Source organism: Acanthochromis polyacanthus, chromosome 13 (genome assembly GCF_021347895.1).
Source record: "Acanthochromis polyacanthus isolate Apoly-LR-REF ecotype Palm Island chromosome 13, KAUST_Apoly_ChrSc, whole genome shotgun sequence".
NCBI lineage: Eukaryota > Metazoa > Chordata > Actinopteri > Pomacentridae > Acanthochromis > Acanthochromis polyacanthus.
In genome coordinates this window covers 24867607-24969124 of record NC_067125.1, presented here as the reverse complement: position 1 = coordinate 24969124, position 101518 = coordinate 24867607, and the positions used below count along the sequence as shown (strand labels likewise).

The window sequence follows — 101518 nt, the reverse complement described above, 5'->3', positions numbered from 1 at the left end:
ATAAAATCATGATATATGCCAGAAAACTCCCACAAACTGAGACGTCTCCACAATCATCTGCTCAGGTCTGAAGGTCAGTAAGAAGCTGTGAAGTCATTTAATCATCTATTTGAGGCGTTTTGGTTTTTGGTTTTTCCGACTTTGTCACTGTTGCCCACTCAATTTATGAAGCTCTTGATTAATTTCTTTGTATTTTAAAAACATGCTGATTTTAATTATATTTTTAAATCTTACATACAATTTAAATTCTTTTGATTTCACAGCTCTCGGAAGTGCTTTTCTGAGCCTCGGATAACACAAAATAGAATAATATAGAATAAAATGCAGAAAGGACAAACTCGTCACATCTGGAGCAGCATCACTGTCATATGATGATGTATAATCCTTAGTATGTTGTGGGGCCATGTACGTATTTGTGCAATGTAAAAATACTCTTAAATACTACACTCCATAAAAATCATGTTGCATCTCCAATGGTGATACCGTCGTCAAATATTAATATAACTTCTCACCTCATAATATCTTTTTAGGAATCTTAATGACTTTCTGTCAGATTCAAACTTAACCAAAGTGCCATGAATGCCCCGTGAATACGTAGCATATGCAGAAAATATCAGTCCAGTAGATAATGTTTTCATTGTTTTTAATCTGATGCAAGAAAGCAAGCAAATGAACAAAGAATAAAGGCCCTCAGACATTTATATTTAAAATCCATGAAGTGCCCACAGTGCTGTAATGCATTTAGAAAAAGAATTAAACCGACAATAAACTCAATATAGGAGGAAAATACTAACATGAAATCAAATAAATAGCTAACAAATTAAAAATAAACTTTGTTAAATAAACAAACCTCTAAAAGAACCAAACAAATTGGAGCTCTTTATCAACAAAACTAACAAAAAGCTCCTACACTTCACCCCATAATGGAGCTAAACTGGAACTAAGATGACACATGAACTTGGAAAGAATAACATCTGAACCATAGAAACAGCAAAAACATGAAAGCCTAAAAGACAAACAGCTCAGCCACTCGTGACAGCAGTATTCAGTCTCCTTGGAGCTCATAATCTGCTTCATTGTTTAATTATTAGCTAATTTATTGTACAAATGTTCTGTTTTTGTTTCAAATTATTTATTGTGCTTCTTCCTTTGTGCGTCATACGTTTGTTTGGTTAGCTCTCTAATGTAATTATCATATTTTCGTGCTTCGGCAAATTTGTCCGCATGACTTTAATGCCAATAAAGCAAATTGAATTCAGTCAGCTGATGGCGGCAGCAGGCAGAGCTTTAACTGCCAGCGGGGAATGTTGCCTAATAGTTCTAATAATGTTTTAAATGTTAACAGTTCATGTCAGCATATTTATTGTTTCCAGTAATGTTCCTGTAAGGTTAAAGGTCAACTAAGAAAATGTGTTTGGAGGATGTTTTCAGGGCCACAGACTAAATTACAACACAACAAAGGAACAAAAAATGTTTTGAACATGAGTCTCTCGATGACAGAATGCCTTTATGAAATGTTCTTGTATTGGGATACATATAACAAAGGTGAAACATGTTTTTCCTGCAATGCTCTGAGGATGTTTCTGAGCTAACAGTTTGCAGGACGTTCTTTTAATGTGAGCTGATTGCATTTAGGGGCCACATTCAGCCCAATTTGATGTCAAGTGACCAGAAAAATCCCAGCATAATAACCTATAAATAAGCACAACTCCTATTTTTTCCTTTGTTTAGGTGCAAAAACGTACATTCTGAAACTGTTTACATTCAAGGAATTATCTTTTTACAAAACATCATGAACAACCTGAAATGTCTTAAGAAAAATAAATTCAGTTTCAACAACATTATGCCTCAGTTTATCATTTACACATTACAACTTACAGATCACAGAGTTTCTACAAAAAGGCACAAAACATTTAGTCATAGCTATCTGGAACTGAATGATATAGTGTTTTACTTTGTGACCAAAACGACAAAAGTCAGACAAAAAAAGACCACCAACAACAAAAGCAAGACAAAATACTACAAAAGTGAGAAACAGAATGACAAAGAATGAGACAAATAGCACAAAACAAGACAAAAGAGACAAAAGATTTGACAGAAAAGTTACAAAGCGACAAAAATGGCCAAAAACAGGACAAAAAATGATACAAATTACACAAAAACGACAAAAAAGCAACAAAACGACAAAAATAGACAAGACCAAAACACAAAACAACACAAAATAATGATTAAAGCGAAACACAAAATGACAAAAATAAGAAAAAAACACGAGAGACAAAAAATAACAAAAGTCAGACAAAAATGACACAAAATATTACAAAAATGAGAAACAAAATGACAAAAGCACAATGGGAAAACTAGTATTTTACTTTATGATCAAAACAATTCATCATGGTCTCTATTTTATATATAGTTTGACTAATTTATATTTTGTAGTTGATGTTTTCTCTATAATTTTTACTCTTTACAAAGTCGGGCTGGATTGGACCCTCTGGAGGGCCGGTTTTGGCCCACGGGCCTCATGTTTGACACCTGCAACATGTGGACAACGCTATAATAATCTTACAAAGTCACTTTAATTCAAATTAATTTGCCAAAGCCTCAATGGAAAGACCACAACTTTATTTACAGAACAAGCAAAACACATTATTTACAAAGGAGAAGAGATAAACAAACAACAATAACAACAAGAACGCATAATAAATAATTACAATTTATGTAATCTTTAAAGACAACAATTTTGGGGGAAAATGAACATAAAAAATCTAGAAGAGGCACAAAATGTGTAGAAAGAACTAATTTTCTCTGAGAAATTGATGGATTTTAGCCACCAGGAGGCGATAATGATGTGAAGAAGAAAGGAGTTGTTGTTGTTGTTTACCAGGAGGGAGAAAACCCTGAAATATTATCATGAAAATGACATTTACTTGCATTTTTATGGTTGTTTATATGAATATGTATGTAAGATAGTTTGGAAAAATAACTTATAATTCAGTTAATTGTGGCTTTAATTGGCAAGTGGCAGTTTTCTCGGATTTTTTTCGCGGAACACCTGAAGGCACCACGAGCGAACAGAGGAGAGAGAGAGACCAGACGAGCATGCGCGCGTCCATGTGCGTGTGCGCGGCCACCGACGCAGCAGCAGCCCTGCCTTTTCTGTCGTTCTGACGTCCGTTTTTCTCTTTCTGCTCTTGTCACGGTGTTTTTCCGGGCGGAAGGACCGGATCCCGGTTTTTATTTCTCCTCTCTGATCGGTAAACCAGCGCCGCGTTTCCGCCACTGGGGACACGTTTCAGAGCCGAGCGGAATGAGAGCAGCTAAAGGGCGGACCGGACCGAGGAGAACCACCGGGGAAAGCTGCTGCACATCCGCCGCTTTCTTTCAACACAACCATTGATTTGTCCTCCCAGGGCCGTGAACACCTCACCGCGTCTGGAAATGCGCTCTGAGCGGGTTCCGGTTCCTCTTTAAGCGGCCGTTTCTCCGCCTTGACACCCAGAAACCTCTCGTTAGCTCGCCACCGGGAAACAGACTCCCCCCTCTCTGAACCCAGACCTCCAGCTCTTATTTACCCTCCATCTGCTGCCTCCATGGTCCGGTTCTGCTCTTTTTCTCACCTGAAGACGATGCAGCCGGAGGTGGCCACCGGGAGTGTTTCGGTAAAGATCCAGTGGAGATGATCCGGTAGCGTCTGGGAGGGATTTGGGGGAAAGTGAGAAGCTGAGTGGGGGGGATTTCAGAGTGCTCTTGTGACTGGGCCGGCACCGTTAGAACCCACGCAGACATGAGGTGGATGTAGCGGAACACTTTGTTTTTACGCATCAGTTTGAGCTGGATCACTGTGTTGGTGATCCGTGCTGCCTTTACTGACCCTAACAATGAGGATCGTATGAAGAGTGAGGCTCATACACAGGCAGATCCCGGGTTGTTTTTGTGACCCACTGTGAACACAAAACCCACTTTTTTTCCTTTCCTTTTTAATCTTTCTTCCTGGAGCGCACTCAGGGACGAACATGTCTTTACGCACGGCACTGCCTGGGAACGAGCGGAACCCGGACCATGTAAGTAGACGCAGGCTCCATTTGTCACGTTTGAGGTCACAATTTTTAGTTTTATTGTGCTTTTGAAGAATCATAATAACCACCCCCTCGGGCCCTGAGATTAGCGAGCCATGTGCACGGAGCAGCTGCAATCAAGCACGGCGGCACAGACGCGCTAATCTCCCCCCGTAGCTCATTTGGGAAGCGCAAGGATGGAGATGGGGGAGGTTTTGGTGCTGGTTGGACACCAAAGAGGGGCAAAATCCACACATTTTAAAGATCCTGCCAGACTTTCACCTCCAGCCGGTGTCTCCAGTGCTCATGTTTGTCTTCCCCCCAGCTGATCAATAATTAATGCATCTGATGCAAGGCCACCCAGCCCTCTCCACACCCAGACCTCCCCACACCCAGACCTCTCCACACCCAGACCTCCACTCCATCCCTCCTCTCTCTGCTCCATCACCTTGCTTCCAGCTCCACACCTCCTCCTCCTCCTCCTCCTCCTCCTCTTCTCCTCCACCCTGTCTGGTCTGTCTGTCTGTCTGTCCAGTTTCCGCCTTGGATCAAACTGTGACAGACAGCCCAGTGGGCAGCAAAATCTGCTGTGTCAGGCTAGCCAGGTTCGTCCTGCTCCTGTTTTTCTGTGTCTGAGGTGGCGTCTGGATTGGTTCCAGGAGGCATCTCTGTTGACTTTAGTGCCCCCTTGCCTTGAAGCATTTTTTTAGTAAAGATGCTCAGGGATATGTTGTGTTTTCTTGGCACACAGCTGTGCAGAGTCTCCCTCCACCACCACCTTTATCTCAAGGGCACCTAGCTCACAGCAGCAGTCTGAAATATCACTCAGTCCTTTTGGATTTGAGGCTCGAACAAAGAGGTGCTTCCGTTTGCAGCAGCTGGCAAAACACAGAACACTTCCCTCCTTTTTTTGTAAAGGTTATTTAAAGGGTATGTCATCACCACCTCGGTCCCGAGACACTTTAACCTACAGTAACTGGTTTTGGATTTGTTTACGATGGGAAAGTCTGATTATTAAACCATTTATCGAGGTCAGGTCTTTCTCTTTAGGGGTATTTATTGGATGCTTTTTGAGCTTTTAGATGCTGTTTTGTGTTTTCTGACTCGCTCTGAAGTGTGACAGTTAGGTTTTTATTACATGCAGGATCCAGGAGGTGTTTAGATTCCCATGTGAACCTGTTGTGGCCGGTTCAGAACACACCCACATACATAACCCCAAACAGTGACGCCACAAATAGATGGAGACTTTTATAGTAATAATAAGCAGTCGAAAGAAGCTGAGTCATGACAGCAGGAAGGAAAACCTTTCTCTGGTTAGTTTTTACATTTATCTGCAGTGTTTGCTGGTTCACAGCCGAGTTGTTTGTTGTTTTCTGTTCCACCGGCGGATCTTTTCCCCAGTTTAATAACTGTGAGGGTGATAAAAGAGTTCCTCACGACGCAGAGCAGTAAACTAATAATAGAACCCATTAAGCTCTCAATGCGTCTTGGTCAGAAAGTTTAAAAAACAACAACTTGCTGGTTCTGCTTCTGCCAGAATCAGTCTGATTAGCAATCTCGTGAACACTTGTAGGAAAATAGTCTTCAGTTTTCATCCCTCGTTGAAGCTTTTATAGCAATTTGACACTATATTTTGCTGTTTAAATACAAACCTCACCGGCCACTTTATTGATGGTTGGAAGGTTGGACCCCTTTTGCCTCCAGAACTGCCTTAATTCTTGGTGACAAACTTTCATCAAGGTGTAGGAAACATTCCTCAGATTTTGGTCCGTATTGACATGTTAGCATCATGGAGTTGTCGAACATCCATGATGCCAATCTCCTGTTCCACCACATCCCAAAGGTTCTATTGGGTTGAGATCTGGTGACTGTGGAGGCCGTCGGAGTACAGAGAACTCATTGTCATGTTCAAGAAACCAGTTTGAGATGATCTGAGCTTTGTGACATGGAGCATTATCCTGCTAGAAGTAGCATCAGAAGATGGTCCACTGTGGTCATAAAGGGATAGACATGGTTAGAAACAACACTCAGGTGGATTGTGGAATTTAAACCATGATCAGTTGGTACTAAGGAAATATCTCCCACACCATTACTCCAGCAGCAGTCTAAACCGTTGATACAAGACAGGATGGTTCCATGCTTTTGTGTTGTTTACACCAAATTCTGCTGAAATGGAGACTCATCAGACCAGGCATGTTTTCCTAATCTTCTTATTGTCCGGTTTTGGTGAGTCTGTGTGAATTGTAGCTTCAGTTTCCTGTTCTTAGCTGACAGGAGTGGAACCCGGTGTGGTCTTCTGCTGCTGTAGAACATTAAGATTCGTGTTCAGGATGGACATTTCCTTCAGAGAATGCATGGTCCTGATAATGAAGCGCAGAGGCATTTTGAGAGTTGTGGTTATTTTGTATCTCTTTGTGATTACTTTGAGTGTCTTTCTGCTTGTTTTGTGTTTCTTTGTGAAATACTTGTGTCTGCCTGAACTTAATTTGTGTCTCGTGATAATTTTGTGTCTCTCCTGACCAGGACTACCACAGTGAAAGCGTGTTGATAATATTTATCTTCTATTGTCCAGTTTTGGTGAGCCTGTGTGAATTGTAGCCTCAGTTTCCTGTTCTTAGCTGACAGGAGTGGAACCCGGTGTGGTCTTCTGCTGCTGTAGAACGTCTTCTTCAAGGCATTCAGAGATGTTAATCTGTGTTCCTTGGTTCTAACCAGTGGTTATTTGAGTTCCTGTTGCCTTTCTATCATCTCCAACCAGTCTGTCCATTCTCCTCTGACCTCTCACATCAACAAGACATTCTGGTTCGATGTATATTTTCTCTTTTTGGGATCATTCTCCGTAAACCCTAGAGATGGTTGGGCATGAAAATCCTCAGACCAACAGTCATGTCACATTCAAAGTCACTTAAATCCCCTTTCTTCCTCATTCTGATGCTTGGTTTGAGCTTCAGCAAGTTTCTTCGAACACGTCTACATGAATAAATGTGCTGAGTTGCGTTGATGTGATTGGCTGATTAGCTGTTTGTGTACCTAATAAAGTGGCCGGTGCGCGTATGTGGTGTGTAAACCTGTAGCTCCTTTATTAAAGCGGTGCAGGGGAGAAGCCGTGTAGCCGTTAGCCAGGCAACAAGAATGATTGCCGTCCTCGCTGGAGCACAAGCCACTCTTGTTGGTAACCTCACCATGGCAACATCAGGGGGTCCTCCAGACCTTCACCTCCCCCATTGCTCCTCCCATCCCACCCTTCCTCACCCAGTCTGTCCAGTCATCCTCCCCCTCACTGCCGCCTTCAAACAAGAGGCCTTATCTCACCCCTTCACTTAGCTTAAGAGAGTTTTTTGACAGGAAATAGACGCTGAGCTAATTTTAAAACCGAGACAACAAACCGAAATATCTCTGCAGTGTCACCTGAGAACTTTACTTCTCCACTGTGTTAAACTTGTGTTTTTGATCTTGCAGAAAAGCGCTGTAAAGGTCAGGAGAAAGACAAAGTGAGAGTAGATAGAAGCGGTAAACATGGCACATAATATGAATGGTGTGTGTCTCTGTGCTTATAGTTAAACATGTCGGTGCACGTAGCAGTAAGTATAGTGCTTATTAGCTCCGTTGCATAACCTTGAATGCGGCGGAGGCCATCGTGCAAACAAACCCCAGATATTGATCCCCCATCTCGAGATCATTATCAACACGTTGAGTTATTAATCAGTCACACTATAGTCGACATGACAGCCAGCACTTTCACACCCCGACTCATGATTTGCACATTTATAAACCAGTCTGTCTCCTTTTTTGTTTTTCATCGTTTTTCCTTCTAACTTCATCAAGGATCTAAAGTCACAGAAACCACGTCTCAAACTTGATGTCAAGTCCAATATCCTCCAGCTTTTCCTACCAAAAAGTAGTTTTGTGCTCTTTAAACGTGACTTGAAGATGCTGTAATTGGGTGTAATTATTGCATCCTCTGGCATCCGTGTTGGTCTTGACATGGTACAAATTATGCTGGATTTTCAGATAATACGCATCAGAAACTTACCATCAAACCCAACATCAGTGTTGGTTTTTACCTTAAAAGGCAGAATTACATGTTTCCCTGCAGGTTGAGATCCAACTATAGAATTTTAGGCGCTTTATTTGTCGATGGTTTGTTGTTTTCTCGTCAGTTCGAGCTCGCAATCTGGCATGACAAACATCAGCGCTGTAATTGTGAAATAGTGATACAATGCATCGTGCACCCCATGACCGTAGATATCTCCTGTTTTTTCTATCATCGTCTCGCAAATTATCTCAAATCAGCTCAAGTTCATGTTCCTCTGTAGTTTTGCCTTTTCCACACGTAGACATTTAAACCAAACCAAACCTGCTCAACCTGCATCTGTTATCAGGCTGCATTTTAACTTTTGTGCTTGTGTTTTCTCTCGGGCTGTTTTCCTGTCGAGGATTGCGAATTACACATGTGTCAGTTATGTATGTTGTTCTGCTCAGATTCCAATGTTTCGATGACGTTAGAAACATTTGGATTTTTGCACGTCTTGAGTTTAGGATTGTATTTTTTTTAAATGAGCAGTAAAGCTCCTTTCAAGTGTAATAAGCGGGTTTGTTTGCATGCATGTCTGAGCTTTCTGTTGCCGAACTGTGGGAATGGACGAACTGTTTTGCTCGGGGCGGGTCATGAGGTTTCATCTGTGTGAAAGAGACAGAAAAGGAAGTCTTCTGGTAGGTGTGGGCGAGTGCTTGTGTGCACATGCACGGCTGTGTCGACCAACATGTCTTTCTGTGTGCCACTGCAGGGCAGAACGGGGCCTTTTGTGTTCCTCTGGACAAGCCAGAGATTCACGAACTGGCTGTCCGGACTTGTTACCTGAAAGCTGGCACCCACCTCTGCCGCATTTCGCGTAGAAACACCCCGGATAGAGTCAAAAACAGCTCCAGGCTTTTAATCATTTGGTCCACTGCTTTTAGGTAACTTGTAGCGGTCACAGTGCTCTGCCGATGCGTTCTGTTTCGTAAAAACATCAATTGAACACAACTGAAATGTGTTCGACACTGGAAAAATGCTCCTCTCAAAACAAACAAAAAACTTAGTTCAAGGAACTTTTACCTTGAAATAAATGAAAAAAAATCTGCCAATAGAACTAGTTAAAAATGACTTGGTAAGATTTCTTGTAGTAAGATGATATTTAGAATATTGCGAGCTGAAAATTAGCTGGGAAAACTTATCTTAAGCTCTATTTTACCAGGATTGTCAAGCTTAGGTGTCTTAAAATAAGCCAGACATGCTAAAGAATATTTGTTTTTCACTCAGAAATAGATTTCTGCTTTCATGTAACCTCCTAATTTGAGATGTATTAAATTTTGTTGGAATTTTCTTGTAAAATAAAACTCAGAACAAGATAATTTCAAGATTGTTTGACTTAACATATTAAAGATGCATTATCTTAAAACAAGTCCCATTTGAAATGAATTCATCTTTAATCAAATGGGATGAGACATTTTGGCTAAAAATAAGACAAATGGACTTGGTAAGATTTTGAGTTTTTGCAGTGGGGTGTAACAGAAGCCCACAGGTTGGAAGTTTCCGGCTTAAATCCCCAGAAAAGTGATTGAGTTACCATCTGTTGAGCCTGAACAACTACGACCAAAGTGCCCATGAACAAGTCAACGAGTCACCAGTCTGTCAAGTTGCTCTGGTTAGTCGTCACAAGCTGTGTTCACGCAGCAGATTCAGCCACGAAAGTGTGACTGTGAAGCCGGGCAGCTTCGGGAAAAGAGCTTAAGAGCTTAGCGAGGCCTCCTGTAAATGGCTTGCTCAAGAGCATGTCAGAAGCAGGAAAATTTAAGGATTTTCTTTTGTTGTTTTTGAATCGCGCTCGACAAATAGCTTTGCCGTCGCTTTGAGTGTTGATTCATCAGTCCATAATACCTTCTTCCAGTCTTCAGTAGTCCGTTGGTGGTGTTTCATGGTCCAGGCAAGACTCTTTTTTTCTTTTTCTGATGTCTTAGCAATGACTTTCTTGCTCCAACTCCAAGTCTTCTCTTCACAGTGAAACGGAGACTTCTTACTACTATGAAGCTGTACTTGAAGCTGTTGTCCTGTGAGCCTCCTATCACCAAGCTGTTGACTCTCAGAAACTTGTTCTTCTGATTCTGTTGTGGCTTAGGTTTTGTCACTTTAGCCACATTTTAGCTTGTTTTCTACAGATGTTTAATAATGTTGGACAGGTTTTTGTGTCATTCTGGCCACATTTTAAGTTGTTTTGGATGATTTTTTAGCAATTTTGGACAGGTGTTGTTCTTTCAGCCACGATTTAGGTCCTTTTGTAAACATTTTGCGTTATTCCGGCCGCAATTTAATTTGTTTTTTGTGCATTTAAAGTCATTGGGGTGGTCATGAAGATCAAATTTTGAGTCATTTTGAAAAGGTTTTAAGCCATTTTAGACAGATGTGAATTCATTTTTGGAAAAAATAATAAGAAATCTTGGACAAGTTTAGTCATTTTAGCCACTGTTTAGGTTGTTTTAGATAGATTTAGTGTTATTCTGACAACAATTCAAGTTGTTTGGGGCAGATTTTCAAGTAGAAACTGAGGCTTCTTCCTATGACCACTGTTAAGCTGTGCTTGAAGCTGTTGTCCTATCTCCAAGCTGTTGACTCTCAGAAACTTGTCTTCTCATTCTGTTGTAGTTTTGGGTCTTCCAGACTTCTTCCTGTCACAGTTTCTGAGGTCCTTTTGATGGGAAAGAAGACAGTACTCACTTCTTTGCAATTTCTCTGTAGGAAAGGCCGACATTTTTCCGCGTTATGATGGTCTGTCTCTCTTCTATTGTTAATTGCCTTTTCCTCACCATTTTTATAGCGATATACTACTTTCTGCAGTACAACACTGTTCTAATAATGCTCTGGAGGGTTTGGTGCCATGGTGTGTTCCAGCACTACTTTTATGCAGACAGAGGGGGTTGGAAGTAATCTAGAAAAGTTAGGACACCTGTAGGATTTGGTAGCACCAACTTTCAAGGCTTGATCAACCTCCATTGCTGCAGAACAGCTTTAAGTTGTTAATCCATTTCTCATTTTTTTAACCTCTGGGAATTCACCACTTACCTTTGTACCATTTCAAGCTATTCATTGGACTTGAACTACTTGAATTTCAAGGAAAAATTGGGGCATTCTCAAACGTTTGGCCAGTTGTTCGTGCAGACATAGTTGCTGTTAGCACAGTAAAGCAAATTCACACCAGCCACTAAAGGACATTTTGTTACTTTAGTTAAATGTTTTATGTTTAATTTTCATTGTATTGTATCAGTCATTAGACAAAATCAACAAAGCTAATTATTAAAGGTAAACAGTGTTTGATTAAAATATTGTCGGTATAAAATCAACCTCGATAAAGCTAAAAGTCATGATAAGGCTGATGTTATGTAATATATCTTTAAGCAAACACATTTTGTATAAGCAGCTGTGTGTGTAGATCCGGTTTCTTGCATCTAATCCAGGTGACTAAATGCAAAAATAACCATCAGGATTGTCTCTGTGATGATTCAAAAGTGAGGCACCCAGTATTGAGGTAGCCAGCTAAAGAGGCCAAATCAAAACATGCGTCGGTTAAACACGGTAATTAAACTTCACTGGCGCAAACTTAGAGTGTAATTGCCCTGGCTTTTTTGTCAACACAAATTGTTTTCCTGCCGGCTATTATGTAATTCTAGTCAAGAGGTTGGCCAACGGCTGCTGAACAGGTGGCGTTTTCCAGGGATTGAGCTACCTGCTGAAGAATGACGCCGTTCATGGAGGCCCTGTACAGATCCCCGCAGTGCAGATGAACATTATCGCACAATTACAAAAAAACCAACCAGCAGACGAGCATAAAAGACGCCCAGATGCTCGCAGTCGGAGCGCACAGTCGGGCCGTTGTGTTCATTGTATAGCAGGCCTCTGTTGTCGCCAGGCTTTCAGGTGTCGACTTACTGTCCTCTTCAGTGTTTCTGTTCAGGGCCAAGCTGCTGCACTTTAACCCGTGCAGACACAATATCTGCTCTTCCTGCTCGCTAAAATGTGTTTACATCTGCAGTAGGGATGTGCGCGACTAGTCGTTTAATCGTTTAACCACCTACTCATTTATTAAACGTTTAGTATTTTACTAGTCGGTTAAACGCTGCATTAAGCATCATGCACCTTGTTCTTCGGATCTCTGCCTCGGCTTCTTTGTAAACAGGCTGAGCAGCCAGGGAGAGAATTGCTCCTCCTCCCCTCCCCTCACACGCACACGTAGCGGGGGGCAGAGCCACACAGTTTGGGGAAGAAAGTTTGGAAAGGTAAAGTGGGAAGATGGCGACGCTCCCGCGTAAGAAAATCAGCACCGTTTGGCAGTATTTTGACGCAGCAGATGACAACAAGGTCGCCTGTCGGCTGTGTAAGCAGAAACCAGTGTTGCCAACTTAGCGACTTTCTCGCTAAATCTAGCGACTTTCTAAAGCGTCCGAGTGACTTTTTTTGTCAAAAGCGACTAGCGACAAATCTAGCGACTTTTTCTGTCGTTTTGGAGACTGACAGAAAAACTTGGATCATTCTGCAGTTACTGTCCTCAACGAGCAGCAGATGCTGCTGTGAGCTCCTGCCCATCCCAAAGCACAGGCTGTCAGTCCAGTAACCCCGCAGCAGTCCCACTGTCTGATTAGAGGAGACCCACATCACTCCGCGGCCAGACGGCAGATGAATCGCGCATGCGCAAAGTCACTACAGATCCCATCCAGACTTACGGAGCGGGATATAAATGAAAATGTTTCTTCACTGTTATCACATGGCTTTATAGACTAGTCGACTAGTCGCAAATAAAATTTGAGACTAGTCGGTGGGGAAATTAGTCGAAATTCCCATCCCTAATCTGCAGTGCGACTCTCCTGTCGACTTCATAGCTCCGTGAAGCTGCTCCATGTTTGGACTTGTGAAGGGAGATTGCAGATGTTTAAATGGAAATATTATGTTTTGTCTTGATTGAATGAAGCATATTTTGGCATCCACACACATCAATGGTACCATTTTTATTCCATGTTTTCTGTGTTGTTTGCTAACCCTGCTCTAATCACAGTAACAGGGTTGCTAATCCATGCTAATGCTAGCTTTTTCTCAGCAGTAGAAGCTAGATCTTTAGCTAGCTGTTACTGCTGACCAAGAGGACAAACTGACTGATGGAAAACAGTCAAAAGAATGAGTCTGATCCTGATAATATGAGGTAGAGTGAGACATTCAATCAAGGCTGACAATGTATGGAAATGTGAAAAAGAGAAGAGAGGACATAGCTTTGCTCTAACCAATGTATGCTCTACCCATTTTGAGACACAAAATGACAAAAACAAGACACAAAATGACAAAAATAAAACTGAAACTGACAAAAACAAGACATAAAACGTCAGAAACATGGCACAAAACAACAAAAACCAGACACAGAACAACAAAAATGAGACACGAAATGACAAAAACGAGACAGAAAAAGACAAGAACAAGACACAAAATGACAAAAACAAGACATAAAATGACAGAAACGAGACACAAAATGAGAAAAACGCCAAAAGCGTCATCAACAGGGTTGTTGTGGGACACACATTCCATACATAATAATTATTATTTAAAATATTATGTTGATTAAAAAAATGTTCCCACAATGAAAAGAGACATCAATGGAAAAAAAATAACATAAAAAAAGGAGATTTAAATTTCATTTTAACTGTTTTGAGATTTGGTCATCAGGGGGGAGAGAAATTGTATTTTAGGGGGAACTCCAGACTTATTTGGTATTTAAAAATATTTTCAAACATTCTTTTCTTATAGTTTTTTTTTAGATTTGGTCTCTGGACAAGTGAATTTACACAACAACTGCATGTTTTAGTATTTTGTACATGGATTATTTGAAGTCTGATGGGTGAAATATCCTCCAATATCTTAATTTTTTTTTGACAAATCCGTACACTTTACTTTCCACTTTTTTGTACATTCAGTTGTATAAATGAAAGAAGCGGTGAATCCATACGGTTCCTGCACACAGCATGTTCATTATGTTTTATTTTGGTGTGCGGCCGCTGCCTTCACACTGTGTTCTTTGTGGCGTTCTTGTACTTTCTGCTGCAGGTTGTTTACTCGGCGATAAAGACGGCATCATGTGATTTATGTGTGTGTGCGGCTCTGGTTTTTATGCGGCTGCTGTCACTGTTTCTGTCCATTAGCTGCTACTGACAGAAGACTTTAATCATGGTCAGCGGAAAGTGTGATACTGCCGTTTTCACAATACTTGCAGTTCCTGTTTGAGTTGGACTCTGTTGCTTTATTAGATGGAGAGATAACAGTACATTGTAGGACATGTCGACCGCTGTGCCACAACTCCCACTAGCTTAATAGCTTCCTGAGTGTTGTTTTAAAGAAACGCATCAGCAAAATCAGCAATCTTAATGAACAGTTTCCTTCTTTAACATTTTTATTTCAAACTGAGCATATAAAGGCACATCTTTCAGGAGACACCAGTCTTGAATTAAAATGGAAAGTCGTTTCTTCGACCACTTAAGAGGAGCTACAGTAATCCCCAAGTGGGTCGTGTCTCTGCCGTCGATGGTTCGACCTCTCAAAAAAATGGCTTTGGGCGTGAATGAGAAGCAGATTGTTGTTTTGGATCAGACTGCAGACAGAGCAGAAACAAAGGCAGAGAGCTGAGGGAATAACAGAGGAGTGAGTGGGCAGAATGTACTGGACATAGATTATCAAGTCAAGAGCGAAATGACTTTTGGAGGGTTTGACTTCATGCTCCTTCGAGGTGGATTTTACGGCTACGGCGAATAGAAAGTAAAGCTAATAGACCGGTGACTCGTTTCAGAGGAGACAAGTCATGTTTGAAATGGTATTTGTAGTGTTTTTTTGAGCAAAACTACAATTTAAACAACTTTTTTTTGCAGTTTTGGAGGCCTTCCTAGCACACTGAGTTGTAGTTCTTGCTAAAAATAATAGGTAATAAACCATAAAAGGCTTGATTAGCTCAGCTTACACATCAATGGTACCATTTTTAGTCCATGTTTTATGTGTTGTTTGCTAACCCTACTCTAATCACAGTAACAGGGTTGCTAATCCATGCTAATGTTAGCTTTTTCATCAACATTCAATCAAGGCTGACGGTGTTATGAAAATATGAAAAATAGAAGAGAGGCTATAGCTTTGCTCTACCCATTCTTGAGACACAAAACAAAAACGAGACACAAAATGAGAAAAACGAGCCACAAAATGACAAAAACAGGACACGAAATGACACTGCTGACCAAGAGGACAAACTGACTGATGGAAAAAAGCAAGAACTGCTCAAACAAACCACCAGTTTGGACAGACTTTGTAAAAGAAACTGAAGCTAAATGCTAAACTATCACAAAGTCAACTGTAATCCACTGTAAACATTCATCATATTTTACAGTTCAAACATCTACACATGGACAGTTTTCTTGTGGGAAAACCAGCATTTTGGATGCACTCATTCTAGTTTTGACCTCCTAGCGGTACTTTAGCTAAAGATTTCCTTAACTGCGTTCCTGTTTACAACCTGTGTGGTTGCCTGGGTGCATATTTCTAGCTTCGAAAGACTTAATTTGAGGAATGTTGCTTTCTTTTTTTAAAAAATCTAATCTGGTCTGTCTATGGTCGGCACAAAAGTGAAACCCGAATTGGAATATAATAGTTTTATTGCCATTTGCACTCATACAGCACGAGTAGATTGGAATTCTTTGTGGGTTTTCTTGAGTTTATGTATGAGGAAAAATACAATTTTTAAACAGCTAAGAGAAGCAGCAATAAAGAAGAAAAATGCCAATGTTCATTAGAAAGCTTTTAAAAATGTGAAAAATAAGTTAAGTACACATTACAAAAAGAGCACCTTAAATAAAAAAGAAAAATTAAAAAAATGTAAAAATAAAGAAAGAAAGAAAGAAAGAAAGAAAATAAAGTCAGTGTACATTATAAAAAGAAACATAACATTGTAATGAAACATAAATTAGAAAAAAAATACATGTTTTATAGAGAGCACCTTGTATTAAAAATGATTAATTAAACAAAATTAAATTAAAAAATAAGTACACATTTCTTAAAAGCACCTTGTACTAATAAAATTAATATGTGAAAAATTGAAAAAAATTGAAAAATAACATAATTACAGATTATAAAAAGAGCACCTTCTTGTATTTAAAAGAATAAAAATAAAAATAGGTACACTGAAATGTGAATTGCACATATTTTGTGGTATACAGATGGTTTTTTTGCACAAGAAAAGGGACATTATGTGCGGTTTGATGGGGCAGGAGTGGTCGGTGAGGAAGTTAATGTTAAAAACTTTCCTGTATGGGATTGTAGCTGGGTTTAAATTTGTAAAAAAAAATATCTTTTTTTGCATCCGTGGCGACTTGAAAATGCATCTGGGAGCGTGCAGTGACGCAGCGTTTAGGAGAACGGATCATTAGCGAGTGAGAAGCCGAGGTCTGGCCAAGGAGTGACTCAGCGCTTTAATCCAACCAGAATAAATGTGACCCTTGCTCAGCCCTGTGGTGGACGATATGCTGAGTAATGTGGCACGTCTCCAGCGGCGAACAGAAAGCATCTGTGTGTGTGTTTGCAGCACTGCGCCGTCCAGACTGAGGAATCCAGTTACACTTTGCATGCTGCAGCCAGATAATGTCAGACTGGAGGAGGGAAGCTGCCTTTAACCCACAGTGTCCTCTTCAAATTAGTGCCGTCTGGCTCATGTTGGCTCCAATATGCAAATGTTAGTCAACAGAAGTTCACAAAATGCTGAAGGTTTTTGAGTTTTCTTAAATCCAATCAGGTATTCTATCATGAAAGGGTCTTAAAAGAGCATCACGGTGCACGAAATACTGGAATTTACTCGTTTATTTATTGTTTTTCAGTGGGATTGTGAAGGTAATTTTTAAATGGGATGTGTGAGTCATCAGATTTTGAGTCAAAAAATTCAGTTTTTGTCTTATTTTTGTCATTTTTTGTTTTGCTTGACTTGTTTTGTGTGTTGGTTTTGTCTTTTTATGTTTTTTTTTGTCTTGCTTGTGTTGTTTGCCTGTTTTGTTTGTCATTTTGTTGCTTTTTCATGTTTTTATCTCATTTGTTTAATTTTTTTGGTCTTATTTTTGTGCTTTTTTGTCGCTTTGTAACTTTTTTTAGTCAGATTTTTGTCTCTTGTTTTGTTTTGTGTCTTTTGTTGCGTTTTTTTGTCATTTCTTTCTTACTTTTGCCATTTTGTGTCTCATTTTTGTAATATTTTGTCTTGTTTTTGTTGTTTTTTTGTCTGACTTTTGTCGTTTCTCATGTTTTTGTCATTTTGTTTTTCCTTTTTGTCTCGCTTGTGATTTTTGTCTCATTTTGTCATTTTGTGTCTTGCTTTATTTGTTGTTTTGTCTATTGTTTTTGTCATTTTGTTGCTTTTTTCATTATTTTTTGTCTGGTTTGTGATAATTTGAGTATTTTTTGTCTTATTATTGTGCTTTTTTGTCATTTTGTAACTTTTTTGAGTCAGATTTTTGTCTCCTGTTTTGTTTTGTGCCATTTGCTGCATTTTTTGTCGTTTTGTTTCTTGCTTTTGCCGTTTTGTGTCTCATTTTTGTAATATTTTGTCTTATTTTTGTTATTTGTCTTTTTCTGTCTGACTTTTGTTGTTTGTCTCATCTTTTTGTTTTTTGTTTCCTTTTTGTCTTGCTTGTGGTGTTTGTATGTTTTGTTGCTTTTTCATCATTTTTTGTCTCGTTTGTGTCTTTTTTGTCTTATTTTTGTCCGTTTTTTGGTGCTTTGTAACTTTTTAATCCAATTTTTTGCCTCTTTGTTTTGTTTCATGTCGTTTGTCACATTTTGTCTCATTTTGTGTCTCATTTTTGTAGTTTTTTGTCTTGTTTTTGTTGTTTTTTTGTCTTTTTTTGTTTGACTTTTGTCATTTTGATCGTAAAGTAAAACACTATGTCATTCAGTTCCGGATACCTGTGACTAAATGTTTTGTGTCTTTGTAGACAAACTGTGATCTGTAAGTTGTAATGTGTAAATGATAAACTTTCAGGTTGTTCATAATGTTTTGTACAAAAAAAAAACATTTTTGCACTAAAACAAAGGAAAAATTGGAGTTGTAGTCATTTTACAGTACAATGAAATTGCTATCACACACTGATGGGGAAGCTGCCATGCTAGGCGCTAACCACAGCTCATCAGGAGCAGTTAGGGGTTCGGCGTCTTGCTCAGGGCAGCCTGTCCTCAAACCAAAAACGACCACATAGGTCGTCTGTACACGCCGTATTACGACCGAGTGTTACGTTTTGACTATGCGACCTCTGGCGGTTGAGTAAATATCGACACTCCGGTGTTGCAGGTGAAACGTCACCATGAACAAACATTTATCTAACACTATCCCTATCCCTATCCCTAACCCTAACCATAACCCTAAACCCGTGCTGGGAAAGTGAGGAAAAAGCCGTTTCGCGAGGGAAAAGCCGTTTCTCGAATTAAATCCCGTAATGCGTTCCTTTTCCCCGTAGGGGCGCTAACGTAAATACGCTCTCATGGGTCGTATTCCGGTGCACGTTACATACGACCGATGTGGTCATATGAATTTGAGGACTTGTTGCTCAGGGACACCTCGGCATGAGCTCTCCAGGTTGCAAGACGGCCACTCTACCCACTGAGCCATGCCGCACAGGTTCTTATGCTGTGATTTTACTGGTCCCTGGAGATCAAACTGGGCTGATTGTTTCCGCTGAACTAAAATGAGTTTGATTCTCCCGCTTTAAAGCAACTTTCGTGACCTGAGAGCCCAAGAAACCCATTTTAAATCCACTGTGACGTGAAAACAAAAAGCTGTAAATCTTGTCAGTTTACTGGGAGAATGAAATGAGGCTGGTCTGAGTGAAAATCCCGAAAGGTCACATTCTTTAAGTCCATGCTGCTGGATTTGGCTCGTAAAACGGGAGGTTGAGCTTGAACTTGCAGTAATAACAGCACAGCCAGTGCAGAGGACAGATACAGTACATACAGTACACAGTACATACAGTACAGGGTACATTCAACCTGCTCTCACTCATTCTGCCTAATGGTTCTTAATAGGAGTTTGAACGAGTCTATCAGCTGCTGTGTAGCTTTAGTCATTCTCTAATGACGAGCAGAATCAGCATCGGTATTTGATGTGTTTTGCTTGATTGCCGAGTGTCATTTGTTCGTAAATCACCGTCAGTTATTCTAAGAATCCAGCCGTTTCGATACAACGTAACCTCTGTCAATTACCCGTGCTTCTCTCTCCCACACTTCCTGTCGCAAGCAGAAAGTGCTGCTACAAAGAGAGTGAGTCATGAAATAAAATACCCTCTCCAAATGAATTTTTCCTGCGACGAAAGTGAAGCAAACGCGATGACGCTGCCATGGGAAGCTTTTGTTCCTGCGTCAGTGCTGAAATGTTCAAGTGAGGTTTGATTATTGATAATTTGGCTTTGAATTCAATGTTAAAATAAACCAGAATATATGGGATTAACTGAAAGGCTGTTGATTTTTGTGACTTTTCTGTATCTTAAAGTGAATTCTGTGCTCTGATTAGCCACAACATTAAAACCACAGTCAGGTGAAGTGAATATTTATCTTCTCAACACATTCAAATGGAATGCAAAGCAAAAAAAAACCTTGGATAGTGGTGTTTATTTAGCTCAGGAGTGGCAAACTCATTTTAGTTCAGCCCAATTTGATCTCAAGTGACCAGTAAAATCATAGCATAATTACCTATAAATCAGCACAACTCCAAATATTTGCTTTGTTTTAGTGCAAAAAAGGAAAATTTGTAAAATCTTTTTATACCATGTTTTGAACAACCTGAAATTTCTCTTTAAAAATAAGTGACATTTCAACAACATTATGCCTCAGTTTGTCATTTACACGTTAAAACTTTAACAGGTTATCTACAAAGGCACCACACATTTATCTGGAACTGAACAAAATAGTATTTTACTTGATGGTCGAAACAACTTGTCAAGGTTTAGAAATTCCATTTAAATATACATTTTAAAAAATGTACAATGTCTGTAATGTCTACACTTTACAAAGTCATTGATTTTTTTGGTCAGATTATGGGGAGTTTAGAGGTTAGATCAATGATTTGAGCTTAAAAAAAACTCTAACGTGTCACAATGTGGTGTTTTTGGTGGTTTCCTGTGGTGTCTGGCACCAGGAAATAGATTCTATGGTTCTGTAAGTTGTAGGAGTGCTCAGTCAGAAGGATTTTTTGGTCAGATTCTGGGAAGTTTGGAGGTTTGAACTCTTGGTCCTATTCCTCTAACTGTTTCTGAGATGTTTTTGAAGTTTGAAGAAATGCATCGTCCTGCTACCCCTGGTTTAGATGTTACTTTGACCTGTAACACCCAAATGAACTACGCTGCAGACCAGGCCTCCCTAGCAAGACAGTGTACTTTTTGAAAAACTGCTCAGAAACAATTAGAGGAGCATGACCAAGAGCCCAAATCATCGGTCCAACCTCCAAACTCCCCAACATCTGACCAAAAAAATCAATCTGATCAATCATTCCTACAACTTACAGGACACAAAAGATCTATTTCCTGCTGCCAGACACCACGAAATATCCCATATTCTGTCTGGTCATGGCTTTTTGTAGCGACATTATTGAGACTTATTGCTAAATATTCAGGTGGTTTTGATGTTGTGACTCACTGTTGCGTGTAATAATGGCTTTTTCCAGTGTACATGACAAATGATTTAGCTTTAGAAACTGGCGTCTGTTGCTTTCTCATTGCACAACTCACAGTGGCAGTTCTTTTTTTTCTTCAACAAATCTATTATCTGGAACGAAACACTCGGTGCTTCGAGAACAAATCAGACCACACGAGCTGCTGACTGGAGCCATATCTCCACAGTATCTGTCTGTTTGTCACGGCCGCCGACATGTTTCTCTCTGGCAGCTCTGTCAGGAAACGCTTGCCGAGTGTCGCAGCTCAACATGTGACACGTCTGCTGTCATCGGCGTGACATCTCGCTCTCTCTCCAGGACAGGAAGTGACGCAGGTTATGCTCTCGCGACTTCCTGCTGCTCTTGACAAACACTCCTGATGGATGAGTGAGGAGTTCAAACACTGATCCTGAGTTTAAAAATGTAGTGAAGACAGAAAGGAAAAGATGTATTGTGTGAGTAGACAAAGCAAATATGTCAAATATTTAACATGTACAAGATCATTTTTAGTATTTGTTGTTCAGAACAAGCAGAAGCAGGAGGACAGCATCATTTATCGCAATAGATGATCGATAAACTTCCAGTTTTAAAGGCTGATCACACCAGAAATACTACTTATAACTCCACAGGTTTATTCAAGGAGTACTCCACACAAAGTACTACTTCATGTCCAAGTACTAGCTTATTTCAGCCAAAATACTACTTGTAGTTTCAAAAGTATGTTCCGTCCAAGCAGTACTTTTTCACAAGTGATGGATTTAAAGGTTTATTCAAGACAAAACACTACTATATGTCCAAGTACCTATCATTTTAAAGTTTTATTCCACTCAGATAGTACTCTGTAAGTACCAAGGTACGGTTTTAAAGGTTTATTCCAAGATGCTTGCTGTCCAGTTGCATTTGGAAAATTATGTAAAAGTAATTATAATAATAAATTTATTTATGTAGCACTTTCCAGTCAAAGTGCTTTACAGAGAAAGCAGCAGATAAATTGCGATAAAATGATAACTGATAAAAAAAATGACTGAAAAGACACAATAACAACAATAACAACGCTAAAGAAGACACAGTACCTCACAAGTTATGATTCATACGCAGCAGAGAACAAGTGAAGAGTTCATTTGCAAAAACAGATAACTCTGTTTTATAAATTTTCAGAAAACTCATTTTGTTTATTGTTTACTTGAGATAATGATAATAATCACACTAAGAATTTATTTTTTCTCTATTTTATCATGTATTTTTCTACTGAGTCAAATCCACTCAACTTCAGTTTGATTGATATCTCAAGTAAACAATAAAATAAAAAGTTTTCTGAAAATTTATCAAAACGGAGTTATCTGTTTTTGCAAATGAACTCTTCAAGTGGGTCTTTAGCTTTGCTTTGAACACCACCACTGAGCAAAGCTAAGTGTATATGTATATTCAGCCAAAATAGTCCTTATAGTTTCAAATGTTGACTCCTCCCCAACTGCCCTTACGAGGGTTTGTTCAAGACACAATACTACTATATGTCCGAGTATAATATAGCCTAATTTTAAAGTTGTATTCCACTCAGATAGTACTCTGTAACTACCAAGTTATGGTTTAAAAGGTGTATTGTATGAAACTTACTTTCTCTGACTGAGAGTTGCATTTGGTCTCAGCTCCTCTGAGTCCAGTTTTCAGTAGTTCACTTGCACCACTTTCTGTTTCCCCTGTAAGTTACATAATTTGCACCAAAACCTGATCTTTAAATATGCTTAGCAGCTGCACTGGCACATGATGAGATATCTAATCCACTAACAAACCCAGCAAGGCATGACTGGTCACATTCGTCATTTCACAATGACCAAACTTTTGCTTCTGCTGAAGTGTGGAGCATCATTATGGAACACAGCAGATATACGTTGAGCTCATTACATCACACCATCATGCAGTTTGATCAGCTGAGTCACATGGAGAACACATCCCTTTTTCTGTTCAGCAGCATCTCTTTAGCTGTTTGTTGTTGTGTTGTGGAGCCGTGGTGTCTGGTGTGGTGTGTGATGGAGGAGATGTGTGTCAGGGTTAGGGTCGAGGTCCAGGGAGGAAAAGGAAGCCGGACTGGCACCGTGGGTTAACAGAGGTTGAGGAGGGCTGAAGGTTTCGCCATTCCTCTGCTGGGGACCGACGTCACACATCCTGTCTTTACTCAATGCCTCCCTGACAACACAACACACACACTCAGAACCACAATGCATGCAGGACGCCTCCCTCAGGGCGTGGTCCATTGTTTGGAAATGTGTTTGCCTTCGTCACACTGACGTTGGGTTCTTTCCTTTCCTTCTGTTCCAGCTTCACTTAAACCAGAGCACAGAAAATCACGTTGGAGTTATTTATGAGTCCAGCAGCGGAATAATGTTGCTGTGGCTTGAAAATGTTCACGTACAGAAGAGGAGCAACATTTAAAGAAATATTAGCCCTCGTGTCGTCCTGCGGGTCAAAACTGACCAGTTTTAATGTTTGAAAACGTGGGAAAAATATATTTTCACAGTGAAACTTCTGCTGTCCATATTTTCAACATTTTTGGGAAATCTTTGAACATTTTTTGGTGGAAAAAAAGAAATGTTAAAAATATTTGCATTCACAAAAAATCTACCAAAATCCAGTGAAATTCGCTGGATTTTGGTTGATTTTTTTGTGAATATTCTTAAAGAAAATGTTAGAAGCTTTACTGATATATATGTAATCACTTTACATGTTTTAAGATTTTTTTTGGAAGATTTTTACTCATTTTTTGAAAATATTTACAAGAATTTTCTTGCCAAATTTGGGGGAATTTAAAAAAAAAAAAAAACTTTCAAGGGAAACTTTTAAGGAATTACTGGAATTTTCTTCTTCTTTTGCAAATCTTTAGAAATTGGGGGAATTTTTTTTTTGCTGAATTTTTGGATTTTTTTCAGACAAGGAAACAATATTTTTTGGTGCCCGTAAATGAGGACAACAGGAGGGCTGAACAAAATACTGAGCAATGTTTCTCTAACTGTTCATGGAGAAGAAAGACCATGTGACACGATTCACGAGTTCTAATTCATCCATTTCTATACATTTCTTCATCTGGACGCCCACACACGGCAGCACAGATGGAAGATAGCTGCTGTACTGTGGAAGAGCTATGCCAGACATGCAAACATGCATGCCGCCAAAATGTCACCACACATTTTAGCAAACACTCTCGCCTTTATTGGAAGGAGTTTGTAAAAGTTAGCACGTCATTTGTAGTTTTACAGGGAGGGGACATCAACGTGTTTAATATCTGAAAGGAACAGATTGTTTATTGGTCATGTTTACCTGAATTTATGATCTGTTCAGGGTCTGTGATGTTTCACACTGAAGAAAACTAAATGTGAACGGTCCAAATGGTTGTTTTTCTTCCCATTTTCATCTTTTAGGACAAAGAGTCGCTTTAATAATACAAATTTCTCCATTTTTTTAATGCATAGCTTTAAAACGTGACAACAAAAAGTTGTTAAAACCTGTTTAGGGCTCTTATCTAAAAGGCAAACATGACTACAGTTTTTCTGCTTTTTGGTTAAACTGCCAGCAGAAGAACAAATGCTATCTCCTTGATTATGATCAGCATCCTGGAGAGGTTTAACACAGCTCAAATGTTACCGCTGTAGACAAGTTATTTCTGGTCTATATTTAGTTCATTGTGGCATAGACATTGATAAGTTGTATGTACAGAACAGATTGTGATCTTTAGGAACTTTTCAAGCTGGGAACGTCCTTGGATTTTACATGTTCTGGCCTCTGAAGGTGTCTACTATCAGCATCACAAGAGTTTAAAGGGATAAACATAACACTAGAAGTCTGGTTGATGACACTGTAAATTAATGTAGAGGGATTTACTTCAGGGGCTGCATAGTGGTTAGCACTTTCACTTTGCAGCAAGAAGATCCCTGGTTCGAGTCCCGGCCTGAGCCTGGGATCTTTCTGCATGGAGTTTGCATGTTCTCCCTGTGGATGTGTGGGTTTTCTCTGGTACTCCGGCTTCCTCTCACAGTCCAAAAATATGCTGAGGTTAATTGGTTACTCTAAATTGCCCGTAGGTGTGAATGTGAGTGTGATTGTTCGTCTGTATATGTAGCCCTGTGACAGACTGGCGACCTGTCCAGGGTGTCCCCTGCCTTCACCCGAGTCAGCTGGGATAGTCTCCAGCACCCCCCCCCCCATGACCCCAGTGAGGATAAAGCGGTGTATAGAGAATGGATGGATTTACTTCATTTTTAGTCCGCCACAGAACGATTGATGTACTTAACTCTTTAGTGGGGAAAAATCACACATTAAGAAATAATTCTTTTACATCAAATCATGTGTGCCACAATTACTAGCATCACTGATGTTAATACTTTGTACAACCCACTTTTGCCAACAAAACAGCACCTAGGCTTCTCCTATAATACATTTTCAACAATTTTCAGTGTGAGAGTATGCTTCTGTGATAAAAATTGAATTTATTTTAAGGTTGTCAACACATCGTAACCAGGGGTGCCCATAATTATGGCGGGCGCTGTGTGTAACCTTCTACTCTAAAATCAGCTCCTGGTCATCGTCGTACTAGCAGTTTAAATTCTCACGTGGAAGTAAGTACAGAGAACACTCAAAGACAAATTAGATTTTAAAACTAGAGCGGTAACATTATATGCGTTTGGTCTTGGTTGTTTCCTTCGGCCTTACATCAGCTCCTCCTCTAAAGATGCAGGAAAGCACCACAGTTTGAAACGACGAGGTGCAGTTTGTTTGCTGAAGGTGCAGATCACACGCTAACAACCACACACACACCTCACCTCCATCCTCCATCCTCCATCCATCTTCCATGCCAAATGTCACCTTACATTCATGACGACGTTGGGGGTTGGTCGGCTGTTCTGCACCCGAATGCCTCCGCCCATCACAACCGGCAAGCAGGCCAGGGCTTGAATGAAAGTGCGTGGTAATCAGAAGGAGCCGGCGAATCGATGCACTGAAAGAGGGTGTTTGAGGGGGGAGGGGAGGTGAGACGGGGTGAGCGATGGAAGCTCAAAACTGATGTGAGGTCGCTGAAAATGAAGATACAGGAGACAAAAGGGAGGGCGTGTCCGGGCACGGAGGGGAGAATAGAGTGGAAGGGAGGCAAATTGATTTGTCTGGGGGATGGGATGAACCAGAAGGGGGTGAATAAATGGGGGAAGGGTGAGGAGGAGGTGAAAATGAAGGTGGATGAGGAGCACAGCTGTGAGGTGGCACCAGAAAGGCCTCAGCGTTCTGATTTAAAGTGCTCTGAAGCTGCAGTCTAACGTATAAATAATGTACACATGAAGTTTTACAGTTTCACTTTTTGCTGCTTTTGTTTCCGAAGCCTCAAAATGTGCACTCAGTATTTCAGCGGAGCGATGAAATATTAACAGCTGAATTTTGTTGTTTTTCTGAAATACTGATTCACATTATAGTCACAGAATTAATCACAGTTCACGTATTCAAGGTCGCACTGCTCCTCTTTAGAAAACAGTTTTATAAAACGGTGAACTCCAAAATGAGTCAAGTGCTTGTTTTTGTGTAGCTGCACTGTTACGGCTAAACTTTTAATGTCATTGTTCACTCAGAGTATCATCATCATCTTCTTCTTCTCCTCCTCCTTCTTTTCCTTCTTTGTTGTCTTCCTCATTTTCTTTTCCTTCTCCTTCTCCTCCTCCTCCTTCTTCTCCTCCTTCTTCATTCTTCTCCTTCTACTTTTCCTCCTCCATCTCCTTTTCCTCCTCTATCTTCTTCTCCTCCTCCTTTTTCTTCTTCTCCTCCTCCTTCTTCTCCTTTATCTTCTTTTCCTTTTCCTCCTTCTTCCTCTGCCTTCTTCCCTCTTCTTAATCTTCTTCTCCTTTTCCTCCTCTTCTTCCTTCTCATTCTTCCTTCTTCTTCTCCTCCGTTACCCTTTCCTCCTCCTTTTTCTTCACCTTCCTCTTCTCCTCTTCTCCTTGTCTTCTCCTCCTCCTTATCTTCTTCTTCTCCTTTTCCTCTTCCTCCTTCTTCTCCTTTTCCCTTGCCTGCTTCTTCTTCTACTTCTTCTTCCACTACTTCTCCTTCTTCTCCTTTTCCTCCTCCTTCTTCTTCTCCTTTTCCTCCTCCTGCTTCTTGTCCTTTTCCTCCTCTTCCTTCTCCTTTTGCTCCTCCCTCTTCTTGTCCTTTTCCTCCTCTTCCTTCTCCTTTTGCTCCTCCCTCTTCTTGTCCTTTTCCTGCTACTTCTTCTTCTCCTTGTCCTCCTCTTTTGTCTTCATCTTGTAAGTGGCCTCCAGCTTCTCTGTTTTTCCATTCTAGCTGGAGAAAGAGGTGTAAGAATGAAGGACTGAAAAAAGGATTAGAAAATAGCAAAGGAGGTGTGACTCACGATGTTTGAGTCCCAAAGGATGCTGGGAAAGAAGCCAGGATTGAGAAGGTGCTGACAGCCAATCACATGTCTTTCTAGCCATCAGATGAACGGATGGGGAGGGAGGAGAAGCTGCAGGAGCAGGTGGAAGGAAGTGGAGGATGGGGAAAGACACCACGTCAGCGTCTTGGTTGTCTTTTACCTGAGGGTTGAACTATGAAGCCAGTTTAACATAGTCAGGCTTTCTTTGTGTGGAGATCTAGCTCTACACCATCAGTTACCGTGGAGATCTAGCTCCACACCATCAGTTACTGTGGAGATCTAGCTCCACACCATCAGTTACCATGGAGATATAGCTCCACACCATCAGTTACCATGGAGATCTAGCCAGGTTCACGATACTGAAAGCTCCTCACTTTTGCCTCGCTAACCCACTAATCTTGCTTCGTTGCACAGCCCTCTGGACTGTGTCAACATGGAGTTTATTTTTGTATTCTAGAGTTTCCTCAGTTCACTTGCCTCTAAAAACTGTTCATCTACAGATACATTTATGCTGTGTGAGTTTTACCATTAGCGACAGTAATAATAGTGCTAAAGGTCTCGTGTTTGGGTGGAAAACCACGCGGTCTTGTGATCTCGCCACTGTGGTCAACACATCGAGTGCATTTTAAGATTTCGTGTTTCCGTCAGACTTCTGGTCTGTGTGTTCATGTGTGGCTCTCATTGTGTGGAAGGGTAGAGTTTCGTGCTGAGGGTTTGTCATGAATTCACAGAGTTTTTCTTTTTCTTCCAGTGAAGCAGCTTCTGAGCCTGTGTTTCCTGATAGCTTTTGTCTGAAAGGTCTGATCTGTACGGAGCGTTGTACCCTGTAACTCCACCAGCGGCTCCGTTTATGAATGATGAATGAGGTTTAACCAGAAATAAACAGGAAAGATTGAGCAAGTGAAGTGGGACGATGTGGTCAAGATCCTGAACTGGAGTCACTATGTTGATGTTTATTCTCTGGACACGTTTCTGTCGGTTATGTTTGTTTGATTTAGTCCAATAAAGTCATTCCAGGTAGCTTTTACAACCATCATTTACTTGTATATTGGCAGCGTGAGCCTGGATGACACATGTTTTCATCAGTCCTGTGATGGTTTTGACCAGTTTTTAGATGCATTCCACAGAGAAAAGTGGTACGCTGGGGGAAAAATAGCGAAAATTCTTTTTGCCCAATGTGATGTTGTAAGGTGACGACTAACACAACTGCCTTTTTTCCGTCACAAACTGCCTTAAATACCCCCAACTGCCGCAGCTCTGTCATTTTTCTGTTCAAGCTTGTGAAAGTGGGCGGTAGTTGGCCGACAAAACGCTCAATAACAGCCTTTTCCAATAATACAGTTTGTTTTCATGGCAGTCAGAAGCGAAGACAGGAACCGAGGAACGTCTGCTGGCCTCTGATACTTCCTGTTCTTTCTTATTTCCTTGTTCCTTGTGTTGTGTCCACCACACACGACAAGTTAAAGCTAGCTGGAGAACTGTGTTTACACTCAGTAAAGCCCAGGAAAGCAAATGGAGGTATTAGAGGTTGTTGTTTGAGCTTGAAGACCTCAGACCTCATTTGACTTAAAGAGTTCAGGTTGGGTCACGGTGTGAAATGGTTTGCTTCATTTTGCAACTGAGGAACAGGGGAAATGTTTAGGTACAAATGTATTTTTCGAAGCAGGGCTCCAGACTAACTTTTTTCCGAGGAGCACAGTGGCCCCTAACTTAAAATTTTAGGAGCGCAAGCAGAAAATTTAAGGGTTCACACCAAAATTGACTTGCAAAGTAAATATTCACATTTCCTCTCATTTTCACTGTATTACTGGTAAATACTTGCACAATAAATGCAGAAACTATGTATATGTATTTATTGTGCAGCACTTGACAAAACATAACAAGAAAAGCACTTAGAGAGAGCAGTATTCCACCAAAGCTGCTCAGCTGACATTTAATTTCCGACGGATGAAATCTGTAATAAAAAAGACCTTGTGCTGAGCACAGGCATGTGTTATGCATGTGCACGTTATGTATTTATACCAAATCACATGTAAATTACTCTTATAAAGGTCTGTTGATCAGTTCATCAATTCTGGCAAGCCTTTGTTTTATCTAGTGTTAAAATAACCGTTCCCTTCAGGCTTTTATTATGAGGCGTATACTTCATGCTACGGGCTGTTATTTTGTGACCATTCCAGCAGTACAGGAAGTGTTTCTCTAAGAAGAGGTTTCTTGACATGACGCTGCCAAAAAGTCTGACAATCCAAGTAAAGATCAAAGAAAACGGTTCAGCGCTGTCTAGCAACTAAAAAGCAGCTAGCTGGAATGGGGACAAACTCTTATGGTGTTTCCTGAAGAAAGGACTGAAGGACAAAAAGGTGAATTTGTGTTTACAATAAGGCTGAACGTAAACGGTATTGTGAAACAGGAGCTTCACCGTCATTCGTCCCCCGCTTTCACACACATTGGCCCGCCTTCTTCTTCTTTGGTGTTCGTCTCGTTTCTTCTTCTTTTGGAGTTAATGTCAGTTGGTAAACCAGCTCCTTTGCGCATTACTGTCTACTGGGTGGAAGTGTGGAGCAGAAATTTGTAAGCCACCAAAAATATTCAATAGTAATTTTTAAAAATCGGCAAATTTACTGGTCGCACATGCATGAGTAGATGAAAAATTCACTCGCACTCGCTCAAATTTTGGTCGCAAAATGCGACCATTAGTCTGGAACCCTGTGAAGCGCCACTTTGTAGTTTTTGATTTAAGATGACTCATTTGTTACCATTAAGGATCTGATATAGATTTTTTTTTTTTTTTTTATGGCCGATGCAGATTATTGGGAATGAAGAAAGGCCGAAAACTGATACATGAAGTGTAATGTTTGAACAGCATGTGATAGAGAGAACTTGTCATTCGTAACTAGATTTCTTCTTTAATAAGGGTGACTATAACTGAATAAGTAAAATAGAAATAAGAGTGATTCAAATATCAGTTTGTCTGCATCTGCTCTATTTTATAAATTTCTATCTGTTCTATCACTTTTATCGTCCACTAAGGGTCCAGATATTCAATTAATTATTGTTTTCTAGACTCTGTTTCAGGTTAATCTGCCTTCTAACTTAGCCGCTAGCGTTAGCTTAGCATAAGTCACTGTGGGAGAAGCTAACTTCCTGGTTTCTTGTTCGGTTTTTGCTGCTTGAGAGACATTTCTGAGACCACAAAGTGATGACAGACAGAGAGAGGGGGCTCTCTATCAATATATCAATAATCAGTTAGTAATTTACCGATACCAATAACTGGAAAAATGTCAAATATCAGCCACAATAATCATCCTATCCCTACTTATGAAAAGTCAAACTATTCAAATCAATGTAGTAAATGTATTTAACAGGCTGAGAACTCACATAATTGCTGTTAATTTGCATGTTTTTGTCAAGGTTAAAGACTTTAAAGCAACTTTCCTGACCCGAGAGAGAAGAAACCCATTTTAAATCAATTGTGACATGGATAAAAAGCTTCAGATTTTGTCAGTTAAAAGAGAAAATCAAATGAGGCTAGTCTTGAAATAAAAATAATTGGGAATATGCCAAACAGCAACCACAATAATCAGTCAGGTGGATAATTGGTCTTTCCCTAGTTATGACAGACCAAAATATTCAAATATCGTATTTTACAGGCTGAGAACTTACATAATTGCAGCTAATTAGCATGTTTTTTGTCAAGGTTAAAGACTTTAAAGCAACTTCTGGACCCATGAAGCCCATTTTAAACCCATTTTAAATCCATTGCGGCTAGCCTGTAGTAAAAAACAATCGAGGATATCCAAACAGCGGCCACAATCATGGGTCAGGTGGATAATCGGTCTTTCCCTAGTCTCCGTTATCCTGCATGAGTAACCAGGTCAGAGTCTCGTCTGACCCTTCATAGGCTTCATTCCTCCCGGTTATGGAGCTGTGAGGCCGCTGACGTCTGGTCGCTGTGGCTAGACGTCGGGCTGCACATCGATCTGCCCTGGATTCCCCACCCTCGACTCGTACGCACAGCGAGCTCTGGTTTCAAACAAACGCATCCTAGATCTGAGCGTCTCTTCAGAGGGATGACCAGCAGAACAACATGTGGCTGGACATCAGTGGCCTCTGCAGCCACACATGAATGTCAGGAATGCAGACCGTGAGGGGTCAGGTGAGATCCAGAGGTGACCTGGTTGCTCTTTCTTTTCATCTCTGGATGTCTGGTATGACGTTGCGATCACATGACCGCAGAGTCACGATCATGAGGGCTTCGCTGGTGCTGTATGACCACAGGAAGGGAGATCATGTGGAGGGCGGGCGTGTCTTTACCAGATTTATCATCACGTGTCTGGGGGAAAAATGATGATCAAAAATGCTTGTCAATAATGACAAAATGAGCTTTCAAGCAAAATAATAACTCTGCATAGAGGTCCTTTGTCTGTAATATTGTTCCAACTGGTGTTATTTGAGTATATTGTTACACATTTCAGACATTAACAATCCTGCATTTTCTCCTCTTGTAAGTTTATCAGGTCATAGAATTTGTTAACAGCTGCAGCACCTTTGAACCTATGGCCTCACACACCTCGTATTTATTTACTGAAGCTACATGTTTACATGCAACTGCACCTTTTATGCAATTTGTGCACTAATTTGAGCCTTGTTTGAGCCTTCCTACTTTTCCCATAAACCAAGTGGAGTACCTCTGCACCTGCTACATTATTACCTTATGCACCTTATATTTGAAGAGTTCATTTGCAAAAACAGATAACTCCGTTTTGATCAAGTTTCAGAAAACTTTTTTTTTTTATTGTTTACTTGAGATAATGTCAATCAAACTGAAGTTGAATGGATTGGACTCAGTAGAAAAATACATGACAAAATAGAGGAAAAAATAAATTATTAGTGTTATTATTATTATTATCTCAAGTAAACAACAAAAAAATGAGTTTTCTGAAAACGGAGTTTCCTGTTTTTGCAAATGAACTCTTCATTTATTTCCTGAAACGGCACGTTTACATACAGCTGCACCTTTTAAGTAATTTTTGCTCTACTTTGAGCATTGTTTTTGCTCATAATTTTCTATTTTTCATATAAACCCAATGCAGCACCTTTTCTCCTACTACTTTACGACCTTACACACGTTTATTTATTTCCTAAAACTGCACTTTTACATAAAACTGCACCCTTGAACACATTTGTACACTGCTTCATGTCCCTGATGTTTCCTCATAATTTCATACTTTTCCCATAAACCAGCTGCAACACCCTTGCACCTACTACTTTATTACCTGATGCACCTTGTATTTATTTTCTAAGACTACACATTTACATTCAACTGCATCATTTCTGTAATTTTTTACCACTTTAGGCCTTGCTTTTTTGTATGTGTTCAGCAATGTACAATATCCAGACATGCATCAGTGACACTTCTGTTTTTCTTCTAGATTTGCGCATTTTTACTGATTCAAAGACTGATTTTGTGAATGCAGTGACAGGACTGCTGCTTAATTTCATTGTTCTCCTTTGATATTCTGCAGCTCATTAAGGATGTGGTTGCTACTGTATGCAAATGACTTTAGTGTTGAGTTGTGCTTGTTGTTTCTAAGTGTTCACATAAGGAAAAACTCCTGCAGAATTCTAGTTTGCATCCTTAAATGATTATCTGTCTGTTTCTCCTCAGCACACCTCCCTGTCGGCCAGCCGCTCGGAGAAAGGTACAGGCTGGTCGAGCCGCTCGCTCGGTGCACGATGTCGGAACTCCATCGCCTTGTGTTCGGACGAGCAGCCGCACATCGGAAACTACCGGCTGCTCAAAACCATCGGCAAGGGCAACTTCGCCAAGGTCAAACTGGCACGGCACATACTGACGGGCAGAGAGGTGAGTTCAAAGACGCTAAAAGAAAAGAAAAAAGCTGAGGAGCTGCAGCAGACTTGATGTATTTTATCTGTTTGGGAACCAGAACTGAACCTCCAGGCTTTGAAGAGACGCGGTCATGTTTTTCTTTTTTGCGGTTTTATTTTCACACTGCACTCTTTCTTCTCGTAAAACGTCTGACCTACATCGGCTCCGTTGATAACTCAGGGCTGGAGAAGCGTGATGAGTTTGCCACCATGTGATCTCCGATGTGTTCATAAAGCAGAAGATGCTCGTTTATCGGTGGTTTACTGCGGTAGTCTGATGCAGTCTCTGTCTGGGTCAATGTGCTGTTAAAGCCTCTCGCAATGTTTGGTTTGTTTATTAGATTTCAGTTTCTGTGCTCATCACAAGCCCTAAGACAAAGTGAACCCGTTGTCCTCGCACTGTGCTTTGATACCTCTGAGTAATGGATGAAATAAAATTTTTGGTATGTTATGCTAAAAATGTGAGAACTAATTCACATTATTTAGTCATAAAAAGCAGCTTAATACAGCTTAGAAACTGAAAAAGTTGATAATAAGTACAATTATAGCTAAAAGTATTAGCTAATAGATCATTTTTGGGAAAAAATGGATAGATTTTTTTGATAAATTGATCATTAAAGTCAGTGTTCCATCAGAAATACTGCAACTCTTCAAATATAAACTCTTAATTTTGAAGGTTTGTAGACGTGACAGGAAATTGTACTTTAAGTGTTTTCTGGTGTTTAATAATAAATAGTGAAAATGATTTTTCACATACAAAAAACAGCTTAATACAGCTTAAAAGTTTATAATAAATAAGATTATCGCTAAAATATTAGCTAGTAAATTATTTTAGGGAAAAAATGGATGAATTTTTTGATAAATTGATCATTAAAGTCAGTTTTTAATCGAAAATACTGAAACTTTTTTGAAGTGTAAACTCTTGATTTTGATGATTTGTTGGCGTTGTGACAGGAAATTGTATTTACAGTGTTTTCTGCTGTTTAATAATAAATAGTGACAGTGATTTTTCACATACAATAAATAAATCTCACCAAAATTGATTACATTTGTGCAGTACCATAACCCAACAATATGTAAGACTCTTTTTTTAAGTCTTATTTATGCCCAATAATGATATTTTTTTTAAGTTTTTGTCAGTCGGGGTGTGCAGCTAACCGGCCACCTTCTATAATGTGGAATGATCTGTTCTTCCTGTGTTTGGATTGTTTTGGTTCATTTCTCTCTTTTTTTCTTCCCAGGTTGCGATAAAGATCATCGATAAAACACAGCTCAACCCGACCAGCCTGCAGAAGGTGAGTGACTTTAGTGTGTGGACATTTTTCAGCCTACGTGCGCCAAATTCATGAGTTAGTCACCTCTTTTTTAACGCAGAAATTAGCCACCCACTAGTTTTAATTCAGGTATCACCAAGGCAACACTGGAATTATGCCTTTTTTAAGATTATGCTTAACAGTTTGTGCTTTTATTTTAAAGATTTTACCTTCATCCGGTGTGTTTGTTTGCATTTGTGCTGCATCAGGAGTACTTCTAGAGCCACGTTGTGTGTTGACATGTTGTTTTACCTCTCAGTTGTGTCTTGCAATGCAATAGTTGTCAGAACTTTGACCTTCTGGTTGCTACGTGGAGCCGTTTGTTACTGGATCCAGGTTAAGGAGCTGAAAAAAAGCAGGAACAATCTGCTAAGTGCTGACACAGCCAGGGTGGTTGCTGGGCTTCGTTTTGTTGCAGCGCTGGCTAATAAAAGACTTGTCCGTCCAGTTTCGTGGCTGATTTAAAACCTTTGTGAGATCACTGTAGTATTTATTCATACGATGAATCCGGTAAGCTGCCCAGGCAATGAGCTGCGCTGTGCGTCAGTGTACCACAACCATCATTTGTCTGTTGGAGCTAACCAGGCTAAAGGCTCGGAGTGATGTACGTCACTGAACGCTCATCTAATAACATCTGGGGTCAAGCATTAACTGCATGTGTTGCATTCATGGCCCTAATGAGATTAGGCGCTTTCCTGTCTGAGCTCGGCCCGCCGCATCTATTTGTGTTTATGTGATGCATGTGTTCATCGAGAGCGATCTGATGAAACAAAAATTGAGTGAGAAACCTTGCCTCGGGCTCGCGTCGAGCAGTTACAAGTTGCAGCGTTTTTCCTGTAGCTGCAAAATGGTGGGACGTTCACGGCTGTAAATAACGCAGCGTTGGGTGTAGACACAAAAAAATGTTCACTACTGTTCAGAAGTGTGGGGTCATTTGGAAATGTCCTTATTTTTGAAAGAAGAGCAGGTTTTGTCAATGAAGATAACATTAAATAATGACTATTCTAGCTGGAAACGGCTGATTTATAATGGAATATCTCCATAGGGGTACAGAGGAACATTTCCAGCAACCATCACTCCTGTGTTCTAATGCTACATTGTGTTAGCTAATGGTGTTGAAAGGCTAACTGATGATTAGAAAATCCTTGTGCAGTTATGTTAGCACATGAATAAAAGTGAGAGTTTTCATGGAAAACATGAAACTGTCTGGATGACCCCAAACTTTTGAACGTTTGGGTAGTTTCTTAAATCCAATAATCTCAAGAGCTTCATTAAAAGGCTCCTGTACTTTTCTTTTTTGGTTCTCATCCAAGAAGCTTCTGCAGTTTAACATCCAGTAGTTAGAAGGAATCATATCAACAGCATAGATAGTAGAATATGTTACCAAAATAATTAGATTTTTAGGGTTTTTCAGATTAAAATAATTTTTTTGTCAATTTCTCTAAGTATCCGTTACATTCAGAGGAACTGAAAAGATGTTTTTCTCAGACCTTTGTATTAGCGCCATACTTTTAAAAAGAAGAAAGGCAGTATCAATAAAATACATACTAGAAAAGCACTCAGAGAGCGCAGTACTCCTCCAAGGCTGTTCATTCCCATATATGACATAGTCAGAAATGCAGCATTTGTTTATTAGCTATTGATGATCAGAAATCACGGCAACATAGAATGTGTTATTTTAACACAGATGCACCCACAAACAAAATGACCTTGCGCTGAGCACAGGTGTGTCTTCTGCATGTGTACGTTATGTACGGATACCGAATCACATGACCTAAATATGTAGCTTGCGGCACGAATTGATGAGACTCAGAAACACCCCCACAATATAATCAGTTATATTCCTTGTATCATTTCTGACAGATAAGTCCTGATAAGTCCACAGTGGTGGATTTGTAGTAGGACTGTAATCATGTGATCGTCAGCAGGCAGCACATGTAGCGGGCCTCTTGTTGTCATAGTTACAGTGACACCTATCTCGCAATGATACAGAAATCTTTAACAAAGCCATGGATCCAGACTATTAAGCCGCATCACTGCCAAAATCTGATCACCTGGTCCTTGTGTCATTTCTGATCTTCCCTGAAAATTACATCCGAATCCGTACGTCTGTTTTTGAGTAATGTTGCTGACAAATATACGCTGATCGTCACATAACTCCGCCACATTTCTTGACAGAGTAAAAGTATATAAAAGTCAACCTATGAACTGGCGTTAGTGCAATATAGTGCCATCTTATTGAGGCTAAGGGTAGCATGTCAGACTTGGTTTAAATACACTCAACAAAAAATAAAAACGCAACATGTTTGCTTTTGCTCTCATTTTTTATGAGATGAACTCAAAGATGTAAAACTTTATTGTGGGCAGTCTAAGGCACACCTGTGCACTAATCATGGTGTCTAATCAGCATCTTGATATGGCACACCTGTGAGGTGGGATGGATTATCTCAGCAAAGGAGAAGTGCTCACTATCACAGATTTAGACAGATTTGTGAACAATATTTGAGAGAAATAGTGATATTGTGTATGTGGGAAAAGTTTTAGATCTTTGAGTTCATCTCATAAAAAATGGGAGCAAAAACAAAAGTGTTGCGTTTATATTTTTGTTGAGTGTATGTTAACCACTCAGCCCCGTATCCAAGGTGACATCTTTGAATATTTCATTCCATCTGTCGGTCAGCTAATCGTTTAATGGACTCGTAATAGCTTCTGAATGTCATGCGTGTGCCGTTTTACTTTTTTTCCCTTTCATTCGTCGGCATCAGAGCGTCGCCGTTTGCCCTCTTTGTCATTTATTTAGCTTTAACCTTGCGTCTATTCAACATCATACTTTGCGAGATCAGTTCCCAGACGTCACATAACGGCTTCTTTGTTCCGCTCACCTTTTATCTCCACCTTCGCTGCAAAGGGCTTCGTGTGGATCGATGCCGCGTCACACAGCTAGCTTATTGATGGATTCCCAGCTGGTTAGGTAACCGTGGTGGCGCTGATAACACACACAGTCGGACTATTGATGAGCCTCGCTGTCTGCAGGTCAGGACAGCGGGAAATAAAAACAAAACATGCTCTGTCACATTTTACCTGACAGATTCACAGCATTTTTTTTTAGATTTGTTCTTGTTTCACCTGAAATGACACCAGATGTAACATTCCTTTTCTAAATTATCATTGAATGGTCAGTTAGAAGTTAAAACAAGACGTTCCCACAGTCTGAGAAGTAGCGCTGAAATCCCAGGAAAACAAAACAGTCTGTCTTTCTAAATTCATTAAATTCCCTAATAGGGTTTCCAAAGCTTCCAGCGTCTTACTCGGTCAAAACAGAGGATTTAGGTTCTGCTCGTTGTGTTATTACGAATTCCTGCTGTGAGAAAATGAACAATGGCGGATAAAAAAACACCACCTGATCGTTTTTTTATCCAGAAATCCAGCGTTGGCTGTGAAACCTAAATCTTTTGTCAACACGTTTAGCGCTGCAGCAGCACAGCAAGATTAATTACTGGCAGGGAAGGAATAAATACGACAAAGATTTAAATAGTTCATTATGAGTTTTCCCGTTAAGTGACGCTCAGACATTCGGTTAAATCAGTTTATAGGAATTAGTGATTGTAAAAGACGCAATTTTAAGCTGTTTTCTTACAGTATAGGTGCTTAAAAATACATTTACAAATTGAAATAAAGCTTATCATGTGACCTTTTAATGTAAGAAATTAGATTTATTTTTAAGTTGGACCTCTAGAATGATGCATTATTCTGTTTATGGAAATTATCTCCTCATATAACAGGGAGTAAGGCTAGAATATTTTTAATTTATGCTCTAAATAGATTTTGCAGAAATTTTTTAGTGAAAGTGATGCACAATGCAAATTTTACACGAGTTTAGTTAAATTTTGTCACAAAACTTTACCAAAACAACACAATTTAAGTGTTTTTAATGCAAATAATTCTATTTATTGATAAATTGGACCTCTAGAATGATACATTATTGTATTTTAGTAAATGTTTTCCTCATATGATAGGATTAAGTTAATTAATTTAGTGAAAACACCGGGGAAAAGGATGCACAAGGAATTTTTGCACTACTTTATTTAAATTTCATGTCACAACTCTTTTAAAAAGCATACATTTAACAGCACTGTTGGTTTTTAATTAAATAATTCTATTTATTGACAAATTGGACCTCTAGAATGATGCATTATTGTGTTTTTGGAAATTATCTCCTCATATGACAGGAAAAAATACGTTTAATTTGTGAAGATGTACAAGGGAAAGTGATGCAGAATGAAATTTCGCACTTGTTTATTTAGATTTTGTCCTAAAATTTAAAAAAAACACAGACTTAACAGCACTGTTTGCATGTTTTCAATGAAAATAATTCTATTTATCAATAAGTTAGACCTCTACAATGATTCACTGTTGTGTTTTTAGAAATGATCTCTTCATATAGTTGAACTAAATGCATTTATTTAGTGAAAATACACCAGTGAAAGTGATGCACATTGAACTTTTACACTGGTTTATTTGAATTTTGTCACATTTTTTATGTGATGCCAGTGTGTTGTCACCACTTATTAACTCTTGGCTTTTTGTTTTTTAAACAGAAGTGAAGCCGGACTGATGGTAGTTTGTATATTTGTGTGTTTTTTGTGTGTCTCTGCCCCACTGGAACACAAACTGAGCTTTTTCCCTGAATTCCGGTTGTGAGATTCACTGTGTTTTTCCCAGAACATCGTTTGCCTTCTGTTCCGGCGGTGATGCAGCTCATTAATTCCACTGTGAATCTTCTCTTTGGGCGTTTAAGCTGAGATCCTGGTTGTAACGGGGCGGTTCAGCGCTGTGTTTGTGTGTGGATGCTGCAGCTGTGGCAGGTCTGTCCTGTCCTGTCAGCGTTATTGCAGTAAATGCAGGACACCACGCATGCTGCCAGGTGACTCCGACTCTCGCTGTCACATGTCCTCCCACTCGCTGCCGCTCTCTTTCCCCTGCATTCACTTTCTCTGTGTGCTCTGAACCGGAGCTGCAGCTTATGATTGCATCATTTTCACTGCTATTCTTTCACTAAATTGATTCATCTAGTCCGTGAATTACAAATATAATAGCCTGACTGCGTCTTATGTGTGGGGATAATTCCCAAAAACACAACAGTGCATCATTCTGGAGGTCTGCCTTATCAATAAATGTAATTATTTTCCTTAAAAATACATAAACTGTGTTGTGAAGTGTGTTTTTGGTCAAGTTTTATGGTGAAATTTAAATAAACTAGTGTAAAATGTCATTGTCCATCACTTTCGCTGGTATATTTTCACAAAATGAATTAATTTAGTCCTATTATATGAGTAGATAATTCATCAAAACATAATAATGCATCATTGTAGAGGTCCAATTAGATCAATAAATATAATTATTTTCATTAAAAACATACAAACTGTGTTGTGAAGTGTGTTTTTGGTCAAGTTTTGTCATGAAATTTAAATAAACTTGCGTAAAATTTCACCTTGTACGACTTTCATGTGTATATTTTCACTAAATAAATTAATTTAACCCTCTTATATGAGGAGATAATTTCCTTAAACATAATAATACGTCAATGTAGAGGTCCACCTTATCAATAAATAGAACTATTTTCATTAGAAACATATAAACTGTCTTGTTTTGGTCAACTTTTGTGACAAATTTTCAATAAACTAGTGCAAAATTTCACCTGGCATCACTTTCAGTGGTATATTTTCACTAAATAAATTAATTTCGTCCTACTAAATTATTAAATTATTCCCAAAAACACAATAATGCATCATTCTAGAGGTCCAACTTATCAATAAATATAATAAAATTTCACTAAATCAATTTGTTTTGACCATAATTTAAAGATGTTCTGGCCTTACTGCCTGCTATTTGTGGAGATAATTCCTCAAAACACAACAATGAATCATTGTAGAGGTCCAACCTATTGATAAATACAATTATTTTCATTATAAACACATAAACTGTATTGTGAAGTGTGGATTTGGTCCAGGTTTGTGATGAAATTTAAATTAACTAGTGCAAAATTTGCACCTTGCATCATTTTCACTGGTATATTTTCACTAGATAAATTAATTTATCCCCTGTTATATGAGGAGATAATTTACAAAAACAAAAGAGTGCATTATTCTGGAGGTCCAACCTATTAGTAAATCTAATTATTTTCATTAAAAACATACAAACAGTGCTGGTAAGTGCATTTTTTTTAAAGTTAAATATTCATTTTTGAGGGTTGTAATGCAAAGAAATGCCTTTTTTAGCAGCTGAAATGGTAAATGTTTGGCAATTTTCCTTTATTAGTCACAAGAATTGACTAATCATTTCACTAAATCTTCACTAAATGACATTTTAATGAATATATCAGCACTAAAATGCACTTAAAACGCTTGCTGTCGTGTCCGTGTTTCTATCTTTGAATGCAAACATGAAATAACTGCAGCTCGTATACCAGCCTTTTGTGTTTCACAGGAGATTGATTTATCTTCTTCAGCGTTCCTGATGGAAATGCACATAATTTGCATTTTAATTTCCACAACGTTAATATTCAAAAGTTGGAGAATTCACAGATGAGTTGAGGAAACAGACGACTCTCTCTGCTCACTGCCAGCTTCTTCTCTCTGCTGTAGCTTTATGCCCCATTTCCCCTCGCTCTCTATTCTCTCCGCTGCTCTAATTTATCTCTTTTTTCCCTCCTCATCAACTCTTTATTTTGCTCTCTTTACCGTAGCTCAGCGTCCCACTTTCGTCTCTCTTCCGTCCCCGGGCGTTGCGTTGCAGTAGTAGGTCTACAGTAATCACAGCTGTACTCTGCCGTCTACAATCTGCCTCTGAAACCTTCAGGGACGCTGCCGACTGTCGGGTTCTGGTCTTGTAAGAGAGTATTCAGTTTTTAGAGAGCAACCGGTGCAGTAAAAGTAGCATCAGTGCATGTGCAGGTAACAACGCAACAAATGAAAAGTTTCATCAAAATCAAACACAAATACTCCTAAGTTATGCTTAAAGTGACCGATATGGTTAAGTTTAGTTACAGATAAACCAGATTTCTCGGATGTATATTTTCCAAAACTGAAAGCTGCTCTCACTAAAAAGTTTATTTGTGTTTACGGGTTGAAGAAGTGTTTAATGGGAAGGTGTTTATATGCAGAGATAGAAACTAAATCCAGTAAAAGATGGGCAGACATTCAAGATTGTGTGCTGACAAACGATGAAACACTCAATTTTTAAAGGATTTTCAGACAGATTGGGACTTCTCTCCTCATATAACCGGACTAAATTGATTGATTTAGTGAAAATATATCAGTGGAAGTGATTCAGAATGAAATATCAGGGTGGATGGATGGATTTTTATAGTGTATTTAGACCTTTTAATGCCAAATAACAGCAATTTTGCACCTTTATTGTCAATTCCAGCATTTTTTTGCACATTATTTTTTCAATCAGCAAGATTTGCATGCTAATTCCATGTTCTTTTGCACCTTGGTTTCCTTATTTTTCTTAAATGTAACATGTTAATGCAGTTTTGTTTGTGTATAGCAGCAATTTGTGCACTTTATTTCTTCCAAAAAAGCACTATTTGCATTTCAGTTACAGGTTTCTTTTTGGATGGATGGATCCGTCCATCCATCTGTCTGGTATTTACAATAAAAAAAGAACATCACAAAGTCTAAGTACATTATTAAAACCCAATAATAATTAACATAGTGGACTCAGGATTATTGGATTTTATTGCACAGTTGACTTCTATTCTAGCAAGAACCCTCACAGTGTACGATTTAAGAGTAATTGTTGTAATTATTACGGCTTTTTGCCAGTTAAAATGCTTAAAGCAATGAAGAAAACATGACAGATTTCATTTAAAAATACTCAAGTAGAGTAAGGTAATGTTGGGGTAAATGTTTTTTGTTTTGACCATGTTTATCACTCTGGGGACAAATAAAGTTATTTGAATTGACACTGAAGCTACTTAGATGTCATAAAACACACAGAAACGTTTCATTTAAAGACACAAAACAGCTTAAATGTCCATTGCTTCTGTGAAACTTACATGCTAGTCAAAAAAATAAAACCGAAAGAAAAGCAATAAAAATATATATATAATAAAATTAATAAATATAATAAATAATAAAATATAAATAATACAATACATATAAGTGATACAGAATAATACTTAAAATAATAACAAATAATAAAAATAAAACAATAAATATAAATGATACATAATACCTAAAAATAATAAAAAATAACAAATAATAAAAAATAAAAATAGAAGCTAATAATAAGCATATAGGAGGAATTTTCGTGTCCTTTTATTTTTAGATTTTCTTCGATATATTACTGAGGTTGTGTTGTTTTGGCTTTCATATTTTGAAACTTCACGTCTGTAACAGCGACAGACCCAACCCAGCGTTGGCTTTGCTTTCTTTCTCCTCCTGCGGTGCGTGTCGACTCGTCGGCTAATCTGCCAGACTACGCCGGGCCCCATCAAAGGCCCAGCGCTACTCCGAGAGCAGGAGAGTTTCGTCGGCAGCCCTCCAGCTCTGTGTGGAAGCCGAGTGCATGCGGGACAGAGTTCGGGGCGCTATCTAAGTGTGTTTTGTCCCTCGCCCAGGCCCCCTTCAGCCAGGAGCTAAATTCCAGACGGGCAAACAAAAGGGGCGGTCGCGTCGGGGTTGGGAGGTGGGGGAGGTTTTGGGGGCTTTGGCGAGACCCTGAGAAAGAGAAGATACAGAGCAGAACCGAACACAACAGACCCTGTGTGTGTGTGGTTACATGTATGATAACAGGCAGATAGATGCCTTTGTGTGCTTGTGTAATGCCATTATCTGCCTCTCCGTCGTACCGCGGCATATTGTCCCTGTGTGGGTGTCTGTGCATAATCATATTCTTGCTGCTGTATGCATTGCTGCTATTGTGCCGGCGTGCAAAGGGGGAATAATTAGACAATAAAGGGACAAGAAGGCCGACAAAGTGGAAGCAGAAGGTTTTCTCACAAGCTGCTCTTCAAAGGAACAGAAGAAGAGACGGCGATGCTTTGCTTTGAGGCCTAGTTTTTGAGTTAAACAGTCCTAAACAAGGTGGGTTTCAGTGTTTGAAGAGCCGTAAGTTGAGAAATAATGTAGCTGGAGTTGTGAAATTTTGCGGGTTCATTGATTAAACCAGTTATATGATTGTGCAAATTTAGTCAGTTTTTTATTATTACTTCATCGTCACAGAAACCTTTAATATCAGCACAGAGTTGGTAAATTACAAAGGATGTAAAATCACTGCAAAAAGACAAAACAACATCACAGACACATTATATACAGTCACAGAGTTACAAAAACACACAAAATGACCACAAAAAGACACAAACTGACCACAAAACGACACAAAATAACCACAGAGAGACCCAAAACAGTACCACAGGCACATTAAATACTAGCACATAGTTGCAAAACTACAAAAGGACATAAAATTTAGATAAAAAGACACAAAATGACCACAAAGAAGCACAAAACGGCATCACAGACATGCTAAAATCCTACAAAGAGATGCAGTACAACTACAAAATGACCACAAAGAAGCACAAAACAACATCACAGACACGCTAAACCCTTAGAGTTGTGAAACAGCTAAAAAAAAAATACACATATTGACTACACAGAGACACAAAACAACATCAGACACATAAAATACTAGCACAGTTGCAAAACTACAAAAAGGCACAAAATTACCGCAAAGAGACACAAAACAACATCAAAAATTCACAAAACACTTTCAAAGAGATGAAAAACAACTACAAAAAGACACAAAATATTCCACCAAACATAAAACCTTTATTCTTCACTCTGAGTGGCAGAGATTGGTGCCAATAGAAGCTGTAAAATGTAGAGTATGGTCCCAGTTAGAGGCATCCTTTATGGAATAAAAATGGAGAAATCGCATTTTGTTTTTTTTTTCATTTGTGCAAAGAAAACGGTGCAAAATATCAACATGACTCCACCTCCTTAAAGACTTTTTAACTCAAAAACTACCTGTGACCCCACATTGTACACAAGATCAACTCAATCAATACTCAATATCGAAGAAAAAACATTAAAGATGGTCAGGTGTGAGGCGTGGACTGAAGTAAATTAGCCTTCCCAGGATTCTTATGATGTGAGTCACCCGGCAGTACGAGGCTGGAATTAAACTGCAGCTTCTCTTCATTAATGATTCAGCTTCTTTCATCAACAGGCCTGAGAGCTCTGATTACTGCTGTGCATTAAGCGGCCCGGAGGAAGTGTTCATATGGTAGCTCTAATCGGTTTGATGCCAACGGGGCTCAGCCTCCAGCAGCAGCAATGACAAACAAGGTTAAATATGAATTCAGATGTTCCTCAGTGATGCACAGAAGAGCTGAGGCAAATCCTTGAGCACTGTAGCTTAGTAGAGGGTCCCAAAACATATTTGCAAGACAACGGCAGTAAAGTAAATAGGAAAACCTGAAATGAACATAAAGAGACACAAAATGAGCACAAAAGACAAAAATGACCGCAAAGAGACACAAAATGAGCGCAAAAAGACACAAAATGACCGCAAAGAGACACAAATGAGCACAAAAAGACACAAATTGACCATAAAGAGACACAAATTGAGCACAAAAAGACACAAAATGACCGCAGAGACACAAAATGAGCACAAAAAGACACAAAATGACCGCAAAGAGGCAGAAAGCAACATCATACCTTCAAAGAGATGCACAACAATTACAAAAAGGCACAAAATGACCCCAAAAGGACACAAAAGAACACGACAGATACACTAAACACTTATAAAGAGATGCAAAACTACAGAAAGACACAGAATGACCACAAAGAGTCACAAAACAACGTTATAGACACGCTTAACACTTTCAAAGAGATGCAAAACAGCTACAAAAAGGCACAAATTGACCACAAAGAGGTTTAAAATTTCAACAAAAAAGACACATTCACTACAAATAGGCACAAAATGATCACAGAAAGACAAAAAATGACCACAAAGAGGCACAAAACAACATCAGAGGTGCACTAAACACCTTCAAAGGGTTGCAAAACAATTGCAAAAAGGCACAGAATGACCACAAAGAGACACAAAATGACCACAAAGAGGCACAAAACAACATCAGAGACGCACTAAACACCTTCAAAGGGTTGCAAAACAATTGCAAAAAGGCACAGAATGACCACAAAGAGACACAAAATGACCACAAAGAGGCACAAAACAACATCAGAGACGCACTAAACACCTTCAAAGGGTTGCAAAACAATTGCAAAAAGGCACAGAATGACCACAAAGAGACACAAAATGATCACAAAGAGACACAAAATTACCACAAACAGACACAAAACAACATCACAGACGCACTAAACACTTACGCAGAGATGCAAAACAATTACAAAAAGGCACAAGATGACCAGAGAAAGACACAAAATGACCACAAAGAGACACAAAACAACATGACAGACACACTAAACACTTACGCAGAGATGCAGAAGTACGAAAAGGCTCAAAACTACACACACAGATACACGAAATGACCACAAATGTCTCTGGCTTTAATGCACAAGTACTGAATTAGCTTTAGCTGAATCGTTAGCAGAATCACATACAGAATGAACTCCAGCTCCCCAGAGGACTGGTTTCTTCTAGAGTTTTGCAGGACGAGCTGTACAATATTTGAGCTAAACCGCTGCAGTAATGGACTGAAAGCTTGTCTGTCTTCTGCAGACACTCTCTCAAACAGAGGGCTGTTCACAATAAGCGCTCTGATGTGGGAGCAGACAGTTTATTCTTCCCTCTCATTCTGTCCTTCTTTGTCTTTCTCCCCCATTTTTTTCCTCCTCTGGATTACTCTGGTCTTGTGATTGGCGGCGGCTGATAAGACTGAGTGTGTTTCTTTCCTATTGTGCACACTACTGCAGTGTGTTGGACTGTTTCTGCATCTTTGTTTTCCTCATGCTAACCCTGAAAGCAAACCCAGACTGGATGAGCAGGTCGAAGGTCAACAGGCTGGCAGGTCAGACATATGCATCAAACCCTTGCAGCATTTTTCACAAAGCGAGAAACCGAGAGGAGAGAAAACGCGACAGTCGGTCATTAAGTTGCTTTGTGTAAATCCTTGTTAAAAAAACAAAGAGCTGTGACTTAGCAGTTGATTCTTGGCAGGGAGGAGAGAAAGACGGAGAAGATGCTGGAAAGCTGATTAATGCAGCCTGAAAGGAGATGTGAGGGCAGAAAGAAGGGAAGAGTGAAGGACGAGCATGGCTTGGAAGCATTTTCTAAACACAAAATTATATCAAGGCTATCCAGAACCCGTTAAAAAAAAAAAAATCTATATTTTTACATTTATATTTATGTTTTACCTCAAAAAAGACACAAAATGACCAGAAATTGACACAAAATGATCACAAATACACACAAAATGACCACAAAGAGACACAAAATGACCACATAAAAACAAAATGATCACAAAAGGACACAAAATAAACACAAAAAGACACACAATGATCAGTAATAGACACAAAATGACCACAAAGAGACACAAAATGACCACAAAAAGACACACAATGATCAGTAATAGACACAAAATGGCCACAAAAACATACAAAATGACCACAGAGACACAAAATGACCACATAGAAACAAAATGATCGCAAAATAACCCCAAAAAGACACACAATGATCAGTAACAGACACAAAATGACCACAAAAACACACAAATTGACCACAAAGACACACGAAATGACCACAAAGAGACACAAAATGACCACAAAGACACACAAAATGACCACAAAGAGACACAAAATGACAAGAAATTGACACAAAACAACTCCACAGATGCAAAAAAGAAACACAAAGCGATGCAAAACAACTACAAAAAGGCACAAACTGACCACAAGGAAACAAAAACAACTACAAAAAGACACAAAACAACTTGACAGACAAACAAAACACCCTTAAAACAGATGTGGAACAATTACAAAAAGGCAAAAAAAAAAAATGACCACAAAGAGACTCAAAATCACCACAAAGAAGCTGAGTTTCCATTACAGTTATTCCCAAAATAAAAGTGATATTTCTAAAATTTCGACCTAGTATATTTGCACTTTGAACGTGTTTCCATTGAAGGTTGTTCTGGGCAGAAGCATCATAACTCTCGTAAAATATCATCCCGCGAGATTTCACTGCAGGAAGATGGACGCCCAAAACCTGTTATAACACTCTGCATTCCTCTGCTGTTTGCTGTCTAGTATGGCAGTGATGTTTTTCTCAAGAATAATGGCAAGAAAAGTCTCGGTCTCCTCTTCTGTCCACACGTACCGCGCCATGTTTACTCAGAGAGAACTGGTCATGTGACCAGGTACGTCACGTCCGGTGACGTATAATTGCGTAAAAAGTGTTTCCATTGTGCTTTTGCGATATTTTTCAATATCGAAACATCTGAAAAACCACCTCATGAGAGTGTAAAAACTTTTTAGCAATATTTTAGTCCTTTTTCTAAATACAGGTGTTTCCATTACCATTTTTTTATTGCACTATTTACATTTTGCACATATCTAAGGGTAATGGAAACGCAGCTAATGACACAAAAGGACTACAAAGAGACTCAAAATGACCACAAAGAGATACAAAATGACCACAAAGAGACACAAAATGACCACATAGAAACAAAATGACCACAGAAAGACGCAAAATAACCACAAAAAGACACACAATGATCAGTAATAGACACAAAATGGCCACAAAAACATACAAAATGACCACAGAGACACAAAATGACCACATAGAAACAAAATTATCACAAAAAGACGCAAAATAACCACAAAAAGACACACAATGATCAGTAATAGACACACAATGGCCACAAACAGACACAAAATGACTACAAAGAGAGTCAAAATGACCACAAAGAAACACAAAATGACTACAAAAGAAGCAAGATAACCACAAACAGACACAAAATCTTCAAAAATAGACCCAAAACAACACCACAGGCCCACTAATGCAGCCTGAAAGGAGATGAGAGGGCAGAAAGAAGGGAAACTGAAGGACTGAAATGGCTTATAAGCATTTTCTAAACACAAAAGGCTACCTGTAATCCTTTAAAAACACTAAAAAAATGTATATTTTTGGTGTTAAAGGGCTGCGCATGACAGTGTCTGTGTGTCAGTGGGCTGGATGTGCCTCCAAATGTGCAGCTCCTGCCATGTGTTTGGCGTTCCATGACTTTCCACAGCCCCCCTGGGAGCCAGAGATCCGAGCCTAGGGATTAATACCTGGGTTTGCATGGCAACTGTGACGTGGGGGCATCGTTGTGGGAGAGAGGGAGGCTGGTTTTAGACAGGGGGAATATAACAGAAGGCCAGACAAAACACAATTTTTGATTTTACTTGGAATAAATGCAACATATAGTCTTTAGCTTTGCACCTACGAGCGCAATAAGGGACGTCAGTATCACCTCCCAGCACGTCATTACAGCAGCCTGAGATGAGGATGGATCGGATCAATACGAGTGACTCAGCAATTTCCTGTCCGGTTGCTACGGTTTTTAAAGCCGTAGACAATCCCCCAGTTGTCGTTTTTAACCTCTAAATATGCAACATCCCAGCAAGCAGCACTGGCAGATTGGCTTTCTCACTCAGTGGTCCAAGAAGGCAGGAAAAAAGGAGTGGAAATGTGGGAGAGGTGAATGAATTTAGGAGGGAGAGAGGGAGAGAGAGGTGGGGGGGGGGGGAGGCTTAGCCGATAATTCTTCGTAAAGCTCAGATGAACAGCTGATGCACCGTGCACTTAATTCAATTACACACACTCCCACCGGACCTGCGTCTGTGTTTACGACGACGCCGCTTCCCGTTTTAAGAGCGCCGAGAAGAAAAACCGACAGAGAAGGATAGAAGCTCGCCTTAATAACACTTTGCTTCTTGTGTCTGAATGTGTCTCTTGCACGACATCGTTCTTCTTCATGCATGTTCGCCTCGGAAATAGCCGACAGGATGCGAAAGCGCCGCAGCTGTGAATGTCTGCTTATTCATATGAGGTGTTAACTGTCTAATAGAAATCGTTTTATTGCTGGAGGCTGAGAGAACTCTGAAGTGTCATCTGTGCGATATGACGCCGTTTTGATGCCATAAATCACTAAAAAAGATGAAAACTACAGTTGAGGTTCTTAGATTTAAGTACAAAAACAGACAAATTGACCACAAAGGCACAAAATAGAATTCAATTCACACAAGATGATCACAAAGAGACACAAAACCAGCATATAGACACACTAAACGGCTAGAAAGAGGTGCAAAAACACACAAAACAACATAGCAGACACACTAAACACAAAATGACGCAAAACGACAACAAAAAAGCAAAAAATGATCAGAAATAGACACAAAACAACATCACAGACACACTAAATGCTGACACAGAGTTGGAAAATTACAAAAAGACACAAAATCACAGCAAAGAGACACAAAACTACATCACAGACACACTAAACACTTAGAGATGAAATGCAACTACAAAGATGCACAAGTTGACTACAAAAATACACAAATTGACAAGAAATAAACACAAAACAAACATCAGACTCACCAAACACTTAACAAGAGTTGCAAAGCAGCAACAAAAAGACACAAAATGACCACAAAGAGACACAAAACAACAGCACAGACACACTAAAGACCTGCAAAGCGATGTAAAACAACTACAAAAAGGCACAACGCATCACAGACAAACTAAACACTTACAAAGACATGCAAAATTACTACAAAAGATACCAAATGCCCACAAAAAGACACAAAATGACCACAAACGGATGCAAAACAACATTAAACAAACACATTAAATGCCGGCACAGAGTTGCAGAACTACAAGGACCAAAATCTTTAAATAAACTGATCTAAAAAAGCGCTTTTTTTTCTATTTTCTAAAATATCCTTGTTAGTTGTTTGAATGTTTCAGTTTTGTGATTTACTGTACATTATTATATATCCTGAACATAGTGTCTATGAGCATGAATGCAGGAGAATGCGAGCCTCACAAAACACAACTAATTAATTTCCTCGGGGTCCGTTGGATACCAGGAATGTGCCTCCGATCATGTGGACTGAACGGTCAAACACTGGTCACCTCAGGCGACTGTGAAGTTATGTCACCGTGGAAAAGTCGTCGCCTCACCGTGAGGAATTCCTCCAACGTGCAGCTCAAAGGAAAGTCAGATGAAAGGCCTGACAAAGAAGTAAACACACAATAAAACCATCATTAAATGTGAAAAAATGTGGTTTAGATTTTGGATTTACCAACCGTTGTAGCTTCAGTCACTTACTTGCATCCTAGCAGACAGTTTAGTGAAAGAATTGATATCATGTATGTACGATAAAATGAAGCTAACGTGAGCCGCTGCTTTGTTTGGCACAATAGAGTACATGACACGCCAGCTGTTTCCCTGCTGTTTCCACTGTTCGTACACCGCTGGTTTCATCTTTATGTTAAACAAACATCCATCCATCCTCTATACACCGCTTTATCCTCATTAGGGTCGCGGGGGGTGCTGGAGCCTATCCCAGCTGACTCGGGCGAAGGCAGGGGACACCCAGGACAGGTTTAAACAAACATGAAAATGCATATTTCCCATAATGTCAAGCTGTTTCTTTTTAATAATGTCCTATATTTAAGGTATTTAACAAGATAACAGTTCACTTAGATTTTCTTTCGAGACACAAAACATCAGAGATACACGAAGCACCTTTAAAGAGATGCAAAACAACTACAAAAAGGCACAAGATGACCACAACAAGTCACAAAATGACCACAAATAAACACAAAGACACACAAAACATCACAGACACACTAAACACCCTCCAAGAGATGCAAAACAACTACAAAAAGGCACAAAATGACCACAAAATGACCACAAAAAGACACAAAACAGCACACAGACACATAAAATACCAGCACAGTTACAGGACTACAAAAAGACACAGACATAAAGCATATCATAATTTGTCTTAGACTGAAAAAAAATCTTAATTTTTGTTTATTGCCGTGTGTTTGACTAATTATCACTAACTTCAGGTCCCTTTTTCATCTTTTAAGCACCATGTAGTCGCTGTAAAATGTCTTTTTAACCCTTTAATGACTGTGAAATCATTTCAACAAAACATTGAAATCGCTTGTTTTGCAGGTTTGCAGTGGATTTTTCAGTGATGCCTCCAGTTAAGCTGCGCAGGAATATAAATATGGGATTGTGTTGACTTTTATATTCTGGGGCAGAGAGTGAAATCAGGGAGGAGTGTTTGCCAGGGCAGCTGAGGTTCACCTGCTAGAATGAAGGCATCGCTGCATTCCTGCTTTTGTGTTCTTCTTCTTTTCACTGGCCTTCCTCTCTGCCTCTTCCTTTTTTTTAATGTTTTTTTGTGTGTGTCGTATGCAATTTATTCTGCACGAATTTTTAAAGAGGCGAGTGAGAAGAAAAAGATACCAGCACTGCTAACAGTGAAGCACCACTCTTCTTTTCATTTTTTACTTAGTTATTGTCTTCTTTCTTTGGCCTCCCTCTACGCCCCTCATCTCCTTTGCATTGTTAATTTAGCTCATTTTCTTTTTCTGTTTTAGCCGACACACTCCCTTGCAGCACACACGTGTTATTTGCCATGTTTTTTGCCAGAAAATGACCAGAAATAAACGCAAAACAGCATCACAGACATATTAAATACCGACACAGAGTTGATAAACTACAAAAAAAACCACAAAATGACCACAAAGAGACACAAAGCAACATCAGACACACTAAACACCTTCAATGAGATGCAGAACAATTACAAAAGACACAAAATGGCCACATAAGGACACAAAATGACCACATAAAGACACAAACTCACAGCAAATAGACACAAAACAGCATCACAGACCCATTAAATATCACCACACAGTTGATAAACTACAATAAGGCACAAAATGACCATAAAAACACTAAAGACAACCTCAGATTTGCAAAAACAATTACAAAAAGGCACAAAATACCCACAAAAAACCCCCACAAAATGATCAGAAATGGGCACAAAATAACATCACAGACACACTAAACACCTTCAAAGAGACACAGAACTACAAAAAGACCTAAATTGACCACAAACGGACACAAAATGAACACACAAACACACTTAGCCCGTACGATGAGATGCATAACGACTACAAAAAGGCACAAAAAAACACAACATCACAGGCACACTAAACACCTTCAAAGAGATGCAAAACAACTACAAAAAGACACAAAATGACCACAAAAAGACACAAAACAACATCATAAAAACATTAAATATTGGCATAGAGTTAGCCAGTATTACAGAAGACACAAAATCACTGCAGAACAACTACACAAAGACACAAGCTGAACACAAAGAGACACAAAATGACCACAAAAAACACAAAACAGCACACAGATGTATTCAATATTGGCTCAAATTTGCACAACAGCTACAGAAGGACACAAAGATACAGGAAGCACTGGTCCCAGTGAAGTCACATTTCCCCTCCAGGGTCAGAATGTGGCACTTTGTCACCAGTAACCAAATGAAACCAGCCAATGAAGGATGAGCGGGTTGATTGCGTTTGTTGAACACTTCCCGGGCTGTCGCGTTGGTGATTGTGATTGGTTTCCGTGGCGATATTGCACATCAGTTTACTGTAATTCCATCCTGTGACCGGCCTTCGGCGCGTTCCTCTGGCTCTCTCCCTCTGTAATCTCTGAAATGGGAGTCTGCAGACGAATGCTTTCCTTTAATTAGACGGAGAGAGATGCATCAGAGTGGCGTGATGAGGCAGCAGTCTGGAGCTCAGTGATGGATGGAGGTAGAGGGGGGAACCGGAGGGAGAGCGCACCCAGGGGAGGAGGCCTCGCTGTCAGCTGTTAGTCAGTGGGACACTCCTTTGGGTGGCCTCCGGTCTCCAGTTGTGTGGAGGAGGAGGATGTGTGTGTGGAGGGATGAGATGAAGGGAGGGTTCTGATGTACCAGCTGTGAACCGTACGAATTATATGGAGAACACTGGATATGATGACTGAGTGATGAATAGTCGCAGTGAAAATATGAGGAGATAGTGTTGTTGTTTTTTTTGCTATAAACAAGAGAAATAAAGTGGAATGTAGTTTAGATTGACACATACACTGACAGTATTGTTATTGTCTTAATATTCACTTCATACGGTCTTTATGTTAAGGAAAATCCTTTTTTGACATGTTGGTTCTTCTACTTTTTCTTCTACTTCTTTCTCCTCCTTCCTATTCTATTTTTTTCTTCTACCTCTTCTTTTTCTTCCTCTTCTCTTTCTTCTTTCTCCTCTTCTTCTCCTTCTTGCTCTTCTCTTTCTTCTTCTACTTCTTCTTCTCCTTTTTCTTCTTCTCCTTTCTTCCTCTTCTTTTTCTTCCCCCTCCTCTTTCCCTTCTACTGCTTCTTTTTCTTCCTCCTCTTCTTCTTCCTCCTTCTTTTTCTTCTTCTTCCTCTTCTTCTTTTCATTCCTCTTCTTCTTGTTATTCCTCTTCTTGTCCTACTTCTTTTTCTTCTTCTCCTTCTTGCTCCTCCTCTTCTTCTACTTCTTCCTCTTCTTTTCTTCTTCCTCCTTTTCTTCGTCCTCTTCTCCTTCTTCTTTTCCTTTGTCTTTTTCTTCTTCCTCCCCCTCCTCTTCTTTTACTACTTCTTCCCCTTCTTCTTCTTCCTCATCTTTTTCTTTTTCTTCTTCCTCTTCATATTCTTGTCCTTCTTCCTCCTATTCTTCTTCTTAATCCTCTTTTTTCTTCTTTTCCTTCTTCTTCCTCTTCTTCTTTTTCTTCTTCCTCTTCATATTCTTCCTGTTCTTCTTCTTCTTAATCCTCTTTTTCTTCTTTTCCTTCTTCTTCTCCCTCTTCATTTTCTTCTTCCTCCTCCTCTTGTTTGTGTTCTTCTTTTCTTCTTGTTCCTCCTTCTTAGATAGATCATACATGGTATATTTAATAAAAAAAGTGACATTACCATACAGTTGTGGTGTTGCTGGTGTTTACAATAGAAAAAATAGTATTAAAAAGTGTAAGTACTCTATAAAACTAGAAATAATAATAGTAAGCATATAATGGACCCAAGATTATTGGGTTTTATTGCACAGTTGACTCGTGTTTTATGAAATCTAAGTGTAATTGTTGTGATTATTAAGGTTTTGTACCAATGAAATACTTAAAGTAGTGTAGAAAGCGTGACAGATTTCATTAAAATACTTTACTATCAACATATTTATCTCAAGACAATGCGATGTCGGTTTGTATTGGCCATATTTCTTACTCTTATATCGGAGTAGCGTTTCATTTGAAGGTGCAAAACAGCATGAATGTCCTCTATCTCTTTAGAAATATGTGTTTTTAATTAGTATTTGTCAGTTTTTTCTGTTTCTGATGATTCGTCCTCTGTGTTTCAGCTGTTCCGAGAGGTACGCATCATGAAAACTCTGAACCATCCCAACATTGGTGAGTTACACTGCAAAGAATCATCATTTTTTGTGTTTGTAAAAGTGTGTGTTTCAGTGCTGACCTTTGTGTTTCTCTTTGTGTCACAGTTCAGCTGTTTGAGGTGATTGAGACGGAGAAGACACTTTACCTGATTATGGAGTACGCTAGCGGAGGTGAGCGCCGATTAGATTCGCTGCTTCTGAAGTATACAGAACAGCTAATGAGCTAATTAATTTAGGATCTGCGCTCCATTTTCATCAGTGAGAACTCGTCTCTGCTCCATTGTTTTCTCTGCTGTCTCTCTCTTTTTTGTGCTGTTCTTGCACTAAGACATTGTTCGACTTTTATCCCCATGCGCTCATCTATTTTCGCTGCTTCTTTATTTTTCTTTCTTCTCGCTTCATGATCCGTTAATCTCTCTCTGCTGCTCTTTCTGAATCTCTTACTTCTAATACCTAAAAAGGAGGCAGCAGCACCGTTCAACTTGGCCTGTTCAGGGTCTTTGGAGTTAAACGTTTTGCAGCATTTTTTAAAAATAAATTTAACCCTCCTGCTATCTTTGGGGCCAGTTTGACCCCGGGCCTTCAGCCGTATATGACACAAGAAATATCATCATTTCACACAGTTTAGTTTTGGTTGTTTTGGGTGATATTGAGGTCACTATAACATACAATTTTAGAATCTTTAAAAGCCTTTAAGGCCCTAAACTTTCTGAGATTATGTTTGCTTTTTCTGTGGTCAAACTGACCCCGAACATAATACATGTTAATATCCTTGATAACAGAAAATATTTTTCATTCAAGATGTTATAGATAGCAACTATAAAAGCAGTCAGAGAGCGCAGTACTCCTCCAGGGCTGTCCATTCCCTGTTATGTTATTGTCAGAAATACAGCATTTGTTTATTATTGATGATCAGAAACCACAGCAACATAGAATGTGTCCATTTAATATAGATGTACCCACAAACAACATGAGCATGTTCTGGGGACACGCGTGTGTTTTACAGGCGTGTGCTTTTTGTACGGATACCGAATCATGTGACCTAAACATGTAGCACGCTGAGGGAATTGATGGGACTCAGAAACACCCCCACAATTTAATCAATTGTTCCTTGTATCATTTCCAACTTAAAATATACCTGGCGCATAAACTTGGGGAACCATTTTAATGATAATAATTTTCTGGAGGTTTAAATTGCTGGAGTCAAATTGGCCCCATAGATAAAAGATGTTAGTCATTTTGAAGGTAATAGGAGGGTTAAGTGCTCAAATCAAGGGATGCCAAGTTGCCTGCTTGCATAATTTTTTTTAGTGTATCATGACCCAAAAATATAGCACAAGTTGGTCAAATATCATTTCATACATTCATTTTAACTGGTCGTGGGTAGATTTTTGGCTTTCCTCTTTCCCCAAACACCACAGCATTCACATTATACACTTATTTCAATCAGAATTCTGTATACTTCATTTTTACTTTTTTCTTAAAACAATGCACATTTTGCATTTCAAGCTTGTACTTTTTCCACTTATGTTTATATTTTTAGGACATATTCTTCGACTTTGGCTTATATATTTTCATTTTTATACTGCTTATATTTCTAAGACTTTGAATGGGAGCGAGTGTAACTTAATTTCCCCTCAGGGATCAAAAAACTACTTCTGATTTCTGATTAGTTCAGTTTAGTGCTTCATGCTCTGCTAAAAATCTGTAAAAGGCTTCATGCAGACTTGACTCTGAGTTCACAAACGTCCCAGCAGGATTTTTGAGATCCATTTAAACACACATGACCACATAGTAAAGGAAGAGGAAGTGTATGTATTTACTGTGAGTTTAGCAGCAAGAAAGAGTTAAAATATGCTTGGAGTGTTTCGGAAATGTGGATCAGAGAGATTAAACGAGAAAACTGTCAGAATTTGACAAGTAATTTGACTTTTTGCCTGTCTAAAATGCTTTTTTGTTCTTCTTCCAGGCGAAGTGTTCGACTACCTCGTGGCTCACGGCAGAATGAAGGAGAAAGAGGCCAGAGCCAAGTTCAGACAGGTGAGAAAAACACCTGTCAGTTGATGTTATTTATCCTTTGTTCTGTAAATCCAGTGCAGAAACACCAAGCCGTGCACTTCATTTCAAACAGAACGACCATTAAATGTGATTATTCTCCAAAAAATCCACCCAGTTTGATTTGTAATTGTATTACATCATTTGCCAAAGTTGGCGTGTGAATGGGGCTCGTAGTTTATCGAGCATTTATGTTTAATTTCCGCATTAAGTGGAATTATATTCTGTTGTTTTCTCTCCTCAGATTGTCTCAGCGGTGCACTACTGTCATCAGAAGAACATTGTTCACAGAGACTTGAAGGTGAATAAAAACGTTCCACAGATAAGCACAACTCATGAACTAAAATGAATATCTGTGTCGCTAACAGGTAACTGAAATTATAAACTGCAGTTAAAAGCAGCTGGACTTGGTTTTCAGGTTCTGGAAGCTAAAAGAACAGGACATATTTTTCTGATATTTTTAATATATTTTAATGTATTTCTACTTCTGTTTGTATTTTTCTATATTATGTTTCTACTTGTTTATATTTTCAGGACATATTTTTCAATGTTTTTAGGTCATACTTTTCTTCTTGTTTATTTTGTGTCATATTTTTCAAATTATGTTTGTATTTTTAGGTCGTATATTTCTGTATTTTTATGTCAAATTTGTCTACCTTTGTTTATATTTTTAGGACATATTTTTTCTACATTTTTAGGGCCTATTTGTTCTACTTCTATTTATATTTTTTCTTCATTTTTCTACATTTTTTTTGCAATTTTAGGACATCTTTTTCTACGAATTTTTATATTTTTAGATCCTATTTTTCTACGTGTGTTTATAGTTTTTCTTCATTTTTCTACATTTTTTTGCATTTTTAGGACATATTTTTCTACTTATGTTGATGTTTTACTTCGTATTTTTTACCTTATGTTTATATTTTTAGGACATATTTTTTAGATTGTTTACGAATGTTTATAGTTTTTCTTTATATTTTTCTACTTATGTTTATAGTTTATCTTCATGTTTTTCTACCTATGTTTTCTATTTTTAGGACATATTTTCTAGATTTTTAGGACCTAATTTTTCTACTTATGTTTATATTTTTCTTTATATTTTTCTACTTATATTTCTATTTGTATTTTAATATTTTTAAATTTTGTGTTTTCTACTTGTGTTCATAGTTTTTCTTCATTGTTTTCTACAGTATTTTTTTTGCATTTTTAGAACATATTTTTCTACTTATGTTTACATTTTTTCTACATTTTTTCTACATACGTTTATATTTTTTCTTTATATTTTTCTACTTATATTTATCTTTTTACTTTTACACATGTTTCTACTTTTGTTTAAATTTTAGGTCCTGTTTTTCCAGTTATGTTCATCTATATATTTTGTGCTGTATATATTTTTCTGACTTTAAATGGGAGCATAAGCAACTTCCCCTCAGGGATCAATACAGTATTTTTGATTCTGATTGTCCTTTTGATTTTTCTTGCATCATTTAAAGTCTTCCATGTGTCTGTTTGTTCCTTCAGGCGGAGAACTTGCTACTAGACGCCGACTCCAACATCAAAATCGCCGACTTTGGCTTCAGCAACGAGTTCACTGAAGGCAGTAAACTGGACACGTTCTGCGGCTCTCCGCCCTACGCCGCCCCGGAGCTCTTCCAGGGGAAGAAGTACGACGGTCCAGAGGTGGACATCTGGAGCCTGGGCGTCATCCTATACACGCTGGTCAGTGGATCGCTGCCCTTCGACGGACAGAACCTGAAGGTGGGTGACACGATGACTCAGCTGGTCCAGTTTAAATGTCATCTGTGGTGACTCAGAGCTTCCTTGAAGACACGGTATGCAGTGTGGAAGAGTTACAGCCTTATATCTGGTTGATTTTTATTTCTTTTTCCCTTATTTTGCTAATTATATCAAAGAAAAATAGTGTTTCATGGACATATTATTAAAAATGAATTATGGATACAGTCGCCTGTCACTGTGAAATATCAGATAAATGTCCTTGGTGTGTATTTTCTCATTTTCTGGACCTCTGTTCAACAGCATATTGGCAAAATTTGAGCAATTTCTCATTTTGCTAGAACTTTTGCAGCCATAGCATGTCTTGTATCTAGTGTAAATTATACTTAATTTGTCTTCTGTTTAAGTTTGCAACATGTTAAAGATAACTACGATGATCATCAATGTAGATATCATGTAAAACCAACCTAAAAAAAAAGATAATATTGGTTGTAGTCATGCAGCTTGAAGTAACCCAAATATAGAAAAAAAATCTGCAAAAATAATATATATAAATACAATTTTTAGTTTTTTTATAAATGTAAATAGAAAAATATGTCCTAAAAATATAAACATAAGTAGAAAAATATGTCCTAAAAATATAAACATGAGTAGAAAAATATGTCCTAAAAATATAAACATAACAAGACAAATATGACCTTAAAATGTAGAAAAATATGTCCTAAAAATAAAAAACACAAGTAGAAAAATATTTCTTAAAAGTGTAAATATAAGTCGAAAAATATGTCCTAAAAATATAAACACTAGTAGAAAAATATTTCTTCAAAATATAAATAAAAGTAGAAAAATATGTCCTAAAAATATAAACACAAGTACAAAAATCTGTCCTAAAAATGTAAATATAAGTTGAATACAGAAAAATATAACCTAAAAATATTGAAAAATATGTCCTAAACATATACACACGTGGACAAAATTGTTGGTACCCCTCAGTTAAAGAAGGAAAAACCCACAATTCTCACTGAAATCACTTGAAACTCACAAAAGTAACAATAAATAAAAATTTATTGAAAATTAAATAATCAAAATCAGCCATCACTTTTGAATTGTTGATTAACATAATTATTTAAAAAAACAAACTAATGAAATAGGGCTGGACAAAAATGATGGTACCCATAACTTAATATTTTGTTGCACAACCTTTTGAGGCAATCACTGCAATTAAACAATTTCTGTATTTGTCAATGAGCGTTCTGCAGCTGTCAACAGGTATTTTGGCCCACTCCTCATGAGCAAACAGCTCCAGTTGTCTCAGGTTTGATGGGTGTCTTCTCCAAATGGCATGTTTCAGCTCCTTCCACATATGTTCAATGGGATTCAGATCTGGGCTCATAGAAGGCCACTTTAGAATAGTCCAACGCTTTTCTCTCAGCCATTCTTGGGTGTTTTTGGCTGTGTGTTTTGGATGGTTGTCCTGTTGGAAGACCCATGACCTGCGACTGAGACCAAGCTTTCTGACACTAGGCAGCACATTTCTCTCCAGAATGCCTTGATAGTCTTCAGATTTCATCGTACCTTGCACACTTTCAAGACACCCTGTGCCAGATGCAGCAAAGCAGCCCCAAAACATTACTGAGCCTCCTCCATGTTTCACCGTAGGGACAGTGTTCTTTTCTTCGTATGCTTGGTTTTTGAGTCTATGAACATAGAGTTGATGTGCCTTACCAAAAAGCTCCAGTTTGGTCTCATCTGTCCAAAGGACATTCTCCCAGAAGCTTTGTGGCTTGTCAACATGCATTTTTGCAAATTCCAGTCTCGCTTTATTATGAGTTTTTTTCAGCAGTGGTGTCCTCCTTGGTCGTCTCCCATGAAGTCCACTTTGGCTCAAACAACGACGAATGGTGCGATCTGACACTGATGTACCTTGGCTTTGGAGTTCACCTTTAATTTCTTTGGAGGTTGCTCTGGGCTCTTTGGATACAATTCCAACGATCCGTCTCTTCAATTTGTCATCAATTTTCCTCTTGCGGCCACATCCAGGGAGGTTGGCTACTGTCCCGTGGGTCTTGAACTTCTGAATAATATGAGCCACTGTTGTCACAGGAACTTCAAGCTGTTTAGAGATGGTCTTATAGCCTTTACCTTTAAGATGTTTGTCTATAATTTTTTTTCGGATGTCCTGGGACAATTCTCTCCTTCGCTTTCTGTTGTCCATGTTCAGTGTGGTACACACCTTTTCACCAAACAGCAGGGTGACTACTTGTCTCCCTTTAAATAGGCAGACTGACTGATTATGAGTTTGGAAACACCTGTGATGTCAATTAAATGACACACCTGAGTTAATCATGTCACTCTGGTCAAATAGTTTTCAATCTTTTATAGAGGTACCATCATTTTTGTCCAGGCCTGTTTCATTAGTTTGTTTTTTTAAATAATTATGTTAATCAACAATTCAAAAGTAATGGCTGTTTTTGATTATTTAATTTTCAATAAATTTTTATTTATTGTTACTTTTGTGAGTTTCAAGTGATTTCAGTGAGAATTGTGGGTTTTTCCTTCTTTAACTGAGGGGTACCAACAATTTTGTCCACGTGTGTATACACGAGTAGAAAAATATGTCTTAAAAATATAACTAAAAGTTGAAAAACATATCCTAAAAATATAGAAAAATAGGACCTTTAAAAATAAACATGAATAAAAAAATGTAACTTAAACATATAAGCACAAATAAAAAAATATGTCTTAATAATCAAACGTAAATAGAAAAATCTGATATGTGAATATTTAAAAAAAATAATCAAAAAAGTAAAACTGATGTTGTATTTTAGCAACAGTGGGTTTTGCAGCATTAAGGATTTAATTTCTCATTTTATCTATTTTACAGTCCCAGTGTTACACACCAGATGATTGCACACTAATATTTAGCAGTTTCATTTAATTATTGATGATTCCTAATGTTTTTTTGATCGGTGTCTCTCGTTTAATCTTACGGTGTGTGAATGTGTGTCGTGTTCAGGAGCTGCGGGAGCGTGTCCTGAGAGGGAAATACCGTGTTCCCTTCTACATGTCCACGGACTGCGAGGGAATCCTTCGCCGCTTCCTGGTCCTCAACCCGGCCAAGCGCTGCTCGCTGGAAGTGAGGACGAAACTTTACTGAGACAGATTTCATTCATAGATCATGTCCAGAATGAGTGTACTAGTGTTTAAATATTTAGCTGTACAAAGCAATAATTTATTGATCTGTGGCTTCATAAAAAAGACATAAACGTTGATTTGTCATTAAGGAAATAGATTAATCACTACGTATGGGGAGATTTGAAACGTCACAGGACATAAACCTGCTGAAACTGCTGATGTAAAGTCAATTCGAGTTAAATCTGAAAATAAAAACCATTCGTATTAGTATTCAGTTTGTTGTGGTTTAACTGGATTGTTATATTTTCTGTCCAGCAAATAATGAAAGATAAATGGATCAATGTTGGCTTTGACGGCGAGGAGCTGAAGCCCCACACCGAGCCTGTAGAGGACTTTACCGATACCGGACGCATCGGTGAGTAATTCACTCAATAATTAACTATTACATCATCAACTGATTACAGTCTGTTGAAGAGGTGGATCAAATGGGTTGCTATGGTTACAGTAAACCAAAATATTGAATAAGGCTCAACTGAGAGCAGATCTTCAGGTTCATTTTTAGAGAAACTGCAGTGAAACGCCACAAAGCATGTCAATAACCATGATGTGAAACCTCTCAGAATTACACAGAGCTTCAACTGGTGTGATTCCGGTTGCACCGGAATCTGTTTCTAACCCGGTTTTGTCTCGGTTCAGATGTGATGGTTGGGATGGGCTTTAACAGGGAGGAGATCAGAGAGTCACTGGTCAGCCACAAATACAATGAGATCACTGCCACCTACCTGCTGCTGGGACGCAAGAATGAGGTGCGTATGAACTCGTTTTTCTTCTGTTTTTACATAAAATATATCAATTACACTGTATGTATGTATTAGGGATCGACCGATGTGTGTTTTTGTTGCTTATCAATAAGGGTGACTATGACTGAAAATGTAAAATAGAAATAGGAGTGCTTAAAATATCTTCTCTATGATGTAAAATCAACTGAGATTGATCAATTTATTGTCAACTAAGGTTCATATCTTACAGCATTATTAGTTATTGTTTTCCAGACTCTGTGGCTGCCTTCTAACTTAACCGCTACCCGTTAGCATAGCATTAGCCACTGTAAGAGAAGCTAATTTCTTGGGTTGTTATTCTTGTTCATGTTTTGCTGCTTGAGGGTATTTTTTTTGTCACAGCCATGACCAAATGTTGATTGTAACTCCACCAAGGAACGGCAGAGTTGTGTCACGATCGATGTTTGTCTGTCCGTCTGTCTATCCGTCTGTCAGCAACATTACTCAAAAACGGATGAACATATTTGGATGAAATTTTCAGAGAATGTCGGAAATTACACAAGGGCCAACGGATTAGATATTGGCAGTGATGTGGCTTATAGTCTGGATTCACGGATTTGCTAAAGATTTCTGTATCATTGCCAGATAGCGGCACGGCGTCACTGTAACTATGACAACAAATGAACACTACATCAGCTACCTGCGACCCTAGTGAGGATAAAGCGGTCTACAGAGAATGGATGTATGGACAGAATTACAATCAGACACTAAACTATTAAATGTCAAAACAATTCATGTGACTCTAAAAACTCAACAGCTTTACAAACTCTAACATTAAACTCTCCACAAGGATCCAAAATAGGTTGGACTTCTACATGAGAGCTTTAGTTATTCTTCATCTACTTCCTGAAAAGTTTGGTCAATAAAAAAGACAAAAACTAATATTTTCAGCTGAACTAAAGACAGACTTTATGATTTTTCTGCTCACATGTTGTGTTGTTGTAAACTTACTCTTTCAAATGAATAGCCACCTAACTCACTGGAAACCAGTGTTTGTTTTGTTTTTGTGTCGCTCCTCGGTGACCCTAGAGTCGTAATGTTTTTTGAGCAACACACCATACTATGACGTTTTTACAGTGAAGGTTCTACTATGGAACCAGTTTGACATGTTCAGGCGTTCTGTGTGTGAAAACTCAGACATTTCAGGTATCAGAAGGTGGTTTTCAACTTTCTCTGTTAACTTTCTGCTTCAACTTTAAACTAAATTTCCTTCACTAAGCCAGCCCTCTGGACTTCCAGTAAGCTGTGTTCCTATTGCCTGTCCAGGTGGCTGCTTGGTGTGACCAGGAACACCTGAGCAGCTCAGAGTCTTCCTGCTTTATGTCTGCAGTCAAACATTTCCTCTGCTTCTCTTCACTGAACCGGGTTCGGCTCCGTCGCTTTAGTTTGTTCTTTAGGTGTTGGCTTGCAGCTTCCAGCAGTAAAATCTTCTTTAATGTGTTTCTTGGTGTGTTTCAGGGCTTTGTACTGTATAGTTGTCTTGGTAAATGTGGTTCTTTAGCCACAGTTAGCACAGGGTGCTAATGTGTCCAGTGATTAGTGGATTTTGGTGCAGCTGAGTTGTGTCTTTATCTTGGCTGTAATAAGTCTTTAGAGATTTTTGGTCAGACACATTCTGTATTCTTGTTTGTGAACCAACGTTGGTTGTCCAGAAGGTAAGAGTTCCTGTCCTGATTCTCTGTCTAAAGAGGTTCTCTGGTAGGCTGCAGGAGACTTTAACGTTTGGGTTGTGCTTGTTTGGTTTTTGTACGGTTTCATTTGGATGACTATCTTGAGGCCCCTCCATGTGGTTTAGTGAGGTTTTCTGTAACATTTCTACAAAGCAACCTGCAGCAGAAGAGACTTTGAGAGTTTTTAGGAAGTTCTGGAGACCAGACTTTATAGCAGCAGAAACATTTGTCAGCAGTTTGAGCAGGAGAAAGTGAGCTTCAGAGTAGAAATGAGAAGGAAACCTTCTTGACCCGTGTGGTGAGGGCCTGTACCAAGAGTTTGAGCAAGTTGTGAAGAGTCTGTAGTTCTTTGATCTGAAAGTACTAGAAGAGTTGACTCATTAAAGGAGAAGACAGGAGATATTGTTGGTTCTTCTGTTGCTCTGCAGTTTCCAGTTTCCTTAGATTGAATATCAAGTTTCTATTTTAAATGATTTACTGTGTGAGTCCAAGAAGACTTCAATAATCTCTCTCCATCCTCTGAACACAACATATTTTATTACCATGTTTAATCTTTTTTTAAATAAGTTTTTGAGTTTTAATCATATTTTTTTCTCTTTGCTTGTTTAATTTTGTCATCTGTGTGAAAGGTGCTAAACATATAAAGCTGAATTGATAAACTGAATAACTGACGAACTCATGATTGTGACAACAGAAGTATTTTTATTGCGATTTAAGGGTTTGTTTTATTTTTAAGGTTGGGGTTAAAATCTTGACAGAAAAAAATAAAGAAATAAATTACCTTAAACAACCAATTAGATCAAAGGAAAAATACATTTAATACAATAAAACTTTAAAAAAAATTTAAACATTAAATACAATTAAATTATATATAAACAGACAAAATATTTAGATAGTTAAACAGAAGATGCAAAACATGTAATTATGAAATTAAACATTTTTAAACAAAATATTAAACATTAAAGATTAAATATTTTGATAAACATTTAAAAATACAATTAAACAAGAAGAATATTAAACATTAAAAAAATACAAAACATTTCATTAGATGATTAAACCTTTAAAAAGAAATAAATTGATTTAAAAATTAAATCTTAAAGACAATAAACCCTAACCTTTAAACAGAAAATGCAATGAAGCATTTAAAAAGAAAATTAAGCATTAAAAGGTGGTGAAACATTTAAAAAGAAAACCCTAAAGATTTAATCGAAAAATTAAACACTGGGAATTTTCAAACAAGCCGATAAAACATTTGAAAAAACAACAAACATTAAAACGACAAAACATTTCAAAATCAAATCAGACATTAGAAAAGAACAAAAGGTGAGAAAAGAGCAAAACTAAACATTTAAGAAGAATCAAACTGAAGACAACACATTTGAAAAGACACCAGTTAGACTTTAGAAGATCACATTTAACAGAAGAGACGATAAAACGATCAAAAGAGCAAAAACAGATAAAAGTCTAAAAGCGCTTTCTAGTCTGAAATGAAAACATCAAGTTGTGTCTTCAAACATTTTCTCTTTCTATGTTCTTGGTTTGACTGTGGACACAATTACTAAGAACTCATTTCAGAAAACTGCTTTCCAGATAAAGTTTACTATTAGTTGAAGGCATCGATCAAACTAATGTTACCTTCTGATCTCCACAAACTTTACTGTTCAGTGAAGAGAATCAAAGTTTGTTCAGGATTTCTAAAGAACCCACAGGTGAAGGTCTGAGAAGAACTCAGATGGATGGTCTAAATGTGAAATCAAGACTCATGGTCACAAGTTTTAAGGCTTCTGTTAACCACAAAGTTCAAACTAACAGAGAAGTACTGGGAAACTTTTAAAACTTCAGTCCTCAGACTGTCGAAAGGTTCAAACTGAAAGACAATTGCTCAAGAACTTTGAGGTATTCAGTCCTTGGACTGTCTGAAATTTAAATATAACAGAGGTCTACACACAAACACACACACAGTCCCTTTTTTTTTGCCCGTGAGATATTTGGAGTGTGGCGTGAGAGCATGTGAAGGGACTGACTTGCGTGTGTCTCACGGTCAAAGCGTGAGAGTTGGCAGCCCTGCCAATGTCCAGTCATTTTATCATATAGTGTACTATTGCATCTATCTGTCTGTTTTTGTGTGTTTGTCTCTCAGACGGAGGGCACCGAGTCTCGGTCGGGCAGCAGTCTAAGTCTGGCTCGAGTCCGACCCGGCACCATCAGCAATGGGACGAGCAAACACTCCAATTCCTCTTCCTCCTCGGGTGCACCGTCTTCCTCGTCTGGCCACAAGGCTCAACGCAGCGCCTCGACGTACCACCGCCAGAGACGACACTCCGACTTCTGTAGGTCCAAATGCCGTGGCTGTAGTTGAACTTCCAGTTAAGTCGATCCATCCACCTCACCAAGAACTCTGGTTACTCCTCTAGGTGGTCCAGCGGTTCCGGGTTCGACTCACCCCAAGCGAAGTCCCAGTGGCGTCGGCGAGGGGGCGGGGCTTAAAGAGGAGCGCCCGTCGATCCGCAAGCCGAGCACCAACACCGTCGGCTCCCGTAGCATCCCGACGCCCTCCAGCCCCATGGTCAGCTCCGCTCACAATCCAAACAAATCCGAGATACCCGACCGACGCAAGGAGGTCAACTCGACCACGGTGAGGCCCAAAGGACATGTTGTCAACGCGTCTGTCACATTTAATCCCTTATCAATACAGCAGGTGCAGATGGCAGAGGCCTCGCAGTCAGCCTAATCCCATTTCCTCAGATTACGGCGCACCGAAGCCGCACTGACATAGATATTATTGAAAACACACGTATGTGAGTGTTTCTAAACAGATTAGGGGCACTTACATACTGTGAGATGAATAATTCAACTGTAGGTTCATTCAGATGAGAGATTAAGAAAGAGAGAGTATGATGAATGTAAAGAGTTAAAGTCAGATTAACCTCAGATTAACTTCATAATGTTCTGGACGGCAGAGCTCATGGCTGCCAGAGGTCAAAGCAGGGAGGTCTTAGTTTTCAAATAGCGTCAGATGTATACACTACTGTTCAAAAGTTTGGGGTCACCCAGACAATTTCATGTTTTTTATGAAAACTCACACTTTTATTCATGTGCTACATAACTGCACAAGGGTTTTCTAATCATCAGTGAGCCTTTCAACACCATTAGCTAACACAATGTAGCATTAGAACACAGGAGTGATGGTTGCTGGAAATGTTCCTCTGTACCCCTATGGAGATATTCCATTAAAAATCAACTGTTTTCAGCTGGAATAGTCATTTACCACATTAACAATGTCTACACTGGATTTATCATTCATTTAATGTTAACATCTTTGAAAGAAAAACCTGCCTTTCTTTCAAAACTAAGGACATTTCTAGGTGACCTCAAATTTTTAAATGGTAGTATCCATGAATTAAAGTTGCTCTATGTTAGTTATAGTTGCTCTAAAGAAGTCAAAGTTGCTCTGCATTAGCTAAAGTTGATATTACTAGTTAAAGTAGCTCAATATTAAAGTTGTCCTATATTAGCTCAATGAGTTAAAGTTGCTCTGTGTTATATAAAATTGCTCAAAAAGGAGTTAAACTTGCTTTATATTAGTCAAAGTTGCTTCATTTTAGTTAAAGTTGACCTGCACTATCACTCAAAAGTTTGAGGTCACTCAGACGATTTCATGTTTTCTATGAAAGCTCAGACTATTATTAATGCTAACATAACTGCACAAGGGTTTTCTAATCATCAATGAGTCTTTCAACACCATTAGCTAACACAATGTAGCATTAGAACACAGGAGTGATGGTTGCTGGAAATGTTCCTCTGTACCCCTATGGAGATAGTCCATTAAAAATCAGACGTTTCCAGCTACAACAGTCATTTACCACATTAATAATGACTAGACTGGATTTGTCAAGACAAGTTTTTGTTCTGGATATAATTCATGTCTGAACTTTTGGGTTTACCATTCTTTCTCCAGAACAACATCCCTGCTAGTGCCATGACTCGAAGGAACACGTATGTGTGCACGGACCGATCCAGCAACGACAGACACTCCCTCCTGCAAAACGGCAAAGAAAACAGGTGAGCAGATCTTATCTGTGCGTCTGTCTGCGTCTCTGTTTATGTTTTATTGGATGTTTGATGACAAAGTTCACTCACAAGTCATCCATGGTTGCAGAAATCCTTCAAAATGCAGACATTCTGTTTATTCTTCAGGTCTTTATTGGTAGTTTTGAAATCAAACATGAGACAGATTAGGTGTGACCATGGATCTTACCTGTGTAAACAAGTTTATTTGGAGTGCTGTGGTTTCTTTATGATTTATTATCACCACTACGAGTGAGAGAGAATGTTTTCTGTCTGTGCAATTAGAATTTACTTAACCCTGCTGTTAATTTCTGAACATTTTTTGGTGCAAAAAAGAAATGCAAAAAAATGTTTTTTTAAGAACATTCGGGAAAAAAATACCAAAATCCAGCAAATTTCACTGGATTTTGTTGATTTTTTTCTGAATATTCCTAAAGAAAATATTAGAACTTTTACTGATATATATATATATATATATATATATATATATATATATATATATATATGGAATCACTTTAGATATTTTGGCATTTTTTGGAAGATTTTTATTCATTTTCATTTTTTATTTTGAAAATTTTTGTTTCTTGCCAAATTATTTTTTTTAAATCAAGCTTTTAAGGGAAACTTTTAAGAATTTTTTAAAATTTTCTTCCCAAAGATTTTGCAATTTTTTTTTAATTTGGAAAATTTTTTGCTGAATTTTTTTGGATTTTTTTCAGATAAAGGAACAACTTTTTTTGGTGCCTGTACATGAGGGCAACAGGAAGGTTAATTTTGGTGATAATTTCTGGCTTGAATCGAGTCATTTTCGGTTTTGTGTAGCCACATTCACCCCAGTACAGACAACCAAGAGCACAATTATTGATTAAGACTTCATGCTCTACATTTTACCTTTATTTGTCTCCAAACCTCCTGAAAACCCTCAGTTTCCTGAGTTTAGGTCTGAGAAATGGTTATTGAAGAATGCGCTTCAGTTTTATGGGAACAAGTCTGGTGCACGGGTTAATAATTGATTTATACTGTGCAAATTACACAATCTCAATTTGATTTTGTTTTTTTAACTGAGTGTAGGAAATCATTTTGTATTGACGGTAAACACCCGGTGAGATGTTACAGTAATAAGTTTGTTTATGAACTGGTCTGACTGGTACAGCTTGTCTCTTTCTGCTTCACACACATTTTGCCTGTTCAAGGGAGGATAAAGGGCTTAAACTGCACATGAGTGGCTTCGTCTCTGTGAGTTTGTGTACTCGGCGTGAGCTGTCTGTTGTTATGACAGATGGTTGTGCGCTTGTCAGTCTCATGGCATCACAATCTCCCGTCTCACTCTCGGTTTTTCCTGTGGTCACTCTTTCTCTTTCTCACTTTCACTCTGTTTTCTATCCCTGTGTGTCTCTGAGGAGGCTGAAGTTCTCTTTGTCGTCTGACCTCCAGTAAAATATTTCTCTGCACAGATGGCTGGGTAAGGGGTGGGGGGGCGACTAGTCAGAGGGTGAATCACGTGGATAAGAGACTGGTTGTTCTTACATCTAAGCCTCCACAAAAGTAATGAACAAAAACAAGAATGTACAGACAGTTTGAGCTTAAAAAAAGCAAAATAAACTGCTCTCCTGTGAGCAGAGAAGGCGACACACCCCGCTCTGTTGCATTCTGCCGTTAAAGCGAGGCGGCGTTCTCCGTTGTTGCTCGGTTTTGTGGTTTGACTGGCAGCGGTGCAGGATGCAGGCAGGTTAAACAAGGGAAGGGTGATTGGATGAGGAAAAAAGAGAGACGGGAGCGGCGGCATGAAGTGCGGACTGGCGTGGAGCCAACACAACCCTCTACTTGCCTCAGAGGCCTTGTCAATGTGATGCCATGCTAGAGTAGTTGATGGGACGATCACGTGCACGGACACACACAAACACAGTACCATCTAGTTAATCATAATGCACATTCAATGTATTTATATGTGGTAAAAGTCCACTATAGGGGCATGAAGAATCTGTATTTACAGAAAGGTTCTTGCATGAATTGCACATTATGAACAAGGACACGAAGATGAGGAACTTCCTGCTGAAATACTCAAAGAAATCGTAAACATAAAGCTCAGCAGAGAGGGAAAAACACAATTTATGTATCACTTTAAAACAGGAAAGTGTGTGAAAGAAATGCGGTAGAATAGAATAACTTTATTGTCATTGGACACAAAATTGTACAACAAAATTGATGGGAGCATCTCCACACAGTGCGCCTAAAAAATACAAATATACATTATGCATACAAAGTAAAAAGAAAAGTCCAATTAAAGTCTGGATGTACACACACTCAGTTGTAAGAAAGTTGAATGCAGACTGGTTTTTTTTTGCCTTTTCTACTTTATTAGAATTCCTTTCTTGTGTACTGTAATTTGCCCGTGGGTGTGAGTGTGATTGTTTGTCCTGCTTTAAGTTACTGTATTGTTTTTAAGTTATTCTCTTGTTTTTACTGTGAAGCACTTTGGTCACCCTCTGGGCTTTTGTAAAGGGCTATACAAATAAACTTTGATCATTTAAAAATACAAATCTAGTAGAGAAGTTGAATGCATAAGTGTAGCTTTGAACACAGTGGGATAGCTTATCCTTTAAAAAAAAAACTGCCGATTTGGTTGATTAGTAATGTTAAAAAACAGTAGCGTAACTGATGTTGGTCTTGTGGATATTGTAGATGAAAAAAGGGTGGCTTAAAGTAGTGCAAAAATCCCATACAAGGTGCAGTTAGATAAGATAAGATTTATTGATTCCTATGTTACAGCAGCTAGATACAGACAAGGCATGAAAGAAGCAGGACAAGAATTACAAAAGTACAATAAAGCTACAAAACAAATAGAGATGTAATACTAAAGGTCTCATGGAGACAGTGTACCAGGCACGATGAATCTACATGTGGATATACACTAGCATTCAACAGTTTAGGGTCACTTAGAAATGTCATTATGTTTACTTGCATCAAGAGAAGTGACACCAACAGAGCAGCAGTTCATACAAGCATCAGTTCTGAGGATTTGATGAGTAAACATGTGGATGTGTAGACATGGGATTTGATGAATTTACATGTGCACAGATATAGCGTGAAAGACAATGTACCCGCAATTCTGTTATTCCAGCCGGAAACATTACTGGGGAAAAGACCATGATGATGTTACACTGGAAGAGCCATAAGAAAACCTTGTGTACAGTTAAAGATGGCGGCGTGTTTCTTTCTTGTTTTATTGTTTGTCCTGAAGTTTCTTTTTATATTTTAGGCTTTGCTCTTATGTTGTATATATTTTAGGCTGAGTTATATAGTCTTTTCTCAATGCTGCTATTTGGAGAGTACCAAACCGATTTTCACTGTTTTCTGTAACAGTGACAATAAAGATGTATTCTATTCTATTTTGTTGATTGATGTGGAAATGTGTCGCTAAATACAAGGTCTATAAGGGAAAGAAGGTGTAGATATTTCCAGATTTTGCAAATTTCTCAGTGAGTAAGTCTACAAGGAATACCTTAAATTCTACTGAGCTGAATGGCTCGGGTGTTTGGCAGAGGTCAGCTCTCTTACAGCTGTTTTTCAGTCTGCTTGTGTATAATCTGATGGACTTGAAGGGAGGTTAGTGGAACAGATGGTGTCCAGGATGGGTTCAGTCCCTCCTCGCTTTTGCATCATCTTCACTTTCTCTCATTCCCACCGTTTCTTCACTCTTCAGTCTCTCGGACCCTCTCTCTCCTTGCCCGTCCCTCCGTTTTCCGGTCCGTCCCCAGTTCGCGTTGACGTTAAACGCTTTTGCTCTGCAGCGGCCGAGCTTCAACTTAACCCGTCTAATGGTTCAGCCCCGCTTGAACCCAGTGTGTGGGAGTTATCTAGAGCGTTATGTAAAGCAGCCCCAGGCCACCAGCCAGAGAGTCAGGGGTGGAGGTGAGGGGAGGTGTGTGTGTGTGTGTGTGTGTGTGTGTGTGTGTGTGTGTGTCACTGTGTGTCACTGTGTGTCACTGTGTGTCACTGTGTGTCACTGTGTGCATAGGTGCGACAGTGTTGGGTGAAGAGAAAAGAATTGGATGTGACGTAAGGGGACAGGGGAGAGAGTGCGTTTTAGGTAATATTTCAGCTTTGACAGCTCTGTTAGGTTTCCTTTATGTACATAGTTATGCTTGTGACTTAATGTGGCATTTAAGTTAAATATTTGAGAAATTAAGTAGATTTCCTGGAAAAAAAAAACCTGACATTTGAGTTGCAAAAGTGTTCAATTTTTTTCTTGACTCTGCAGCAGGCGCTTAGTTCTAAAAATGTTTATGTATGTGGAGACACATTGTCAGGAGACATTATGCACCGTCACACTAAAAATAGGATCGTTGTGACGGTAGATTTTGCACACGAGGCTGTTTTTGTGGAAATTCAGTCGACAATATTAGATCTGTAGCAAACACTACAATGAGTGAGGAAAAATGACGCCGCAGTAAGGGAAATTGAGCCCACAATGACAGAAAATGAGCCCACATTGATCAAATGACACTACAATGAAAGCAAATTTGTTCACAGTGAATGAAAATGAGCCCACGGTAAGGAAAAATATACCACAATTAGGACAAATGTGTTTCCAATGAGGGATACTTAGTTCACAGTGAGGGAGAAATGAGTTCACAGTGAGGGGAAAAATGAGTCCACAGTGACGGAAGAGGAACCCACAGTGACAGAAAATACCCCACAGTGAGGAAAAATGAGCCCACAGTGAGGAAAAATGAGTCCACAGTGACACAAAATACCCCACGGTGAGGAAAAATGAGTCCACAGTGAGGAAAAATGAGTCCACAGTGACACAAAATACCCCACGGTGAGGAAAAATGAGTCCACAGTGAGGAAAAATGAGTCCACAGTGAGGAAAAATGAGTCCACAGTGAGGGAAAATGAGCCCACAGCGACAGAAAATACCCCACGGTGAGGAAAAATGAGTCCACAGTGAGGAAGAATGAGCCCACAGTGAGGGAAAATGAACCCACAGTGACAGAAAATACCCCACGGTGAGGAAAGATGAGTCCACAGTGAGGAAAAATAAGCCCACAGTGAGGGAAAATGAACCCACAGTGACAGAAAATACCCCACGGTGAGGAAAAATGAGTCCACAGTGAGGAAGAATGAGCCCACAGTGAGGGAAAATGAACCCACAGTGACAGAAAATACCCCACGGTGAGGAAAAATGAGTTCACAGTGAGGGAAAATGAACCCACAGTGACAGAAAATACCCCACAGTGATGAAAAATGAGCCCACAGTGATAAAATTACACTTGAATGAAGGAAAATTACTCACAATGAATGAAAATGAGCCCACAGTGAGGAAAAATTTGTTCACCGTGAGGAAAAGGACTCTACAGTGAGAAAAAAATGATCCCACAAAGAACAAAAATGAGCCCACAGTGAGGGAAAATGAGCCCATGGTGATAAAATGATACTACAATTAGGGAAAATTTGTTCACAGTGAAGAAAAATGACCGTGAAAAGGAAAATTGTCATATGTTCTGGTGCTGTAATGTGAGCTATTTCATTTCTGCACTTGTACAAATAAATCAAAATGATCCTAATTCAACCTACCTCCACTCTTGTCCATTCCTCCAGCTCCCTATCCCACCGCCTCCCCCCTGCCTCCCCCTCCACCCACAGCATCGCCGGTGCCTCCGGGGTGTCCTCCTCGTCCTCCACGCCTTCCTCCCGCCTCTCCAGGGGATCCACGGTAAGGAGCACTTTCCACGGAGGACAGATCAGAGACCGCCGGCCTCCCTCCCACGCCCCTCCGGCCTCCCCCACACTGTCCCACGATGCCAGCCCGCTGCCCCACGCCAGGACCCGGGCCACCACCAACCTGCTGAGCAAACTCACCTCCAAGCTGACCCGCAGGTAAGGGGAGAAGCCAGACGAAGGAGGGGTGGAAAGGTTAGCATGAAAGAGGACGATAACTGGTAGAAAAACAGCAAAACACTGTGGCTTCATTCGGCCATTTGCAAGCATTTTAAAGGTTGTGTGATTGTTTTTGCTAACCAGGTGTTGGTGAAATGACAGCAGATTTCCTGTAGCCCATTTGCTATGAACCTGTACATGAAGATCATTTAGCTAACTTCGCTGCCACTCACCGTCTCTTCCTTAACCAGTACTAACCTACACGCCTTCCTTCTCTAATCTTTGAGCTTCAACAGGAACTTGTCTTCCTTCATGTCAGACCTGGGTCTAATAGTGTTTTAGCCATTTACCGCCTGCTTCTTTATCCAACGGCAAATGTAGTAAATGTAACATATGTCGGGATATATACAGAAAACAAGCTGATTTTAAGGTCTTGAAAACTATTTTTGGGACATCAGAGACTTAAAATTGAACTTAAACTGCTTTTTTTTGCTCTTTGTGATGTTTTTCATTAGACAACAAACAGTTTGAATTACAAAACTAATGCTTCCCGAATCAATATGAACTCTAAAAACTATAATAATTTATTATACGACCAAGAATTATTGTGACATGCCGCTGGGAAGTAGATAGAATAGTGTCCTTTTTGTTCCTTCTAACTCATATTTTTACTAATATCTTCATAAAACAGGTATTAAACTATGTGTTATTTGTACTTAGTATGTCTTAAAAACTAATAAAATTGAATTAAACAGCATTTTTTTAGCTCTTTATGGTGGGATTTTCTTGGAAAACTAACACTTTAGTTGATAAAACCAATAGATTTTGCAGGTTTTGATTGGATATGCGAGTCTCTACAGTTGCAAATGTTTATTTCTTACTACTATTACCATTAATCAGTGGGTGAAAAGTGAGAATTTTGCGCTGGGAGACTTGACATTTACGAGACAGCATTGGAAGATGTATTCTGTCCTGCACAGCCACCAAACTCAGCAAAAATATAGTTCAAATTGAATTGAATAACCTTGACTCTCCAGTTTCTGTCTCAAAGAGTTTTCCTGAAGCTGAAAACCAGTCATCTGTTACACCCAGGTCTGCTGGTCAGGTCGACACACTGTTTGGTTTTTACAGTCACTTCTTCTCGGCTGCTTACTGTTGCTTTATCTGTTTGTTTGTTTGTTTGATTCTTTAACAACTTGGGCTTTCTCTTGCCAGTCACCTGCCGGTCTTTTCTCCTCCTCTCTCCTGAACTGTACTATTTGATTTGTTGCTTCTCTTCCTCTTCTACCTGTGCTTCTTACTGTCTGTCATTCTATGTTGTCTCCCCCCCCCCCCCTCCTGTCGTCACTTGCTTTGTTTTTTCTTTCATTCTATGCCTCTCTCTCTCTCTCTCTCTTTTTGGACTCTAATTCTCCTTTTCCATTCCTCTCATCCTCTCTTCACCTCCCTCTCTTCTTCCTCTCTCCTCCTAGGGTCACTCTTGACCCTTCTAAACGTCAGAGCTCAAACAAGTCCATGTCGGGCTGCACCCTCCCACAGGGGACAAAAACAGTTAGTAAGTCTTCCTTTCCCATGTTTTCTGGCTGCTTCTGTCCGTCCGTCTGACTGTCTGCCTGCCTGCTGGTGCCCCGTCATCCCCTCTGTCCCCTCATTCGCTGTCTGTTGCAGGTTGGAGTTTAGTTATGCAAACTTTTGTCTGAGGCAAAGCTACTCTGCAGGGGGGAATTTAATCAGTGGTGGAGGTAAATCTTTGTTAGTGCAAAATAAATACACGTGGAAGGTTTATTAAGCAGTTTTTCAGTGTTTCTGCCTATCAAAACGACTCCAAAGCTCATCTTATTTTAATAGTAGTGGATTTTACAAACACAGTGCGGATATATTCTGTATCTTTTCCACATTTTGATTTTATCATGTACCTGTCACAGTGAAAAAGATTTCTAAAAGTCGGCTTGAATGTGTGAAAAATTAAGCAAGTTTCATGAAGAAACACATTTAAATTGTAAAAAGCGTTCATTTTTTTGTCGTCTCTGCAGCAGGCGCTTAGTTCTAAAATGTTTATGTAAGTGGAAGCACGTTGTCAGGAGACATTAGGATCATTGTGACGGTAGATTTTACACACAAGAGGCCGTTTTAGTGGAAATTCAGTCAATATTAGATCTGTAGCAAACACTACAATGAAGGAAAAATAGCCCACAGTGAGGAAAAATTAGCCCACAGTGAGGAAAAATGAGAGCACCATCAGAATTAATTTGCCTACAGTGAAATAAAATGACACTACAATGAGGGAAAATTTGTTCACAGTTAGGGAAAACAAACCTACAGTGAGGAAAAATGAACCCACAATGAGGAAAAATGAACCCACAGACTGTCACTGCTGTTAGCTACTTCAGCCACGATGCTAATCGGCTCAATATAAACCCTAAAAAAGGTAAAAATTTATGATACGAACAAGAATTATTCTTACATGCTGCTGTACAGATATAATAATGTCCTTATTGTTCCTTCTCACATTTTAACCAATATGCTCAAGAAACGGGTATTAAACTGCATATTATTCATACTTATGTCATAAAAAGTCCAAAAATTGTGCGGATTTTGTTAACTCACGGTCTACAGTATAATATCAGAGCCTTTTACGTTCAGCTGTGGTGATAAATACTCATCCCAACATGTCTCTAGTAACTGACAGAGATGAGTTGAGGGCGAAATCAGGATTCAGAGCACCTCTTTAGAAGCTTACAGTGAAGGATCAGCTGATTCAGGACATTTAGGAGTCAAAATGGAAGCGATGAGGCTCCTTAAAAGTGCTGCAGAAACTGTGCAGCATGAATAAAATAGTACAACCTCATTGTGTACAAGGTGTGATCCCTTTACATTCAGCTGCTGCGGTGACTCCTTATCCCACCTCACGTCCTCAGGTAACCGACAGAGATGGGTTTAGGGTGAATTCAGGATTCAGAGCACCTCTTTAGAAGCTTACGGTGGAGGATAAACTCTGACTAAGGACGTTTAGGAGTCAGGAGCCTTACGAAGTCACGGCCCAGTTTCGCTCACCGTTCACTCTGCGACTAAAATTGCATTTTGCACAGATTGTTCTTCCTGTAGAGCGGCTTTATCTCCGAAACCGTGCGTTTGTGTCGCTAAAACTCTGATCAGCAGCTGTCTGCCTGAGTGTCTGTCTGTCTGTCTGTCTGCCTGGACTGCTTGTGTCTCTGTTGGCTCGGCTTCTCGCTGTAGCAACGCTAGAGGCTGTAGGCGGCGCGGTACCGTTACCTGCTTCCTCCAAACCACAGAAAAGTGTTGGTTTTCTGCAGCAAAATGTGGTTAAAGCTGATTTGTGGGTATTTAATGCTCCCTTACTGTTGCATATTGGTTGTAGATGTTAGCATCAGGTGCAATTAAGGTGTTCTTTAAGCTTATTTAGTCTCCTTTGTAGGATCAACAACCCTATGAGGATGTGTGTGTTTGTTTGTGTGTTCCCCAGAGTATGTGAGTTTGCTGCAGCTCCACTGTACCAGTCTGAGTCATGTAATCAACACCATATGTTTGCCTGTGCTGTGAACAAATCGGGGAGAGTAGAGAAACCAGGACAGACAGGAAAGTGGGGGATGGTGTCTTTATTGGCGTTTTATACAAGACTGAGGTAGGGGGTAAAGCATGAAGACAGGATCGTTCTCTGTCTGTGAGAAAAGCAGCTTAACCGCAGTTAAAATCCAGAAACAAACTGCTGAGTCTGTTTCTGTTTTCAAGGACAAATAGTTCCCAACTGGTCAGACGGTTTCATAATAGAAATAGTAAAAGATAAAGAGCCGATTGTGAGCAGTAAGAAGATGAAGTGTGCAGACTTCAGAAAGGTTAATTAATCATAAAGCAGCTTCTTCTTATTGATTACTCTGATCTTTATTCTCCTAAATCATCTTTTTGTCCCAGAAAAGACTGAAAAATCCGAGGTGACATCCAGAGCCTGACTGATGCTGGATTTTTGGGGCCAACATCAACACCAATTTTAGGGAATAAAAAATTCTGGTATTGATTTTGGAGGCTTATATATACTTAAGTTATACTGAAAAGGTAAAATGATAGTGTCACGTTTATTAACTTACCATGAAGTCGTCACATGACTTTGTATTGCATGTTTTGTTAGCATCACGATCTGTAAAAAATAAAAACAGTACAAAGTTTTCATATAATCACATGTCAGACAACATCATACACCATATTGCCTGACTGGTGACTTCTTTTAAATTTCCTATGATATGATACTTTATAGTATAAAGGAGAACTTTCTAAATCTCCAACATGTTCAGTTTACAACTGTAGAAAATAAAAGAAAACAGCAATAGAAGTTTGTCGATACTAAAAGATAGTTAAAAATTCCTTTGCTTGTGGTAAACTAATCAATATACTCGTCGTTTGTTGCACATCAAGTAAATAGACGATAAAATGTCAAGACAGAAATGTATTTACAGTGATAGAATGAAGAAAAATTAGCTTACAGTGAGGAAAAATTTGTTCACAATGAGGAAAAAAAAAATAAGCCCACAATGAAGAAAAATTAGCTTACAGTGAGGAAAAAATGAGTCCAAAGTGAGGAAAAGGTCACCTAAAGTGAAGAAAAATAGCACACAGTGAGGAAAAATTATTCCACAGTGGAAAAAAATGAGCCCACTGTGAAGAAAAAATTAGCCCACATTCAGGGGAAAAAAAGCCCATGGTGAAAAATAAAATGCTCACAGTGAGAAAAAATGAGCCCATAGTGAGGAATAATTTGTTTACAATGATGAAAAATGAGCCCACAGTGAAGAAAAATGAACTTACAGTGAGGAAAAATAGTCCACAAAATGATACCACCATGGGGGAAAATGTGTTCTTGAACTGCAACTAGCAACCATTTTATTAGTTTAGTTTATTAGATTAGTTTATCGTAAGCAAAGGAATTTCCAACCATTTTTAGAAGGGATAACTCTTGGTTGCTGGTTTCTTTCATTTTCTACAGCTGTAAACTGAACATGTTTACAACAAAATGTAATTTAAGGTTAGATTATTGCTTTCCTTTGTTATCACACAGCCAGCGTTAATGTCTGACACTGAATGAATGAGGACTACAGTATGTTTTAATAAGGATAAGGCCAAAGAGAAAACAGTGATAGTCTGAAGTTGTGAAGCTTCCTGTCTGGGTAAAATGAACTCCATCTGCTTGAACCGGTGGCATTAGAAGTATTCAGTGTGTGTCTAAACCCTCTGCATTAGCACATCCTTCTAAGAACCATCTCAACAGTCTGCAACAGTCATCCTGACTGACTGACCCAGCGTCACTGCCGTCTTAAGTCAGGATTAGTTATGTAACCGGGATTTATCCCTCTCTTAAACGGGGATCTTACACAGCTCTCCCTGAAGATACAAGCAGATTGTTCTGTTCTACCACCGCTAGCTTCCCTCCGTTTCATTTCTTCTCCTCTCTTTCTTTTCTAAGTTTCTTGTCAAGAAAGAAATGTATTTACAATGATAGAATGACACTACAGTGAGGAAAAATGTGTTCATGATGAGGGAAAATGAGCCCACAGTGATACAATGACACTACAATATGAAAAAATGAGCCCACAGAGAGCGAAAACTTGTTCACAATGAGGGAAAAATTAGCCCACGGTGAGAGAAAATGAGCCCACAATGATAAAATGACACTACAATGAGAGAAATTTTGTTTACAGTGAGGAAAAATGAGCCCACAGTGAGGAAACATTTGCCTACAATGACAAAAAGTGAGCCCACAATGAGGAAAAATTGCATACAATGAAGAAAAATGATAGCCTAGCCACGCTAGACCCATGTTCTGAAGGCACAAGGGTCTAGGACCACTCGACAGGGAGGGAGACGGGCTAAAAGGTTGTCTATCAAATCCCTCTGCAGCAATTGGGTAGGTATACAACCAATCAGCGCAACGAATAGGCTGACGTAGTTCCTAGAGCGCTGGCGGATTGTGGCTAAGTCCCATTAGCTTCCCAACCAGCGGAGCCAACTGGTATATTAAGGATTTGCCATATCCCGTCGGCATAAGTCCAAATACGTCTTTCTTCTCAATGAAACACTTCAGTGCCGTCCTTTGTTTATCTTTCAAGTTGAATTTTAGCTTCAAATCTTTAAGGGCTGTGGCCAAAGCCGAGTCAAAAGATAACTGTTTATTGTGCACTGGTTGTTTCTGTCAGAATCGTCACGCCTCTGTCGTCACTTAGTTACGCCCGCCTTCTGACTCTACACTTCATTGGTCCGGCCAGTTTTAGGAGAATCCAGCCCCGAGCCTTATGGAGGGTAACTAGACCCACCCTGGCAGAGAATTAAATTCGTTGCCGTGGGTTGTCTAGCGCAGCTAGGCTAGAAAAATGAGCCAGCAGTAAAGAAAAATTTGTTCAGAATTAGGAAAAATTAGCCCACAATGAAGAAAAAGGAGTCTCCAGTGAGAAAAATTTGTCCACGATAAGGAAAAATTAGCCCACAATGAGGAAAAAATTTGTTCGCAGTGATAAAATGACACGACAGTGAGAAAAAATGAGCCCACAGTGGAGTAAAATGAGCCCACGGTGAGGAAAAACTTGTTCACAATGAGTTGTGGGCCTAGCTCTCCCTGAAGATACAAGCAGATTGTTCTGTTCTTCCACCGCTAGTTTCCCTCTGTTTCATTTCTCCTCCTCTCTCTCTCTCTCTCTCTCTCTCTCTCTCTCTCTCTCTCTCTCTCTCTCTCTCTCTCTCTCTGTCTGTTCTAACTTTCTTTCCTTCCCTCACTTTGAGCTCCTCCTTTGCACAATCTGCTGCACATACTTCACACCCAGAGAGACGCTGAGTCAGAGTCCGTTCAGTCTGTCACTCCGTGCAGAAAACACTGATTTTCCCTCTTTCATTCCTGCATAAAGATGCGATGCCACTCGTGTTTTACCCAGACAAGAAGGCAAGAAGGTCCTGCAATAGGGCGACGGGATGCCTGGAATTCTTCACTCACAAAATATTTACGTGATTTCTGCAGCTCAACAGGGCACAGGCATGCGTTGACGTAAGAGTCCATAGCGTGACCTTTAAAAAAATCTTCCCAGCTACTTATTTATTAAGAGTGTTAAGAGTCAGCCAGGATGAGGCTTCTAATCCAGCAGGAATTCCCATCCAGATATCATTATTCGGATGACATCCATTCATAAACCCTGAGGCGTATCCCGGTGATTATCTGTGAGGATTAGCAGGCATCTCTTCCCCCCCTCTACACAGTATTTTAAGAACAGTCAAAACGCTGATTCACGCCGTCCAAGCATTTATTTGGATCTGATTGAAGCCGCTGCACTGCAACAGATCCTCAGCCAGAGCCAGGGTTTGCAGTTTAGAGAGGAAAAAAAAAAGGAAATCTATCAATGAAATCTCTCTGCTTGCTTGGTTCAAGCCAACCCCAGTTCCTGGAAAAGAGATCAGGTTGCCAGGTTGGTAGGAAAACGCTCAGTTGGGACAGCAACAGCAGCCCCTAGTGGCCAGAGAGGGGTAGCTTCCATTCGATTTGTTAACCCTCGTGTTGTCCTGCAGGTCAAATTAACCCGTTTTATAGTTTGAAAATGTGGGGGGGGAAATATACTTCCACAGTGAAACTTCTGATGTCCACATTTTCAACATTTTTGGAAAATCTTTGAACATTTGTGGTGGGGAAAAAAAGAAATGTTTAAAATGTTTCTTTAAGATCATTCACAAAAAATCAACCAAAATCCAGCGAATTTCGCTGGATTTTGGTTGATTTTTTTTGTGAATGATCTTAGAGAAAATATTTGAAGTTTTACATAATCAGTTTGAATATTTTTAGAATTTTTTTTGAAGATTTTTTTCTCCTTTTTTGAAAATATTTGCAAGAATTTTCTTGCCAAATTTGGAGTGATTTTTTTTAAAATAAAACTTTCAAAGGAAACTTTTAAGGAATTATTGTAATTTTCTGCCTGAAGGTTTTGCAAATTGTCAGAAATTTGGGGAATTTTTTGGCTGAATTGTAGGATTTATTTCAGACAAGGAAGCAATATTTTTTGGTGCCTGTAAATGAGGACAACAGGAGGGTTAAATATACTATTTTCAACCAAAATATAAATGTGGAAAAGGAGGTTTTCAACATATGCGATGACCATGGTGCATGAATGAGTGGAAAATGTAAAAAAAAACAACAACTCACAAATCAAAATATAATGGAATCAGGTCCACTTTTAGGTTCCTTTCAAGGTAAATTTATGGGTTTTAAAATGTTTTTGGTGTCAGTATAAGTCATGATTATGATAAAAACTGCTTGTCAATAACAGCTTAGCAGTCGTAACGGCAGAAAAAAGCCTTAATTAAAGCTAAGAGGTAACGTTAAGTGTTGTTTTTGTATAATAAACCGTACTAAACATGATCCCTGAGATGCAATTTGTAAGAGGTTGTCATGCAGGGTTTTAACTCATTAACTTGTGCTTGTACCAACATTGGGTTTGTGTTTGTGTGCGTCACCGTAACACACATTCTACTGTCTGCACAGATTCACTCCCTCCACATCTGTTTATCCGTCTCACGTGTCTTTTTGTCGGCGACATTTTGCCGTTCCACGTCCATCCGCTGTTTCGGTGTAGTGAGTGCAGGTTGTCGATGATCCGTCTGTGACTGGGAGATGAGTTGTCGTGTCCTGTGTCGTGATTGGTTGACTGATTGGTGCACTGAAACAGGAAACGGGGGGGGGGGGGGGGGGGCGGAGGTTGTGTGAGGATGCAGTTGTTGGCCGATTGATTCCTAACGGATACGTTTGTCTTCTTCTTGAGGGTCACAGACGAACCTGAGAGAATCAGCAGATCTCCGGTCACAAGGTGAGTTCACGTTTTTTGCCTTTTTTTCCCCCCCAACCGATGTGCGACAGTAGAAAAATCTTTAATGCAGCTGCAGCATTACAAGCGGACTTCTTTTCCCAATCAACGTGTTCTTCAAGGACGCTGAAGCTCTTAATATATTCCTAAATCAAACATTTTGTGTGCCACGTGTCAGGGCGTTGCAACCCACACTACCGTTCAAAAGCTTGGGGTCACGTGAAAATGTCCTCATTTTTGAAAGAAAAGCAGTTTTTTTTTATTTTTTATTGTTGTGGTAGCTCAGAGAGGTCAAGACAGGATGAAGAGAGACACACTGGAGACTCAGATGACTTAGTAATGTTTGCTGATATCAGGAGAAGTGACACCAGCAGAGCATCAGTTCTGAGGATTCTCTCTGATCTTCAGGTATATAATCCTGTTCAAAATGTCCTTATTTTTGAAAGAAAAGTATTTTTTAATGAAGGTAACATTAAATGAATGATAAATCCAGTGTAGACATTGTTAATGTAGTAAATGACTATTCTATCTGGAAATGACTGATTTTAATGGAATATCTCCATAGGGGTACAGAGGAACATTTCCAGCAACCATCACTCTTGTGTTCTAATGCTACATTGTGTTAGCGAATGGTGTTGAAAGGCTCATTGATGATTGTGCAGTTATGTTAGCACATGGATAAAAGTGTGAGTTTTCATGGAAAGCATGAAATTGTCTGGGTGACCCCAATCTTTTGAACGGTGGTACACATCCTGAATGTGACATCTTAAAGATCAATTAACAAGTTATCAGTGCAAGTAACTTTTACCATCTTTGCCATCATAGTATTGTATGTATAAGCTCATACACTGACATACAGTGCTGTGTGAATGCTTAACCTCTCAGACAAAAGTGAACATACATGCAAAATTACATCAGTAAAGAAGAAACACTTTATTTAGGTCCGTGCTTGGTGCAAATCCTCTTTGCTTTTTAAAGCAGCACCAGTTCTCTTTGGTGCTCTCGCTCACAGTTTGCCAACAGCAGGTAGGTTTTGTTCCACACATCTTGGAGAACTTGTCAGGGTTCTTCTGTGGATTTAGGTTGTCTTAGTGTCTTCTGTCTCTTCGTGTAATCACAAACTAAGCCAATGATGCATCTGAAGTACTAACCCCGTGGATAGTACTGAACATGGTGTGACTAGTGCGGGATATGTCATAAATGGAAAAAAACAATGGTAATCAGATCTAAATCTGCTCGTAAATATTCATGCTGTCACACTTCTGTATTTGATCTAAAATCAGAACTATAAGTTGACTTTTCTTTTCATTTTTTCCTTGTATGTAACATCTCCACACAGAGAATGCTAACACTGAAGCAGAAAAACACGTTAGATCTTAAAAAAAAATCAACAGCTGGTCAGCATCAAGACGTTTTATTTTTAATGAGTATTTGTCGCCCATCTACTGTAGAAACTACTGGAGCGCAGTCATGTAGTGCAATGTTAAGGCAGCAAGTATCTGAGTTTATTATGAATGCAGAGACACTTTGATTCGATCAGAGATTAAAGCCACTCACTCTCTTAACAGGAATTAACCGTGACGAGCACATAGATGTTCTTTTTAATCGCTGTCGGTCATTATTTCATTCAAACATTCACTCAACAAAAGCCTTTTGAAGCTGCGTGAAACCACAGAAACATAAATTATGGAATTAGCATTGATCTCTTGTGGATTAACTTCAGAGCTATCGGTATGTTTCTGAAGATGTTGTCCTTCCTCTCAGCCTCAGCCGCTCCAGTCCAGTCTCAGGTTAATAACAGCAGGTAAACCAGCAGCAGGTCGGCATTAGCTGACAGACTGTGGTGTCTCTTTGTGGTAGATGATCCCTGAAAGTAGAGCTACGATGGTGAAATTACAGAAAAGGAGGATGTTCTGGTCATTTTAAATGTTCGTACCAACAGTTTACCCTCCTTTGATGTTTCGAGATGTGGTACCTGGTGTTAGTTAGTCTTGTGTGTTATTCTAAAAATGATATAGTGTCTTAAAAAGAGTACATCTCATTTTCTGAATGTGTCTGTGTAGGATGTTAACGTTAAGTTAATGTTTTGTCAATGTGCATCATTTTCAGGTGGGTTTATATTTTTAGTTTTGCATAATGTGACACAAAAAAACATGTTTAACCCTCCTGTCGTCCTGCGGGTTAAAATTGACCCATTTTAACGTTTGAAAATGTGGAAACAAGACATATTTTCACAGTGAAACTTCTGCTGTCCACATTTTCAACATTTTTGGGAAATCTTTGAACATTTTTTGGTGGAAAAACAGAAATGTTAGAAATGTTTCTTTAAGAACATTCACCAAAAAATTTTTGTTTTTTTGGTGAATGTTCTTAAAGAAAATCTTAGAAGCTTCACTGATAAATACGGAATCACTTTAGATATTTTTAAGATTTTTTGGAACATTTTTACTAATTTTTTGAAAATATTTACAAGAATTTTCTTGCCAAATTCGGAGGATTTCTTTAAAATAAAACTTTTAAGGGAAACTTTTAAGAAAGTATTGTAATTTTCTTCCTGAAGGTTTTGCAGATTTTCAGAAATTTGGGAATTCTTTTTGCTGAATTTTTGGATTTTTTTTTTCAGACAAGGAAACAATATTTTTTGCTGCCCGTAAATGAAGACAACAGGAGGGTTAAGACTAGAAAATACACATTTAGCCGTGTGTGACAGAGACAGGGTAACAGACTCCAATAATGTGTGATATTAATTCTGTTTTTTCTTCTCCCCTTTCCCTCACCACTCATACATTCATACTCATGCAACCACACATCTTCACGTCCATCTCACCCTCCTACATTCATGTCTGATCTCCCACCCTCACCCCATCCTCCTCGCCTCTCTATTTACAAACCCTCCTGTGTTTCCTCCTTCATCTGCATCGCCTCTCCCCTCCCTCCCCCTCCAGTCGCCATCTATCTGGGCATCAGAAAGCGGCCGAGCCCCGGACCCCCCGATGCGGCTGGGATGTGAGGGTGCGGAGCCCCCGCGACCCGGCCGAGGTGGTGCTAGCGCTGCGTGAGGCGGCGCAGGGCTGCGGCTGCCAGGTCCACCTGGCCGGGCCTTTCCTCCTGTCCTGCACCCACGGAGCAGCCGGCGCCCGGGTGGCCTTCGAGGCCGAGGTCTGCCAGCTGCCCAGCGGGCTGGGCCAGAGCAGCGGTGTGAGGTTCAAGCGCCTGTGGGGGGCACCGTTAGCCTTCAGAGACATCGCCACCAAAGTGTCCAAGGAGCTGGAGCTCTGAGGACGACCGGAGGTGGGGCAGATCGATGACAGACAGGACAGGTTGAGGGATGAGGAGGGATGAAGAGGAGGAGGAGAAACCTTCCTCTCTTCCTCCCTGGGCTCCACCTCATCTGACGTGGCTAGCGATGCCTCACCTCCGCCAAAGACCCTCTTCTTCTGATGCCACCAATCACAGCCAGACAAATGGATGCTCAGATGCGGCTGACTTCTGATGACCCTCGACCTTGGAGCTGTCAGTGACCTACGACCCCTGCTTAGCACATGCCACCACCTCCACGTTAAATGAGCCCTTCGGAGTTGAACTATTCTTTGTTTTTCATGATTTCGTATTTGGTGATGATGCGGATGGTTTGCTGAGAATGATGGAGAAGTTGTTGTCGTCGTCGACGTTGTTGTTCCTATTGTATCATATTTGTCATCATTCCTTTTTAAAGAGCTGCTATTTAAAGAAATGTTTTAATTTTTTTGTGTTTTAAGTTTATTTTCTTTCTTTAATGCTTTTAAAACGGGCAGACTTTTGACGTCACATATTTAAGTAGCGAGGGCTCAGTCTGACCTCCGGCCTCTAGAGGGAGACATGCAGAGATGCAGAGACTTGTGACAGACCTAGCGGAGCATCAAGCATCACACGATTTCTGCCCAGTCGTTAGCAAGATCCATGTTTCAGTTGGATTTTGACGTGTTTGCACCAGTTCTGTTCAGGAACGTTTCTGTCTGCTATCCAGTGTTTGGATGGTTGTCAGATGAGCTCCACACAGAGTAGTAAAGCTGCCTAATCTACACATCTGATCGGCTGTTGAGCTTAAATATCCTCCCTAACTTGAAACAATTATTAGAAAGTTAAAGCCCTTCGAATTTTTGACCCTTGGATGTGTAATTTCCACCAGAAAATCTGATTTTCCAGCTGGAATCTTGAGTTTTGCACCACTTTGCGTTGTTTTACATGTAAAACCTCCACTTACGGGATTTATTTATTCCGATTAGAAAAGCAGCCCAGTCAGAAAACATTATTATGACACTAATCTTAAAATAGAAGTCAACGCTACATTTAACTGAAGTACGTTTAAAGATATAGCAAATTTCAAAAGACAATAAATATTTAAATGCACATTTTCAGCACATATTGTATGTTTTGACTGAGTGTGCAGATAACTAATAGGGTTAACGTCCCTTTTTTTTTTAAAGTGAAGAGTTAATCTCATGAAATTTAGTGCAAAAATATCAAATTTCCACTTTTTGTTCTGTGAGTTCAGTGCAGACATAATATTAAAACCTGACCCAACAAAAAGCCTGTACTTTCTGGCCCATTGTCAAACAGTAAAGCAGGTTTGTCTTAACAGAAGACCTTCAGATCATATTATTATTTGATCGGCTTTTCATGATTACTGTAGCCGACCCTGGTTCAGAGAAAACGTTGGGAGTTGTTGTTTTCCAGTGGTTATTCTGGTAGCATGTCAGTCTGTGGGAAAGCCGTCGCCATTGCTTCGCTGAGCGTAGTGCGATACAGCCACAAAGCCAAGAATCAACTCTTGAATAAGCATCGATTAAAACCGAACAGGGCTCCTCTTTTTATTGATTTTTTTTTTTTTTAATATTGCTGGTATGTTGTTGAAAATGATTGAACACTTTTTTTTTTGCTTTTCCGCCAGTATTTCGCTGTACTGTACTATCAGAGTTTTTAAATAATTTGCTCCTTTTTTTGTATTTAAGGAAAATCTAATTTCATGGCACATTTAAAGCCCCAGGGAGGAGAAGTAATTCTAAACGCCTTTTTTTTGTTGTTTTTTTTAGCTTCACATACCTACTTTTTGCTTTCCATTGTGAAACCAGCTGTGGTGACTTTAGGTTTCCAGGTGGATGTGCCATTCGATTTCAGTGGGAAACTGAGGTACAAATAACGTTTCTGTTAAACAAGCACCAAATTTCAGTGACGCATCAAGGTTCGTTTTTCTTTTGTCCAGTGTTCGTGTTCCCGGCGCCTGCGACTTATTTTGACATGCAAACTGTAGACTTTCCTCACGTCCACCAATCAGGCTGCAGAGAATTGTACGACTGTTGACCAATCAGATTGAAGCATTGCTGTACAACGTTTATGACTGTTAACCAATCGGACCCCTGCCTCATTGTTTGGCGATGAGGCGGCGGTTTAAGACGGGAATGTGACATTTTATTTATCTTAATTTTTCTTTTGTAGAAGCATTTTGCTGCTCATCGCGAGGCAAAGCTACCGAGGTTCAAGAGTCCACCAAGTGCTACGTTGGTTATGTGTTGCTGCGTTGACACTGACAACTTCAAAATAAAAAAAAAAGGTTGTACTTGTAATGTAACTCTACAATACCAAGCAATTATATTGTGTACTTTTCGAAGTACTCGGCGTCTAACAGAAACACTGATATGGGATAAAATTAGAGCAGATTTGTGAACTTTACGACAGGATTGAACTGTTTTCATGGGAGATTTGAGCTGCAGCAGGTGTCCACCACTGTCTGAAAACGTGAAGCTGTGATTTAGGGCTAGTTTTGCAATCTTCTTCTTTTTTTGTGTACAACTGGGCCTCGTCCCCCTCCGAGGATGTTCTCTGGATCCGGTTAGGGCCACGCTTTAAGGCTACAGTTCTGTTGTATAGTGTGTTTGAAGCCGTCGCTGTTATCAATTAAACTTAACTTATGGGCTGAAATTACGGAAATGATCGACCTGCAATCCTGCATGTCTCCTAGGAAATAATGTGTGACACAAAAATAAAGACTTTCAACCTCTTTCATATTTTACGTCAATTTTTTTTGCTCCTTTATGTGGAATTGTACACGTGTGTTCTGTGAAAAATACTCATTTTTAAAGATTTTGTTTACTTATGCTTGTATTAAAATGCCTTTCTGCTCGTCGGTGGGTCGTTGCCAAAGAAAACATGAAAGAGAAGGTTTGATTGTTACATGGGGCATCATTTAATCGTCCAGTTATAATTTACAACCAAAAATTTTTTTACTTCGGTGCATACACATAGCCACGACCAGACTATGCACGGATTGATCCCAGGATGTTACAGAGAAAACGGGCGGAGAGATGTTTAAAGTTACAGGAAATCAGAAAGAGGAACCGAAGAAAAAGCAGGAAAAGGAAAGAATAAGTTTAACAGAAGTAAGAAAGGAAGGAGCAGAGAGAAAAGTGGAGTGTCTATCGACGGAAAGAAGGAAGCAGAAAGTAGCCAGTCGGCCGAAACCAGTAAAATAACTTTACAACACGGCTACCGTTCATTTTTTTTTAGAATATATATATAAAAAAAAAACAAATAGACAGTCATTCGGTCATGGGTTGTCTGTCCACTTTACTTCTGGGCGGGGATCATGCCATCGATGGACTCTCCCTTCTCGAGCTTCTTCTCCATCTCAACCATCAGCTTGACACCGTCAACCACCAGCTGGACCTGGTCCACCTCGGAGGAGCCCAGACGGTCAGCGTTGGAGATGTCGAACACGCCACCGACAGAGGCTGTGTCCACACCACCTGCACAGAGAGGACAGAGAATCAAACTCCATCGTCTCGCATGATAAATATCAGAGAAATTTTCCTAAGAACATGGAATCACACACTTTTCTCTAAATAAAATGCCCCCGAGACTCTTCTTTTGCTGTTAACTCTTGCCACAACTCACTAAACGGCTATTTTTCAGTACCTGTGCCACGCTTCTGCAGACGCAGCCTGGTCAGGATCTCCTCGAACTTGGCGTGTGTGCTGAGCTTGGCCAGCTTGACGTGGACGCCACCACGCAGACCGGTTCCCAGGTTGGAGGGGCAAGTCAGGATGTAGCCCAAATGCTCGTTCCACATGAAGCCGTGGTTGTGCTTCTTGAAGATCTCCTCAATCTGACCAGCGAAGAGCAAGTAAGATATAACCACAGAAAGCAGTGTTACAGAAGGCTTGAACTGTGCGCACCTCAGTGTGTGCATAACTGAGTGTGTTTTTGTGTGTTACCTTCTGCAGGCCAACGCAGAAGCGCCTGAAGACCTCCTTCATGTTGCCTCCCTTCTGCATGGAGATGACACGCAGGTGATCCTCCTCATTCACCCAGACCAGGAAGGTCTTGTTGTCGTTGTGCCTGCAGAAAGGAAAATCCAGCTCAGTTGCGCTCGATTTACATGGCACAATTTGATAAGACACTGCTGCATGAATATAATTTGCAATTCTGGTTAAAAAGTGATAGATTTATAGTTTGTGTGGCACTGACGATGGGAATTATCTGACCCACTGAGCTGCAAAGTGGTGGATTTACAGCAGAGACAGTGCACACTGCAGCTGTGGTGATCCTGACATACTTTAACAGATGTTTGGAAACAGGAATAATCAGGATTTTCATACTATGGCTTTGCTAGAAAGAGACAGATGGTGATAGTGTCAGGGGTTTGCGTACAAAGGGGCAGATGGGAGATTTTAGCTCGGAGGATGGTTGTTTGTTTCTGTCTTTTAGTGTTTAAATAGACACACAGAAGCTGCTTTCATGGTTGGTTGTAACACATGTCTGATCACCCTTTTGCTCTTTAAACAGGGAGAGCCTTGATTAAACTGACTCGTTTTCGGAGTTTCTCACCAGATGCCTCTGGCGTCGGGCCAGTCACGGGCCATACCGGCGCAGGTCAGCAGGGGGGACACGGGCTTGTCAAACAGGAAGTGGTCAGCGATCAGCTGCTCCTGCTCGGCGTCGGTCATGCCATCCAGGGGGTAGTACTTTCCCTTGAACTCACCCTCCAGGCTGGACAGGGCTGACGATAAAGACAAATACACAGAGAAAAGAAGTCAGTCTCTGAATGTTCCGTCTTTGCGTCCTACAGATGTTTGTCTTAGTGTTAATGGTTTGGTAATCACCCTCAATGGACAGGTTCTGAATGGCTCTGCGCTCTCCACGGCTGTTGTGGGGGGCAGGGTGAATCCCTTGATGCTGCGACCGGTACGAACACGGCTGGACAGCACATAGTTGGGGTCCAGGTCATCACCACCCTGCGTGGGACAGAAAAACACAACCAACATGACTACTGTACTGGAGTCATTGGGTTTGATTTTTCTCTCTTGTGTCTTACGTTCTCATTTTTTCCTGCATGATTGACTGCGTGTTGTTTCTTACTCACAAACCCACTTTTCCACTTTTATTAATGTCTCTAGCAAATATCTAAATATTTAAAGAATGTCTCAACATTTTGGGAATTTGCTCATTGAGCCAACTTTAGCAATTTACCGGTCACCTATTTGGAGTTTAAATACCATCTATACCAATGCTATCCCGCATGTCTTGACTCCTCACCTTCAGGTTCTCGAAGTTCAGGTCAGTCTTGTGCTTGTCGGTGGGCTTGTATCCACCATGACGGTCGGAGATGATGGGGTCCAGCAGCTCCTTGAAGAACTCATAGGACTCCTCATCACCAGCAACGCAGCCAACGGTCATGATGAAGGGGTGACCTTGGGGACAAGATGCAGGGTGAGAAGGTTGGTAAAACTGATAGCTAGTAACTTTGATTGTAATGTACGCTGTTGAGTGGATTTTTGAGTCCCTGTACATTACAATTAAAACATTCTGTCTCAAGTTTTAGGTCAATAAATCATGACATACTGACATACAAATAACTCATACTTGACTATGTGTGGTGTTTGCATCAGTTGAACCTTGAACCCTATCTTTGCTGGTGTGTGTTCATCTCTACGCCAATGACTCTCTCCTTCTTACCAGGGTTGTCAACACCAGTCTGGATGACGTCATCCACAGTGAAGCCACTGGGGGTAGACTTTCCCCTCAGCTTTCCATAGATATCCTTGGTCAGCACCTACAGCAGATGACACACGGTGCAGGTCAGTAATTATACATTCACGTGATTCCCTGTCTTTAAAGTTGTGTTCCGTGAGCCGAGTGACTCGTCTCGGAAAAGTCATGCCTGGCTAAAAAGCGCAACATTGTCGGAGCAGGACTTGTACCTTGGCCATGTGGTTGTTGTGCTGGGACAGATCTGGGTACTCGTCGTCCAGACTGAACTTCATCTTGTAGTCGTTGTGGCAGTTCTTCGTCATGGTTGCGGTTCTTACTCCGTCTGAGAGGAGATGAGGAAAAAGTGGAGATGAGGTGTTATCTGTAAATCTGTAAAGTTGTAAGACCCATTTGGTGAAGATTTTCGGCAGAACCATTTATTCTTTACTGACATAAAATCAGAGGCATATTATATAAGCAGCTCTGAGAATTGGATTTAATAGTTTTACTAGCAACAGTATGTATTTGTCAGTGTCATTTGATGTTCCAGTTACGTAAGAAAGCAATGAATACCACATGTCTTGTCTGGCATTTCTCCAAGTTTTTCAAGTGCCTTGTCTATGAGTCTTCTAGTTAAGAGGAGACACCTTCTCATTCTATCTTTCTTCCTGTTACCTACTTTCTTTCTTACTTTTTTGTTTCTCTTTTCACTGTCTCATTTCCCCTCCTCTCTCCGTCAGCTGTGCAGCCTACATGCTTTTCTCCCTGCTTTCCTGGCTCTCTGAATGTCTCACCACCTGTCTCGCCCTCACAGTGAAGGTTATAAATAGTCCGGCTGTGCCACCCCTTGTCCTGCACCCCTCCCACCTCTACAGGGAGTCTCCAGCACAGTATGATGAATGATTTTCTATTTCGTCTTGCTCTATTCAGCCTAATGCTAACTTAGTGGCCACGTGATACAAAAGGCTGCATGGATTACTTCATGACAAGAAGCAACCATGTTTATAAAAGACCGAAAATAGCAGAAAAAAACTACAGCACAAAAATGCATCTGGTCCATCTTGTGATATCGTCCCTCATCTCTGTTTGTCCTGACATATAGTTCTGTTATTACTTTCTATGTGCTGTTTAACACTTTAGATCTTTAGTGAACTAAGATAAAGAAAATATATTTCAATACAACACTGACACATCGTTTGTTGCAAAACTTTTGGAACTTTGTGATCCCTTAACCAAACAGAAACATTTTAAATTCTAAATGCACAATCCTGCAAAATCAGTCAGGTTGGTTCAGGAATAATATTTCTAAACTGTTAGCCATCATTCTGTATCTATCTATGTGTCTCTCTCCTTCAGATGGAGGTCAGAAGTTGCTTGTGTCTGTCAGTGGAGGTGCAGTAGATGGATGACACCTGGTGCACCGAAAGGTCAAAGTCTGCATGCCTCACAGATGGCTCCACAAGTTCCATGACTAAATCAAGCGCTCCTAAACTATTCAAAGACAAGACACACCTCAAGTCTGTTCTGCTGGGGTCAGCAACAGCTGACAGATAGTCACAACTGTTGGAGTGACACTACTGGAGTGATACTTAGCTACGCCTTAATCAGCAGAATGTTGCTACCCACGTCCACGAGTCAAGACATTCACGGAAAAAACTGCATTTCAGGTTGAAGTGTGCATCAGCAGTAGAGTGATTTTAGATGGTAGATTTTAGTAGTTTCCTTGTCAGGAAAAGTGTGCAAAGCTTCAGAGGAATCCATAAAAAATGCAAGAAGCAAATTCAATTGGTTCAGTTTTCCTGGCTCAGAGTTCACCAGTGGAGTGGAATCTGTCAGATTTTTGGTTTCCCTCATAAGGCAATTTTGTTTTCATGATGTTTGTTCAGGGAGAGGTATTATTCCATAGTTAAATGTAAAAATCACCACAATATTTCCCACGGAGCTAGCAAAAAGACTAACGAAAGCATTGAGTTGCCTTTTACCTGCTTAGGAGAAAAGAAAGAGGTAACAGATCCCGGGATCAGATCCTGTCCACCAAATGTAGGGGTTGCCCAACTCTGCCAGGTGATGGGCTTAAGCATTTATACCCAGACCTCGGTCCCTATTGGCTGACCGGGCCTGGGGTCCCCTCACTCGATTGGTCGCACGGAGTCTTCTGTGCCGAGTTGAGTTTCTAAAAGGAAAGAACGAACATCACACAGCACTCGAGATGAGAGACAAGGCAACAGCTGCAGTCACCCAGTCCAACCTTTCACCTTCTGCCTGCTGGTAGCTGCTTTATAGCAGCGTGCCGGAAAGAACACTGCAGAAAACGCATGCATCCTTTGTTACATTAGATGCATGCAAAGTAAGTCATAACTGTTGCATCTACTCTCAGAGGTGCGTCGCTTTGGATAAAAGTGTCTGGTAAATGAAGTTTAGAAGTGTAAAGTAATTGCATTATAGTGGAATTAGAGTCACATGTGGGCCTTAGTCAGTGTTTTAACCTTTACCAGTGTAAGAGGAAAAGTAGATCAAGAGTGCAAATCTCAAAATCACGTCATGCAAAAAGTAGCCATGATGCACATTTAATATTGACAGTAAAATAAAATAAAATAATTTAGATTTTATTGTATTTGAATTACATGAACCCCATGCCTTCATTTACTGTTTATGATATAACAAACATTTACTCGAAGCAGTACAAAAAATAATATTAATCAAACAACAAATGTAACCCCTACCTCCACCCCAGCCTACAAAGTAAGTAAAAAACTATAAAAAGCACATAAAAAATGAGGAGAAAAGGTATTTGAATTTAATTATACTTCAGTATACAACATGTTAAAGTGCAGTATTTGTTGTAGCAGGAATCTGATGTAGTTTTCATGCAGCATTGTGATAGTAATCTGTGTTATGTTGGTCAGAGATCAGTCTTTTAAGCTGATTTCACCTGGACGGCTGTGATATTACTGTATCGTGCATATGCATCCTTGTTTCATAAGTGTTCCCTGTGAATCAGTGATGCAGAGTAACTGGAGTTCTGTCTGTCATCACATTTGGGAGTTAAAATAACCACTTTGTCTTGGATTACATCATCATAATATTGAAGATTACAGATTGGATTTCAGTGAACCGCGGCGCTCTCACCAACCAATTTACTAAACGGAGGTGTCTCCTTGTGTGTGAAATGTCATGCAGTGAAGCATAGTGACAGGCTGTTCATACTCAAAACATTTGGCAAGTCAAAGAACGGAAAACTCCAATGTCTCTTTTTATGTTCCTTTCAAAATGTGGGAGAATTTCTTTCTTAGTATGTATGTTTCTCAGAAATTAACAGATTTCATTGAATATCGCGACTGACACATTTCAGATGAGTATCATTTATGTGCTATATCTAATGCATATCCAGGTAATGAGATGATTATACTCAGAGTGAGATCTGTCTCTGACTGTAAAATCTCTCTTATGTACAAGTGCCAACATCATTACTCTCCATTTGTAATGCGATAGACTTTGGTAATCTACCCGCAGACAGATATTAATTCACCCAAATCATGTGACAGAGTAGAAACTGTGGGGTGGAGCTGAGAGACACTGTGATGCAAATAGCAGCCTCACAGGAGATCCAGGTTTCCCCAGAGCTGCTTTTCAGAGAAGACCCAAGTATTCAACCCCTTTAAAGTGGCTAACCTAATTCAACAGCTAACTGGTGCTAGAAGTCCCACGAATAGTGAACTGTAAGTCATCTGAGTGCGGTGAATCTGTCTCCAGTGATTGTCGTATTATGTTGAAGGTCTAGTCCTCAAAAACTGAGTGACCAAGATAGAGACTAGTGAAGGAGGCCACCCGGACACCTATGACCCTCTGAAAGTGTGGCTTAAACAGCGAAAATGGGAGAGACTGTTCATTCAGCAACTGTTGTCTGTTCTTCACCAGTCAAAGCTTTATGGCAAAGTGGAAACGAGAAAGTCACCGTTGAAAAAAAAAAAGCTTTTGTTAAATCTCAGGTAGAGTTCACCAGAAGGCATGCAGAGACTTTGAAGTCTACTGGGAAAAGGTTCTTTGGTCTGATGACACTAATATTATGATTTTTAGCCTACAGATTAGACGCTATTTTTAGTGGATATGAAACACTGCAAACACAACACAACAATTTCCACAATGAAGCATGGTGGTGGCATCAGTATAATGTGGGGGTGTTTCTCAATAGCAGCCCTGAAAGGCTTATAAAGGTAGTCTATCTATCTATCTATCTATCTATCTATCTATCTATCTATCTATCTATCTATCTATCTATCTATCTATCTATCTATCTATCTATCTATCTGTCTATCTGTCTATCTATCTAATTGAGATTAATCTTCAGTACGTAGTGATAGGACTTACAGTGATAAACATTTAAATAAGCATATTTTGTAACAGAAAGATGTTTTGGTTGTATACAGCTGGGTAACGTGGAAGGTGAAGGTAAACTGGTAGTTCATATTTTTAGTACTGACTGTGACTTGAAAAGAGGGGTGTTAAAACATCAAGGTCCTCAAAAAACATGGTGCAAGAAATGTGGCACTCGCCTCAGATCATCCATGTGGTTATTTCAGTTCAATCTTGTGCTTTGACGTGGCCTTTTGGCTCTTTTTGTACATGGTTACAGTTATTGTACTGACAGTTACATGCTATGCTGATGACAATCGCCTTTATATATAAAATAGCTTCTCCTAGTTTCTAAATGTATAGCTGTACTGATTCAAAGCAAATGATGGATGTTCTTTTATTTTACTAATGATATGTTATAAATAGCTTGTCACTGTTTAATTTTTGCAAATAATCAATGCAGGAATTGCAGAATTGTGTACTCTTCTGCCACTCAACACGTGTACTGCATGTTTGTCAGGCTACATTTGTGGCTGCTTCCATCCTTTCGGCTTGCTTTTGCAGCTTTAAATCTGCAAGTACATGTTGTGTTCACGAGTGTGGGGAGTCTCAGCTCCTTTGCTCTAAATCAACTCTCGGGCTCCAGTTTCACAGCTGTGCCCTGACCATCCACAGAGACGACTTTCCAAATTAATCTTCCTCCATGTCGCTGCATGTGTCTCACACACTGTGAATTCACTCTCACATGAGTGAACGCACACCTACTTATTACCATAACAACCAATAACAGGACATAAGCCTGTGCTGAATGACACACGGAACGGAACCAGGCATGGATAGTCTTTTAATTAGTGAGAGAATATTAACATCCAGTCACTGATCCCGATAAAATATACATCCTTCAAAGTTAAGAATAAAGTGGCACATGAATTTTTTTTGGAAATATTTTTAACTTTCATGTCTGATCAAAGTATACACTGGAAAAAATGCTCCTCTCAAAACAAGAAAAAAAACTTTTATCTTGAAATTAGTTTTAAAAAAATCTGCCAATAGAACAAGTGAAAAAATTCTTGGTAAGATTTCCTGAAATAAAATATGATATTTAGAATGTTGAGATCTTAAAATTAGCTGGGAAAACTAATTTTAAGCTCTATTTTACCAGAATTGTCAAGCTTAGGTGTCGTAAAATGAACCAGACATGCTTAAAGAATAGTAGTTTTTCACTCAAAAATAGATTTTTGCTTTCATATAACCTCTTAATTTGAGATGTATTAACCCTCCAGTTGTCTTCATTTATGGGCACCAAAAATATTGTTTCCTTATCTGAAAAAAATCCAAAACATCATAAAAAAAATTCACCAAAAAAATTTGCAAAACCTTCAGGAAGAAAATTCCAATAGTTCTTTAAAGTTTGCCTTGAAATTTATTTTAAAGTAATCCCCCAAATTTGGCAAGAAAATTCCTGTAAATATTTTTCAGAAAATGAGTAAAAATCTTCCAAAAAAATCTTAAAAATATCTGAAATGAATCCATATATATCAGTAACACTTCTATTTTCTTTAAGAACATTCACACAAAAATCAACCAAAATCCAGCAAATTTCACTGGATTTTGGTTGATTTTTATGTGAATGTTCTTCAATTTTTTTTAACATTTCTTTTTTTCCATCAAAAAATGTTCAAAAATTTCCCAAAAATGTGGACATCAGAAAATATATATGTGAAAATATAAATTTTTTCCACATTTTCAGACTTTTGACCTGCATAATGACACCAGGGTTAAACTTATTTTGAATTTTCTTGTAAAATTCAACTCAAAACAAGATAATTTCATGATTGTTTGACTTAACGAGATATTTAAGATGCGTTGTCTTAATATAAGTCCCTCCATTTTGCTGAAATGCCACTTGTTAAGGGAATTTATCTTTAATCAAGTGGGATGAGACATTTTGACCAAAAATAAGACAAATAGACTTGATAAGATTTTGAGTTTTTGCAGTGCAGAAGGTATAAATACTCAACATAAACAGTCCAAAAGGGTGTTTCAACTCTATATTACACATAAAAGTACAATTTTGCCCTTAGCTGCACCCCTAAACGCAAACCCCCAGTCAATAAAACTCAAAGGTCACGCTGACTGACGTGTGATATGTGCTGTGTGCGTCTTCTGCCCATTCAGACCACTTAGTTCTGTAGCTCGAATGCCACCGTGGCTCAGAGCCAGTATCCCAGTTTAGACTGTCACCCTATCTCCCAGCGCTACCCCCTCCCCCACACACCCATATCACCCCCCACCGCTGAGCCAAACAGCCCCAGAACCCTGCAGCTGCCCCGGGGAACCAGGCACCAAGGACAGTTATGTAAACCAGCAACACTGTGTGAATCATTTATAATGATTTTAATCTGAGTCTCATGAGCCGAATGTGCCAAAGAGAAAATCAGTTCAATACTTGGGGAGCAGGTTAATGCATACTAAATGACACGTTATTGGCATTTGTTTTCTGGTGTTTGTGTGAGAATATGTTGTTAGGAGGTGTGTTTAGTTGCTTCACAGGCTCTTGGTGCAGTTTGCATGTGTGTGTCCTTACTTGCTCAGTTCATTACAATCCAATGAAACAACCCTGCAGTGATGACGTCTCTGAAGCTGATTTTGTTGCATTTTTATTGCATTAACATGTGATCTGATTCTGCCTCTCCTTTAACCCTCCTGTTGTCCTCATTTACAGGCACCAAAAAATATTGTTTCCTTGTCTGAAAAAAAATCCAAAAATTCAGAAAAAAATTCCCCAAATTTCTGAAAATTTGCAAAACCATTCGGAAGAAAATTCCACTAATTCCTTAAAAGTTTACCTTGACAGTTTAATTAAAAAAAAAAATCCCCCAACAACGAGGGTTAAAGGCATTATGGAGGATATTTTTGTTGTTTAATTTGTCTGATTCACATAAAATGAATATACTGACCTTTAGTGGAGTTGTATGTATGATTTCTAAAAGAATAAAAAAATAAATAAAATAACTGTGGACATGGCAGGACCTGAAAAACATCAGCCAATCAACGCGCTCAGACCGAGGCGTTTGCTTTGCTCCCTTTCCTGTCAGTCAAAAATCTTCCGGCTCAGGCCTAGTTACGTAGATTACGTACGCCTTGGACTTACGTGTTTTCTGTATGTGTTGCTTTGGTATAGCTTCGTAGTTAGCTGGCAACTTGTTTTGCTCATCTTTATTTACATAATGGCAGATAAAGATCCAGGGGGACCCAGCCGTAAAAGAAAGTCATTTTTTGAGGTCAGAGAAAATAAAAGACAACTGGATCGGGAGAATGCAAAAACAAAAGTGATTATTGGCGAGTCATTTGGGTAATGGCGTCAGCTCAAGCAACAAATGGACCTAAAGACAGATGCCTTGGTTGCTAAATTCCTTCTGGACAGGTAAAATGTATTATTGTATTATACTGCGGCTGTAGGCAACTTCACGAGTCCTACACAAGTTTCTGGAGGGGGGCGTTTCTTCGTAAATGTTAAGAGGGGGGAGGTTAGAGTGGGGTGAGGGAGAGGTTGTATGTGCGCATGCGCATGCTACGTTCAAAGTCGTAGGAAATTAAATCTCCTCTAATGCCTTTAAGATGCATTGTGTGTGTGTTGGATCATACATAGTTTGGAAACCTTCAAGATAACTGTTGTCTAAATGAGAAATCACATTGTGCAAGTTGCTTGTCTCTGTTTTAGTCTTCATTTGCACCTTGATTCCTGCAAACAGCAGGAATCCTGGAGACAATATCGCACAAATGTTTGGGGTCACCCAGACAATTTCATGTTTTCTATGAAAACTCTCACTTTTATTCATGTGCTAACATAATTGAAGAAGGGTTTTCTAATCATCAATGAGCCTTTCAACACCATTAGCTAGCACAATGTAGCATTAGAACACAGGAGTGATGGTTGCTGGAAATGTTCCTCTGTACCCCTATGGAGATATTCCATTAAAAATCAGACGTTCCCAACTAGAACAGTCATTTACCACATTAACAATGTCTACACTGGATTTATCATTCATTTAATGTTGTCTTCATTGAAAAAACAGCTTTTCTTTCAAAAATGAGGACATTTCTAAGTGAACCCAAACTTCAGAGAGAATCCTCAGAACTGTTGCTTGCACTGTTGCTCCATTGGTGTCACTTCTCCTGACATCAGTAAACCTTAGTCACAACCAAAGTCATCTGAGTGTCTTGTCTGTCTCTCTATATCTGCCTCCTCATCCTCTCTCGACCTAGCAGAACTTCCACAACACTTTATGGGTTTTTTTTTGTATATGCTTTGTATGTTTCTGTGCAGCATCAATTTCTAAAACCTCGTTTGGGTTGGCATGCAGTTCCATGGCACATTCTTCCTCACAGTGAAGGCCTTAGGGAACAGTTGAGGGCTGCATGCATTCACACATTCACACATGGGTGTCGCCAGGAACAACTGGCAGTCTTGAGCCACCGATGGCATCCGCTAAGACAGGTTTGTGATGTTTCTTTCCACGTTATAGAGCAGCTTATAGCATCAGAATGTGTCCTTGTGGTTCCTAAGAGAGGCGAGGACAAAACCAGACTTACGCTGATGCCATTGTCATTAAAAAACTTCACATTAGTGTTTAAAACTTATAATCCCCACATATCACTTCCTTAAATGTGTTATGAAGCAGATCAGAGGACTCAGGAAGCAGTAGAAACAGCAGTCAGGATGCTCGTGTCTTCTCTGGATTCCTCAGATTTTTAACCTGGATTAACAGTTTTCTGAGATAAGAATCCAGAGCCAGAGCAGGAAAACTTATGTCAGCAGTTTGAGGTTCCCGCAAATAGACTTCAGGAATTTGTAAGACAACTCTCTGCCGACATGTGTGCATGTTAAGTCTGTCGCACGGTGAAAAGGGCCGGAATGGAATGAGCAGGGGTCGAGTGAGGAGTGACTGTGTTTCGGCCAATGGGACGTGAGGCTTTGTGTTTGGTTGCACACAACGCAGAAAGACTTTTTTTTTGGATTCATGGCAGTGTTGTGGTGTATAATACTGATTCATG

General features: G+C 39.4%; 2 protein-coding genes and 1 long non-coding RNA gene across 8 annotated transcripts; 2 read left to right on the top strand and 1 right to left on the bottom strand.

Annotated features, from left to right (window-relative positions):
* Positions 1-3118: 3118 nt before the first annotated feature.
* On the top strand, positions 3119-89138 carry mark4b (MAP/microtubule affinity-regulating kinase 4b). 6 transcript variants are annotated; one of them, XM_022198083.2, is made up of 18 exons: positions 3119-4061; positions 32857-33054; positions 34319-34372; positions 54845-54893; positions 54983-55048; positions 56847-56917; positions 57177-57233; positions 58451-58687; positions 61680-61799; positions 62114-62213; positions 62495-62604; positions 66448-66637; positions 66722-66942; positions 68266-68369; positions 73980-74258; positions 75731-75813; positions 83068-83104; positions 86047-89138. In XM_022198083.2, the coding sequence occupies exons 1-18, from the start codon at positions 4014-4016 to the stop codon at positions 86378-86380; spliced, it is 2358 nt and encodes a 785-aa protein (XP_022053775.1). In that variant the 5' UTR covers positions 3119-4013; the 3' UTR covers positions 86381-89138. The 6 variants fall into 6 exon arrangements, with proteins under 6 accessions (XP_022053775.1, XP_051813781.1, XP_022053777.1 ...); XM_051957821.1 differs by having other exon boundaries at positions 75731-75809; positions 86047-86253; XM_022198085.2 differs by having other exon boundaries at positions 83060-83104; positions 86047-86253.
* Positions 89139-89300: 162 nt separating this feature from the next.
* ckmb (creatine kinase, muscle b) lies at positions 89301-94211 on the bottom strand. The gene is given in 10 exon segments (XM_022198082.2): positions 89301-89883; positions 90053-90242; positions 90352-90475; positions 90965-91136; positions 91240-91293; positions 91296-91371; positions 91673-91827; positions 92093-92189; positions 92338-92450; positions 94090-94211. Coding segments are annotated over 9 exon segments (1140 nt in total). The 5' UTR covers positions 92431-92450; positions 94090-94211; the 3' UTR covers positions 89301-89704.
* LOC110953878 (uncharacterized) lies at positions 92095-99487 on the top strand. Its single transcript, XR_002595893.2, has 2 exons — positions 92095-92214; positions 93464-99487. It is a non-coding gene; the product is annotated as an uncharacterized LOC110953878 (long non-coding RNA).
* Positions 99488-101518: the final 2031 nt, after the last annotated feature.

Excerpts from the sequence above, each read along its gene's own strand:
- mark4b (XM_022198083.2), top strand. The coding sequence starts at position 4,014 with ATGTCTTTACGCACGGCACTGCCTGGGAACGAGCGGAACCCGGACCAT. Across the intron at positions 4,062-32,856 it reads ACGAGCGGAACCCGGACCAT|CACACCTCCCTGTCGGCCAG; the intron begins GTAAGTAGACGC and ends GTTTCTCCTCAG. Across the intron at positions 34,373-54,844 it reads ACCCGACCAGCCTGCAGAAG|CTGTTCCGAGAGGTACGCAT; the intron begins GTGAGTGACTTT and ends TCTGTGTTTCAG.